Source organism: Acipenser ruthenus, chromosome 44 (assembly GCF_902713425.1).
Source record: "Acipenser ruthenus chromosome 44, fAciRut3.2 maternal haplotype, whole genome shotgun sequence".
Taxonomy (NCBI): domain Eukaryota; kingdom Metazoa; phylum Chordata; class Actinopteri; order Acipenseriformes; family Acipenseridae; genus Acipenser; species Acipenser ruthenus.
In genome coordinates this window covers 2,008,067-2,152,245 of record NC_081232.1, presented here as the reverse complement: position 1 = coordinate 2,152,245, position 144,179 = coordinate 2,008,067, and the positions used below count along the sequence as shown (strand labels likewise).

Below are 144,179 nucleotides of genomic sequence, written 5' to 3'. Positions count from 1 at the left end.
TACTGAATCAGTACTATTACATCTGTACTGTACTGAATCTGTACTATTACATCTGTACTGTACTGAATCCGTACTATTATATCTGTACTGTACTGAATCTGTACTATTATATCTGTACTGTATTGAATCTGTACTGTACTGAATCAGTACTATTACATCTGTACTGTACTGAATCTGTACTATTACATCTGTACTGTACTGAATCCATACTATTACATCTGTACTGTACTGAATCTGTACTATTACATCTGTACTGTACTGAATCAGTACTATTATATCTGTACTGTACTGAATCCGTACTATTATATCTGTACTGTATTGAATCTGTACTGTACTGAATCAGTACTATTATATCTGTACTGTACTGAATCTGTACTATTATATCTGTACTGTATTGAATCTGTACTGTACTGAATCAGTACTATTATATCTGTACTGTACTGAATCTGTACTATTATATCTGTACTGTATTGAATCTGTACTGTACTGAATCAGTACTATTTAGGGATGCACCGAATCCAAGTTTGAGATTCAGCCGAACACTGAATCCATCTCAAAAGATTCGTCCGAATACCGAACCGAATACTGAATCTACAAAAACTGTCAAGAAAAACTGAAGGAAACTGCTGAATGAAAAACACACTGGCAGCTACTAACAAGGGACGCGCACAATCTATAGTTTTGAGCCTTTTAGTTCATAGTATTTTTAATACTGAATAGAAATATATCCCTGAACAAGATTTCAGTTTGAAACTTACACAATTTACCGCTAGCCCCCTCCCCCCACTACAGAAACGTCAAAATACAGAACTGTTTACCTTTACAAGAAAGGAGAGCTGCATCTTTGCATAACCCGCTATTTTCTTTAATGACGTTTCAACCTGTGTCACCCGATCTGAGAGTAGGTTTGCCAGCAGGCTCCAGAATCTCGGGACACTTTAAGGAAAGTCAGGTTTTGTAACTCAACTCTCTAAACTGCAATGTATTTAGTAAAGTGAGTGTGAATTGTGTGAACTGTCGCTAAATTAATTGAACTGTTTTATTTAGTTGTTACCGAAAGCACACACATGCCTGCGAGGATCGTTTCCATCAATCAAACCTATACAGCAGCTGATTGGGCGGGACTGTGTGAAGCAAGAAATATTAAACAAATAGAAACTGTACCTGCTGTCACAAGGTTAAATGAAAGAGGCAGGTGAGTGCAAAGCTCTCTATAATAATGGTGTTGCGCTATTTTGATAGATATTGTTTACTGTTAAAAAGAATTCAAGCAATACGATTAATCGTTGTTACGAGGCTCTCCGGATAGAATCGCCACCACAATTAAACAATTAAATACATTTACTAAACTGCTGAAGCAATCCACACCCGCAGCTGCATGGCGTGTTTAGTGCGTGCGCCACCAGTAATAGGGAGTTGAGAGCCAAGACAGAGTTCATCAAACGTGTTCTTGTTATTAAATACAAAAGTTACATTGAATATCGGATTTGTGTCTTTTATTTAAAGAAGAACCGCACACATCTGAGGGATGTATTGAAATGGATGTGCGTCTGGGCGGATATAGGATTCGGTTCACTGAATCCTAAGTGTTGAGCCAAATCCTGCTCAAAAAGTAGGTATTCAGGCCGAATCCGAAACCGAATCCTGGATTCGGTTTTATATCTGTACTGTATTGGATCAGTGCTGTATTATATTGTTATTATACTGGATCAGTACCTTGATGCTGACTCGCTGGTTCAGGAAGCTGAAGGGTACAGGTTTGGGGTCCCCCTCGTGTCTCTCCATTCTGCTGAACTCCACGCTCTCCCTTCTGATCCTGGGGGGGGTCCCCGTCTTCAAGCGCCCCTTCCTGAACCCCAGATCTGAGAGGGAGCAGGAGAGCCCAAGAGAGGGAGGCTCCCCCAGCCTCCCCCCCGGAGTAGACACAGTGCCCCAGCCCAGGGACCCCGACAGGAAGGTGCCAGTGGTGAGAATGAGGGCCTTGCAGTGGACTGTACCACCGTCACCTAACAGGCGAGAAAGATTGAGATAGTGGTACAGTCCAGAGTGAAAACTGCCAGTACTGGACTTTACCAGTGTCACCTAACGGGGGGGAGAAGAGAGTTCATAATGGCAATGGTCTTCTCCTCCTCCCCTCTCTCACCCACTCACTCACTCCCCACTCTCACACCCCTCTCAACCACACAATCCCTCTCCCACTCACTCCCAGTCTCACTCCCCTCACCCAAACTCACTCCCTCTCTCCCAGTCTCACTCCCCTCTCACTCCGTCTCCCCTCTCTCACCTAGTCTCACTCCCCTCTCACCCCCTGTTCACCCAGTCTCACTCCCATCTCTCACCTAGTGTCACTCCCCTCTCACTCCCTGTTTACCCAGTCTCACTCCCCTCTCTCACTCACCCAGTCTCACTCCTCTCACTCTTGCAATGCCAGGCTTCGCTGGGTCAGGCTCCTGCACAATCAGATCTTCAACAGAGCCCTCTTGGACCATCAACCCTGGAGTGCTCAAGATCTCACTCTGTGGAGAGAGAGGAGGGGAGAGGACAGGAGACAGATTAATTCAAATATTATAGTCTGCATGTCTCTCCCATGGATGTCTCTCTCTCTCGTGCTGCATGCTAGGAGTGTGTCACTGATTCTGGGTCCGACGGTGATGGTGAGGGGGGGGGGGGCACTGATTCCAGGTTTGATAGTGACGGTGAGGGGTGGGGGGTCACTGGCTACAGGTGTGATAGTGATGGGGGGGGGGGGGGGTCACCGATTCCAGGTCTGATAATGCGGTGGTGAGGGGGGGTCACTGATTCTTGCATTGACGGAGAGTCAGGATTTGGGGGGAGGGAATTAAAGGTTTCTTATAGAAGATGAAAGGTAAGAGGAATGTGGTTATTTGTCAGTTCTATTTAGTAGCTGATGAAGAAAGCCTTGGGCATTGACAGTTTAGCGATCAGGAGATGTGGAGGATTAAGAACACTCAGTATGGTGTAGTTCAAAAGCTGAATGTTAAAATGGATGGATCACATTTTAATCTTTATCTGTTTTCTCGTTCACCTTTTCTGTTCTTTCTCCCTTTATTTTAATGGGTGAACTGAAGAGGCAGTTTGAATATTATCAGGTGCAGAGAAGTCATGAAAAGAGATGCTGTTTCTGAATATTTAAAACTAAAAAGCACTGATGTTCCTTTTTACAGGAAACGCACAGTGATTTGGACAATCAGACTGTGCATTAAGGGGTGGATTGGATGTTATTTGAGTGCAAGACTAGCAGTTTTATTGTTGGAAAGTTTTGAACCCCATTCTCTCATCGTAGATGAGATCATTCAGGGATGACTGCTTGTAATGCGAGCTGCAGTTTTTATTAATGTTTATGTGCCTACAGATAGAAGGGAGAGAATGGAGTTTTTATCAACTTTGTCAAAATGTAACTCTGACGAGTATCTTTTTGAAATGTGATCTGTGTGTACTGGTAGGCGTAAAACAGTGAAGTGGACTGAAGGCAAGGCTAGAGGAAATTTGAACCTGGATGAGTTTATAGTTAGGTAAAGTACCTTGCTCAAGGGTACAGCAGCAGTGTCCTCCACCTGGGATTGAACCCACGACCCTCCGGTCCAGAGTCCAGAGCCCTGAGCCCTAACCACTACTCCACACTGTTAGGAGGGGCAGCACAGAGAGCTCATGTTGTGAGCAGTAGAGAACGTTATTACAATGGAATTCAGTCTGCAATCGCGCAAGGTGGATGCGCGGCTGCAATGCAGTTCGTTTTGGAGAACGGGAGTGATTGGGATTACTCCAGTGGAGGCGAGGCTCCTCATTTAGAGGGTTTGGATCCTATTTGCAGTCGACATTCAGGATTCGGTTTTGTATCTCTTCTTGTATTTAGGTTCTTACTCATCAGAAATACATTCAGGACGCTGCGTTATCGGGTTTGCTGATTTCCTTGCATGTTGGTTTATTGAATGTGTTTATATATATATATAAATTACCTGTCTGACTGATGGCTAATCAGTAGTTATTTAGGTTGACGATTGACTTCACAAAGCGAAGTTCTAACAAGTCAGTCTTTTTTTTTTTGTCAGCCATGTTGTCTAAAGGCTACATTTTGACTGATTTTAGTAGCAATGCCTGCAAGCAGACATGTTAGGGACAAGGCTCTGTCTCGCAATTAAATTTTTTTTATCTCCGTTAATCTTGGTTTTAATCGCATATTTAAATTGATACAATTACTGCATCCATCTCACTCAAATTTGTTTTAATACTTACATTATTATTCATATCCAAAAAACAGCCCATCATAAAAACCCTGTTTTCTTAATTCTGGATTCATATTGATGGCCCATCTATGGTTTTATATTTATTTACACAGAATTATACAGAAAAACTCCAGCATTTGCTGATAAATTGTTTGTACCATCTATGGTTTTATATTTATTTACACAGAATTATACAGAAAAACTCCAGCATTTGCTGTTAAATTGTTTGTACCAACTGCTTACTGCATTTCCAACTGAAATGTATATTTTCTTATCAGTTCCCTTAAAAGGGTATCCGTTATACTCATATACTCAAACTGGTTTTCCTTGCCGTTTTAAAAAAAAGAAAAAAAAAAAAAAATCTCTTAAAATAAACGTGGTCATTGAAATAAAATGTAAAGTCGGTAGCTATCCGCTAATGCAGGGTGTCCCACTGAGAGTAACCCAGTAAGTATTACAACGTACAAATGAATAGTCAGAGCCACCTGATCGGGATACTGATAATCAGGATTGCTGCTTAAATGAGAGACAACTCTGGGAGCCGCTTCTTCACAACGCTACTGATGTCGTTTAATTGGGACGTCACTTTGTTTAATTGGGATACAGTATTTTCAAATGATGAACAGAGATCGCTTTTCAGAGCAAAGACAGTATCGAGCAGCGAGTACATGATTGCCCTGTGACTTGCGTAAACCACGTTGAACTCTTGAAGGAGCTGCTGGAGTCTCCTGTGGTTTCTCAGGCCGCTGTTGCAAAAAAAGCTGGCGTGTCAACATCGCAGGTGCCTCGCCTTGTGATGAGATGTGATTAACTTATTTTTCATTTCATGTAGAAATAAAAAACAGCGATTCATTTTGTTTAGGAAAAAAACAATTGACTTGAATGCTGAACTCAGATAAAACTGAAGTGATGATTCTGGGGCCTCAGAAGCTACAGTAATATGTGACTTACTCCTTGGTGGCTTCTCTTATGAACTTGCAGACGAAATGAGAAATCTTCTAACCAAATGTTTCTTTTGAGACACACACATCAGGAATATTACTAAAATGTATTTTTATCATCGAAGAAATGTCGCCAAATTGAGAAGTATTCTTTCCCACTCAGATACTGAGAGATTGATGCATGCTTTTGTATCTTCTAGAATTGATTATTGTAATGCCCTATTCTCTGGTTCTCACAGCCATGTTGTATCTCGACTGCAACTTATACAAAATGCTGCAGCTAGAACATGAACCGGGACTTGCATCTCTGCACTGGCCTCCAGTCCGATTCAGGATAGATTTTAAGGTGTTGCTTTTAACTTCTAAGCAGTGTTCTGCGTTTCCGGTTTATTCCAAATTTTACAGAAAAATTACAGGATTTTTTTTGTAACTGGACATTGGTTTTTACTAATTTATCCCCGAAAATGCTGTTTTATTTTGACTCCGACTTTGTAATAAGCAGCCCTACATTGTATCCTGGGATACAGCAGACGTTTAGACGTCAGAGGATCAAATAACATTCGAAACGTGGTTCTCCATCTCTTCACAAACACATTATCACCTGATTAAGTTGGCCAATCAAATTCTTATTATTGTGGCAATTGCTGGGTGTAGTAACTACTAGCTTGATCAAAAACTAAACTGAAATACTTACACGAAAATATATTTTTAGTGGATGAGGAATGGGGAGAAAACGTAATTTAAATCAAGGGAAGTAATGTTAAAAGTTTACAATGCATTAGTAAGACCTCACCTACAATATTGTGTTCAGTTCTGGTCACCTTGTTACAAAAAGGATATTGCTGCTCTAGAAAGAGTGCAAAGAAGAGCTACCAGAATTATCCCGGGTGTGATGGGGTGCAGCCTATTTTGTGGTGGTTCTGTGTTTTTTTTGTATTGTTTAGAGTGGATGTGAGTGAGTTTGGGGTGTGGTTCAGTGAGTATGTGTGTGGAATGTGCCTGGGCTAATGAGGTGCGAATTGCCCAATTAGCCCAGGCACCTGTATAAAAGGGAGTGGTTGGGTATGTTAGGGGGAGAGTGTTTGTTAGGAGGAGAGTGTTTGTAACTGTGAGACGACGTGTGTGAGAGAGAGTGTGAGTGGTTCTTTTTGGTTTGTTTAAAGCCTGTTTTTGTGTTTGTCTTTTTGGTTGGCCATCGTGCCTTTTTATTTTGTGTTTTGTTAATTAAAATATTTTGGTTTCACTGCACTTTCTGTCTCTGAGTCTTCCCTCTGCTGCTATCCTGCCACAGGTTGGTGTCAGAAGTGGGATAGCGCCCCCTGGAGACTCAGAGCGGAAGTGCAGTTTTTTTTGTTTGTTTAAAAAAAAAAAAAAAAAAGGAAGAGAGGATGAGGTGGAGGAAAATGGAGCTGGCCCAGGAGGAGGCAGATGACAGCTGGGAGCTATTTTTAAAAGGGCTCGCGGCAGAGTTGTGCCCCGGCTGTGGGGCATATGGACACACAGTGGCCATCTGCCCCACCCAGTATGAGGAGGAGGAGCTGCCGATGCAACAGCCCGAGTGGGAGGCGCCCGAACGTCCACAGCCCGAGTGGGAGGCGCCCGAACGTCCACAGCCCGAGTGGGAGGAGCCCGAACGTCCACAGCCCGAGTGGGAGGAGCCCGAACGTCCACAGCCCGAGTGGGAGGAGCCCGAACGTCCACAGCCCGAGAGGGAGGAGTCGGTGCGTCCACGGCCCGAGAGGGAGGAGTCGGTCCGTCCACGGCCCGAGAGGGAGGAGTCGGTGCGTCCACGGCCCGAGAGGGAGGAGTCGGTGCGTCCACGGCCCGAGAGGGAGGAGTCGGTGCGTCCACGGCCCGGAGGGGAGGAGCCAGTGCGTCCTAGGTCCGGAGGGGAGGAGCCAGTGCGTCCTGTGTCCGGAGGGGAGAAGCTGAAGGCCCAAACCCCTATTTTTTTTTGGGAGGGACGAGGGCGTGAAGCTCAGGCTCCACAGCAGCCGCTGTTTTTGCTGCTGAAGGGAGCCCAGCGGAGACGCCCGCTACCAGCCCTACCCCCGCTGTCAGAGGAGCCGGCAGCGCCACCAGCCCTACCCCCGCTGTCGGAGGAGCCGGCAGCGCCAACAGCTCTAACCCCGCTGTCGGAGGAGCCAGCAGCGCCACCGGAGGGAGACGAGCTGCTGTTCCCGCCTCCGCCACCAGAGGGAGACGAGCTGCTGTTCCCACCACCACCACCCGAGGGAGAGGGGCAGGAGCTGCCTCTGCCTCCACCACCACCACCCGAGGGAGAGGAGCAGGAGCTGCCTCTGCCTCCACCACCACCACCCGAGGGAGAGGAGCAGGAGCTGCCTCTGCCTCCACCACCACCACCCGAGGGAGAGGAGCAGGAGCTGCCTCTGCCTCCACCACCACCATCCGAGGGAGAGGAGCAGGAGCTGCCTCTGCCTCCACCACCACCACCACCCGAGGGAGAGGAGCAGGAGCTGCCTCTGCCTCCACCACCTGAGGGAGAGGAGCAGGAGCTGCCTCTGCCTCCACCACCACCACCCGAGGGAGAGGAGCAGGAGCTGCCTCTGCCTCCACCACCACCTCCCGAGGGTCCGCTGCTGCTGCCGTCGCCTCCCGAGGGTCCGCTGCTGCTGCCGTCGCCTCCCGAGGGTCCGCTGCTGCTGCCGTCGCCTCCCGAGGGTCCGCTGCTGCTGCCGTCACCTGGGGTCGCCAGGGATCCTGCTTCGCCTGGGGTCGCCAGGGATCCTGCTTCGCCTGGGGTCGCCAGGGATCCTGCTTCGCCTGGGGTCGCCAGGGATCCTGCTTCGCCTGGGGTCGCCAGGGATCCTGCTTCGCCTGGGGTCGCCAGGGATCCTGCTTCGCCTGGGGTCACCAGGGATCCTGCTTCGCCTGGGGTCGCCAGGGATCCTGCTTCGCCTGGGGTCGCCAGGGATCCTGCTTCGCCTGGGGTCGCCAGGGATCCTGCTTCGCCTGGGGTCGCCAGGGATCCTGCTTCGCCTGGGGTCGTTGAGGGTCCTGCTTCGCCTGGGGTCGCTACACTGTGGCCGGAGCCCCACGGAGGGGAGCTGCCGGCCATGAAGAAAGGGGTGGAGATCAGGAGACCAGTTCCCCTCGGAGCAGTTTCGCTGCCGGAGATCGTGTGGTCGGAGCCCCACGGAGGGGAAATGCCGGCCATGAAGAAGTGGGGGGAGGTCAGGAGACCAGCTCCCCCAGCCGCACGTTTGCGGCAGGATAGAGTGTGGCGGGAGCCCCGGAAGAGGGAGCTGCCACGAAGACCTCCCACCATGGCCACCCCCATGGACACTGTGCTTCCCCCTCTTCCAGGACTTTGAGACTGAGGGGGGAGGTGGCCATTTAGGCCATGTTGTGCTGCACACAAGGAGGGGAGGTGTGTGATGGGGTGCAGCCTATTTTGTGGTGGTTCTGTGTTTTTTTTGTATTGTTTAGAGTGGATGTGAGTGAGTTTGGGGTGTGGTTCAGTGAGTATGTGTGTGGAATGTGCCTGGGCTAATGAGGTGCGAATTGCCCAATTAGCCCAGGCACCTGTATAAAAGGGAGTGGTTGGGTATGTTAGGAGGAGAGTGTTTGTAACTGTGAGACGACGTGTGTGAGAGAGAGTGTGAGTGGTTCTTTTTGGTTTGTTTAAAGCCTGTTTTTGTGTTTGTCTTTTTGGTTGGCCATCGTGCCTTTTTATTTTGTGTTTTGTTAATTAAAATATTTTGGTTTCACTGCACTTTCTGTCTCTGAGTCTTCCCTCTGCTGCTATCCTGCCACACCGGGTTTAAAAGACATGTCGTATGCAGACAGGCTAAAAGAATTGATCTATTCAGGTCTTGAACAAAGAAGACTACGCGGTGATCTGATTCAAGCATTCAAAATCTTAAAAGGTATTGACAATGTCGACCCAGGGGACTTTTTTTGACCTGAAAAAAGAAAAAGGACCAGGGGTCACAAATGGAGATTAGATAAAGGGGCATTCAGAACAGAAAATAGGAGGCACTTTTTTACACAGAGAATTGTGAGGGTCTGGAACCAACTCCCCAGTAATGTTGTTGAAGCTGACACCCTGGGATCCTTCAAGAAGCTGCTTGATGAGATTCTGGGATCAATAAGCTACTAACAACCAAACGAGCAAGATGGGCTGAATGGCCTCCTCTCGTTTGTAAACTTTCTTATGTTCTTATGTTCTTATGTAAATCAGTTTATGAATATTAAACAAAAAAAAATGTATTTGAAAAGCTAAAATAGCAGAAGTGGGTCAGATGAGGAAGAGGATGCACAGCGCTGCAAATACTGCTGCATTGAGGTACATGTTCACGCTGACAAAATAACATACTGAAAAATAAGCGACACATTAAACTAAAACAAGAAAGTGAATTGAGAGACAAGCAACCCATTTATCCTGCTTTTACACACGCTTTAATAAAGACAGTGCAGAATGACTCTGTTAATGAGTTTGTCAGAGCGCTGTGCTTTGCTGGACAGCCACTGTTTATTGCAGAGAGGTATGCATCGGTGACTTTGTGTGACAGTCTGTCCATCAGCTAAAACACTGCCTAACAATGAGAATCTTAAATCGTAAATAATTGACAGAAAATTGCTTTGGCTGTCAATTTTCTTTTTTTTTTTATGATTTCAAAGGTGAATAAACCTGGCTTGTTTCGTGCGGATGTCATGTTCATACCTTCTGTAGATACTATTTCCATCAGCACATCGACTGCCCAAACGTTCGCAAAGTACCAGCTAACTTGGGAAAATGTGGCTTCGACTTGCACAGATTCTGCTACTCATCATATTCTACATATAAACGGTCCCCCCCCTACCCGATCTTTACCGATGTTTCAATTAAAAACAATTCTGTACCGATTTTAATAAGTAAAATAAACATAAAAATGTTTTTAAAGATAAAAACCGAAAATGCTGAACACTACTTATAAGGCATTGCACCATCGTATTTAAAGGATCTTTTAATACCATGTATTCCTAGACGCCACTCAGATCACAGAATGCCACGTTGCTTACTGTCCCACAAATTACAAAAAAAAAAAACACAGGTGGTACAGCATTCAGTTATAGGGCCCCAAAACTGTGGAATGATCTGCCTAGCTCTGTAAGGGAAGCACCAAGTGCCACTGCTTTTAAAACACACTGTTATAATGTAGTGTTTTATGCTAAAATGATGTTTCTTTTATTCTCTGCCTTGTTTTACTGTTCGGTGTGTTTCTTTTTTTTTATTGCTTTTCTTGCATTCTTCTATTAATATTTCTCAATGTTTTTATTCATGTGAAGAGCTTTGCAGCAATTTTCCAAAATAAGATATAAACTTCTGAAGACAAGGGTGTTTAAATTTACCAAATCTTAAATTATATGACTGGGCAGCCCAATTAAATGCATGGTGTCATGGCTACAGAATAATAATGATACAGGGTGGACACAGATCTAACAAGAGACAAGTTTCCCTACTCCCCTTGATGTTTTACCATTTACAAAAATAAACAACACTACAGAAAGCAAGATTCAAAACAGATGTCTGGTCTGAAATAAGAACAGAACTAGCACAACCTCAGAATATAACCAGAGTAACAAAAATTGCAGAAATTATCTAATTACAAAAAAACAACTATTCCAAGGGGAGGAGCTGAAATCATTACAACAGTTACAAAAATCATGTGATCATCAAAAAGAATTTGATTTTTTTTTAGGTTTCTGCAACCAAGACACACACACATTCTTTGGGACTGCCCTACACTAACAATTTTGGAGGGAAGTCTGGGAAGTAATGGGATCCATCCTACAGATTGCTATCCCCTTTGACCCAGTTTATCTGGTCTTGGGAGTCGTTCCTGGGGATTTTGGGGCACCAGCGTTAATAACCCCCCCCCCCCACACCCGAAAAGGCTGAATGTGTCTCCCACTCCAAAAGAACTAGAAAGGAAGAGAGTGGACAACCGGCAGCTGTGCTGTGTCAGGACGCCAGGGGTTACCCTTCCTCAGTGAGGAAGCGCAGATTCAGCTGGACGCACAGCTGACCCACCAGGAGCTGACCGCCACTGTCACGCAGCTCTCCAGCGGAAAGGCTCCAGGGATCGATGGACTGGCAGCAGAATGTTTTAAATCTTTCTGGGACGTAATGGGGGAGGATTTGCTCCAGGTTCTGAGACAGAGCCTCAGCCACAAGGAACTGCCCCTCAGCTGCCGTAGGGCTGTGGTTACACTGCTGCCCAAGAAGGGAGACCTTTGCCAGCTAAAACAAAATGGAGACATGTGTCACTTTTATGTTCCGATTTGAAGATTTTATCCAAAATGCTGGCTGACAGATTAAAAACAGCTATTGTAACTGTGGTGCATATGGACCAAACATGTTGTGTACCGGGTCGCTCCATTCTTCATAACTTGTTTTGAATTAGATACTTTTTATCTGTAAACGATATTTGTGATTTTAACTTAGAACTGCTCTCCCTGGACCAAGAGAAGGCATTCGATAGAGTCGACTACACCTAGCTTTTTAAAACCCTGGAGGCCTTCGGGTTGGCCCTGCTTTTATCTCCTATATTCGGCTTTTATATTCTAATATTTTTAGTATTTTAAAACAACAATGGGCTGAGTCAGCCCTTCCCAGTGTGCAGGGGTACAAGACCTTGTCTGGTATGTCATACAGCCCCTGTTGCGGGTCAGGTTGGCTGGCTGGGCAGTGTTCTCCTCGTTCTCCTCACCCTTCTCTGCCGCAGTGAAGGGGTCTGCCTACGCAGATGATGTGCCTGTGTTTGTGAGGGGGGATGCAGATGTCCGAGCACTGCAGCAGAGTCTAAATGAATTCCACAGAGCATCACCTGCCCGAGTAAACTGGGCAAAATGCGGTGGAAGGGACTGCTGGCCCAACTGTCCTTCAAGGGTCGGGTGCTGGTCATTAACAATCTGGTGGCCTCTAGGATGTGGCACAAACTGGTGTGCCTGGACCCACCCCGGGGCCTGGTGGAGGAGATCCAGAGAGTGATGCTGGAGTTCTTTTGGAGTGGGAGACACAGTTTGAGGCTGGCAGTCCTGTACCTTCCCCCACTGATGAATGAGACTGCAGGGGTTTCAGAGACTCCTGTAGGAGGCTCTGAAACCCCTGCAGGGGAGGAGGCTCATTGGAGGAAGCGGGCCTGTTTCCTCCTAAATAGAGTCGAGAACACCATTTGGGTAAAGCAGGCCTTCCCACATTTTATCAAAGTATTTTAAACACCTGGCAGCTGGCGAGGGGGGAGAGGGATGAGGGGGCCCTGACAGGGCAGGCCCTGTTTGAGGAGCCCCTATTTTTTAATCCACTCTTTCCAGTTAAGTTCCTCCAGTCAAGGACGCTGTGACAGTTTTTTAAAAGCAGGTGTGACCAGGATGGACACACCTGTTAAACCTTGAGCTCTGCTGCTGGCTAACTGCCTCCCAGCTAGCTGCCCAGCTGGGCTGGCACTCAAGAGAGGCTGGCAGAGAGACTGATGGGTGAGCTGAGGGGCTGCCTCTCCCCGCGGCTCAGGGAGGTCCTGAGGTTAGGAGCTGTCCAGCGGCAGAGCAGACAGCTTTCCTTATTCCCAGGGCTGATCGTGTCACCAGCAGCAGGTGAGGAAGGAGAGGGGGGTGGAGGAAATGGAGGAGCATTACTTAATTTGCACAGCGTGAAGGAAATTCGCTTTCACACAATGAACAGCAAAAATATATACTAATTGTGTGTTAATACATGGAGTATAGTAGGCTAAGTCTGTCTGTGGAGGACGGGCGGAGGGCAGTGTGGAGCGTGCTCTACAAGCCGACCCTCACCTAGAGAGTGTGGACCTGCAGAGCAGGATTCTTCACTGCGTTTTGTCCACGGGCAGGTTTCTCCACAGGGTGCACCCCAGCAGTAGTGCGCAGTATGCTTTCTGCTCAGCAGAGGAAACTATTTTTCAAGCCTACAGTGAGTGCGAGAGGCTGGGGCCACTTTTTAGTTTACTGCAGAGAATCCCGAACGATTTAGGGGTTGTTTTTAGTAAGGAGCTTTTTATTCTGGGGGTCCTGTATAGCTTTAAAATGAAAAGCAGGTGGGTTTCAACAACTTTAATTGGACAGGAAAAATTGTCCATTTAAAGGCTGGGAAAAATCAACTCTCTGGATCTGGACTGACCAGTGTGGTGGTTCAGTTCAGGGTGCTTGTGGTCAGCCAGATCAGAGTATTTTAAACTGGTCATTAACCTGGAGAGCTTCCAGGAGAGGTGGTGTGTGGGAGACACTGTGTGCTGTGAGTGAGGAAGGGTCAGCTCAACATGCTTCTTTAGGATTTTATACTTTTAAGGTCTAATTTTATTTTGTTTGTTTTTTTTATTGGTAAAATCAGTTTTTACAGTGGCGCACAGTATTTTAAGAATTTATATATTTTTTCTTAATTGTGTTTACTGTATTTATTAAGACTCATGGATTTTACTAATCTGTTCAATACAGGACCTTAAAAGTCAAAGTTTCTCCTCTCTCGTTACCTGCATGTATTGCCGGTACTGGTCTCGGTCCACTTGTGCTCTCAGCCCCCACACCGCCGGGCCTTTGCTCCGGTTCAGAACCTTGAAGTGGACCCCGGCCCTGTCACTCAGCCGAGCCGCCAGCCCATCCAGAGCATCCAGCTCCCGGAGGAGGTGGCCCTTCCCTACCCCCCCAAATGAGGGATTACAGGACAGGGCACCTGGAGGGAGAGAGAGGACTGGGATTGCACTGAACTGCATTATACTGTATTGAATTGTACTGTACTATACTACACTGCACTGTATATAATAACTAGTGAGCAATGTGTTCAAAGTGCTCATCCAGTTGATATTTCCCATAATACCCGGCTGAGGCAGGAAACACGCGCTCATTCACTCCAGCAACAGAGCGACCCGAGCCAGCGCGAGCCGTCAAACTGAAAGCAGTTCCAACCCTACCTCGCATAGCTGCTCTCTTCTCACTCGGGAAAACATTGCTCACCAGAGAGTGTAAAAAATACTGCATGGGGTAGTGTGTGATAAATGAGAATGTAATGCCCAGCCTCTGGGTTTATGTAGCATCCCACCCCTCGGGTGAGCATTCAGTTCTCATATAGCACATTATAGTGTACTGTTATTGTATTATACTAAACTGTACTGTATTGTATTACACTATAGTAGTACAAACACAGACACCTGCCACGAGCAGCACACCCCTCACCAATGGTGCTGATCCGCTGTGTGATCAGCAGAGTCTCCGCCCCCACTCTCGTTGCTGCAGCTGCAGCCTCTGTCCCAGCATGGCCGCCACCCACCACAATGACATCATAGCTCCTCGCACCAAGGTCACTTCCTGCCCAGCGGGAGGGGGCAGACAGGAAATTCCGCCCCCAACGCTGACAGAATCTCTGTGGCAACATCTGGGATATCCTGTCATAGGGAAGAATCAAATCGAGAGCAGGGTTAGAAACTCACACTAGCCCTGCTGCTGCACCCAGTCCTGGGGGTCAGACCTCCCCTCAATGACGGCTATTATTATTATTATTTATGAATAATATTGAAATGATCAGGAGCCAGGAGTTAGAGCAGTTAAAAACTCACACTACCGCTGCTGCACCCAGTCCTTAAGGACAATCATTTATATTATATCACTCCTTTATATCATATACAGTGCCTATAGAAAGTATACACCCCCTTGAACTTTCTTCACATTGTTGGGTCAGTGCCTCAGAGTTTCATGCATTTAAATGAGGATTTTTTTCCACTTAGCTACACACCATACTCCACACTGTTAAGGGGAAAAAAGTTTTTATTGAGAAAAAAAAAATGTATATATTAAAAATACAAAACTGAAAGATCATAATTGGATAAGTCTCCACCCCCCTGAGTTAATACCTTGTGGAAGCACCTTTGGCAGCAATTACAGCTGTGAGTCTGTTGGGATAGGTCTCTACCAACTTTGCACACCTAGATTTGGCAATATTTGACCATTCTTCTTTACAAAACTGTTCAAGCTCTGTCAAGTTCCTTGGGGAGCGTTGATGGACAGCAATCTTCAAGTCATGCCACAAATTTTCAATTGGATTTAGGTCAGGGCTCTGACTGGGCCACTCAGTGATATTTACATTTTTGTTCCTTAGCCACTCCAGTGTAGCTTTGGCTGTGTGCTTTGGGTCGTTGTCATGCTGATAGGTGAACTTCCGTCCCAGTTTCAGCTTTCTTGTAGAGGGCAGCAGGTTTTTCTCGAGGACTTCTCTGTACTTTGCCCCATTCATTTTCCCTTCTATCCTGACAAGTGCCCCAGTCCCTGCCGATGAGAAACATCCTCATAACATGATGCTGTCACCACCATGCTTCACAGTAGGGATGGTGTTCTTTGAGTGATGCGCTGTGTTGGGTTTGCACCAAACATAATGCTTTGCATTTAGGCCAAAAAGTTCCATTTTAGTTTCGTCAGACCACAAAACTTTTTGCCACATGGCTACAAAATCTCCCGAGTGTTTTTTGCTGAATTTATGCTGAATTTATCCAGAAATCAAGTGACTCACTACAATTTAACACAGGTGGAGACCACTTAACTTGGTGTGTGATTTTGAAGGTGATTGGTTACACCTGAGCTAATTTAGGATTGCTATTACAAGGGGGGTGGACACTTATTCAACCAAGCTATTTCAGTTTTTATTTTTAATTAATTGTCTGCAAATTTCTAGAATATTTTTTTCACTTGGAAGTTGTGGGGTAGGATGTGTAGATCAATGAATTTTTTTTTTTTTTTTTTTTAATGCATTTTAATTCCAGGCTATAAGGCAACAAAAGGTGAACATTTTGAAAGGGGGTGTAGACTTTCTATAGGCACTGTATACATATAAAATTATATATATATATATATATATATATATATATATATATATATATATATATATATATATATATACACATATAAAATTATATATATATATATATATATATATATATATATATATATACACACACACATTATACACAGTCTACGTTTTACATCAATAGCTCATTGGGCTCATTTTCTGTGATATCTAGGTTTAAAATATTTGATTAAATCCATTAGACCTGAGTGTTTGCATTTATTTTGTGCATCAGTGTATAATATTATATATAATTATAGTGCTGGGACAAATAAAATATCTGTTCGAATATTCGGATGACATGTATTCAGATACAAAAATCAGATGTTCGTATTCACTTGAAATGACAAAAATACCTTGCATGGGATACTGAGACCTCCGCTGCTGTTGCTTTTGTTTGTTTGGTTATTTATTTATTTTTTTAAGAGGATGCAGGGAGCAGTGGAACCATTTTTACACGTTGCAGTGCATAAAACTACTTCGTAAAATAAACAAATTTATTGGACAGGGATGAAAAGGGCATCTGTTGTCTTTTACATGTGTTTTAGAAACGCACTGCTGTTATTTTTTTGCGTTTTATTAAAATGTCCTGCGTATATAACACAGATTTCTGTGTAAAAGTGACCTCTAAAATGCGCTGTCAACTTTATATATTATATTTCTGGAATAAACAAAACAACGTTTAATTTGAACTGCTATTTGGCATCCTTTGTTTTGTAGTTAATTCACTGGGGTAAAGTAAATCCTACACAACGTATTCTTTACTCCTGTGATTCTACTTTGACGTGTTACTGTAACGTCTTGCTGTGAAACACAGGCACACACACGGGCCACGCCCCCTCCCCCTGCTGCTATGCTGTCTCTGCCTGCGTTGAAACATCTTCAAAACAAACATCCCAGCCAACTCTGTGAGGCGGACACATCCGCTTCTGGAGAACGAGCGGCACCATCATCGACTTTGGAAACGTAACTTTATTAGAATTATTTGTGTGTGTGTGTCTCAGTTTCTTAACTTGTTTTATTAGTCCTGCAGTTACACAAAATCTACGTCGCTGTTCTGTGTTGTAACTTTTTCTTTTTTCAGATTTGGCTTCAAGAAGCTGGTGGTTGAGCAGAGGCCTTGTGGGAAAGAGATCACATGCAATTACAAATGTCAATGCTCAGATGACTGCAAAGGATATGCGACCATGCTCTGTTGAAGATGGCCCTGGATGCAACAGCCTTTTGGCTTTCCTAGAACCAGATTACAAGGTGCCCAGTTCACACACAACGGTTACAATTCCTCAATGTCAGCACACTCGGGTCTCACAACGTCTACGCATAACCTTGTCCAGAGACTGCGGACGAGCTGCAAGATGGATGCCTACATCACTATTACCTGCCACTAGCATAACAGAGGCAGAAGTGTTAAAGGGACTAGGAGCTCTTAAAATAAACAAATCCCCTGGGCCGGATGAGATCCTTCCAATAGTACTCAAAGAAATGAAAGAAGTTATTTACAAACTGCTAACCAAGATAATGCAACAGTCTCTTGACACAGGGGTTGTACCGACAGACTGGAAAATAGCAAACGTAATACCGATCCACAAAAAGGGAGACAAAACCAAACCAGGTAACTACAGACCAATAAGCCTGACTTCTATTATATGTAAACTTATGGAAACTATAATAAGATCCCAAATGGAAAATTACCTATATGGTAACAATATCCTGGGAGACAGTCAACATGGTTTTAGGAAAGGGAGATTGTGTCTAACTAACCTGCTTGATTTTTTTGAGGATGCAAAATCGACAATGGATAATTGCAAAGCATACGACATGGTTTATTTAGATTTCCAGAAAGCTTTTGACAAAGTCCCGCATAAAAGATTAATTCTCAAACTGAACGCAGTAGGGATTCAAGGAAATGCATGCACATGGATTAGGGAGTGGTTAACATGTAGAAAACAGAAAGTACTGATTAGAGGAGAAACCTCAAAATGGAGTGAGGTAACCAGTGGTGTACCACAGGGATCAGTATTAGGTCCTCTGCTATTCCTAATATACATTAATGATTTAGATTCTGGTATAGTAAGCAAACTTGTTAAATTTGCAGGCGACACAAAAATAGGAGGAGTGGCAAACACTGTTGCAGCAGCAAAGGTCATTCAAAATGATCAAGACAGCATTCAGAACTGGGCAGACACATGGCAAATGACATTTAATAGAGAAAAGTGTAAAGTATTGCATGCAGGCAATAAAAATGTGCATTATAAATATCATATGGGAGATACTGAAATTGAAGAAGGAATCTATGAAAAAGACCTAAGAGTTTATGTTGAGTCAGAAATGTCTTCATCTAGACAATGTGGGGAAGCTAAAAAAAGGCCAACAAGATGCTCGGATATATTGTGAGAAGTGTTGAATTTAAATCAAGGGAAGTAATGTTAAAACTCTACAATGCATTAGTAAGACCTCACCTAGAATATTGTGTTCAGTTCTGGTCACCTTGTTACAAAACAGATATTGCTGTTGACCTGAAAAAAGAAACAAGCACCAGGGATCACAAATGGAGATTAGATAAAGGGGCATTCAGAACAGAAAATAGGAGGCACTTTTTTTACACAGAGAATTGTGGGAGTCTGGAACCAACTCCCCAGTAATGTTGTTGAAGCTGACACCCTGGGATCCTTCAAGAAGCTGCTTGATGAGATTCTGGGATCAATAAGCTACTAAGAAGGGCTGAATGCCCTCCCCCTCCCCCTCCCCCCCTTTTGGTAAACTTTCTTATGTTCTTATGTCAGCTTTGTTTTACAGCCGTCCCTGACGATGATCGGAGCTTCCGACCAGACATTGGAAGGGGTTTTAAATGTTGTTTTTAGGAGTTGTCCTACATTTGAGTTTATATACATCTATATACACGAGTAATTTGAAATGATTACACAATGCAATCTGTTGAACATTGTTACTTTAGTCGTAATCTTCAATGAGACACAATTGTGCTGGCGACCATATTTCGCACTAGTAATAATAGTGCCAAATACTGCCAGTTCAGACATTGGCATAACACCGGGTAGCGTCGGGTAATGTAAAACCCGACGAGTACCCGTGCCGACCTCTAATTGATTTTATATATATATATATATATATATATATATATATATATATATATATATATATATATATATATATATATATATATTCCGTTATTTACCTTTACTTTAAAAACATGTGCAGTAGTATTTGTATGAATATTATGATATACTCACCTAACTAAAGTAAAAACAGAAATATACTAGCGCGCTACAATTATTCGAATATATTGTCCTTGCTTCGCTTGCGCTCCTCTGATGTTTTGATATTCAAAGTGTTTTACTTGTTTCCTTTTTATTTTGTATCAAAAGTGTTTTGTTCTGTTTTTAAAATCCGTTTCATAAGATCCCCGGTGTCTCAAATTCCATGCATTGAACTAGAAGCAGCCATTTCATTTCCCTGTCTGGACACTGCCTGAGAAAAAAGAGCGCCACCCCGTCGGCCGGGAGGAGTACTGCACCCAAGAAAATGTTTGGTTACCGGTGTCCCAGGAGCTCTAGAATTTAAAGGGGAGGTTCCATTGTTTCTAATTTAAAATCAATTCTATGATTGTACATTTCTGATTGTGTAGCAAATGTTAACTAGCAAAATGTGTTTCGTATTAACGTTATTTTGCATTTCTGGAGGTGTTTTTGTTTTGGGAAGCACTACAGTATGGACAGCAGGTATGCGAGCGATTGTCCAAAAGTTAAGAATGAGTTTCAATCATGGAAAAAATTAAGCTCCATGCTGCGATTACTAACTATGCCACCGTGCACATCAATCACAGGATGTACTTGAAAAACGTTGCTTATACAGCATTATTATTTTATATTTGTTCTTTCATTTATCTTTACATACAGTACTTTGTATAATTAGGACAGAAAACGAACAGGAGACTGGTTATCATAGTGCATGTATTTCAATTACAAGTGTGGGAAGAAACAATATATTCATTAATTAAAAACTAAAGAGTTAACGTCTTTGCTAAACCGTGGTAAATACCTGTAGTTCAATACCAACCAAGATTTTGTGTTGTGAGAGAGATCATATAGTATATGTAGGCTACTCTATATCAGCATCATTTTAAAATGGTAAATCCCTGTAATGCAACAACCAATAAGACATGTAACGAGAAAGAGATACAGTATATTGAATTAAAGTGAATTATCACGATTTAAAAGCATGTAGATATACACATATATACAGTATCTCTCTTCCTCATTATATATGTCTGTTGTGTTGAATTACAATTTTTCAATACCAGCCAAGAGACTTAAATAGTGAGGAAGAGAGATCATACAGTGTACCAGCATGATTTTAATCTGTGGTTCAATACCAACCAATATACATTTATAATAAGAGAGAGATAATACAGTATAAAATCACTTTCAGGTTGCTCACTCTGAAATTGCCCTCTGTGTGAGTGTGTGTGTGTGTGTGTGGTGCCCTGCAATGGACTGGTGTCCCGTCCAGGGAGTAGTCCTGCCTCGCATTGCCCTGTGTCTGCTGGGTTAGGTTAAGGAATAAGCGGTTATGATAATGAATGGATGGAAAGAATAAGAGACTTTTAATAAAAATTTACTTTAATTTAAACAATTCAAAAACAGTCAGTGGTGAGAATGGGATGGGGAATCATTTACATATGGTCTTTGATTCCACACTGGAGGTTTAAATGGACACCATCCCTCCTAAAAAGCACAACCTGATCATATTTAATTTCGGGGTGCCGAATTGAACCCCCCTTAAACCCCTTACAAAATCCGAAATGACATTGTTCACCCAGTTACGTGCTTTGTTTATTTTTGGTGATGTCTTAATATTTTTCCAAAGACGTCTCTGGGTGATGCATGAGAAAACAACTTCTGTTTTTGTAAACATCTCATGCAATTTAGTTATATCTTTCTTCATAACTCGAGTTAACTCCACACTTTTAACTTGCCCCCAGCATGGATGACCAGGACATCAGGAGGTGAACCATTAGTAATCAAAGAAATAAAAAAAAATTAAAAACATGTGCCACTTCAGGCCCTTCCATCCGAACCAGTGGATGGAGGCGCCTTGGAGCTGCAGGTCCAGCCCGAGCCCTCTTCTGGCCTGCTGTTCAGCCCAGTGGACAAAACCGTGTCCGACAATCCACACAGATGCTGTGAAGAAAAATGATGTAGCATCAAGAAGTTTGATTGCAATCACTACAAACTCAGCAGTGGTCAATAAATTAAAGCATGCACCTTTGTAAACAGTATGCGTTTTGCTTAACAGGTATATTTACAGTATGTGTTCTCAAAATCAGGTGAATTGTCAAAACTTTAGTTGCAAAATATTACAAAGACATCAGCTATAAGGTAACAAAGTAGGTTAAAGAAAGTCTTTAAATATAATTCGACATCCTCCACTGTGGTTTAACTCTCGCATTACAATGACTGCATTCATAGTAATTTACATGTTTTCACATCATTATATTACACAGTGGCAGAGACACAGCTCTGCCACAATTCATACACAGGTAACATAATACTCTTACCTTTTGAGGCAGTTCTCCTGGCGTCCATAGTTGGGTGTTTTTTTTGAGTCTGTTAGAAACAATATGTGTGTATAAATACATTGTCATCAGAAGTTTGCTGCATACAAGGTATATCATTGAAAAACATATTCATATGCATTATGTGTGCCTAATATAAGAAATCAATGTGTCCTCCTTGTAAGTATTGCAATAATATGAACACTACACAAGTGTAAACTATGCAAAAGACAGAGATTACAAAACAAAACACATGGATGGCTTTTTTCAGTATAATAATACTGGCGATATATTAAATAGGTATTTTACCTTTTGTTGTTGAAGTTGTTGAATAAACTATAGGACAAAATGCATGAACACCATTAGATGCAGAAAACAGAAATGCAACAGCCAATACATTTGTACCTGCACCTTTAAATGTGTGGAATTTAACTACGACCTTTCAACTCTGTTAGTTTGATTTTTTTACATGCAGGCAATTGCATACGACACTATACTAATGCGAAATCGTTCTTTTTAATAAGCTTGTTATCCATACATTTAATAATTGCAATTTATTTTTTTTAATGAGTAGAATTAACTCTTATGTTTCTGTCGGCATAGGGCTACCACATAATCAACCTAAAATGTTTTTCAAAGAAATCCTTACAGATCGATTATGCTGTAACGCTGGCGGAGTAGCAAGTCATTAAAAATTGCGCCTTTTTTTAGGCGGGTATACACGAATATGAATGTGTTTTAAAATGAACTGTACAGTGTGATGTGAAGCAGATGTGGCGTCTAATGTAAATGCATTTGTATTTAAATGTAATCTTCTGAACTATTTGCATTTGACTGTTCTAAATACATATTTCCATTTGTATTTAAAGCTTCAAATTATTTCAAATGCATTTAAATACTTTTCAATAATATTAATGTTAATAGTTTTTCAGTATTGCTGGTAAAGTTTATTAACTTTTCCATGCAAATTGAAGTACTTTTGAGAACTTAATGTTTATTAAATGCAACAATCACCCTAAAAAGAAAATAAAAACTGCAGTGCACATAATTTATGTCAGTGTTTCACAAATCTGGTCCTGGGGATCAACTGTGTCTGTACCAACCGAGTTCTCAATTATTAAATGTAGCAAATTCTAAATTGTACCCAACTGAAAAACAACCATGTAACCGTGTAAGACATAACGAGCAATCAGATCTACCAATACGTTTTTCATTTCTGTATTTGTCCGATCAAGAGGATTTGACGGGGTCCTTTTTTTTTTTTTTACATAGTACAAATCTTATCTCGTAGTAATACTATATATTACTGCAAGGAATACAATTGTCACGTTTACGAAGAATATGGCATTTATGTTAATGTATTGTGTGCGAACAACATGAGAGATTTTTTTTTTAATTCCCAACCTGAATATACGACACAATTCCTTTCTAAAAAAAAAACTTTCGCCTGGCTATTTGTGGTTAATTTTCTTCACCCTATCCCAATTTAAAAACCACAATCCTAAACCTAGAACCTTTTTTAAATAAACATAAGACATGCACAAGGTCCTGCATATACTATTTTTTTTTTTATGGTTTTAAGAACAAAAGAAAACGAGAGGAGGCCATTCAGCCCATCTTAGTAGTTTATTGATCCCAGAATCTCATCAAGCAGCTTCTTGAAGGATCCCAGGGTGTCAGCTTCAACAACATTACTGGGGAGTTGGTTCCAGACCCTCACAATTCTCTGTGTAAAAAAGTGCCTCCTATTTTCTGTTCTGAATGCCCCTTTATCTAATCTCCATTTGTGATCCCTGGTGCTTGTTTCTTTTTTCAGGTCAACAGCAGTATCCTTTTTGTAACAAGGTGACCAGAACTGAACACAATATTCTAGGGGAGGTCTTACTAATGCATTGTAAAGTTTTAACATTGCTTCCCTTGATTTAAATTCAACACTTCTCACAATATATCCGAGCATCTTGTTGGCCTTTTTTGTAGCTTCCCCACGTTGTCTAGATGAAGACATTTCTGAGTCAACATAAACTCCTAGGTCTTTTTCATAGTTCCCTCCTTCAATTTCAGTATCTCCCATATGATATTTGTAATGCACATTTTTATTTCCTGCATGCAATACTTTACACTTTTCTCTATTAAATGTCATTTGCCATGTGCCCAGTTCTGAATGCTGTCTAGATCATTTTGAATGACCTTTGCTGCAGCAGCAGTGTTTGCCACTCCTCCTATTTTTGTGTCGTCTGCAAATTTAAAAAGTTTGCTTACTATACCAGAATCTAAATCATTAATGTAGATTAGGAATAGCAGAGGACCTAACACTGATCCCTGTGGTACACCACTGGTTACCTCGCTCCATTTTGAGGTTTCTCCTCTAATCAGTACGTTCTGTTTTCTACATGTTAACCACTCCCTAATCCATGTGCATGCATTTCCTTGAATCCCTACTGCGTTCAGTTTGAGAATTAATCTTTTATGCAGGACTTTGTCAAAAGCTTTCTGGAAATCTAAATAAAACCATGTCGTATGCTTTGCAATTATCCATTGTCAATGTTGCATCCTCAAAAAAAGCATATATTGCAGGAAGCTGTTCAACTTTTACAAGTATATTATATATATTTATATGTATGAGTGTTTTAAATTATTATTTTTTGTTTTATTATTAGTTTTACTTGTTCAGTTGTAGTTTACATAGTTTTTACCGAAAGCTAAACATGGCAACGTACGTGGTCTTTCTAGAATGAGCGAAGTTAGTTCAGAGGATTTCTATATCAGCGACAGTGATGCTGACTTATCTATCACTCGGCGATGATGATAAAGAGGATGTGGAGCCAAGAACAGTACAAACAAAAGAGCATGCAGCTACTTTACAGGTAAGCCAGCTGCAAACAGGAAGCTGTTTGGTTTGAAATGGCAGTGCTGTGACGAAAGACTATCAAAACACAGCACTGGGTACAGGCAGGCGTCTGCGGCAGCCAGGCCCATCACAATGCCTGCGCAAAGTAGCCCTGAACACGCATTTGTGACTATCCCTCCAACACAAGGGAAGCAGAGACTGCAACAAAGGTGCAGGGTCTACTACGAAAATGAAAACACAAAGACACAAGAAAAATGTGCAGTGGTTGCAAAGGCAACCCCAGGTCCATCCTTCTCTGAATTACACATGGCAAGTTTTATTTTTATTTTTAAAAGAGAATCATCCAATACCCACACAGTAAAATTACATCACGGTACATTTAAAACTTACTACATGGCTTCACAGTTTACATTGTACAGTGATGGAGGTGAGCATTGCGATACAGGACCAAATGCATTACTCCAGGGTACACAAACCCTAAACTACTGAACTGAACTAATTCAACCTCCTTCCAAGTCATTTAATTATTAAATGATAGCTATAACACCTGGAGGACCACATCATGGCTACTGGTACTCTGGGTCGGGGTCAATTCCCGTTTTTCAGTTCTCTTTTAAATCAATTCCAGCACATCTTTGATCAAAATTGCAACGAGCAGTATTCGGTTTAAATGAGATTCAAATTAACGCAGTTGAACTAAATTGCCACAATTACATATCTAAAATATCAATTCCGTGAAAGGAATTAGGAATGGATTTTAAAAAGTAACTGGGAAATAGAATTAAAATACAGGAATTGACCCCCAACCCTGCTTGTAATGCTTCGTTAGTAAGAACACATCCTCACCCTATGCTGTCTCACTGAAGTTTTACCTTTTAACCAAAAAGGTTTCAGTGATCCAGTAATCAAACACATTTATGCATATTATATAAAATGAGTATTGTTAATATTATAGCAAGCCAGTCACTCACCACTACGGCAGTAAGAAAGTGCAGCATTCTGGAGTTGTTATAAACTCCCTCAAAGACCTGGCAACACAAAAACAGTCACAATATTCATTTTATATATATATATATATATATATATATATATATATATATATATATATATATATATATATATATACAGTGCCTTGCAAAAGTATTCAGACCCCTGACCAATTCTCTCATATTACTGAATTACAAATGGTACATTGAAATTTCGTTCTGTTTGATATTTTATTTTAAAACACTGAAACTCAAAATCAATTACTGTAAGGTGACATTGGTTTTATGTTGGGAAATATTTTTAAGAAAAATAAAAAAACTGAAATATCTTGCTTGCATAAGTATTCAACCCCTGTGCTGTGGAAGCTCCCAGTTTACACCGATGAAAGAAATTGCCCTAACGAGGACACAATTACCTTACCATTGGCCTCCACCTGTGAACCATTAAAGTTGCTGTCACATTTTCTGGATAAAAAACCCACTGTTGAAGGATCATTGGTCAGGCTGTGAATCTGAAGAAAAATGAAGACCAAAGACCAAAGACCAAAGACCAAAGAGCATTCTACAGAAGTTAGAGATAAAGTAATACAAATGCATAGATTAGGGAAAGGGTACAAAATAATATCCAAGTGTTTGGATATTCCAGTGAGCACAGTTGGATCAATAATCAGGCAGTGGAAGCTGCATCACACCACCCAGTCACTGCCAAGAAAAGGCCATCCCTCAAAACTCAGCGCTCTAACAAGGAGACTTGTGAGAGAAGCCACAGAGAGGCCAACAATCACTTTGAAGGAGCTACAGAGTTCAGTGGCTGGGAGTGGAGAAATGGTGCACCAGTCAACCATATCAAGAGCTCTGCATAACACTGGCCTGTATGGGAGGGTGGCAAGAAAGAAGCCGTTACTCAAAAAGTACCATCTGAAAGCACATCTGGAGTTTGCCAGAAAGCATGAGAGTGACCCAGCTGCAATGTGGGAAAAGGTTTTGTGGTCAGATGAGACCAAGATAGAGCTTTTTGGCCAAAACTCAAAGCGCTATGTGTGGCGCAAACCTAACACTGCCCATGCCTCAAGACACACCATCCCTACAGTGAAGTATGGTGGTGGCAGCATCATGCTGTGGGGATGCTTCTCATCAGCAGGGACTGGGCATCTTGTTAAAATTGAAGGAAGAATGGATGGAGCAAAATACAGGGAAATACTGCAAGAGAACCTGCTTCAGTCCGCTAAAAAACTGAAGCTTGGATGGAAATTCACCTTTCAGCAGGACAATGATCCCAAGCACAAGGCCAAAGCAACATTGGAGTGGCTCCAGAACAAAAAGGTGAATGTCCTGCAGTGGCCCAGTCAAAGTCCTGATCTCAATGCCACTGAGAATCTGTGGCACTATTTGAAAATTGCGTCGTCCAACCAACCTGAACAACCTGGAGCAAATCTACCAAGAAGAATGAGCCAAAATCACTCTGACACTGTGTGCAAAGCTGGTACATACTTACCCCAAAAGCCTTAAAGCTGTTATTGCAGCGAAAGGTGGCTCTGCCAAATATTAATGTGTGGGGGTTGAATACTTAGGCAAGCAAGATATTTCAGTTTTATTTTTCTTAAAAATATTTCCCAACATAAAACCAATGTCACCTTCCAGTAATTGATTTTGAGTTTCAGTGTTTTAAAATAAAATATCAAACAGAACGAAATTTCAATGTACCATTTGTAATTCAGTAATATGAGAGAATTGGTCAGGGGTCTGAATACTTTTGCAAGGCACTGTATGTATATGTATATTATATATACACACACACACACACACACACACACATACATACATACATACATACACACACTACCGGTCAAAAGTTTTAGAACACCTCCATTTTTCCAGTTTTTATTGAAATTTACGCAGTTTAATGTCTCAATGTACTCTGAAATTAAAGCATAGAACAAATAAACAATTGGAGATAAAAAAGAAATCATGGAATCGTTTTGTTTAACAAAATTTAATCTAAATTTTTGACTCATCAAAGTAGCCACCTTTTGCAGATATAACAGCCGAACACACTCGTGGCATTCTTTCTACAATGGAAATCAAATATTGTTTGGAAAGTTCTTCCCAACACTGTTGCAGAAGTTCCCACAAATGTGTTGCACTTGTAGGTTGCTTTGCTTTCACCCTTCTGTCCAGTTCATCCCAAACCAGCTCGAAGGGGTTTAAGTCTGGAGACTGTGCTGGCCATTCCATGATTTGAAGCCTACCGTCTTGTTCTTTTCTTCTAAGGTAGTTCTGACATAGCCTGGAGGTATGTTTTGGGCCATTATCTTGCTGTAGGATGAACCCCTGACCAACTAGGCGTATACCAGAGGGTATTGCATGGCGCTGCAAAATGCTGTGGTAGCAGTTTTGGTTCAGGGTGCCACTCACTCTGTGCAAGTCGCCAACTCTGGATCCAGCAAAAGAGCCCCAGACCATCACGCTTCCTCCTCCATGTTTGACAGTTGGTGTCACACACCGAGGAACCATCCTTTCGCCTACTCGACGGCGTACAAAAACCCTGCGTGATGAACCGAAGATTTCAAATTTTGATTCATCGGTCAATAAGACCTTCTTCCAGTCTTCAGTAGTCCACTGGCGGTGCTTCATGGCCCAGGCAAGCCTCTTTTTCTTATTTTGCCATCTTAGCAATGGCTTTCTTACTGCCACTCGACCTGTCAAACCTGCAGCTCGAAGTCTTCTCTTCACAGTTGAAACTGAGACTTGCTTACTTCGACCAGTATTAAGCTGTGCTTGAAGCTGTTGTCCTGTGAGCCGCCTATCACGCAAGCTGTTGACTCTCAGAAACTTGTCTTCTGATTCTGTTGTGGCTTTGGGTCTGCCAGACCTCTTCCTGTCAGAGTTTCCTCCAGTTTCCAAGTGCCTTTTGATGGTGTCGGAAACTGTACTCACTGACACCTTGGCTTTCTTTGCAATTTCTTATTGTATGACTTATATTGTAACACTTGAATGTATTTGTATTTGCTTGCGATTGTAAGTCGCCCTGGATAAGGACGTCTGCTAAGAAATAAATAATAATAATAATAATAATAATTTCTCTAAAGGAAAGACCTACACTTTTAAGGGTTATAATGGTCTGTCTGTCTTCCTTTGTTAATTGCCTTTTTCTCACCATTATGAGAGCAATATACTACTTCCTACAGTACAATACTGTCCAAATAATGCTTAAGAGGGTGTAGTAACACAGTCTGTTCCAACACTGCTTTTATACAGACAGAGGGTTTGTAAGTAATCAACAAAAGTTGGGACACCTGTAGGAATTGTTAGCATCAACTTTCAAGGCTTAATTTACTTCCATTGCTGCAGAACAGCTGTAAGTTGTTAACCCATTACTTGTTCCCTGAAAAAGGCCTTTTTGTATAACTCTGAAATGTACATTATTTTTCAGTTTTTGGTAACCTAAACTTTTTTTTTTAACCTCTGGCAGTTTACCGCTTACCTTTGCACCATTTCAGGTTATTCACTGGACTTGAACTGCTTAAATTTCAATAAAAACTGGAAAAATGGGGGTGTTCTAAAACTTTTGACCGGTAGTGTACATATATATTTTTTTAAACTTCAAATGAAGCTAGCAGCCTGAGAGAACACAAGTAGCCGACTTAAGGTTATTTGATCCTGGGGAAGGGGCGACAGAGCTGCCGGCTTCACACGGGGCACAAGACCACTGCGGAACTAATGAAAACCACAGTGAGTACACAATACGTGTATATAGAAATTACTATAAGCACGTAAAATAATCACATTAATAGTGGAATCGATCAAGCGAATAAGCAGATATAAGTAATGATACTTATCTGTTCTTAGATCTCTCTCGCTTTCAGGTCGGTGAAAGGAAAAATTATGACAATGTTTGTGTTGGCAGTCTTTTTATGCCCTTGACTGCGTCACAGGCTCTCACATGCAGCGGTGATATATCTTATTCAGGTTATTAAGGTCTTTAGGTTACATACCCATTAGGTAATGGTTACATTTCGTACTTGATAGGGAAACTAGCCTTATCAATTGTATAGCGCTAGCTGGTGGACTGGATGTGGTATTGCAATCACATACATAACATATACAGTATGAGATTTAAAAACATTACTAGATAACACTTTTGATTAGTTATGTTTGAGTATGAAATATTTTCTTGATCTTTTCCCATAAATGCACTATGGTGTACCCCTTATTGACAGTGCTATGGCAGGTGAATCAGCCCGTGGTGTACACCCTATTGACAGTGCTATGGCAGGTAAAAATATATCGAAGCAAGAAATACAATTTTTTCAAACTTTAACGTTATTTCCTTTTATTCATTTATTTAATCTTCATAATCAGCATACATTCAGATACAATAAAAAACATTTCAAACCCGTTTCGCTTGCACACCTCCCTCCCCGTGTGTGTGTGTGAGTGTGTGTGTGTGTGTGTGTGGATGGGGGGTCTAATCTCCAGTCTCCCCCAGTTTGGGTACTGGTAAGCATTTTAGTTGTAGGCACTGGGAACAGGGTTGACTGGGTAAGCATTTTAATTAATATATATTTGTGTGTGTCTGTGTGTATGGATAAAAGATAAAATTAATGTGTGTGTGTATATATATATATATATATATATATATATATATATATATATATATACACATATATACATATATATATATATATAATTCATTAAAATAAAGTATGCAAGATATTGGAGGAACAGAAAATAGTTCAACTTTGATTTGTAGATTCATTCCCATTTTCAGATTTTATTTGTTTGCATTATTATTGTTGTTATTATTGTTATTATTATTATTATTATTATTAGATATTTAAAAAATACATTTATATATAAAGAAAACAAAATGTAATAGTTTAAAAACAATAATAAAATCTGACATTATTGAGATGCCAGTAGTGTCTTATTTTTCAGCTGCTTATTTGTTTTAACAGAATCGATTTTAAAAGGGAGGGACCAGTGATCATGTTAATGAAGCCAAGAGGTAAGGGAATGGATTTTAAAGATGGTCAGCGCTCCTTTAAAGGGAGGGACCAGTGATACTGTTAATAAAGCTAATAAGAGGTAAGGGAATGGATTTTAAAGATGGTCAGCTCTCCTTTAAAAGGGAGGGGCCAGTGATGATGTTAATAAAGCTAATAAGAGGTAAGGGAATGGATTTTAAAGATGGTCAGCGCTCCTTTAAAGGGAGGGGCCAGTGATGATGTTAATAAAGCTAATAATAGGTAAGAGAATGGATTGTAAAGATGGGTTGATTGTCTAGGGTGAGATCGTTGGTAGGGTGTATTCACTATTCAACATTATTAAGCAGACAGGGTGATACTTGGCAAGGAGGGTGCGATATTTGGCAGGTCAGACAAATTATCCACTGTATTAAATATGAAGTACTGTCTTGTATAGACTGACTGAAAGACACTATTTGGCACCAGGGTGGTGTAATAATGGCATCTGTCAGGACGGGATTGAGCAGGTGTGCTAAGGTGCAGGTATTTGAATGGGGTGCGTATTTGGCAGGCACAGGGGTGATACTCAGAGGAATAGTTGGCAGGTTTTGGGGACGTGCTATATTTCTGGGGCACGGTTGTTAGCAAGCGGATATTCATTTCAGTTCTCATAGCGTAGCGTACCATATAGAAAACAAAAACATTTAACAGAAAAAAAACAATTAAATAAAAAAAAATATTATAATAAACTAAAAAAAACAAGACAGTGTTATAGCAGCATTGTAATGTGTGTGTTGTGTATGAGTGTGTCTGTCTGTCTCCCCCCCATACACACACACAGACAGACAGACACACAAATTTACAAAAACCTTTGACTCAAAATGTGCATTTAGCTTCAAAATTCAAATTTTAAACAGCCCCCCTTTACCTTTTTACAATGTTTGCAACCATTCCAAGGTCCCTCAAATTATAGAGAAAAAATGAAAACAACAAACACAATATCTGAGTACCAGCAATAAAAAGAGGCGCTCGGAGCGATCCCAAACATCACAGATAAAACCAAACAGGAACAGGAACAGCACGTTTGAGTCCACTTGAAGAACAGTGAATTTCTCTGCCTTGTGTTTGAAATCTCCCAGGATCACTCTCTCTCCTCACACACAGACTGTCAAACTGTCAAAAGGCAGCCCAGTAATACCCTGGCAGCCCTCTCAATACAGCAGGTAGCTACTGCCCTCTCAATACAGCAGGAAGCCACTGCCCTTTCAATACAGCAGGCAGCCACTGCCCTCTCAATACAGCAGGTAGCTACTGCCCTCTCAATACAGCAGGTAGCTACTGCCCTCTCAATACAGCAGGAAGCCACTGCCCTCTCAATACAGCAGGCAGCCACTGCCCTCTCAATACAGCAGGCAGCCACTGCCCTCTCAATACAGCAGGCAGCCACTGCCCTCTCAATACAGCAGGCAGCCACTGCCCTCTCAATACAGCAGGCAGCCACGGCCCTCTTGTCTGCTGCTTTCTAGGTTTTTTTTCACCCTGTGCAGTTTTTGAACTGCCTACTTTATCACAAGATCCACTTCGTTATTACCGGATATTAAAACCAGGATATTATTGAGAACAGACTTCCAATGGGAACTGCATATTAACACAGGATTAAGAGCGACTTTGGGAGGATATTCTCCTGGTGAAAAACCCAAACGGACGCAGATTGAGCCCCACAGTCCCGCTGTCCCTGTGCCACACTGCGCAATGCAATTGGAGCTCATTGCAGTTATAACGTAACTGGAACTGTAGTTGAACCGAGACACTTGCAATTGTAAGTGACCAATCACAGTTCAATTACACGCCTTTCTGAGCGTAATCATTCTCAGTTCCATGTTGTGTTTTACACACCGAGTGGTCGCTACTCCTCTCCCCCACCCCTCCTTCCCATTTCTTTGAAAAAATGTAAGTTCTATAGTACAGTACATGATTTTGTACTTGTGATCATTGCTGGGTATTTACAATGACCAGAGTAAACATGTTCATGTGGGTAGTTGTCTATGTAACTTTGTAGTATAACTGCAATTATACAATTACTGCAGCATACTATATAATTGACCCCAGGTCTGCTGTAGTGTCAATCGGATTGTGGGGCACTGCCCCCCTGGCTGCAGCTCCCTTGCATTGCGCTCGGTTTATTTTTTTACAGATCACATTCTCATCTCTCAAGTCTTTACCGAGCCAGTGATTTAAAAGACTTTGTGATTTAAAAGTTTCGGTTTTTAGATAATTATCTACAAACTAAATAAAAGTTTGATAATTATAAAACTATTCAGAATACTGCCGCTTTTAAATGATTCTAGAAACCTGGCCAGCCGTGCAGTTACATTAGTACACAGCGCTCAGGTGCAGGTCTGAAGTACATGGTTTTCATTTTAATCCTCTGTTACGACACTAGGTTCAAGACAGCTCTCCATTTCCATCGGCCGCACTTCCTAGGTCCCCCTGGCAGTGTCAACAAAGACACTGGCTGAAAGCATGTCAGTCAAAAGGGGAAGCAGCAGATGGCTGGTTAAAGAAAGAAGCCATTGATGGGGACGGGGTCAGTTTCACTCTCCAGGTAACCAAGGAAGTGCAGCATTACCTCAAATATGTATTTAACCTGGTGTATTACCATGTTTTAAAATGAAGATCAATGTTGCTATGACGTGTTTCTTTCAAAACTGCACATTTAAGAGCTATGTAGCAAATGGAAGCTCAGGACTGGTGAGATTCAGGGAGTTCTTTTCTGATCAGCTACACAAGAAAGAGTCAAGCAGCAGTGTGTGTCAGACACAGATATTGGAAGTGTCTGGTTCTTCTCCTGTTTGTTTGTTTGCTTGCCGAGTGGATCTTGTGATCCAGAACTTCACTGTTGAACAAACAAATGCTTCCAATATCTCTCTATCTCTCTCTCACACACACACTGACGAAGGCACTAGAGCCCAAACGCTTGTCTGCTGCTCAACTCTCTCTCAGTTTAACAGTTTGGAGTTTAACAAATTGAAAGTGTCTTTTAAATTACTGGCAGCCAAACTCCAGGGAACATACACAACACACACACATATATATATATATATATATATATATATATATATATATATATATATATATATATATATATATATAAAATCAAAAATACAATAAAGCAACAATTACCTATTAACATCAATATAGTGAATCCAACAGTATATTTCACAACTTTATAACAGAACGTAAGGCTTTTTAGTGTCAAAATGACTGTGTAACTGCTCAATGCTGGAATATGCAAAACAAATTAAAGCAGGACTACATCTCCCATGGTACCCTGCTGTTTCAGTAAGCAATAAGCAAAGCATTGTGGAGGCTGTAGTTTAAGATATATATATATATTTTTTAAATCTTGTCTAAAATATCGTACCTAGAAACAGACTTTGAGGTAACATAAAACCATATCTCCCAGAGTCCCGGGTGTATTAGTAGTAAGTGTTGCCCAGTGAGCAAAGCATTGTGGGGGCTCTAGTTTTAAAGTTATTATTTTGTAGTGTCAAATTGAACAGGCTTGTGGGACAGTGTCTGTAGCTTCAATAAAACTAAACACTGAAAGAATGTAGTAAACTAACACAGACACCATGAAGGAATCATATTGTAGTGTCAAACTGAACTGGATTGTGGGGCTCTGTCTGTACATTCCACACACTAAATGGTACAGAAAGTCATTTAGTAGTGATTGAAGGAGAAGGGAGGAGAAAAAGAAGGAGACAGAGAGGACAGCAAAGAAAAGGAGAACAGAGGAAAAGAGAAGGAAAGAGAGAAAAAATAGATAGCTTTAAATTAATAGCCACCATCATTGCTATTATTATTATTATTATTATTATTATTAATATTATCATCAACGTTTGTATATTTACTTTAAATAGATACAAAAAAACAATGCAACCCCCTTCTCTCCTTCTGTGGTTCTTCAGTCTCTCCATCCAGACAGCTTCAGTCTCGTCAGAGCAAAGGGATGAAGGTCAGCAACTCTCTCTCTCCCTCCTTCATATTCTCTCACCTCTTCCCTTCCCTCACACTCCAAAGGAATAATTATTAAATTGAAACACAAAAAGAAACTTAAATCAATTCAATGACAAACGTTTCCTTTGTCATTAGATTCAATTAATTACATTGAGAAAGTCTTCTAGTCGAAATGTTAGTCATTTAATTTATGAAGTTTCTTTTAGTATTTCTAAATTCAGCACTATTGAGTGTTTAATAGTTCTGGATGACGTACATATATTAAAAAAAAAAAAAAAGTCAGCACTCTCAATTGATATAAACATCCATCCCTCCCCCCTCTCTATCATCCCCCTCTTCCTCTCAGAAGAAGGAGTATTGATTATCGACCGCTCTCGTTCTTACGCTCTCTCTCTCCTCTGATTCAGAGGGGGGGGCCTCCAACTGTCTGAGTGTCACCCCCCTCTCTCCCTCCCTCTCCTCACACTCCTCTCCTTCTCCCTCGCTCCCCCTCTCCCTCTCCCTCTCCCTCTCGTGCTCTCTCTCCCTCTCTCCCTCCCTCTCCCTCTCCCTCTCCTGCGGGGGGCTGGGTGGGGGGGGTCGTGCAGGGGGGGGAGGAGGTATGGGGGGAGGGGGCAGAGGTAGAGAGGCAGGGCTATGACATCGGCTGGTCAAGTCTGAAACGAGAAGAAAAAGAAGACAAACTGACTTCATTTGAAACCACATTGAACACTGAGCGCGTCTTCAAAGAGACTGCATCTGACAGGTCAAATCAACAGAGCTTACCTGCGGTGCTGCCATTGGCTACAAGGGTCTCAAATGTGTGGTGTTGCACTTCCTAGGTTGCTGCTTTTCAGAGAGTAACGTGACCCATAATACACTGCCGACCTAGGAAGTGCGAGGGTAGCGGTGTTCCCGAGTGCAAGGCATGGAAACTGAGAACTTTCTTAAACCTGGTGTTGTACCAGTGGTTTTAAAAATGGAAAATCCACGTTTCTTTCAAAACGGCACACCTGAGAGCTGTTTGTAGAGAATCGGAGTGCAGGAGAGCGATGGGGTTTATTAAAGCACGTCTACAGGGACAATCAAGACGTTTTGGAATGAATTACATGCATGAAGTTATTAACAACTTTTTCTATTTATGTTTCCATAGATAAAAGGGAGACTGCTAAAACAGATGAGCCAATCTATCTCTCTCACAGACACTCTATGGTGGTGTAGCCAATCTATCTCTCTCACAGACACTCTATGGTGGTGTAGCCAGTCTATCTCTCTCACAGACACTCTATGGTCGCGTGGTCTCACTTACACACAGTCAGAGATGGGGGTTGATGGAGATTCGGGGTGGCGCAGGGTGATGACATCACACACTGCTGACCGGCTGCCTGACCTGTCCCGGCCTGTGGAGATGACCCAACGACAAAACAACAAGACAGCCAATCAGAGCCCAGAACACTGGGGGGGAGGGGAGCCAGGATGGGGGGGGGGGGGGGCAAAACCCTACAGACCTGAAGCACAGTGAAGCCATACGGGGGCCATGCTGGGTGCGGGCAAATCATCAGTAAAGGGGTCACAGAGGAAGAGTGCGAAAATCAATAGATTCAAAGCACAGTGAAGCCATCTGGTGGCAATGTTGGTTGAGGCAAGTCTACTTTCTATTGGAAATGAATATATAAAGCCATATTTAGTGAGGGCAATGTCTAAAGCTGGGGTATGAATTTAAAAGCCAAATGAAGATGAGCCGACCATGTTGAGTTGGGGGAACAGGCTAAATGACGATATGGGACCATGTACAGTATGATGTTTTGGGGTGATGGGTGGGCGTGTCTCTTACCGTGCTGCCGATTGGCCGAGACCACGAAGCTGATGAGCGTGACATCACTGGCCCCGCCTGACTCCAGCGGGATCGGGTGGACTCTGAAATGCTCAAGCATGTCAAAGATCGACTGGAACCAGAGGTGCTGCACCCGACACTGCCCTTCCTCATTGAGAGAGAGACGCAGGTGCTGAGAGAGGGAGAGAGAGAGAGAGAGGGTGAGTGAGTGAGAGAGAGGAGACGTAGTGCGAGAGAGAAAAGAGAGAGAGACGTAGTGCGAGAGAAGAGAGAGAGAGAGAGAGGGCGAGAGAGAGAGACGTAGTGTGAGAAGAGAGGGTGAGTGAGAGAGAGGGCGAGAGAGAAGAGAGAGGGTGAGTGAGAGAGAGGGCGAGAGAGAAGAGAGAGGGTGAGTGAGAGAGAGGGCGAGAGAGAAGAGAGAGGGTGAGTGAGAGAGAGGGCGAGAGAGAAGAGAGAGGGTGAGTGAGAGAGAGGGCGAGAGAGAAGAGAGAGGGTGAGTGAGAGAGAGGGCGAGAGAGAAGAGAGGGTGAGTGAGAGAGAGGGCGAGAGAGAAGAGAGAGGGTGAGTGAGAGAGAGGGCGAGAGAGAAGAGAGAGGGTGAGAGAGAGAGAGAGAGAGAGGGCGAGAGAGAGACGTAGTGTGAGAAGAGAGAGGGTGAGTGAGAGAGAGGGCGAGAGAGAAGAGAGGGTGAGTGAGAGAGAGAGAGGGCGAGAGAGAGAGGGCGAGAGAGGGTGAGAGAGAGAGAGGGCGAGAGAGAAGAGAGAGGGTGAGTGAGAGAGAGGGCGAGAGAGAGAGAGAGAGAGGGCGAGAGAGAGAGAGAGAGAGAGAGAGAGAGAGAGAGAGAGAGAGAGACTTTTAAAAAGGTCCAGGTTAAAATCCATTAGAAAATGTATAATAAGACTTTAAACAATAAAAGACTACAAAAACAGGACTATGAGATACAATCAAAATACAAATATTTAAACAGTATTTTTCCTGTAAAAACAGACTAATACCAAATAAATAAAAACACTGTAAAACTATAAAATACAAATCAGACCAATTTTCTTTAAGGGGTTAAAATTAGAAGAGAAACTGGAGCTCCCCCTCCACTCACTAAGCACAGGGTGTCCCCCTCATACCACCTCTCCTGAAAGCTCCCAGGTTACTGACCATTTTAAATAAGTTAAATTCACCATTACCCGACTGACTACTAAAATACTAAATAATCTGACTACATCTTTGTTTTTACAGGATTTTAAAATAGCCAATTTTGCCTGCCCTAAAATAAAGTTTATTAAAACACTGCTAGTTCTTGATTGGAAACTACAGGGGATCTCCTTACTGAAAGTCACCCCAAGAGAGTGCAGGAAATCCTGCAGGAGAAGAAAGAGTGACCCCAGCCTGACACAGTCACTGAACATGTGGAACACAGTCCGTCCCGCCCCCATCGTTGCCAATTTTTTTTTTTATTATTTTCTCCCAATTTGGAATGGCCAATTAGTTTTTAGGCTCAGCTCACCGCTACCACCCCTGCACTCGGGAGGGCGAAGACGAACCCACGCTGTCCTCCGAAGCGTGTGCCGTCAGCGGACCGCTTTTTTTCACACTGCGGACTCACTATGCAGCCACCGCACAGCTACAGCGTCGGAGGACAACGCAGCTCTGGGCAGCTTACAGGCAAGCCCGCAGGCGCCCGCCCAGACTACAGGGGGTCGCTGGTGTGCGGTGAGCCGAGGACACCCTGGCAGACCTAACCCTCCCTCCCCCCGGGTGACGCTCGGCCAATTGAGCGCCGCCCCCTGGGAGCTCCTGTCCACGGTCGGCTGCGGAATAGCATGAGGAGGCACTTTTATACACAGAGAATTGTGAGGGTCTGGAACCAACTCCACAGTAATGTTGTTGAAGCTGACACCCTGGGATCCTTCAAGAAGCTGCTTGATGAGAGTCTGGGATCAATAAGCTACTAACAACCAAACGAGCAAGATGGGCTGAATGGCCTCCTCTCGTTTGGAAACTTTATTATGTTCTTATGTTCTTATTTGTTTGAAGAAATGCATGACTTGTTGACAATTGCTTTTTTTTTATTTTGTTTGAAACCTTACTTTTGTTTTTCAAAAGCATAACCTGTTTTGGACATAGCATTTTCAGTTGGTGCATTTGCACCATTGTTAACTAATAACATTTTATTTAGTAGAAAAGACCATTATTTTTTTCCTGTTTTCATAGATATATTATGACAGCGGGTCTACTTAAATCGCCAAGAATTTAAATGTTTTTTCCCGGGTAGGTTATGGAATAAAATTAGGATTTCGTGGACATTATTTAAACATTATTTAAACATTAAATAAACCTAAGTAGATAATATTTCAGAGCCCTATAAAAGCCTAAAAATAGTGGTACTTGATTCCTTACTAAAACAGAGTGCTTTAATTTCTTAAAGGCGAGCATATTGCTGCAGACATTCTCTGACTGGTGTGAAGACTTGCCCATACATTGTACCGAGTCAAAAGAAAGAAAACGTGACTATTCGGGTCTAAAATTCTGTCTGTGCTTAAAAAGTAAGCAGCAGGTTGTTTGAAGTGAGGTGGCTGTGCTGGATCGTACCTGTAGTAGTGATTTAACATGAATATAAATAACAGGAATACTTTTTGTCTGCGCTGACGTTCCAGTTTGTTTTCTGAAAGCTGTTGTTTTACGTTCTGTTCAGCAGCCTCTGTAGTAGCCTTTCGTTTGATGTGTGATTCTGAAGCTAAATAGCTCCAAAGTCACAATACAAGATGTGTAAAACAATTTACCTCCATCTGTATGTAAAGTTTCTTTGGGAAATGTCTTGACACGATCCTTACCCGAAATATACATTGCTTTTTTTTGCTTTGTCGTCCATTTTAGGTATTTTACTTCCAATGCTAAAAACTAGACTTTAGCAAAATAACAGTGCAACACTGACTTTGTCCCACCTCCTACTGTACAGTACAGGTCACAGGAAAGCCAGTACAGACGCACGAATTAAAACATCATTGTCATGTGAACAAGAAATTTAAAGTAGAGTATTTTTCTAAGGACGACCCTCCCTCCCCCCCAAAATGCAATGCACACAGATGGCGAAAAATAAAAAAAGCCTATCTTACAGAATTAAGAGTTTGCATCGCTTGCGGTGTGCAGCAGTTCATTTAAATTGGGTTTCTTTTCTTTTTTCTCTCTGTACTAGTCCGGTATGAATTGGCTCTTAAAAGACGTGAATTTCGCAGTGACCCCTCAATTTCCAGATTTCCGCAAAATCCCTAATTAGGTAGACCCCTAATTATGACCAGATCGGGGTACACGGTAGACTACATTATTTGTAAGGAGGTACAGGGCCTAAAAAGTTTGAAAACCACTGCACTACATGATATAAACCCTGCAATACCTTTTGTTTTACCTCGTCCACAGACATTTTTAATATCACCAAGCAGACATGATAAAAAGATGCGACGTATTATTAGGGCAGCAATGTGGAGTAGTGGTTAGGGCTCTGGACTCTTGACCGGAGGGTCGTGGGTTCAATCCCAGGTGGGGGACACTGCTGCTGTACCCTTGAGCAAGGTACTTTACCTAGATTGCTCCAGTAAAAACCCAACTGTATAAATGGGTAATTGTATGTAAAAATAATGTGATATCTTGTAACAATTGTAAGTCGCCCTGGATAAGGGCGTCTGCTAAGAAAGAAATAATAATAAAAAAAAAAAATTAAACAAGCGGCAAAACAAACCGAGAACACGGCTTCGTCAGCTGACTCCTCCCTAATCGCCTCCTGCTTATACCGGTACATCTACCTTCTAGTACAGACGAGTATGCCGAAATGACAGAAAACGTTTTTGGTGATTCAAAATCAGACCCGTTCCTGACCTTTACATTTTTTGACCCGCACCCGAACCGCAAACCGCAAAAAAGTTCACACCCTCACCCGCGGGCCCCCGACCCGATGCAGGACCCTAATGCAGCTTTCTTGACTGCAGTGGAAAACCTGCTATTTAGTGTCATTACAAGTTGTTGTACTTTATGCAGTTAAATATGGTAGCAACCAACCTGCTCCTAAAATGGTACCCAACAATTGGATTTGGCGACCCATTTTTTGGCCTAGGAGCCATTGCATTGTCTCATAAGACCAAGTTATCTTGGTTGTGCCAACAGCCAAGTTAGCCTTTAAGGTAGCCCCTATTGTGTTTTGATTATCACATGTTTAAATGGTAAGAGCTGATCTAATTTTTTTTAATCTGTCTTTCTGTACATTTAACATTTTTGATTAGATGACAATAGAAAGAATACAAACGAATTATGATCTGCAATCAATACACCTGCTGTTGAACTTTATTATATAGTTATTTTAACTGTCAATTAATGTTTTTTTTCACTCTGGAAATCTGGTAACCCTACTTTGTACTTTATTGGGACCCCCCCCAAAACTTCCTGTGGGACCTTCTCCAGGACCATCAAAGTTTTGGAGAGCTCAGAGTAGAATAAAAATCACCCCAATCACTAATACATCATTGCTACTACATTTAAAAATTGTTTGATTCAACTTGTTAGACAATACAATTATTTTGCTTCCCGCATTTGGTGCATAAATATTTAAAAAGTAAAGTTAAAAGCAGCTATTTGTGTCTGTAGTTTTAAAAGCCGCTCTTTCTCAATCTCGCCTACCTGCTGTAAACTCCCCCAGGTCTGATTTAAAAAGCACCGCTACTGCTGTGCTGGTGCTGGTGCTGGTGCTGGAGCCGTGGCTGAGCACACTCGCCCCCCCCCCCGATCCTGCTGTGCTTCAGCCCTATCCCTCTTTCTCTGACAATGTTTCCTTTGATGTCCCTGAGCTCCAGAATTAAAACACCTCATAGTATCTGAACTTGCAATTCGTCTTTTCAACATTAAAATTCCATGCCACCTCAATAACTGAATTTGGATCATTTTGTATAATATGATACATATCACGCCAATTCTCTTTTCAGTAGCTAATTTTTTAAGAAGGGAGGGACATTAGACAACTTTTGTAGCTTGTTTACCAGGACTACCTTAGTTAAGAATATGACTAGAGCTTTATTCATCCTAGAAGCGGATTTTATTTTACTAAAGCCCACAATCTCTCCCACAGCTACAGGCACTCCGCGGGCACCCCAGTATCGGCACACAGCCACAGCCATGCCAGCGAGTCAGTACCCCCGCGGCACAAAACTACACACCATATCGGCAGATCAGCAGAAGAAACAACACTAACTCACAAATACACTGACACGGTTTCATTAATACAGTACACCTCCGCTATAACAAACCTGTTGGGGTCCAAGTCTTTTGTTCGTTTATCGAAGGGTTCGTTATAGCGAAAGGACAATCAAAACAAATGATAAACTGTTGGGAGTAAGTTAATGATATTAGATTTTGAACAGCAGTAGAATTACATGTACCTGTTTGTCTCATGTATGCAGTATTCTGCCTTTGCTTTATCCTATTTGTTAAATAATTCAAATGCAGTACATAAAGCAAAAATCCCAAATCTGAACTTTTATTCAAAATCAATCTGACATGAATCATTTCAAAGTGCACCAAATCTTAATCCAGCATGCAAGAATCCCACACTGATCTTTTATTCCAAATCAACCTGACATGAAAAGTTTCAGTGAAAAGTTCATCAGATGCTCTTTTTTTTCCTTTAATCAATTTTGCTTGGTTATCGTCGTACCGCGGTACAATGTCATTTTGTAATCCGTTTTTAAGTGGCTATTTAAAGAAATACACTCAAGTCAAGTCATTTTTTAACAAGAAAAATAACTTGAATTTAAAGTTTTAAGACAAATACAACACACTGGTACTACAGTTCTGTCAGGCACTGCCTAACTGGAAGTAGTGTTCACTCCAGCTCACACAGGCTCAGCAAAATAATGCTGCTTTTTTATTTCAAATTACTGTGGAGAAACACCAAAATATTAACATGTTCTGGGCTCAGTCTGGAACGATAGGGAGTAAGGATGTGACCACTGCAACTCAATACCCTCTTCCTCTTTATCAGTTTGGATGGCATCCTATTAGTTAAGACAGCGGTTTTCAACTAGGTGTACGCGTACCTGGGGGTACTTCAAAAGGTCATAGGGGGTACTCAGGATGACTCAGAAATGCACAAATACAAACGAAAGTAAGAGAAAATAATGATCTTGATTTTTTTTTTAACGGTATTGATGTTTAATTATTTAATCTTTGTTTAGCAGCTCAAAGTGAACGGCTAATGAAAAGAAAAAAATAAATAAATAAACACAGAATCTACCACGTCCACATTTTCCACGTGTACGCATGCGTGATTTCGATCGTGTGGATTTCCACTCTGATATACAGTTTTCACCTTGTCGTATCAGTGAAGCACAGTGTTTCTGCGTTGCATTTTATTAACAGCAGTAGTGGCCGGTTGAATATGTGTTCGGTGTTTGACACAATAGAAAAACGAAGGAAAACACAGAAGTCAGAAAGTGCAAAGCGACAAAGTTATACAGAGTCCTTTTGGATCATTTTTAGTTAGTAATTAATAGTTTTATCTTGAGGTTAATGTTTTTGATACTGTGAACATTTTAAACTGCACACAATTATGATGAGGTGGGAAGTAAATAGTAACGTGATAAACATTTACAGTGCAGACTATTTTGTATTATTTATAATGACTTTTCCCAATAGAAAGCGCAAGATTCCTAAATACTAACTTTTAATTCTCTGCATCCAAGTTTTAAGAATGAAGCCTTCTGTTTTGTTTCTTTTTGTGTCTCAGCAATTTGTCAGTCCCAGACTGTTGGGCAAAACTGTATTTTAACCAATTCGACCAAGACGGCGCCTGCCACTTTTTTTTTTTTTTTGGTCCGCATGTTAACAGCAACGAACACAAAGGAAAGAAGAAATGTTAAGGTGGGTCTGACACCGTTGCAAAGTTAAGCGGCATCTAGGGGACTTTTTTTTTTTTTCTTTTTTAAATGGGAATAAAATTGTATTCATTTTGAACACATAAAAGCAAAATACTGCGTTTCTCTTGACCGATACGATAGGTAACAGCTAATTACTTCTTTGGTTTGGTAAATTAATAGGAAGGAAGTGATGAAAAGTTACAGTGTCTTGTTCTTGCTGATATTTTTTCGAGTATTTGTGTTTCACTTCATTGTTTAGGAGGACGGTTTGTATTAAATAGCCTACTCAGATAATCTCATGCATGGCAGTTTTCAGAATTTGAGATGTCTGTGTTCATTAGTTAGTTCTAATGAACACAGCGGCTCACCGATAGACAAACGGTGAATAAAAAAACGCGCTCATATCACCTTAAACCGTGTGAACTTGGTGATGATGGTATAGAAAAATAGTTGCGGTTTCAAAACCGTGCCAGTTTATACCGCGGTTTACCATGACATCCCTAGTGTAAAGACAGTATGGAGTGACTCCGGACCACAGAACAGTGTATGTAGACAGTGTGGAGTTACTCTGTACTCTGGATCACAGTACAGTGTATACGGACTGACCTTTGCCTTGCCCTGGAAGTTGAAGGTGAGCACGTACTCCCCCCTGCGAGTCTCGCTCTGCCGTACCAGGAACACGCCATGGCTGCCCGTCCCCCCTGCCAGCACCAGCTGGGCAGCCTTCAACCGCGACAGCGTGCCGTGGAACCAGGGGCAGTCCGACAGGGGGTGATCCAGCAGCTCCGGGGGCTCTGAGAACAGGAACGAGCCTGGGGGAGGCATACCGAGAGGTTTCAGAGGTTTGAGAGACAGAAAGACAAAGAGAGAGTGAGAGAGGGCGAGGGTTGAGAAGGATGGAGAGAGAGAGAGAGTAGAGAGAAAGGGGTGTGTGGAGGTGGGAGAGAGAGAGCGAGAGCGAGAGAGAGAGAGAGTGTCAGTCTGAGTGATTGACAGCTTACCTGTCCCGTCGGGTGTCTCGCTGAAGGGTGTCACCGCGTTGGCCCCACCCCCTCCTTGCAGCCGGCCCTCTGATTCATCGAGGGGAGCGCGGGGGGGCAGCTCGGGGGGGTGCATCTCAGAGTTGGGGCCACCAAGACCCCCATACCCCCCTAGAGAGAGAGCGAGAGAGAGAGAGAGACTGTACAACTTACTGTATAAGTTAATATGTGGTGTGCAGTGCTGGGGTTGGGGTTGGAGTTTGGATGTACTCACCCTGTGTTAGTGGGTCGTTGGTCTCCCCGGGGGTGATGGGGAGCTCTCGGCTGGGCAGACTCTCAGAGAGGCACGGCGTGTCCAGACTGTCATCATGCTCACTGCAACGACAGGTCATTACAGGGTCATCTATAACTCTGAAACACTGAATCAGCATTCGAAAATCAAACTATGAGAACCTGAGTCAAGTAGACAAATGCTTCAATAACAATGAAGGCACTAGAGCCCAAACGCTTGTCTGCTTGACTCAGTTTAAGAACACTGATGAATTGGCCCTATTGCTTGGAGATCGTCGGTTCGAATCCAAGCTATGCCACTGCCGACCCAGGGGGCGGCGCCAGGGTTGGCTGATTTAAATCAAGTCAAATTTTTAAATTTTTAAAAATCATTGATTTAAATCATTTTTTTTCATTTACTACCTATTTTATATAGTTTGTGAAGGAAAAGACATGAAAAGTATGTTTTAAAAACCTTTTATAAACACAAACATCTTAAACTCTTACTGTCTATAAACTAAAACTCTTAGGGCTGTATTCTGATCACAGCGCAAATGTGAGTGCAAGTGTGAATGGTGCTTGGCCCCGATTCTGTGGAGCATAAATGGAGCGAAAACTGAAGAAATGGTATTCTGAAGACATGTCTTGCCCCATCATTAACATATTCGCCAAAGCGATTCTGATGACAGTGCAATGGGGTCCCAAATCTGTGTCAGACCCACTGAAACCTGCAGGTTTATTTAGTGGTGCAATCAGGAACTTTAACAATTGAACACACTGTAAAAAGCAAAGCAGTCCTAAGCAACAACTGCGTGTGTTTGGACTGACACAGAAAAAGGAAATCAAAGAAAAGTAAAGTAAAAGAATGACTGGGATGAGTGAGGGGGATTTTTCTCTGGCGTACTCCATCGCTAAATTCTTGTAGTTCACATTTAGAGGATGCCACCATGATACATAATTTGCTTTATTTATGTAATCATTTAAGATTGAGTAATTTAGTTTGGTATGTAACTATTCACAAGCCACCATTCCCAACATCCTTAAATTTACAGTTTGGAGGTACTGTAGAGCTACACCTACGGTACTACGAAAAAACATAATAAAAAAAAAAAAATGATAATCTAAAAAAATCTGATTTAAATAAAAAAAATCTGATTTTTTTTTTATTTAAAAAAAAAAAACCCTCGCCAACCCTGGCCAGCGCACAACTGGCCAAGCGCTGCCCGGGCAGGATAGGGTTAGGTCGGCTGGGGAGTCCTTGGCTCACCCGACACCAGCGACCCGTGTTGGCTTGCCAGGCATCAGCAGGCTGGCCTGTACGCAATTCAGAAGTGCGTGTTCTTCCGACGCTGTAAGTTATGAGATATTTATATATATATATATATATATATATATATATATATATATATATATATATATATATATTTATTTATTTATTGCATTTATATAGCGCTTTTTATACAAAAGTATCGCAAAGCACTGTTCAGTACACAGCCCATCTTGTTCGTTTGGTTGTTAGTGTTATTGATCCCAGAATCTCATCAAGCAGCTTCTTGAAGGATCCCAGGGTGTCAGCTTCAACAACATTACTGGGGAGTTGGTTCCAGACCCTCACAATAGGATCAAGAGAGCATGTAGTAGTTTTCATATGTTGAACTAGCTCTGTCTGTTCCTGCAAGGTAAATAAAAAAAAAGCCCCCATAGTAGCCTTAATAGGTGTAGTTGGTAAAATTGTGCTGGAGTAATAGAAGGGTTGCAGCGGTGAACTGACAACAGAACTGGCAGAAGGCACAGGTGTCGTCGTCCACCCAAGCACCTTTGACCATTGTTCCACAGTTCAATTTCTGTGTTCTTGTGCATATTTTAGCATTTTAGTCTTGTTCCCCTTTCAAGAGTGACCTTCATACTGTTGATGGATGTACTGTGCCTTCTGCCGGTTCTGTTGTCAATTCAACGCTTGTCTTCTTTCTATTCCTGAAGGATATTATGTTCAAGTATTGCTCCTCCTTGTTAGACAGCTTTTTGGGTCTTCCAGTCCTGGGTTTGTCATACAGATGATGTTTCTCTGTACTTGTTGATTATGCTTCGGATACCACACCTTGAAAATCGAGTGATGCAAGCTATTTCACTCAATGTGTTTCCTTCTTTATGCAAGTCAAGGCTGTTATAATAGTAGAACACACTAGCGGAGGCTTTGAGTAAATTGTAGAAAAATGCAACATACCCCCACATAACTTACCCGTTTAATCCCAACCGTTCTTTTCAATGAAAATGAGCCCTATCTGAACGATCACTTACCAGGATCAACACGGATGCAACGATCTCAGTACTGACTGACACTGAGCTTTCTCCAGTGTCCAGTGTGAATTCATCACTGTTCATTTACTTACTGTTTTTTTTTTTAAACATACCGTTTAAATGTTTATCAATGTGAAGTAATCTTCATAAAAGTACTATATATTGATGTTCAATTCAATTTAGGCTTTGCTTCATTATTCTGATGCAGCAAATTGCCAAACCCTATTACAGTGAACATCCTGATATAGCGAACATGTCTGGTCCCATGGGGCTTCGTTACAGTGAAGTTAGCCTGTATTTATATTTTAAATATAAAATGAGGAGCTGACGTTGTGCTGGAGCCTCTCTGACCTGTGACTGATGCACTCCTGAATATCAGCCAGCCACGACCTCATCTGCAGGGAATCAGCTGTCTCCAAGATATACTCCACCGAGCCCTGCATCTATAGAGAGAGATACAGAGAGATCACAGAGAGACAGATACCAGAGAGAGAGACAGAGAGCAGGGGGGGGAGGGTGCAATTTTTGGAAAAAAACTTCATGTCCAAGGGACAAAATGCTAGAAAAATCTACTTGTCCTTCTTAAAAATCTACTTGCTCCCTCCTGGTCGCACAAAACACACACAAAAAAATAAAGAGCATAACTTGTAGGATTTTAGATTAATTTAACAGTGAACACAATCAATCAATTAACAGGGGTGGATCTAGCCTTGTGTCTTGACTGGTTCACTAAATTCTTCCAAGATACACAAAAGGTTCCCTGTGAGCCCACCTCACCTCAACAAATGCATAACTTAATTTCAGGAAATGTTCCTTTCAGTGCAGTTTGGAACACATTTGCTAGTAAATTTAAGTAACACACACTGCTACCCCGTTATAACGCGGTTGTCGGGGGCCATAACTGTGACTCAGCTGTCAGCTCTGTCCGTGTTGATGTGGGCTTGCATGTCCCCGATTACCGGGACATCGGGACATCCCTCCCTCCCTCCCTCCCTGCCTGCCTCACTCACTCACTCGGTCCGTAGACCAGTCCTAAATCCCGGGTTGTTACAATATATACAGTATAAAAGAAACTGATATTCCACCAGTTTAAAGTTTACACCAATCTTATTCAAATTGTATATTAGAAAAAAATTCAATGCAAGCACAGGAGCTTTAGAAGTACTGTATGTCCCAGTTTCAACTTAAATGGGTTTAAATACGGTAATGTAAACAACAATAACACCCAACGTTTGTGAGTCAAATTGCATTATGGGGGAAATGGGAGCCACAACCTTACCGTGTTATAGAACATAAGAACATAAGAAAGTTTACAAACGAGAGGAGGCCATTCGGCCCATCTTGCTCGTTTGGTTGTTAGTAGCTTATTGATCCCAGAATCTCATCAAGCAGCTTCTTGAAGGATCCCAGGGTGTCAGCTTCAACAACCGATAACCGATTCCTAAGAGTACAACTATAATAAGCAATACTTGGGAGTTTAATTCAAATATAAAAAAACCTCTGGAAATCCATGGCGGATTCGATTGCCCTTCCTCCAGGCAGGCTACTAACGCTTAAGAAAATACGTTGATGGTGATAGGTAGGCAAGCAGGGGGAGAAAAAGATTCTGATCCTTGAAGCCCTTTCAGGATTAGTGACATTTGTGAGTTGCTGAGTGTAGAGCTGGGACACCGAAAATGAGTTTGTAAAAAAACTGGATGCCAGAAATTGAAATTTTGATAGAGGAAACTCTTATAGCTCTCTTCTTAAGGGACATAATATAGGATGACACTACGGGCATTGAAAATGAAGGGAAGGGAATGTTGAATGCAATGTGAATTTTTAAATCCCCAAAAGGGATGCGGCTACAGCAACTGGATACATTTTGGACAATGACGAGGAGTGATCGGGTATAGGAATGGTGCTGAATTCTTCGGGCCATGGAGCAGAAAACCAAAATATGTATTGCTCCAGTGTACCCCAGTAGATCCTCTGGTTCCATTATTGGAGACGGGCAGCGGCTTTGGCAGAGAAGGCTTTGCGGTATTCAAAGAAATGGGAACCTCCGAATCTAACTGAGAAGTCTAAAATGATCGGCATACAATTATCCAACTCGCGCCGGCAGTCGGGATAGAACTCGCATATGATGTCCCTGAAATGGCCGAGAGCTAGAATGAACTCAGAAATGGTAAGTGTTTTGAATAAACTGCCGATGAGCTGAAAGAAGAAGAGCATCTCACAGAGAAGGGGCCACTATGGGGGCCTGCTGGACGCTCATAGTGGACGGGGAGGTCACTGCAGGGGCCTGCTGGACGCTTGCAGTGAGGGGAGGGTAACCTAAAAGGTTACTTTTGGAGGACCGCTGGGAAGGACGGAAGAGTGAATGGAAAAGCGGGGTCCTGCTGGGCAACCGTTTGAGGTTAGGAATAGAAGGGGGCTGCGGGGCCCTGTTGAAGCCAGCAGCTGGAAGAAAACCATTTGACAGAGAAGGGAGCGCTATGGGGGCCTACTGGACACTCAGTGGCCAGAGAGGTGACTGCAGAGGCCTGCTGGACACCTGCAGTGAGGGGAGGTAACCTGAAAGGTTATAGTAAGAGAAGGGAGCACTATGGGGGCCTGCTGGACACGAGGTCACTGCAGGGGCCTGCTGGACACCTGCAGTGAGGGGAGGTAACCTGAAAGGTTATAGTAAGAGAAGGGAGCACTATGGGGGCCTGCTGGACACGAGGTCACTGCAGGGGCCTGCTGGACACCTGCAGTGAGGGGATGTAACCTGAAAGGTTATAGTAAGAGAAGGGAGCACTATGGGGGCCTGCTGGACACGAGGTGACTGCAGGGGCCTGCTGGACACCTGCAGTGAGTGGAGGTAACCTGAAAGGTTATAGTAAGAGAAGGGAGCACTATGGGGGCCTGCTGGACATGAGGTCACTGCAGGGGCCTGCTGGACACCTGCATTGAGTGGAGGTAACCTGAAAGGTTATAGTTGGAGGAGAAGGGAGCACTATGGGGGCCTGCTGGACAGGAGAAGCACACATCTGGGCAGAGAAGTTTGGAGTGGTAAATACCACCGACCGAAGTTGTGGAGTTGGCCCGGGAAGGGCTGGTTGAACTGGTTGAGTGGATCTCGGCTCCGGGGAAACGGCAAACAGATCATCATCCGACAAAACTGAATAATCCAGAATACTGACCATGATGCGTGCATTTACGATGAAATTGAAACGCAACTGAGAGATAAGTGAAGAGGGTATTTATAGTGCTAACAATTTAAATTAGCTAATGTGTAAATTGAATGATTCAACTTGGTGACGCGGAGATTGGCGTCTGACCCTCCTCCCGAACTTTAATTATAAATTTCATTTATAAGCATATCATTTCTATCATTATAATCACATTTGTCAATCTTCGTGTTTTAATAGTTTCACAATATCCAATAAATAACTAATATAAACATAAACTTTTTTTTTTTTTTTTTTTTAAATATTGAGTTTAAAATCTCAAAAAATATGTAAATATGGTAAATGGCAAACTAGGTTAGCAACACTAAAACCGAAAGAAAAAAATTAATTACATTTTTTGCCAGGGAAAGTTTGTTTTGAAATACCTTTTTTATTATAAAAACGTCCTAACAAGTACATGCTTGATCACGAAGTAGAAATAATTGTATAAATTACACAACACGATTTTTTCTAATCCGCTAATACCTTAGCGACTATGGTGGGTATATATATATTTTGTTTAACTTTGCTAGATTGCTGCATCTAAATGTCAGGTTCTTGTATAAAGAAAGCAGTACCACTTCAATCTAAAAGACTAGTCTGTGCATTGCCAGACATTTTTGGGGTTTCTTTGTAACCAACAGAAGAGCAGCTTGTTCCACAGCTAGCCAATCAGAAGTGATAGGGGTGGGCTGTAAACACATTTTAAAATGTTTGTGTGTACAGTAGGTGCTGGACTTGCGCAATTCAGTTTTAAAAACTCTCTAGAAAATACCTGGAGTGTATTTCTAGCAACAGAGCGAACACAGGAAAAATAAATAAATAAAAACTATTTGTCCAACGGGCAAAGTATAATGGCAAAACTTGTTGTCCCTCACACAAATCTTGTTGTCCTGGGCGTTGGGCGATATGAATTGCACATCCCTAAGAGAGAGAGAGCGAGAGAGACAGAGACAGAGAGAATCAACCATCGCCAAGATATACTCCAATGAGCCCTGTGTCTGTACAGAGACAGAAAGAAAAAGACATCAGAGTCAGAGAGATATACTCCACTGACTCTCCATCTGCACATCGAGAGAGACGGAGAGAAAGACACTCACACACACACACACACACACACACACACACACACACACACACGCACACACACGCACACACACACACAGGGATCAGATAAACTGGCCTCCCTGCGTCCGCCACCCGTCCGCTCCAGCTCATCCAGAACTCTGCTGCTCGCCTGGTGTTCTCTCTACCTCGCTTCGCCCACGCTACTCCACTACTCCGCTCGCTCCACTGGCTCCCGATCACCGCTCGCATCCAGTTCAAGACTCTTGTACTAGCCTACAGATGCCTTGATCAGACTGCACCCAGCTACCTCCAGACCCTCATCTCTCCCTACACCCCCACTCGACCTCTCCGCTCCGCCTGCACTAGAAGACTGGCTCTACCTCCGCTACGCTCCCCTGCCTCCCGAGCCCGCTCCTTCTCCACCCTTGCTCCGCAGTGGTGGAACGACCTTCCTACAGATGTCAGGACTGCCCAGTCCCTGACCACATTCCGGCGCCTCCTTAAGACTCACCTCTTCAAACAGCACCTGTAGAACTCCTCTGTTGTATCCTGGGACACTATCACCCTTCATTTAAATATGCTTTATTTTGCTCTTATCTGCCCCCTATTTTACTGCATTTAATCCTGTACCTCAGAATATTGTAATCTGCCAAGTGTGTAATCTGTAGTATTTTGTACTTAATCATATCCTGATGTAACTATCACTATTTAATCATATCCTGATGTAACTTTCACTATTATCTGCTGTATTATTGAATTGTGGTTTGTCACACTTGAGAATTATTGTATTTCTTGTTCTTATTGTATGACTTATATTGTAACACTTGAATGTATTTGTATTTGCTTACGATTGTAAGTCGCCCTGGATAAGGGCGTCTGCTAAGAAATAAATAATAATAATAATAATAATAATAAACAGACAGACACACAGACATCCTCTTCATCCCCGCTGTACTGCAGCACTCGGGGCGCTGGCTACCTAAGTGTTAATGCCCTTCAGTACAAAGGTGTTCCCCTGGTCTGGGGAGTTGCTGTTTTATTATTATTATTATTATTATTATTATTATTATTATTATTATTATTATTATTATTATTATTATTATTATTCTGCAGTGTCGTTGCTACCCTCCTCCTGAGAACTAGGTGATGCTGGCTCCCTCAGTGTCACCCACCTTCAGTACGAAGGTGTTCTCCTTGTCTGGCATCTCCAGGGGAGTCGTTGTTCTCACGTCCACAATAGAGGAACAGGAAATAGTGACGCGCGGCTTCGAGGCCTGAGTGAAAACAATGAGGAAGAAAATCAGTGAAACACAGACGTAGAGACACCGACCGACCGACCGACACACACACACACACACACACCGACATACACACACACACCGACACACACACACACACACGTAGACACCGACACACAGACACGCACACACGTAGAGACACCGACACACACGCACGCACGCATGGACGGATACACCAACACGTACGCACACACACGTAGAGACACCGACACACACGCGTAGAGACCCCGACACACACATACGCACACGTAGAAACACCGACGCGCACACACACACTCATGCACGTATGCATGTAGAAACCAACACACACACAAGCACACGTAGAGACACCGACACATTCACAGCATGCACACACACAGTACTGTATTAACTCGGCAACCCTTGATAACCCATTCCACCCCCTCCCCTACAGGACCTGCTTCCTTACCTTGGGAGGGACGAAGAACTCCAGCAGGCAGCTCTGGGGGCCGGGGGTGGTGGGAGATGCAGCCCCTGCCCTGCCGTCCCTCCTTAGAATCAGCCGGCACTTCTGCCAGCGAGCCTTGGACCCGCTGGCACCCCCCCCCATTGAGGCAGTGAGCCCGGGCCCGGAGCCCCCAGTGTGCCCCGACAGCAGCTCCTCGGCCACCATGAAGCTGAGCAGCCCCTCCCTGCGCACGTCGGAGGGGGGGGGCTTGGGGAGGGGGGGCGAGCGGGAGAGCCGCAGTCTCTCAAACCTGTGCGTCCACTTCTCCTTTTCCCTGTCGGAATTCCCGCCCCCCCCACTGTTCCCTGCGCTTTTCCGGCGTTCTCGCTGCTCCGAGGAGAAGGAGGAGGAGCTGCTGGAGGAGGAGGGCGGGAGGGAGGGGGCGGAGAGGGGGAGGGAGAGGGAGGGGGGCAGCCCGCCGGCAGCACCCTGGCCGTGGAGCCCTCTGCCCTTCCCCCGTGCCTCCTCCACACTCCCGCTGTAGCTGTAGCTGCTGCTCAGCCCTCCTCCCAGCCCCTCCCTCTCCTCCACGCTGACGGGAGAGCTGGCTTCGCTGCCAGTGCTCTTCCAGTGCAGGATCCCCCTCACGCTGCCCCGCACGCTGCGGCTCACGCTCCGAAGGGAGAAGCGCTTGCGCAGCTTGGGTTTCCCAGGATTGGGGCTGGCTGTTGAGCGGGCGGAGCCGCTGTTGCCCGTGTTCATGTTCAAATTGACGTTGAGTGATGCCGCAGTGCCGGCTTGCTGGCTACCGGAGGGGCCTAAAGAGGCAGCCCCGAGTTGGTAGGGCGCAGTAGCAGAGCCGGGGCCACTACGTGGAGCCAGAGATACAGCAGCATTGTTAAAGGAGGAGATGGAGGAGAAGGAAATATCCTCGGAGCTCCGCGACTGGCTGCTGATGGAGATCGGCTGGACAGGGAGGTGGAGGGGGTGGGGGAGGGGGAGGGGGAGGGGGGTCTGGGCCAGAGGGATGATGTCTAGTTCAGGTTCACCCTGGGATAGCAGTGGTCTTCCTCCTCCAGTGGGCTGCTGGGGGGATGTGAGGGAGGAGGAGTCTTCCTCGTTGGAGCAGTAGGTCTCCACAGAAACAGAATCCAGGCAGTTGGCCACTCCCCCTGCTCCTCCCCCGACCTGGCTCTCGAAGTGCCGCACGAACCTCTCCGCAAAGCGCCTGGAGAAGGTGGCGCCTGCCCCCCCAGGCAGGGAGAGGTACTGCGGGTGGTCCTCGAGATATAGCCTGAAGCGGCATGCAAACTCCATAGCTGCTGCGTGAGCATGAATCTCACAGAACTCCTTCCAGCTTGGAGGGGGAGGGGGGGGAGGGGAGTCGGGGAGGGGGGAGGGGCCAGGGGGCAGGGGGGGGCAGCAGCCACTTGGATGGAGGTCACCATCTCCACTGGGAGCACTGGGAAGGACTGTTCCGTTCATGGTGTTTCACACGGAGAGGGGGAGGTTTAGTCCTCACGCTCAGTTCTCTCTCGATTCTTTAGGGATGTGCTGCTTCGGAACTACAGCAGCAATGTCTCGGCGTCTGAGAGAGAGAGAGAAGAGACGGAGGAAACGCTTTACATCGATTGTCAGGGTTGGGGTCAATTCCTCCACCCCCCCAAATTCCTATTCATTTTTAAATATCAATTCCCATTCCCTTTTCTTGAATTCCAATTTCAATTCCTTTCACGACACAGGCTTTATTGAGCAAACATAAATACAAACACATCTAAAACAGATCTGTCTGGCTGCAGCTTAAATTAAACTAAACTCTGGAAGAATGTAGTACTCTATTTAAATGTGGTTTTCTCAGTCTATATCGTCCGGTCACAGACATATTACATATCACTGACTGCAGTACTATAGGCAGGGGTTCAAATAAAAAAAAAAACACAGTTCTCATATGCGGACCGTATTTTGGTCCACATTGAACACTAAAAAACACGCAGACATGTCATGACAGTTTTTTTTTTCTTCACATAGTTACTTTTGACCCAAAGCAAAAAAACGTTACATCAAGAAACTCAGTAAACAAATAATAATCAGACAAGTTGCATACATAGCCCAACTCAAGAGTAACATGTATAATTTTTACACAGAGAATTGTGAGGGTCTGGAACCAACTCCCCAGTAATGTTGTTGAAGCTGACACCCTGGGATCCTTCAAGAAGCTGCTTGATGAGATTCTGGGATCAATAAGCTACTAACAACCAAAACGAGCAAGATGGGCTGAATGGGGCCTCCTCTCGTTTGTAAACTTTCTTATGTTCTTATGTGTAAAAATACACAGCCCTTTAATGTACATTCTGCAAGCACCATTTCAGACTCTTTTTTTTTTTAAATCACTATACAACAATGTGACATCGCAATATTATTCAAGCCACCGAATAGTCTCTCCTGAAAAGTGCTTCCTCATTAGAAGAAAGACGTCTTATTGAGAGACTTGGATGAGAATGAGAGGCATCTAATAAAATCGAGACATGCACTTTGGTTTTTAAAAAGAGCCTGGTGTCTGCACCACTATTATCAGCTCACAACATGCAGACAGGTGAATTCAGCAGGGGTAAGCATCTGCATGTTACAATTTTAAACATAAGACCCCCAAAATCTTTGTATCTAGCAGCCCAATATTTTCAGTTTGCTAATTATTGACATCCAGCCAGCCAACAAATATCCTTCAGCTACACTAAATGTGCTGCTCTCCTTTGGAGCGGGAGGCGCTTCTCCTGCTTGATCACCTGCATTGTCTGTCACAGTACCTGACAAACCAATATATTTTGACAGCTCAGTTTGAGTTGTACTAGTAATACGCTTGCTGTTATTCGCAGTATTAGTTAACCATCCTTTCTGATAGGCAGTTGCTTTCAGTACTATTTTTTACAAAACAAAAGGGAGGTACCCAAAAGCGCTGAAACAAATGATTAAGTTATTTGAAGCCCTGACAAGAATGATTAAATACACGTCACCAAGGATACAGTCTGCGATCACAGAATATCCCCGTTTACACGACTGACCCCGCGTCGTGCTGTATTCTCAGCACGTTGCTCGTCTTGTTGTCGTGACGTGAGTTAAGGTCAGCATTATTCGTAGATTTGTGTAGTAAACAAATACATAATTACGTCTATTAACATTAGTTTATCCTCAACTGAAACCCCTAAATAATGCTTACAACAGTATCTTATACTGTGTAATAACAGCGAAGCATGCTGGCGTGTCAACCTTTAGTTTTAGGGATATGTAATATATCGCAAATGCTCCGACATTATCATCATCAACACACGACCATCACCATCATGGGCGTTATTGTTATTATTATTATTATTATTATTATTATTATTATTATTATTATTTAAACTGTGTGTTACATCATCACCCACTTACATCTGTCTACCTACCTTCTTCATAGCGAGGGCTTGTTGGGCCATCCTCTTCAACGTAATTAAAATGCAACGATACGATAGTCCAGCTGTACTGAAACACAGTGTTTGGGTGAAATTCGCCTGCAGAAAGACACTTGACTCAGTGAGTCGACAGCACTGTCTGTGTAAAGGCCGTTACCCGTAAATTACACGGGCGGGGCTGCGCTGCTTCTGGTGCGCCTGAGCTCGGCCCGGCTCGGTTCCCCTCGGCTCGGCCCCGCTTATGGGTTCTGGTTCGGGGGGGGGGGTCACTTTATTCGGCGAGAAGGTTTGGAAATGTCTCTTATCTTTTAATGTTGCTGTGATGATGATGGTCCATCATCCATCGCTCTCGCGAGAAGGGGGCGCTGAGGTGTTGGGTAATCTGGGATTGAATGGGAAAACTTTATTGAACGGGGGGGAAAAAAAAAAATGAAGATATTATTTCTATTGTATTGTAAAAAAAAAAATTCTACTGGTGTTTCTATTGTAATTTGTATGTTAATTGTAATGTATTGTAATATTGTAATGTATTGTGTTTGTAATGTATTGTAATATTGTAATGTATTGTGTTTGTAATGTATTGCAATATTGTAATAAATTTGGATCGCACCTCCATTCCAAATTGTGTCATGAATGCTGAGTCTGTCGGGATTTTAAAAGGCTGCATCACTGGGTCTGTTTCAAACAGGCTCAGTCTGGTTCGTTTTGTTTGAAATGTGCAGCAATGTGCTTGCTGTTATCTGTGAGCAAAGGGACCGATTTCATTTGGATGTGAACCAAAGTTCGTTTTTTTTCCATTTCTTTCAGAACCGAGTCCCTTTGTGTTCACAATGCAGTTTTCAAGTGAACTCGGTTCGTTTATATGGTCTGTGAACCGATGTTTACAATATCCTGCAAGGCATATTGAAAGATGGCACCTATTGATGTATTGCACCGGTTTTTATATACCATGTTTTAATTAGCATTGTGACAAAAAAAAATAGCAAATATATTAAATGATTACTTTTCACAAGTTTTTACAAAGGAGGACACAGACAACATGCCCCACATGTCGACCTGTTCCTATCCAGTTTTAAATAACTTTAGCATAACAGAGGCAGAAGTGTTAAAGGGACTAGGAGCTCTTAAAATAAACAAATCCCCTGGGCCGGATGAGATCCTCCCAATAGTACTCAAAGAAATGAAAGAAGTTATTTACAAACTAGACAATGTGGGGAAGCTATAAAAAAGGCCAACAAGATGCTCGGATACATTGTGAAAAGTGTTGAATTTAAATCAAGGGAAGTAATGTTAAAACTACAATGCATTAGTAAGACCTCATCTAGAATATTGTGTTCAGTTCTGGTCACCTTGTTACAAAAAGGATATTGCTGCCCTAGAAAGAGTGCAAAGAAGAGCGAACAGAATTTTCCCGGGTTTAAAAGGCATGTCGTATGCAGACAGGCTAAAAGAATTCAATCTGTTCAGTCTTGAACACGCAGTCTTGGACCCAGGGGACTTTTTCGACCTGAAAAAAGAAGCAAGTACCAGGGGTCACAAATGGAGATTAGATAAAGGGGCATTCAGAACAGAAAATAGGAGGCACTTTTTTGTGAGGGTCTGGAACCAACTCCCCAGTAATGTTGTTGAAGCTGACACCCTGGGATCCTTCAAGAAGCTGCTTGATGAGATTCTGGGATCAATAAGCTACTAACAACCAAACGAGCAAGATGGGCTGAATGGCCTTCTCTCGTTTATAAACTTATGTTCTAAGGTGGTGAGTGGTGTGATGGCAAATAACACTGTATTACTCCCATAAAACGACTGTGCTTTAATAATAATTATTTATACTGTAGCGATCTTGGTTAACGCAGGCAGGCGCATCACACAAGACAAGGCAATCCACACACAGGCGGAGGGTGGGCATGAACCCGGGACCTCTCGCACTAAAGCATAGCGCCGATACCGCTGTACAAAAGAGCCGGCTCCTTTGCAAGGAGCGTATATCGGGCTTATGTCTTCGTGTGTGATTACGTCACCTACCAGCCCTGCTGCTGCCTTCCTCCGTGCACGCTACAATACAAACAAACAAAAAAAGTCTCCCCTATACCAGCGATGGTGTAGGGGGAATCAAAGACACGCAGGTTGCAGTCCCTAACAAAAAAGCAAAAACTCACAATCCTCTGTGCACGAAACTGTGCTCTGTGATCGTGGTGAAAGTGGTGCTAGTGCCCGTGATACACTGTGTTGTGCTGTGCAATGAAGCGATGAATCATTGCTGTGATCTGGTTCCGTATTCATATCAAAGCGCCCTGACACTGCCCATTTAACTACTTTTGGAGCTCTTTTTGGTGAGATCACCAGGGGTTGACTATGGTGGCATATTCAGGGATAAAACAGCGATAATAGCCGGCTAACCCCAATAGTGATCTCACCTGAGACTTGGTTCTCGGGATCGCTGTCTCCACCAGTGCCTGGACTTTTGAGGCGATCGGCTTTACCCATCCATTACCCATGATAAAGCCAAGATATTGGGTCTCTTGTTTGCCAAATGTGCATTTCCCCAGAAAGCAGTTTTCTTTCTCGAACTCTGAGTGAAATTTGCCAGTATCCCTTCGTCAGAGATTAACTGCGCCTTACCCAGTCGGTCGAGGAGATCATCCACTCGGGGCATTGGATATGCATGGAACTTGAAGTCCACACAGAACCGAGGGGATCCGTCCTTCTTGGGCACCATCACAATCAGACTGCACCACTCACTCTGGGAAGGTGCAGTGACTCCAAGTTCAAACATATCTCCCATCTCCTTGCTGACAGAGCCCCTGTGGCTTTCCAGGATCCAGTACGGTCGCTCTCACCCTTTAACACCTGTTGGAGTGATAACAGCATGGTTAATGACATCAGTTCGACTGGGCAAGTTAGAAAAAAACATCATTCAATTGTTCCACTAACTTAGAGAGCTCCTGTTTCTGATCTGGCAGTAACTATTTCCCCATCGGAATGTTAGTTGTAACTAGTGGATTGACAGTGAGTCCCAAGTCCTCTTCTATACTGTCATTGGCTATAAACATGGCCTCCCTTTCTATCCAGGGTTTTAGTAAATTAATATGATAAATATGAAGTTCGGTTGCGGCGAGCTGGTTGTCTAATTTCATAATTTACAAAATGTATGGAAAAGGCATAAATTGAATAACTATGTAGGCCTACTGTTTGATTATTGTACTGTATGTAGATTTTTGGTGAAGGGTGTAATTAGATAATCAATAGATGGTGTGACCATAATTCCCATAATTGATTAATAATTAACCCATAGTATTGCTAGGTTTATAATTCCATGCAGATGGTGTGACTGTAGTATTGCTAGGTTTATAATTCCATGCAGATGGTGTGACTGTAGTTGTGCTTAAGAATTTGTTAATTGTTGTAATTGTTAATTGTTGTTATTAATTGCTAAGTGTTGTAAACACAATCAGTCATGAATGAAGTAACTGAATACGTGAAAAACAGAAATAGCAAAATACAAGAAAAAATGGTTTCAGGTGGCTGGGACCCGAAGTTTGTGAACAACAGTGTTCCCCCATCCCCAGGACACCACCCTTGATAACTCTGATAAACACCGGCTCTGTTTTGATCTTATCTTGTGCTACTGGCCATCCCATTGTTCTACTGAACTTTCTGGTAACGCAGACACCAGTCACACCCTACTTTCCAGCTTGTACAAACTGTATAAATATCAACTGTAAACCCACTTGTGTTAACAGTCTCTTGTAGACTCTTCCCTTGTATACATTGATTAAAATATCTGGATAATCAACCTGAATCCTGCGTCTCTTTGGATAGAGGAGAGTAAATCTACTACAGTTTGCTCCTCCCACCCCTCTTTCACAAGATCGAGGACACCTCGGGGCTGCTTCCCGTACAGCAGCTCGAAGGGAGAGAACCCGGTCGAGCTCTGAGGCACCTCTCTCACGTGAGCCAAGCGCATGATCTCACCTTGAAAAGACTGAGGAACGAGTAACTGTGTTACAATCTGGCTTGTGCTCGTGGCTCGGTTACTCTATACAGTAAGTGCCCGACAATAATGTGGTGAGGATATGTGAACCACCCGGTTGCCGTCTGCCTCCTTCCCCTCGATAGACCGAACCTGCCCCCAGATATGGGCCAGCGTGGGGTCATTTTTTTGATCCCATGCCAGGTCCACATCTCGGTCCCAGAATTTCGGTATATTGAGAGGAGCTAATGTAGCTTCAGCACTAGGGGCCTCAGTGACCTGCCCCCGCAGGTCACACTGGGTCCCAACCCCCTTTCCCTTGTATTGGACAGACCTTGAAGATTCCCTGACCAACCCCCGACCTTGTTTCATTGACATTCCTTCCCATTTATCCACCTGTCGCTCGCTTTTTGTTTTCTTTGCTTTTGAATTATTATGTGTATACTGTTATTTAAATCTGTTATGTAAGTGGTCTGATTGTGGCAGTTGTATGTGTGACATGCTATACAAATGTATTGTGGTTTGTTATTTTTCTGCTATGTACTGTACAGTGCTTTGCGATACTTTTGTATAAAAAGCTCTATATAAATGCAATAAATAAATAAAATATTAAATACATATTGCAGTGGAAGACAGAATATATTTTACTATTAGTTTTGTCCAATTCGGCTTGGATTTTGGTGTGTGACCACATTTTCTTTTAGAGCTTCAGTTTCTTTCACTGTCCACATAGTTTAGGATTACCAGATTTCCACAGTGAAAAAGGTGAACCTTTTTTTGTTCTTCAATTCACTGATGCCATAGCAACTCTGAAGCAGTTAACAAAAATAACAGTGTATAAAATAATAATTGTTTAAAAATTAAACATGGGGTGAATTTATTGCAGATCATAACAACTCATTAATTTCCTTATATTGTCATCTAGTCAACACATGTTACTGTACAAAAAAATAGATCAGCTATAACCATTTAAACATCTGGTATACACATAATCAGGGCATAATATGGGCAGCAGTGTGGAGTAGTGGTTAGGGCTCTGGACTCTTGACCGGAGGGTTGTGGGTTCAATCCCCAGTGGGGGACACTGCTGCTGTTCCCTTGAGTAAGGTACTTTACCTAGATTGCTCCAGTAAAAACCCAACTGTATAAATGGGTAATTGTATGTAAAATTATGTGAAATAATGTATAATGTGATATCTTGTAAGTCGCCCTGGATAAGGGCATCTGCTAAGAAATAAATAATAATAATAATTGTCATCTAGTCAACACATGTTACTGTACAAAAAATAGATCAGCTATAACCATTTAAACATCTGGTATACACATAATCAGGGCATAATATGGGCAGCAGTGTGGAGTAGTGGTTAGGGCTCTGGACTCTTGACCGGAGGGTTGTGGGTTCAATCCCCAGTGGGGGACACTGCTGCTGTTCCCTTGAGTAAGGTACTTTACCTAGATTGCTCCAGTAAAAACCCAACTGTATAAATGGGTAATTGTATGTAAAATTATGTGAAATAATGTATAATGTGATATCTTGTAAGTCGCCCTGGATAAGGGCATCTGCTAAGAAATAAATAATAATAATAATTGTCATCTAGTCAACACATGTTACTGTACAAAAAATAGATCAGCTATAACCATTTAAACATCTGGTATACACATAATCAGAATGGTTAAACACATAAGAGTTTATTATTTTATTTTTGAATGGAGTGATATATGGAGCCTTCAAACAAGCCTCTATCACTCCCCTCCTCAAAAAACCTACCCTCGACCCCACCTCCCTCCAGAGCTACCGTCCTGTCTCCCTCCTACCCTTCCTCTCCAAAACCCTCGAGCGGGCTGTACACCACCAGCTCTCTGCTCTTCTGTCCAACCACTCTCTGCTTGACCCTCTCCAATCTGGCTTCCGCTCTGCTCACTCTACTGAAACTGCCCTCCTGACTGTCACTAACTCACTAAACTCTGCCTGAGCTGCCTCTCTCTCCTCTGTCCTAATTCTCCTCACTCTATTCTACTATCCTCTCTCTCTGACCTGGGAATCTCTGGCACTGCTCTGGCCTGGTTCTCCTCCTACCTCTCCAACCGCACTTACCAGGTAACCTGGCGTGGAGCAACATCCACACCTCACCCTCTCTCAACAGGAGTCCCCCAAGGGTCAGTCTTGGGTCCTCTCCTGTTCTCTCTCTACACCCGCTCCCTGGGCCCCCTCATCGCATCCTATGGTTTCTCATACCATTTCTATGCTGATGATGCTCAGATTTTCCTCTCCTTCTCCCCCTCTGACTCCACCATCCCCTCCCGTATCTCTACCTGTCTGTCTGCTATTTCCTCCTGGATGCACTCGCATCATCTCAAACTCAACCTCTCTAAATCTGACCTCCTTTTCTTTCCCTCCTCCTCCCCCTCCTCTGATCTCTCTATCTCTGTTCCTCTGGAATCTACCACACTCTCTCCCTCCTCCTCAGCTAAGAACCTCAGAGTCACCCTGGACCCCTGCCTCTCGTATTCCCAGCACATCTCCACTCTGGCACACACTTGGCGATTCTTCCTGAGCAACATCCGAAGAATCCGACCCTTCCTCACCAACTATGCCACCCAGCTCCTGGTCCAGGCCCTGGTACTCTCCCACCTAGACTACTGCAACTCCCTCCTGGCTGGCCTCCCTGCATCCGCCACCCGTCTGCTCCAGCTCATCCAGAACTCTGCTGCTCGCCTGGTGTTCTCTCTGCCTCACTTCTCCCACGCTACTCCACTACTCCGCTCGCTCCACTGGCTCCCAATCACCGCTCGCATCCAGTTCAAGACTCTTGTACTCGCCTACAGATGCCTTGACCAGACTGCACCCAGCTACCTCCAGACCCTCATCTCTCCCTACACCCCCACTCGACCTCTCCGCTCCGCCTGCACTAGAAGACTAGCTCTACCTCCGCTACGCTACCCTGCCTCCAGAGCCCGCTCCTTCTCCACCCTCGCCCTGCAGTGGTGGAATGACCTTCCTACAGATATCAGGACTGCCCAGTCCCTGACCACCTTCTGGCGCCTCCTCAAGACTCACCTCTTCAGACAGCACGTGAAGAACTCCTCTTTTCCCTCTGGACACTTTATCACTCTTCCTTAATGCGCTTTACTTGCTCTTATCTGCTCCCTATTTTACTGCATTTAATCCTGTACTTTACAGAGTACTGTACTGTAATCTGCCACAAGTGTTATTAAATCTGTAGTATTTTGCATTTAGCCGTATCCTGAGGTAACTATCACTGACACTGTTATCTGCTTCGTTACTGAATCGTATTTTGTCATATACTTGTACTTACTCGAACTGAAGTCATTGTATTTTATCTTGCTCTTAATTGTATTATTACTTGTACTGTGATTCTTGAAATGTATTTTTGTTTACGACTGTAAGTCGCCCTGGGTAAGGGTGTCTGCTAAGAAATAAATAATAATAATAATAATAATAATAATAATAATAATAATAATAATAATAATACATTCTGCTATTACACTGCAGAGCACACTGATACAGTACAATATTAAAACCCAGACAATTAACAATTTTACTGTTTCTGACCAGGACAAAAAATTACGGCTGAACAATCTCAATTTTCCCGGGATGTCTGGTAACACTAAAGTAGTTCCCAGAGACATTTTTAGTTTTTTGCTCTACTTGTCTCCTCAGAATATTGTAACATGGAAGTAAAGAAAGCAATCCAGGCAGGTATTCTGGTCTCAAAGGCACAGTTTATTATAAATGACAAAATAAACAATAACGAACACAGGATAAATAAAAGGTTTAACAAACAGACAGGTAACACACACACAGCGAACAGTCTCTGCGTGTCTGACTTGGTAATCACAAAAACAGACTCTCCCACAGCTCCAAAACTCACACTCTCCAACCAGCCCCTCCCTCTGTCAGACTTAAAATCCCCCCCCCCCCCAATTTTGCACCATCATTCTCCCCCATCACAGGCATGCAGTCCCGTTGTCTGTAGGCTGTGTCCTGGAGCTATCTGGTGTACTCAGGGCCAGGCAGTTTGTTGTCATCATCTGGTGGAAGGCCGAACACTAGCTCAGCAGGAGTGTGGAGCTCTCGTCCCAGCATCAGGCGTGCTGGGGTGCAGTTGGTGGACTCCTGAGTGTTCCAGTCATGCTGATGGGCAACGGTGATGATCGCCAGCTGCACTGCGAGCGTCCGGTTGAACCGTCACACAAGGCCATCGCTCTGAGGGTGGAGCGGCGTGGTCCGGGTCTTGTGGATCCCCAACCGGCGACACATCTCAGCCAGCAACTTGAACTCAAAATTGCGCCCTGGGTCCAAGTGGAGTTCCTGAGGGAGCCTGAACCAGGATGAACGGGAGACTGACATCAGCTGCCCAGGACCTTCTCCATGAGCCACTCAAAGGTGGCCGGAGCGTTGCACAGTCCAAAGGGAATCACCTTGAACTGTCAGAGGCCCCTGCCCGTGGAGAAGGCGGTCTTGGGTTGGACTGCAGGAGTGAGGGCCACCCGCTAATATCCTCTCTTGAGGTTGAGGGAGGAGAACCAGGAGGAGCCAGCCACTCGGTCCAGTGACTCGTCATTCAGGCGCCTGTAGTCCACACGGAACCGCCATTCCCCGTCCTTCTTTCGGACCATCACTACTGGCTTTGTGCGCGCTCCCCCAATCACAGGCATGCAGTCCCGTCGTCTGCCTCGCCGTTACAATATGAACCAAACCTTGTATAGTTTGTTTCCCATGTGCAAAAGGTTCGAGTCCAGCTGTTATTCACATTGAGGTTTGTGCGTTTGCCAAACGGATCGAGACCACCTGTTTAAGTGGACTCGGTACGGTTCATTTCCAAGGCGGACTTTGTTGTTCACACTTCACACCAAACGTACCGAACCCTAAATGGACCCAGTGTGAACACAGCTGCCTAAGCTCAAAACATATCTCTTTGGGCTCCCGAGTGGCGCATACAGTAAAGGCGCTCCACGTGGAGTGCAGGATGCACTCTATAGTCTGGACGTCGCGAGTTCGAGTCCAGGCTATTCCTTTGCCGACCGAGGACGGGAGCTTCCAAGGGGCGGCGCTCAATTGGCCGAGCGTCGCCCGGGGGGAGGGAGGGTTAGGTCGGCCAGGGTGTCCTCGGTTCACCGCGCACCAGCAACCCCTGTAGTCTGGCCGGGCGCCTGCGGGCTTGCCTGTAAGCTGCCCGAGAGCTACGTTGTCCTCCGACGCTGTAGCTCTTGGGTGGCTGCATGGTGAGTCCGCAGTGTGTAAAAAAGCGGTCGGCTGACGGCACACGCATGTGTTCGTCTTTGCCCTCCCGAGTCAGCGCAGGGGTGGTAGCGGTGAGCTGAGCCTAAAAATAATTGGCCATTTCCAAATTGGGGAGAAAATAATAAAAAATAATTGGCAACGACTAAATTAAAAAAACAAAAAAACAAAAAAAAAACACATATCTCTTTGATCTGGCTTTCACTGGTGACTGTGACAGATGGGAGCTCTTTTGGCTACCTTGCTTTTTATTATTTATTTCTGTAAAGCTCCCTGGGCTGCTTACACACGAAGGACGCTATATAAATGAAACCAGCCTGATGTGGTCACCTCCTGTACTGCATAGTCCAGTCTGTTCTATGGGCTCACACTGTGACACACATGTGGGGGGGGGGGGGGGGGGGAGCTTGTGTCCCTACAGCTGAGCATGTAAACAAACTGGCCTGTCATTGGCGCTTCCTTTCTTTCTTATAAATGCAGACTTTAGTAGAATGTGACCAAAAAAAAATAATTGACATTCTCATTGACAATAGATTGACCAGTGGGACACTACAGCCTTGACAAGAAATTTGTATATATATATATTTTTTTTAATTACATTTTTTTTTGTTATTTAACCCCAAACCCTGCGCGCGCGTCCCCTCCCCCCCGTGGCGTGCGCGCCGCCGCTACAGGTCTCAATTGCAAGGTCTCGCGAGACGTTGGGGTCCCCACAGTCGCGCGTTGAGCGGAGAATCTCGAGACGCTGCGGTGGTTCAGTCAGGAGAAAAAATAAAATTAGGAAAAAATAACACAAACAATTAATAATTCCTTAATAGCTTTGTGTACGTGAGTGGTGTCTGTTTCTTTTTAGTTATTGTAGAAAAAGACGCCTAGGGTTTTAGTATTAATATTTTCTTAGCGGACGGAGGAGACGTAAGCCGATTTGTTTTTTATTTTTTATTCTGAGGTTAAATTTAACATAAAAAGGAATCGCCCTCCGATGTTGAAGCAACAGCTGAGTGTTGGTGGCCGAAAAGCCGCTAACGGGACCATCACCACGGCGGGGTTGACCTCCTCCGCCAGCACCGGGAGCAGCAGCAGGCCGGCTGCTGGAAGGTAAGTCAAAGCCGGCAAAAATGTTAGGGAAAGTCTGTGGCTTCCCGCGGCCTGGGAAGGCGAGGGGCGTGAACTGTAGTGCGTATCTAACCAATTAAAGAGCGCATTTGTGTGACGAGTGTTCGTCTGAGCCAATCGTGGGTCGGGGTGGGCTTATTTGTGCGATTGCAGCCAATGGTCTTCCCCAAAAGCTTAGCTGGCTTCAGTTGGATTGAAAAGAGAGTTACCCAATGACAGTTCACGTTCAATTAAAATTAGAAGTGTTTCCTCCAAAGGAGGCGTGATTTTTTACCTGTTCAGGGCTGTGTTGATCTCGTTCTGTCGGAGTTGTTTAATAAGCCGGCATTTTCTTTCTTTGTTTCATTTTCGCTTTTTACAACTTTTAATTAGTGGCAACGATGAGGGTTGTCGAAACCATTTCAGAAATATATTTTTGAAATATGCAATAGTTTTTGGTAGTGGTTGTCTCTAGTGTAGTGTTAGTACATTTATTTGCACGACACTGCAACCAAAAAAATACAATTTGCAGTTACTTAAATCAATTTATTAACACATTAAATCCATATCTAATGTTGACACTGTAATCGAACTGTCCGTTGTTACAATGTTATGTTTGCATGGATCTAGGGTATTTAAGAGTTATTTTTAATTACATTTCACACGCCCACGAATGCATTGTGTTTTATTTTTTATATCATTGCTTACTCGTCTACACACACACACACACACAAACACATGTCACAATAAATAGTTTCTTGGTACTAATCGGGGTTGGGGTCAATTCCCATGACCTTTTTAATCTAATCTAATTTAATTATTGTATTTCTGTCTCTTACTGTATTACTTGTATTGTAACACTTGAATGTATTTGTATTTGCTTGCGATTGTAAGTCGCCCTGGATAAGGGCGTCTGCTAAGAAATAAATAATAATAATAATAATCAGTTTCAATTCCTTCAAAGGAATTCATTTCATTCTAAAGGATTTGGAATTGGAGTTGATTTAAAAATAATTGGGAAGTGATTTTAAAAAGGAAATGCAATTGGAATTAAAAAAATTGAATTGACGCAAGGCTTGATTGGGGAATGCTGAATCACAGAGGTACACTTTCAGCACAATCATTTTACCAGTGTAACCAGTTACACTGGTTACACTGTTTGGAAAATCACTTTGCCCTGCTTCACCTAGGCCTGTTTCTGTACAACTCTGACTGAGAACTAGGAGTTATCCAAGCATTAGTTTTAACTTAAAGCCATGACACTTCTAAAGAGAAACTATCAATGATCAGTGTAGAGTGTGAGATGTATACATACTTGAGGATGTCACAATTCTCTTTTATATTAATTTGATGTTTTGCAGTGGGAATGCAGGTGTCTGACGTGTATATATTACTTTTTTTTCCTAGGGGCAGAAACTCTGGCAAGGGGCCTCCACAGTCCTCTCCAGTGAGTATTCCAGTTTTCAAACAGCTTCTGATGGCTGAATAACTACCATTAATGAGTGCTTAACACTCATGAACGAGCTTCTGATTGCTGCAGTGTTTCACTTACAGCGAAGCCCAGCTCAAAATTCTTTAGTGACATATTTCACAAATTGTTTTTATTGCAGATACATTAAAACAACTCAAATAGATGTAGATCAGTAACAATATAGTATACATATTTTAACTACATACATATTTATTAAAAATCTGCCTTTTTTTAAAATCATTTTGACAAACAGACCTCGTGCAGAAATAATTTACTTACCATTATTTATCGTTGGCGGCAGTAACGGCAACGTACAGTCCCCCACTCTGACTCATGTCCTCTAAAAATACAATGATAAAATAAATATTTACACTGCCCGACTATTGTGGGGCTGGCATAATTGCACATGTAGCAATCTGCTCATTTAAAAAAAAAAAAAAAAAAAAAAAACACCACTTTAAATCCCATTGCACTGAAGTAGTATACAGGCTTGGTATTTACGCTGACACAGCAGATGCATTCATTCAAAGCCATTCAGAACCACAGCATTTGCTCCAGTGCAAAGTTTGCACTACTTGAAATAGAACAAAGATTTGGCATACTAAAACAAGCCATATTTTCCCCAAAAGGAACAAACAGCTAATGCTTAACAACGGTATCTTTTGACTCCCATTCCAGCCAACCGTTGCAAAATCTGCACATCATTATTTTGTCAACGTCTGCTGCATAGATCCCCTCATGCTCAGTCTTTGCAGCGTTGTTTAATTGTTATGCGAGGTTTAGGCATTTTAGAAACAAATGCCTCTTCTCTCCATCACAATAAATTTCCAAACGACTCGCTCCAAATTATACATCTGCGCAGGTGCTAGTCAGAGCTTACGTTTCCTTTCAGACAGTGTCTATGGTAACGGCTGAGCCTTGACAACTACGATTGCAAGTATTTATTTAAAGTGTTTTTATATAAACCACCCGATTTTTATAAATGTCATTCTATGTTTGCTTTCTAATTTCTTTTTATTTTGTTTTATTTGCATTTCATTTGTTTTGTTACATTTAAATTTATCTTGTGCTGTTCGTATTTGCGAAAAACCGGGGGCTCTAGCTGCAACCCAAACTCCAACCTGGACAAACAAGGGCTTTAACCCATTCTGTACCAAATGCATGTCTTTGAAAAAAAATCAGAACACAAGCTGTATTGATGTAATAAAACTTTATTTAGACATTAACTTTCGCAGTTAACAATATTAGAATAAGTTAGCATAACAATAGAAAGAGAATTAAAATGACAGATAGATGTTAGATAAAAATGCTCCAAAATATTTATAAAGTAGCCCCACCTCAAATGCGGAGGTTGGCACTTAATAATAATTAAAATTAAACTCGCATCAGTCCTGCAATGCTCTTTCCCCTCCAGCTTTCATAGAGATTAGGAGATGTGATAAGAGTTTCACCCACAGCTATAAAACACTCGAGCAAGATAGAGCTGGAATAAAATAACCAGTGCAGTTTTTGACAAACGCTCTGTTTGAAGACGTTGTTATTGTTTAATTTTGTACTAGTTCTTGATATTTCTGTACTAGGTTTTGTGTCTCCATTGAAAAACCCTTTCTGGGGTTTGCTGGCTGTAAGAGAAAGCGATGGTTAATATTGATTTACAGTGCATTCCTTTTAATTGCATGGAGTCGGGACCAGACAGACGCCATGCAATAATACGGAGTATGCAATTACCCAAAGTTATACTGATGTTAGTTCATAACTATCTTTAACAAACGAACAGTATATATCTATTACTTTAGAAATACATAAAGCATAACACACAGTTTATACCAGAGGTGGCCAAACCGTGGCTCGAATGAACTGAAGAAAGAATAAGAAACATGTTTATTATTCTTTCTTCTCTCCCTTCAGTTTCTTTGAGCCTGCAAGGAGGCTGTGTGGTCCAGTGGTTAAAGAAAATGGATTGTAACCAGGAGGTCCCCGGTTCAAATCCTGGCTCACTCACTGTGTGACCCTGAGGAAGTCACTTAACCTCCTTGTGCTCTGTCTTTCGGGTGAGACATTGTAAGTGACTCTGCAGCTGATGCATAGTTCACACGCCCTAGTCTCTGTAAGTCGCCTTGGATAAAGGCGTCTGCTAAATAAGCAAATAATAATGTTCACTGCAAGAACGTTTTGTCGCTTGATGACCTTTGGCACTTTCGGCGTTCAGTAAAGAAGCTGATGGAACGACTCAAGCAAGTTTTGTATGGCATGGAATATCGCTCGTGCCAAACGTCCTTATTCGGATGAATGAATCTCATGATAAAATTGGCTTGTTGGCGCTAGACTAGAGCATGCATGTTTAAATGTTATATTGCAGGTCTAAAATTTAATGTTATATTTCATGGTTCTCCCCAGGCCTTTTCATCCGGAAGGGCCGCCCGGTGAAGTGGCTGTCGCCGCCCGGCTGAAAACCCAATCCACAGGATTGATTTCGCTTCTAGCAGAACGTTGCTGCGTGAAAAAAAAAAAAAAAATCTTGGAACCTCGTGACAGCTGTGTTAACATTTAACCAATCACAGTTGAAGGGGTGGGTTTTCTATGTTAAGCACTTTGAGAGGCTAAAACGTTAAATGACTGCTAAAAAAAATAACCAATTATTTTCAAAGCAAATATACTGACAATGAATGCAGGGGGTCAAAATAAACCAGCGATCCGCGCAATCCACCGCCTAATACTATATTTGCGGCGGCTGCTTTATTAAAAAAATATTAAAATAATTCGGGCATCATTCAATCCATTTTGTCGTATTTTTGTACTGTAAGGTGATATATATAGTACATAAGTTATACATGTTCACAAAAAAAGAAGCATATTCCTTTTGTTGTGATCTCGTAAGAATATGTACCCAGGTGCTTGTGAGAGATATTGTGGGCTCATATATAGAGGCTGTATGCCTTTAAGAAGAAAGTCGTGATGAGATATCAGCTGAACATTTGTCAGCTGACATACAAGTGCAGAGGTGCTGGATTGTTACACTCAGGTTTCATGCAACAGTTGTCATGGTGACCAAACATGTGTGAGTACTGTTTTGTTAAAAAAAAAAAAAAAAAAAAAAATGAACAGTTGCATTGTAGAACAGCGAAAAATAAAAAGACGTGCCCTGAAATCTTAACATAAAGAAAACAATTTAAATTAAGCAATAGGCTCAATAATTAAGCTAAAAAGGAAGTGCAAAGGTTACCTCTTTTTTTTTTTTTTTTTTTTTTGTTTTGTTTGTGAACGCCAATAAACCTACGATATCTTTCCCCAGTCAAATCGTGGAGTGTCTTAAGCACGGTAATTTACCATAATAAAAAACAGAAATGAAAACGAAAATGTAGAACATAAAAAAGCACAACCAGATAGTCAATGAAAGACAACACATTATTCAAACTCTTTGTCGTATTATATATTTAAGGTTAGGCAAGTTTATTTTTCGGATACAAGTGCTCCCGGCTATAATGTTCTGCCGCCCGGCTGTACAGAATTCCTGGGGAGAATCCTGATATTTACATATCTTCTCGTCATGAGCAGGTACCGTAATCCCTATCAAAATAAATACAGTGCAGTTGTCATCCACAACGCTGTCAAAAGTATTTAATACATGCTGCAGTTTTTTTTTTTTTTTTTAGCGGAGCATTCAGATCTTCAAGGGAAGAGCTTGTCAAAAAGAATCTTTACAAAGATGTCTCTGGTGTTTTTGGTGGAATTGCTTCATAACAACTGAATATATTTTATTTAAAGTGCCTGTTACATACAGTATAAACAGAAAAATAATGGAAAAAACCATTAAGTGTTACATTTAAAGTTGAATACACTAGATCTACAGTATAATGCAAATTACACAAACTGCAGGGTTCTCCCTTGTGTATTTTGCTGACAAGCAAGAGAACTCCTGTACTGCACAGAGTAAGTGCAAGACTCCTTTTTAATGTTTGAAAGGATTAAAAAAAAAAAAAAAAAAAGTTTAAAACAATGCTAGTATTTAAAATGTCTTGATCGCACACATCTCATATGTTACAGTGTGTGTCTCTCGGCCATGTGAAAATGTTGGCATGTGACTCGTAGGGTCAGGAAGTTTGGCCACACCTGGTCCATACAGTATATATTACTACTTCAGGACTTCATAACTAATGGTATCAATAGTGTGCCTCGACGTCTTCTCTTTCCCAAATCTGTGTCGTTTTCTGCCTGGATTGCTCTTCTGTCATTTGTCAGTGTTCTTCCTGTACATTTGAATTCGGGAAATTGGTCAACATTGGATCAACATTAAACTTGGCTGCAATCGACTTCTGGCTGTTTGTTTGTTTTATTTTCTGATTTATTTATTTATTTATTTTTTTAAACTCCCAACTTATTGAGGTAAAGTAAGTGTGGTATACCTCCTCTTACAGAGTTGAAAAATATCTGCTGATTGGCAGTTTTCCTCGTTTACTCAGTCCCCCGGGGCTATTGATGTGATCAATGCAGATCTGGGGGAAAAAATGTTTTTTTTTTTTTTAATAAATCTTTAATTGTTTTAAGCTATTAACACATTTGTGACAGTTGGTGAGGTTTGTATTTATTTTATTTTTCTTTTAACATAAAGGCACAGTTTCATGAAGGTTGTTTTTACTTTACATAAGTAAAAATACACATTTCAGAAAATAGTGAAGATAACTGAATGAAAGGAAAGGTGCTGGTGAAAAATTAAGATACATATATATTTCTTATGTTTCACTTGTTAAGCGAGCGAGCGGGGGGGGGGGGGGACTGATCGCAGACTTTGTTGACAAAGCGTGCCAGTTATGTGAACCCCTGATTATGGATCAAGAGGGTACAAGGTGTTGGAAAGCCATATTCTTTGCAGAAAACATGTAGACTTAATAAATACTCGGCGCAGTAACTACAGCCTGTCGTCTGCATTTTCTTCGTGACCTGATGTTGGAGACAAACATGATCTAGTGAATTATAAAATGTACCCCATGTTTAAACAAGCATCTTTTGAAAAACAAGAAGTTGCCAGACAAGACAGAGTGAAAAGTCAAGAGGTCATTTAAACTTTTTTTTTTATTACCAGAACATTAAGAGTTTTTTTTTTTTATTTATTTATTTAAGTTGTGTGTTTTTTTTGTTCCCCATGGTAAGATAAAATGAAGCAGAAAATGTCAACTTTGTGCTTAAAATAAACATTTACAATATTAAATCTTAGTATTGCAAATAAGCCCAAACTAGTGGGTGATTAGCTGATGTTCAAGAGCTCTTGCCTTGTGTGTGCCGCACTGAAAGTTTTGTGTGGCTCTGTTCTTAGAAGTCGCCATAACTGCCACTCAATTTGTTTGTGGTCACATGATTAACTCCTCGACAGTGCAATTATCAGATCTGCATTTGAAAGGAGTGCAATATGATTTAAACAAATAGCACATTTTTGGTACCCAGAAATTGCTATGCAATTATAATGGAGTATGCAGTTATCTGATATGCAGTTAAATGGAGTGCCCTTTTTAATATATAATATTTAAAAAAAAATAATTATATTGTGACTGTTTTTGTGTTGCCAGGTCTTTGAGGGAGTTTATAACAACTCCAGAATGCTGCACTTTCTTACTGCCGTAGTGGTGAGTGACTGGCTTGCTATAATATTAACAATACTCATTTTATATAATATGCATAAATGTGTTTGATTACTGGATCACTGAAACCTTTTTGGTTAAAAGGTAAAACTTCAGTGAGACAGCATAGGGTGAGGATGTGTTCTTACTAACGAAGCATTACAAGCAGGGTTGGGGGTCAATTCCTGTATTTTAATTCTATTTCCCAGTTACTTTTTAAAATCCATTCCTAATTCCTTTCACGGAATTGATATTTTAGATATGTAATTGTGGCAATTTAGTTCAACTGCTTTAATTTGAAGCTTATTTAAACAGAATACTGCTTGTTGCAATTTTGATCAAAGATGTGTTGGAATTGATTTAAAAGGGAATTGAAAATTCCTTTAATCAGAAAACACTGCAGCTAAAGTCTAACAACTGCGTGTCTTTTTCTGATAAGCTGAAACTCAGAACAGCTGATTCAAATTCGCCGCGGTTCTGAGACACGGGGGAGGGGAGACAAAACTGAACCAGGTAACTACAAACCTATAAGCCTGACTTGTATTATATGTAAACTTATGGAAACTATAATAAGATCTAAAATGGAAAATTACCTATATGGTAACAATATCCTGGGAGACAGTCAGCATGGTTTTGGGAAAGGGAGATTGTGTCTAACTAACCTGCTTGATTTTTTTGAGGATGCAACATCGACAATGGATAATTGCAAAGCATACAACATGGTTTATTTAGATTTCCAGAAAGCTTTTGACAAAGTTCTGCATAAAAGATTAATTCTCAAACTGAACGCAGTAGGGATTCAAGGAAATGCATGCACATGGATTAGGGAGTGGTTAACATGTAGAAAACAGAAAGTACTGATTAGAGGAGAAACCTCACAAAGGAGCGAGGTAACCAGTGGTGTACCACAGGGATCAGTATTAGGTCCTCTGCTATTCCTAATCTACATTAATGATTTAGATTCTGGTATAGTAAGCAAACTTGTGAAATTTGCAGACGACACAAAAATAGGAGGAGTGGCAAACACTGTTGCAGCAGCAAAGGTCGTTCAAAATGATATAGACAGCATTCAGAACTGGGCAGACACATGGCAAATGACGTTTAATAGGGAAAAGTGTAAAATATTGCATGCAGGCAATAAAAATGTGCATTATAAACATCATATGGGAGATACTGAAATTGAAGAAGGAATCTATGAAAAAGACCTAGGAGTTTATGTTGACTCAGAAATGTCTTCATCTAGACAATCTGGGGAAGCTATAAAAAAGGCCAACAAGGTGCTTGGATATATTGTGAGAAGTGTTGAATTAATGTTAAAACTTTACAATGCATTAGTAAGACCTCACCTAGACTATTGTGTTCAGTTCTGGTCACCTTGTTATAATAAAGGTTATTGCTGTTCTAGAAAGAGTGCAAAGAAGAATGACCAGAATTATCCCGGTGTTTAAAAGGCATGTCGTATGCAGACAGGCTAAAAGAATTGAATCTATTCAGTCTTGAACAAAGAAGACTACGCGGAGATCTGATTCAAACATTCAAAATCCTAAAAGGTATAGACAGTGTCGACCCAGGGGACTTTTTTGGCCTGAAACAAGGACCAGGGGTCACAAACGGAGATTAGATAAAGGGGCATTCAGAACAGAAAATAGGAGGCACTTTTTTACACAGAGAATTGTGAGGGTCTGGAACCAACTCCCCAGTAATGTTGTTGAAGCTGACACCCTGGGATCCTTCAAGAAGCTGCTTGATGAGATTCTGGGATCAATAAGCTACTAACAACCAAACGAGCAAGATGGGCTCAATGGCCTCAATGGCCTCCTCTCGTTTGTAAACTTTCTTATGTTCTTAAAAACAGGAATTGACCCCGACCCAGAGTACCAGTAGCCATGATGTGGTCCTCCAGGTGTTATAGCTATCATTTAATAATTAAATGACTTGGAAGGAGGTTGAATTAGTTCAGTTCAGTAGTTTAGGGTTTGTGTACCCTGGAGTAATGCATTTGGTCCTGTATCGCAATGCTCACCTCCATCACTGTACAATGTAAACTGTGAAGCCATGTAGTAAGTTTTAAATGTACCGTGATGTAATTTTACTGTGTGGGTATTGGATGATTCTCTTTTAAAAATAAAAATAAAACTTGCCATGTGTAATTCAGAGAAGGATGTAGGGAATCATTGTGTTTGATGGTTGATGCTCATTTTCATTGTATGAAAACGCATGTCTAGTGTGCTTCTTCCTCAAGTCTCCTGTGTGCTTTCCTCCCTCTCCTCCAGGGCTCCACGTGTGATATCAGAGTGAAGAACGGAAACATTTACGAGGGGATATTTAAAACCCTCAGCTCGAAGGTAAGGGACCGCACTGATAGACAAACTGACTCTGGGATTGTGTGATTTCATTAATTGTATCCAATACTAGGGCTTGACGACAAACAAACAAAAAAATCACATCTGTTAGCTGTCATGCTTGCATACTAGAAAGTGAACAGTAAAGGCTAATTTATTTATATTTAAACATTGAAGTCTCTTCCATGTAAATGATGTATACACTGTCTTGTACACACATGTTGCAGTCATTTAGTTGGATATTGCATTTTGATTATGAAATGGTTAGTTAACAGGGTTCTCCCCAGGCATTTTCAGCCCGGCTGAAAAAACCCCATCCGCCCGTCTTGCAGATGCTACTGTGCCTTTAACAATAAGGATTGATTTAGCTTCTAGCATGCGCGTTGCTGGGTTAAAAAAAAGTCTTGTAACCACATGACAGCTGTGTGATGTCTTGACACAACATTTAACCAATCAGAGTGTTGAAGGGGCAGGTTTTCTGTGTTAAGCACTTAGAGAGGCTAAAACTTTAAATGACTGTTAAATGACGCAATATAATCAAAAATAATTATTTTCAAAGCAAAAATAGTGACAATGAATGCAGAAGGTCAATGTAATCCGGCGATTGGCGCAATCCACCACCTTATACTATATTTGCGCCGGCTGCTTTATTAAAAATATTAAGATTATTTTTCGGGGACTATCATTCAGTCCATTTTTTTGTATTGTACTGTAAGGTGATGTATAGTACATAATAGCTATACATATGCACAAAAAAGTTGCATTCCTTTTGTTGTGGTATCGTAACAATATGTACCCAGGTGCTTGTGAGATTTTGGGGGTTCATATATAGATGCTGTATGCCTTTAAGAAGAAAGGCGTGATGGGATATCAGCTGAACACTTGTCAGCTGACATACAAGTGCATAAGTGCAGAGGTGCTGGATTGTTACACTCCGGTTTCATGCAATAGTTCTGATGGTGACCAAACGTGTGTGAGTACTGTTGTGTTAAAAAATGGTTAAAATGAACAGTTGCATTCAGAAAATGTAGAACAGCAAAACAGAAATAGGCGTGCATTAACAAAATGCCCTGAAAACATAAAGAAAACAATTTAAATGAAGCAATAATAATTAAGCTAAAAAAGGAAGTGAAAAGGTTACCTTTTTTGTGAACTCCAATAACCCTTCCATTATCTTTCCCCAGTCAAATCGTAGAGTGCCTAAATAAGCATGGTAATTTACCATAATAAAAAACAGTAATGAAATAGAAAATGTAGAACATAAAGAGCAACCAGATGTAGTCAACGAAAAACAACACATTATTCAAATTCTTTGTCATTTTATATATTTAAGGTAAGGCAAGTTTATTTATCTGTTAACCACTTCAACTCCAGATGTAAAAATGAAACCCCTCCCCAGGTACCAGATTTTGAAAATAATGTTTTCAAACCTGTAATTGCTATAAAATGTTAATATGATGATAAAACACAAACAAATGACCTAAACTGTGTTTTTCATTAACCCTTTATGCTTCTGTGTGCTACATACCCATATTCAATATAGAGAAAAACCCCTTTTCATTTTTCAAAAAAAAAAAAAAAAAAAAAAACGCGGCTAATAAGTAAACCATATTTATCAAATAATCAAACATCAAAACTTGTGCCATTATCGACTTGCTCTGTGCCATTTATTGAAATGTTCAATACAACAGAACCCGGGGTTGCCTTCGCAACCACTGCACATTTTTCTTGTGTCTTTGTGTTTTCATTTTCGTAGTAGACCCTGCACCTTTGTTGCAGTCTCTGCTTCCCTTGTGTTGGAGGGATAGTCACAAATGCGTGTTCAGGGCTACTTTGCGCAGGCATTGTGATGGGCCTGGCTGCCGCAGACGCCTGCCTGTACCCAGTGCTGTGTTTTGATAGTATTTCGTCACAGCACTGCCATTTCAAACCAAACAGCTTCCTGTTTGCAGCTGGCTTACCTGTAAAGTAGCTGCATGCTCTTTTGTTTGTACTGTTCTTGGCTCCACATCCTCTTTATCTTCATCGCCAGTGATAGATAAGTCAGCATCAGTGTCGCTGATATAGAAATCCTCTGAACTAACTTCGCTCCCGTTGCTCATTCTAGAAAGACCACGTACGTTGCCATGTTTAGCTTTCGGTAAAAACTATGTAAACTACAACTGAACAAGTAAAACTAATAATAAAACAAAAAATAATAATTTAAAACACTCATACATATAAATATATATAATATACTTGTAAAAGTTGAACAGCTTCCTGCAATATATCTGTCTTCTAAACGCCCACAGCTAGATTGGAATCGCTACATGACACGCAATTGGATACAAATGTCACCTGACCCTCCCCCAACGTTCATTGCACAATCCACAGTACTAACACTGCTTTAAAGAATGAAATCTGAAACGCTAGACTGAGAAACCGATCATAGAATGGGAAACTTGACATACGCACGTACGGCATGGTACTGTAAGTGGGTTTCCATTTGACGTACGTCATGGTGTGGAAGTGGTTAAAAGTGCTCCTGGCTATAATGCTCTGCTGTCGGCTGTACAGAATTCCTGGGGAGAACCCTGGTTAAGTTATCTTCTCATTGCTGCCATAGATTCCAAATCTGTTGAAGTTAAAACTGGTTTAACCCTTTGCGGTCTTGTGTCGGACCAGGTCCGACATTACAATTTTCCCTTTCCGGTCAAAAAGATGTATTCATAGTCTCTCCTTGTCTCCCCACTCTTTCCATTCAGTGTGAGCTGGCAGTGGATGCTGTTCACAAGAAGCCCCCGGAGCAGGTCTCTCCGGGAGGGGTGGGGACGGTGGCGCCCCCCAAGAGGGAGGACATAGTGGACACCATGATCTTCAAACCCACGGACCTTGTCACCATGCAGTTCAAAAACGTGGACCTGAACTACGCAGCAAAAGGTACAGATAGAGAGAATGAGTATTTAAACAGGCATGTTTTTATTGGACTAGATGCAGGGCACAATTGATTTTGGGTAATTAAGAGGCCCTGATCGCACTTCATGAATAAGTAGGGAATATTCACGGTACTTTCTCAAGAAATTCACAAATGACAATAAAACAAAAAAATACATTTCACGGATTGTCACAGAAGTGCCGTTTTATTTAAAATAAATAAATAAATAAATGAATAAGTTTCTATTGTAAGTTGCCTAAAATAGCGCATCAAAGAAAATCACTGAGGTTGAAACATTTTATCATTTAATGTTAGCAACTGAGTCAACATTTATATCGTACACTTTTAAAACAATTTTTAAAAATGTAATAAACAAGCGTCATTTAAATGTATTGGCTGAAATAAGTAAGAAGCAGACAAAACTGATTAAAACAAAACAAGTTTGAATGATTTTGTAAACGTTTAAAACTTCGGCTATGTTCTTACAGTAATTATATATGGCAGGGCAGCAGTGTGGAGTAGTGGTTAGGGCTCAGGACTCTTGACTGGACGGTTGTGGGTTCAATCCCAGGTGGGGGACACTGCGATACCCTTGAGCAAGGTACTTTACCTAGATTGCTCCAGTAAAAACCCAACTGAATAAATGGGTAATTGTATGTAAAAATAATGTGATATCTTGTAACAATTGTAAGTCGCTCTGGATAAGGGTGTCTGCTAAGAAATAAATAATAATAATTAAATGGACTATGTTGTATAGTGTTATGCTGACTTGCTGAAAAACACAATGTTAACAGGGTTAAGTGCAAGTGACAAAACCGAAACTTAGTGTTTTTCTTTACACCCACTAAATTATATATGATGTTTTAAACCCACATAATATCGTGCTACTTGAGCGAATCAACCTGTACAAAATAATCTGAAGAACAAGACCAGGAAAAACAAGAAGAAATTGTATGCGACTTTTTATCCATCTAGCGTGTTGTACACACACACACACACACACACAATAATTATCTGGCCCGTGAGCAGAAAACTGGTTATTTGTTGAAGGCCAGTGTCGTGCATCTTGTTGCAGTTACAACACTAATGGTTTGTCTTTGTGGTGTAAAAACCTGTCCATCTGCGGAAACTGCATCCACGGAGTTTGGTGGAATTGACAAAAAACAGCGTGCAGTTTTTGCCATGTTTGGGAATCTGATTTCAGACTTCACCCAGAAATCAACAATATTGACATTTTTGTCACTTTCAGCGGCATGGTGCTTGTAAGATTCAGTTTCAACTCTACAGCTTGTGAAATCAGGGATTGCATCTAGTGGCAAAGATGTGACATCCAAGACTGACACCATGATAAATATAAGATCTATTAGTCATAGTTTTATTATTGTTGCAGACATTTCTATGTAGTTGTCTATGGTTTCTACATGATAAAAGCTGGCGAAGAAAAAAAAAATTCACGGTAGCCAGTCAAATACACTATTTCTGTGAAATCATGAATTTTCTGTGGCCCTGTGAATGTTACCCCTGTGATTCTGTGGGTTTACTAATAGGAGTTGCTCAAGTAGCTATAAGGGCTGGAACATAGATTTAACATCAGAGCCCTGGCTCCTGATCATTTCAATAGTATATTTAATCAAAGGTAGTTTTAAAAAATGTGTTTCTACCCCTGCTCAAACTCCTGGCTCCTGATCATTTTATTATTATTATTATTTATTATTATTAATAATAATACTAATAGACTTCATTGAGGGGAGTTCTGAAACCCAGGACTGAGTGCAGCAGCAGGGCTAGTGTGAGTTTCTAACACTGCTCAAACTCCTGGCTCCTGATAATTTCAATGTTAATAATAATTGGGTGCACCGAATCGGTACCCTTTTTTCATGGCACTGATTTATAAGGGGGAAAAAAATACTATCGGCTATTGGCAGTTTTTGTTATTTTAGCCGATAATGTACACAAATTATTCATGCTTGAATTTCTTCCAGCACAGAATTTGTTTGGTCAGGCGCGCTTACTACTGACACGAACACTGAGACACACTCATTTTCCCAGTGCTGTGTAACATGCGACCAAAATGCAGTAAATAAGTCTCAAAATAGCAGTGTTTGGATTCTTTTTAAATATCTGAAGACAACAATAGGATAGCAAATTGTGTGCAGAACAGACTTGATGCTACATTAGATGCAACGATGAAACTACGAGTAGAATATTATTCTGATGCTTAAATAAATAAATAAATAAATAAAAAGGTAGAATCCTAAATAACGTTGATAGTTTAAGTTTATTCTTATTCGTAGTTTAGAGTACATGTAGCCTATACAGTTGCCAGACTAACATTCACTCTAAGTAATGCTTTGTAGTTGATTTCAGGCTGACAAAACTGTTATAAATATAGAAGTATTTATTATTCGTAAGAAAATAGTATTAACCAGGCAAATTATTGTTCAAATACAGCATCGATGCGCGGTTATTTACAGCACTGCCTCTGCGATGTCTCTCTCTCTTTGGCGGCTTGGCATCACCTCAGCTCCTCCTCCGTAGCTCGCTTGATCAAATCCTTGAACGTAAACAGTTCAGCTGAAAAGCACTTTTTTAAAACCAAGACTACAATCTCCCTAACTTCCAAGGAGATCAAAGGTTAAGTGGGAATTACGTTTTGTAGTTCTTGTTTATCTTGCTCGTTTGGTTGTTAGTAGCTTATTGATCCCAGAATCTCATCACGCAGCTTCTTGAAGGATCCCAGGGTGTCAGCTTCAACAACATTAGTTCCAGACCCTCACAATTCTCTGTGTATAAAAGTGCCTCCTATTTTCTGTTCTGAATGCCCCTTTATCTAATCTCCATTTGTGACCCCTGGTCCTTGTTTCTTTTTTCAGGTCAAAGAAGTGCCCTGGGTCGACATTGTCTATACCTTTTAGGATTTTGAATGTTTGAATCAGATCACCACGTAGTCTTCTTTGTTCAAGACTGAATAGATTCAATTCTTTTAGCCTGTCTGCATACGACATGCCTTTTAAACCCGGGATAATTCTGGTCATTCTTCTTTGCACTCTTTCTAGAACAGCAATATCCTTTTTTATAACAAGGTGACCAGAACTGAACACAATAGGTTGTAAAACAAATGTGTAAATTGCTGACAAGCACACAATATAATACTACGTTATTCTTTGTATTCATTTTTTGAAGTAAATATAACCAATAACAATACCTGTTATTTTGTCAAATACAAGAAGTAAACAATATCTGTTAGTTGTTTAACATTTGTAATTATAAAACAGTTTTAATATAGGCCCTACGTCTTGTTCTAGTAGTTTACCTGCACTGTATTTATTATTGGTATCGGACGATATGGATAGATAACCATTGGCTATTAGTATCGGTCAAGAAAGTCTTATCGTTGCACCTTTAATAATTAATAGACTTCATTGAGGGGACTGAGTGCAGCAGCAGGGCTAGTGTGAGTTTCAAGCCCTGATTGTCCATTGAAAGATGTCATTCTGATTTTGTGTGTTTTCCGTCTCTTCAGACAAGTTCACAGACTCGGCGATCAGTGGCTCCAAAGTGAACGGGGAGCACAAGGAAAAGGTGCTGCAGCGCTGGGAGGGAGGAGACAGCAACGGGGAGAGCTACGACCTGGAGAGTGACGCGGTAATGAGGCTCCACCAGCAATGGAGACCAGACTCCTATTGCACAGCACTATCACCCATAACCAGGTTTTATTACCAGCTTGATTAGCCACAGTGTGAAACCGGGCATGGATCAAACTGCTGTGCAATGGGGGTCTTACTTCCAGCCCAGGTTCACTACACCTTTACAGCTCGGTATTCCCACCCTCTCCCCTGGTTTTTATTTATAACTTCCTCTCCCTTTTATTCATCTCTTCCCTTGTTTCCCTGTCAGGCGAATGGATGGGATCCCAACGAGATGTTTCGTTACAACGAGGAGAACTACGGCATCAAGTCCACCTACGACTCTAGCCTGTCTCTCTACACGTGAGTAAAAGGCACGGTCTTCTCAGACATTGCAGAGGCCAATAAAGGTCAAACAAACATTGTGAGCACACTTGAGAACACTGTGCTCAAGCGCAGGTGCAACTCAACCAATCCCTGGACAGACAGGAGCAAGGAATTAAGTGGGGTACATTTGACCTTGTATAGAAGAGATGCAAGTTCTGTGTCTGGACAGCATTGTAAACACACACCATGTTTAGATATTGTTAAGAGTACAGTGCAAGCAGAGTTGACAAAGTTCAGCTTCAGACACAATTAAGAAAGATCTACAAGACAGGCACTCATTAGTGCGAGTGTGACAAGCTACCTTAATCCTCTCCTGACGACAGACCATCACCGTCCATGAGCTTTCTCCCAGAACATTTAAGTAACTGATTTATTATCTGGTTTATTTTTGTGATAAAGTGTAACTTTTTGGGGAATATTGGAATCAATAAATGTAAACTTACTAACATAGCAATTGGTGTTGTGCGCACTCGTTTGCAGACATCAAATTAATTCTTACATAACATAAAAAGGAAAAGTTTGGGAACGAGAAAAGACCATACTGGGGATGGGGGTGGGGAAGGGGACTAATTTTAAGCAAAGAATCTAATCTTTTTTTTTATAAATATACAGTATGTGAGCAAACTACGTTGAAAATGGATATGTATTTAAAAGTCCTCATAGTAGTTCTGCTAGTTGTGCTGAAGCCACGGGCAATGCCAAGTCCAGTAGCAAGAAGCAAATGAAGAACAGAGTTTGACGGAAGTTATATTGATTTTGGTTTTATAGAATTTAGGGATGGCCGACCACAATGAAATGAAACCTGCTAAGTTGAAACACCTCACAACAGTATAAAGATAAATCCAGAGACTTCTTTAAACAAAAAAAAAGGAAACAATCAACAGAAAACTCAAATGATAAACATAACGTTGGTTCCAGAAAAAGGCTCTGAAAGCATCCTTTTACAGCTCTTCGGATTGCAAAAATTACATTTTTTCTTTTTTTTTTAATCGCTTTGGTACTATTTTCACAAGTATGTGGTACATTTTCACAACTCTTGGTACAAAACTCCAAACTGGTCACACTTGTAATGCAGCCAGTCTTTCATTCAATTCATTAGGATTGTAAACATCTCTCACCACACAACCATTGATTCAAAATAAAAGTTTATTGTGAAATGTAATGAGAACATTGGTTTAATCACCAAAACAGAACATAAAACGACTAAATTGAAAAGATATCATTAACTACCAGTTAATCCAATAGCAAACAATGCAAGATACATGTCAACAAAAAAATGAGAACCCCTGCTTTAGTGTGATAGTGTAAGGATTATTGTCCAGATTGTCAGAGTGGACATTTTGAAGGAGCTTTGAAATGGACTTTAAATTTGTAAGTATAATTGCTATTTCCTCTTCAACATAAGAAAGTTTACAAACGAGAGGAGGCCATTTGGCCCATCTTGCTCGTTTTTGGTTGTTAGTCGCTTATTGATCCCAGAATCTCATCAAGCAGCTTCTTGAAGGATCCCAGGGTGTCGGCTTCAACAACATTACTGGGGAGTTGGTTCCAGATCCTCACAATTCTCTGTGTAAAAAAGTGCCTCCTATTTTCTGTTCTGAATGCCCCTTTATCTAATCTCCATTTGTGACCCCTGGTCCTTGTTTCTTTTTTCAGGTCAAAAAAGTCCTCTGGGTCGACATTGTCAATACCTTTTTTAGGATTTTGGATGCTTGAATCAGACTGAATAGATTCAATTCTTTTAGCCTGTCTGCATACGACATGCCTTTTAAACCTGGAATAATTCTGGTCGCTCTTCTTTGCACTCTTCCTACAGCAGCAATATACTTTTTGTAGCGAGGTGACCAGAACTGAACACAATATTCTAGAGTGTCTGTGGAGTCAGAGATTGAGCCCTCGGTTCAGACACTGCCCCTCTGCCTCTCTGTATCTGTGTCTCTGTGGAGAAGGGTACCTCTGAGCAGTACAGCAGAATTTTCATGTTCGGATATTCGCGCATAATTTAAATATTCGTTCGTTTTCAAAAAGTAATTATATTGCTCAGAAAGCTGCAGGGTGCGTGGCCCGTGTGTGTGTGTGTGTGTGTGTGTGTGTGTGTGTGTGTGTGTGTGTGTGTTCCTTTATTTTACAGCAAGACGTTATAATATGTAACACATTAAAGTAGAAAAATATCCCAGCATTAGAATATGTTGTGTAGGCCTCACTTTTACCCCAGTGAATTAACTATAAAACCAAGGATGCCAAACAGCAGTTCAAGTTGAACGTTCTTTTGTTTATTCCCGAAATAAATAGTATATTAAGTTGACGCCGCATTTTATTTATTTTTAACTTTTCATTCCTTGCCATTGGCCACTGTTTACTGCGAAGAAATGGCATAGACGCGTTTTCATGAAGTAATAACATGAGGTTTACTTCTGCCTTTTTGTAGCTGAACAAGTAAACGAAAACTGAAATTAAAACAAATGTGGAAATGTTGTTGCAAAACGAAGGGGGGAAAAAATCTGTTTGGTTCTCGTTTATTATATTCCACAGTCTCAACAAAAAATATATAATAAGTAAAATCATATATAACAATCCCTACACGTTTCCAGCAAGTTGGGCACTGTAAGCGAGACAACAATAGTCTTTCTGAGGGACATTTAATTTTCTATGAGCTGAGTCTGCAGTACATACTTGTTTTGACATTCATATATTAAATGAGGCAAGGTTGGATAGTAAATATGACTTTGTTTAAATATATTTTGTTTAAATATAGCTACTACAGCATAAGTAAGTAAACAACAATGTTTTTGAAGTTCATACCACAGAGTTATATTTTTGGCATCAGTAGTCCACTGGCGGTGCTTCATGGCCCAGGCAAGCCTCTTTTTCTTATTTTGCCATCTTAGCAATGGCTTTCTTACTGCCACTCGACCTGTCAAACCTGTAGCTCGAAGTCTTCTCTTCACAGTTGAAACTGAGACTTGCTTACTTCGACCAGTGTTAAGCTGTGCTTGAAGCTGTTGTCCTGTGAGCCGCCTATCACGCAAGCTGTTGACTCTCAGAAAATTGTCTTCTGATTCTGTTGTGGCTTTGGGTCTGCCAGACCTCTTCCTGTCAGAGTTTCCTCCAGTTTCCAAGTGCCTTTTGATGGTGTCGGAAACTACTCGCTGACACCTTGGCTTTCTTTGCAATTTCTCTAAAGGAAAGACCTGCACTTTTAAGGGTTATAAGTCTGTCTGTCTTCCTTTGTTAATTGCCTTTTTCTCGCCATTATGAGAGCGATATACTACTTCCTGCAGTACAATACTGTCCAAATAATGCTTAAGAGGGTGTAGTAACAGTCTGTTCCAACACTGCTTTTATACAGACAGAGGGTTTGTAAGTAATCAACAAAAGTTGGGACACCTGTAGGAATTGTTAGCATCAACTTTCAAGGCTTAATTTACTTCCATTGCTGCAGAACAGCTGTAAGTTGTTAACCCATTACTTGTTCCCTGAAAGGCCTTTTTGTATAACTCTGAAATGTACATTATTTTTCAGTTTTTGGTAACCTAAACTTTTTTTTTTTAACCTCTGGCAGTTTACTGCTTACCTTTCTACCATTTCAGGTTATTCACTGGACTAGAACTGCTTAAATTTCAATAAAAACTGGAAAAATGGGGGTGTTCTAAAACTTTTGACCGGTACTGTGTGTGTGTTATATATATGTGTGTGTGTGTATGTATGTGTGTGTGTATATATATATATATATATATATATATATATATATATATATATATATATATATATATATATATATATATATATATATATATATAGTGTATAATAAATTATAATTAGTTTGTGTATGTATTTTGTGTGTGTGTGTGTGTCTGATTGTCTGTCTGTTTCCCCGCAGTGTTCCTCTGGAGAAGGGCACCTCCGAGCAGTTCAGACAGAGGGAAGCCCGTGCTACGAAGCTGGCCAGTGAGATCGAGTCCAGTCCTCAGTACAGACAGAGGGTTTCAGTGGAGAACGACGAGGGCCGCTCTGAGGAGGACAAGTACAGCTCAGTGGTGCGGGAGAGAGACCGGGACAGGGACAGCCCCAGGGACAGGGATAGAGACAGCCCCAGGGACAGGAATAGAGACAGAGACAGCCCCAGCTTCAGCAGCAGCAGGTAGGTGCAGGTGGCAGTCGGGGTCAGAGTATAATTGCAGTTAGCAATATTCCTGTAAAAGAAAGCTTCTCACGGTGGCAACAAATTACTGAACTGTTTAGTCAGTTAAATTGGTTTCAAATGAAGGCAGCTGAACAATCACAACAATTATGTCAAATAAAAATTCAGTCCTGCAAAGTAATGGCTGATTTATCATTCCAAGTGAAATGAGAAGAAACAGCTACTTGGGTTTGGCTGCTTTTCAACAGCAACCCACACAAACCCAAGCAGCTGTTTCTTCACTTTTATATTTACACACTTGCAGAATATATTTAAAAACATATTTAAAAAGTGTAATATAGATAGGTAGATAGATCTAAAATAAGTAACATATTAATATTTTCTGCAGCTTAAGTTCTTTTCTTTTTCTTTTCTTCTCAGGGAAGGCAAGTACATCCCCCTGCCTCAGCGGGCCCGTGAGAGTGGGGTTGTGAGGGGGTGTCTAAGGGGCTCCTCCGGGGGGGGCTCCCAGTCCCTGAGGGGGGCTCTGGGCAGCAGGACTGTGGGCAGCATGTCTGCCCTACCCCCTAGGTCAGGCTCGGCTCACCCCTCCACTGACGGCAGTGGCCAGTCCCAGCCACGTGGGGGCTCCTCCCTGACTGAGACCAGCCTGGCCACACGTGGATCCTACTCTGGCCACCATCTTCACCACGCCTCTGGCTTCCAATCCCACCACACTGAGCCACGTGGGTCCCTGCACCCCCCTTCCACGGACATCGCCACAAGCCCCAGCCTTCATGGCTCTGCTGTGGAAAGTGGTGTTGCTTCCCCTCTCTCGGTGGCTGGAAGTACTTCAGGCCTGCCCCCTCTATCTGGTGCCACACAAGCTTTGCCACGAACCATCAGTGCAGAGACCATGGCCCCCCAGTCCACGGGACAGCCGCAGAGTAACCTGCCCTCTACAGGGAGCAGTGCAGGCAGCCCGGCAGGACAGGAGCAGCAGAGAGTGCTGAATGGAGGTGAGGAGAGAGAGACTCGGTCCAGTACGACTGCACAGACCTGGCCTTGCTTCTGAAGTGGGGATCTTTTATTCTGAACTCGGGGCACAGGCGATCGTCGTGGTCATTTGGCATAACGAAAATACAGTGTTTTTAAAGTTATTTTAAATCAAGTAGTTTAATGTCTGTGACTTGCTGTACTGTCGGTTTCTCATTAGTTAGTTGAAGAAGGAATCTATGAAAGACCTACGAGTTTATGTTGACTCAGAAATGTCTTCATCTAGACAATGTGGGGAAGCTATAAAAAAGGCCAACAAGATGCTCGGATATATTGTGAAGTGTTGAATTTAAATCAAGGGAAGTAATGTTAAAACTTTACAATGCATTAGTAAGACCTCAGCTAGAATATTGTGTTCAGTTCTGGTCACCTTGTTACAAAAAGGATATTGCTGCTCTAGAAAGAGTGCAAAGAAGAGTGACCAGAATTATCCCAGGTTTAAAAGGCATGTCGTAGGCAGACAGGCTAAAAGAACTGAATCTCTTCAGTCTTGAACAAAGAAGACTATGCAGTGATCTGATTCAAGCATACAAAATTCTAAAAGGTATTGACAATGTTGATCCAGGGAACTTTTTCGACCTCAAAAAAGAAGCAAGGACCAGGGGTCACAAATGGAGATTAGATAAAGGGGCATGCAGAACAGAAAATAGGAGGCACTTTTTTGTGAGGGTCTGGAACCAACTCCCCAGTAATGTTGTTGAAGCTGATACCCTGGGATCCTTCAAGAAGCTGCTTGATGAGATTCTGGGATCAATAAACTACTAACCAAACGAGCAGGATGGGCCGAATGGCCGCCTCCTCATTTGTAAACTTTCTTATGTTCTAATGGTCTGCATACAATAATCGTACGACACGCTGCACGCACTATAAACAAGGGCACACTTGCACGTAAATAAATGTTGTTGAAGCTGACACCCTGGGATCCTTCAAGAAGCTGCTTGATGAGATTCTGGGATCAGTAAGCTAATAATAACCAAACGAGCAAGATGGGCTGAATGGGGCCTCCTCTCGTTTGTAAACTTTATGTTCTTAATTGTCAATTTTTTATTGACAATATGGTTAGTGCCTTCACTGTAATGCTTGTGAAGACAGAACATTGATTGGCTTCGCTTGGGTGGAGTTCGGTTTGTAATATTCTTCACCAGGTTCTGGTTTCCTTCACAGGTGCCTCTCGCATGTCTCCCAAAAGCCAGAGAATTGCCAGTAGAACCATCAAACCCAGCCCCACTGGAACAGTCACCAGCGCAGGTACAGAGATTGGGGGTTCACTGGGTTTGGCCGTAGTTCATTTCTGTTAGTTCCATTAAAGGTGAAACAGTTTCCATAGGAAATATTTCATTTTGGTGGTCTCTTGTAAGCAGAAATTCCATCTTTATAGACCCTAGTACTCCAGGGTTGCGGTCAATTCATGTTTTTAAATTCCAATTCCTTTCAAAAGTCCATTCAGAGTTCCAATTCCCATTCCTTCAAAGGAATTGGGATTTATACTTTAGAGACATAATTGTTGTGATTTGTTCAACTGCTTTTAATTTGAAGCCAGTTTAATTGACTAACAGTGATTTCAATTGAAGTAATTTGTTGCTACTGTGAGAAGCTCTTTTTAACAGAATACTGCTAATTGCAATTTTGATCAGTGATGTCCTGGAATTGATTAAAAGGGACTGGGAATTGGAATTGACCCTGACCTTGACTGTACTTTTAGCTTGAATTAGTGAGACTTCATTTTGTGAGGACAGTCTTTCAAATCTCTCTCTAGGTGTGGCTCGTGCTTCCTTTTCCCCCCGCTCCCTCAAGTCTGGCTCCTCCCAGGATTCACCTTTGACCCCTCCCTACCTTGACAACACTCCCGTCTCCACAGTGACCAGCAAGCCCTTTGGCCCCACCCCCACCTTCAATGTTGACGGTAAAACACATAATACACTAAGTCTGACTTTTAAAGCAAAATAAAGACATCTAACTTTGAGTGCGTTGCAAATGATATTCAGTCAAAATGAAAGTCTTAACTAAAGTGCAACAGCAGTCCGATAAGGGAACTTTGTGCTAATGAGGTACGTTTTTTTTTCCTTTTTTTTTTTTTATTGGCAAGTGTTTCTGTGTCTCTGCAGTTAATGAAATTATCAGTTCTGGAGGTAAAGACAGAACTCTGGACAGCCCTGGAAATGCCATTGACACCCCGAAGCCCTGCGTGAAAGGTGAGTGGTACCATTGGAAGCACTGGGGCTACAAACAGGACTGCAGTACCTACTGTTGAGCTCATAGCAATACAAGAGTCCTTCATCTCCAGGGTTCTCCCCAAGAATTCTGTATAGCTGGGTGGCAGAGCATCATAAAATTTGAATAAGAAGTTGAATGAGTAATAACCCACCATAATTCGTACACAGGCTACACTACTCCATTTACCCCCTGATCCTCTGTGATCTTCTTTGTTTCTGGCTGAGCTTGCACATCATACCACCCAATTCCTTGCTGTAAAGTAATTTCTGTTTCGTTTCCCACAACATACCCACTATCCCGATATCTCTTTTTGAACACACTAGCCCGTCTTGCTTTTCTTCCAATTCACTATTCTTACAAGTTGCTGTTCGTTGACTAAAATCAGGTTGTTTTTCATTTTTTACATTTTCTTTTTCATCCATTTGTTTGCTAATTTCCACCTTCGTCGTCACTATTTTTGCTATGAATGTAATCTGTTATTTTTATAGCAGTCAATGTTTCAGCCTCTCAAGTGCTTAAAATGGGGGAAACCCGCCCCTTCAACTCTCTGATTGGTTAAATAGTGTCAAGACTTAACACAGCTGTCATTTGGTTCCAAGACTTTTTTTTTTTCCATCCAGTGCGCGCAAGTGATCTAGTCTTCTAGCAGCAGAATCAATTTTTATCGTTTTAAAGGCACAGTATCATCTGCTAGACGGAGGCTCAGGATTTTTCAGCTGGGTGGCGACAGCCACAGCTGAGAGGCCCGTCTGGCTAAAAAGGCCTGGGGAGAACCCTGATCGCATTGCAATCAAACATTTCAATCATTGTAGCTGTGATCTGTTCTAGTAGGAAAAATGTCATGTTGCTGTCTGGAATAGATCCATTCAAATCTTGCAATACCTGGGATTGGGAGTCACAGTAACCATGGATGTAAATACTGTAAAACTACTTTTGCACAGCAGTTTTACCCATAACCAGGTTTTACCAAGAGCTTGCTTAGCCACAGTATGTATAGATAATAAGAAGTACAGGTGCCTTATTAAACTCATAGTAAAACCAGGAGTGGATCAAACTGATGTGCAGTGGGAGTCATTTCCATCCCTGTACCTTAACACAGTGTATAAACATAGCTTCAGGGGTTTAGTAATTTTGTATTCTTTCTTTTCAGCCCCCACGGAACACCATCGGAACCAGCTGGAGGAGCTGAGGAAATTCGGCAAAGAGTTCCGGGTAAGATTTCAATAACTGCCCCTGAGGGGGCAGGCACGTCTCGGGTGCTTTAGAGTTTACATTGTGTCAGGTATCCAACTTCCAATGTAAATGTTACATTTTTGGCTGTCACTTTATAGGCAAAATGTACATATACCTAGAGCAGTAGTACTTATGAGAATTGTGGCAGCTAATATATTGGGTGGGCAACTTATGCCACTACAGTCTAATGCTATTTAATAAATCTATGTTGATGGCATTTTTGTTTAAGATTTCTGAATTTTGTAGTTTAGTTAAGTGTTGAAATTATTAACCCTTTGCGGACTGAATTCTAACGTTTTGAGGCCTACCTGAAATGACTTAACTTTAGAGCATGTATCAGACCAAATATCTACTTAAAGTATACAGTATGATACATTTCTAAAGCCGCTGCTGTGCAGATTACTAAATAATGATTTCATTATATGATCAAGTATACCCACACTGACCTAGTTTGAATGTGACAAGTTTAAAAATCCGCTTAAATTAATTTCTTTAAAAATGTCCTCAAGTGTAATTTACTGATCTCCTACTTAACCACTTCAACTCCAGATGTAAATGAAACCCCTTCCCAGGTACCAGATTTTGAAAATAATTATAATGTTTTCAAACCTGTAATTGCTATAAAATGTTAACATATGATGAATAAAACACAAATAAATTAAACTGTGTTTCTCATTAACCCTTTATGCTGCTGTGTACTACATACCCATATTCAATCATTTTTTTTTTAACAATGAAAACAAAAACGCTGTTAATAATGATAATAACAATAATAATCAGTAAACAGTAATTATCGAATAAAAATCAAACCACATCAAAACGTGTGCCAGTATCGACTTGCTCTGTGCCATTTATTGAAATGTTCAATACAACAGGACCCGGGGTTGCCTTCGCAACCACTGCACATTTTTCTTTTGTTTTTTGTTTCCATTTTCGTAGCAGACCTTGCACATTTTTTACGGTGTCTGCTTCGCTTGTGTTGGAGGGATAGTCACAAATGCGTGTACACAGCTACTTTGCACAGGCATTGTGATGGATCTGGCTGCTGCATTGCCTGTACCCAGTGCTGTGTTTTGATAGTCTTTCGTCACAGCACTGCCATTTCAAACCAAACAGCTTCCCGTTTGCAGCTGGCTTACCTGTAAAGTAGCTGCATGCTCTTCTGTTCGTACAGTTTGTATTGTTCTTGGCTCCACATCCTCTTCATTATAATCACTGAGTGATAAGTCGGCATCACTGTCGCTGGTATCAATCCTCCGAACCAACTTCACTCCCGTTGCTCATTATAGAAAGACCACGTACTTTGCCATGTTTAGCTTTATATAAAAACTATATAAACTATAAACAAGTAAAACTAATAAATAAAAAAATAATAATTTAAAACACTATATATATATACACATATATATATATATATATATATATATATGTGTATATATATATATGTGTGTATATATATATATATGTGTATATATATATATATATATATATATATATATGTGTATATATGTATACTTGTAAAAGCTGAATGGCTTCCTGCAATATATCCCAGTTAGATTGGAATCGCTACATGACCCTCCCCCAACTTTCATTGCACATTCCACAGTACTAGCACTGCTTTAGAGAATGAAACCTGAAACGCCAGACTGAGAAACCGATCATAGAATAGAAATGGGAAACTTGACATACGCAGGTACGGCATGGTACTGTAAGTGTGTTTTCAATTGACGTACGTCGAGTTTTAGCTTATTCAAGTTTAATGTGTGTGTGTGTATATATACTTTTAAAGCATAGTGTGATGCCTTTTTGAAAAGCAGAGTGTCTGTAGAACCTGGATATACCAAGGGTTACTCTCTGACATTAAGTAAAATCTTATTTTAACCAACTAGAAAGCAAAACAAAAGTAAAAAAAATACACTTTTTTTTTAATTGCTTTAAAAATAATTCATAACAAATATCATTTGTATATTTATATACATACTTTTGTTAGAATGTGAATGTCTGAGCAACATTTCATCCTTTTGCGGTCCATTTATTCAGCACCTGTCAGGTGCGTCGGGTCCAATTTATTTTCACACGTACTGTTTAAAAGTAATTTTATTCATAGTAAAATGAGTTTAAAAGGCACTGCATATCAACAGGACACTCGGTACTGCATCTCCAACCCTGCCCCACTCCTTGTTTGCTGTATTTATCACATACCTCTTCGTAGTAGTCATCTCCTGATCACTCGTTTTATCACCAAACTCCTCAATAATGCGATCCAAGTCATTATTTTATTACTGTAACATCTCAATAAGCTTGGCAAATGTCTGTGATATTCTTTGAGCGTTGGATGCAGAAGCAGCTATCTTGTTTGTTTATGTCTGTGTTATGTCTATGGTGAAGGGACTGTGTATTGCTCAGATCCACCTCCTCCTTTTTTTTTCGGCTTCTCTCGGCCACACTCGGCCATTTGAATGGGTTTTCTCAGCTTTTTCCGGAGAAAAAACGACTAGAGACCTGTGCTTGATGTCTTTTTGATGATGTTGGACAGGGTCTGACATCGGACCGCAAAGGAATAATTGTAATGTCGGACCTGGTCTGACAGAGGACCGCAAAGGGTTATAAATTATAATAAACGGACTCAAACCTGTATGAAGCACCCTAAGACAGGGCTATTGTTATAAGAAAAATGATTATTATTTGAACACAAGAGCAAGCAATGACAATCACTTCCCCTAGATGTTACTTAAGCTTGCATTTCGTTCTCACACTTTCCTGGGAACCAGGTAGCTTCCAATGTGTCCGTTTCATGTTGTGGTGTTCTTTCCCACTAATTTAACAGAATGTGTTCATAATTAGGACGTAGCAGCTCAAGACTTAAAGGCAAACCGTTGAAAGGAAAATGAACACAGAAAAATTCAAGCCGTACTTCAGAGTATGAAAACATTGTGTGCGGTAATCAAAAAAGATCTTATGCTTATGCTGGTGTCTGTTTCAGGATGCAGTGAATCAACACATACCTGAAAGGCAGACACAGGCATTGAAATTTGATTTAAAACATTTTGTGTGACCTGACAAGCAAGCATTCATTACTTTTACAAAATAATTTGTTTTGTAAATGCATTATCTAAATGAGTGTTATTAAATTATATATTACCTTTCGTTCATATTACAGCTTCTGGCTTTTACAGTGTATGTAAGACACACAGAATTATAGGAACTCATGTCAGAGACCAATACAAATTCATAAGTTACGGGCCCACTTAAGAGCCCGCCATTGTTAAGAGGCCACTATTAGACCGTCCCTTGAGTGGTCTCTCAATACAGGTTTGACTATAATAGCTATATAAGTAATATACTACGACCAAATTTTATAAATGGCAATGAAAAAGGAACCAATGTAAAAAATAAATAGTGTAACACTAACGGCAAAGTCTGATGCAATATTGTAAGCGTAACACATTAGCTTACACTAAACAATTGGACAATGTACTATCCTTAGACACATTAGTCTGTTTCTAACCAGGGCTTAACTAACATCTATTGAAAACTAAACAAGCAAAACCGGAACGTTCACAGGCTCATCTACTTCAGAGTCTTCACATCAGTGTAGTTCAGGGGATCTTCTCCTGTCATTCATTCCATCAACATCTTCTATAAAAATGTCTTCTACCGTATTTCTTTTGGATCAGTAAGCGTTCGTGATCTTGCAAAACGATTTAGAAACCCCTCTGGTAAAGAATTGCACTTTGATGCCGTGGTCTACGGTAATCTCGAGTAAACACTGCAACCATAGATACTGAAATGCTGCACTGCATCCAAAAACTCAACTCTATTGGTTAGGGGCTTTGGTGAAATACATTTTGATTGGTTTGTCATGCCTGACGTTTGTCACAGAGATATTTCACTACAGTAAATGTTTTGTTTGTAAACATTCTGGGCGAATTTGGTTTGCTGTCAGGTAATTCTTTACTAGTAGAAAGCATTGTGGTCGCTGAATCGCTCGGCAGAAAAATAAAAACAAACATTGCTAAAAAATAAAATAGAAAAATATCGATCTTGAACTACAGACCGGACTAACTGTTTGTCTGAAGTCTATTGAAGGTTTTTATGCTAATTGGGGAAAAAATAAATAAATAAAACACACTTGTCACCCACATTGCGTAATTAAGCAATTACGTCATCTATTGAATTTGATCGAAATTATAATGGGCCATCTGCAAAGGGTTAAAGCCCTTGAAAAATATGCAAATGTACCATCTTTTGAATTGTTTAATTAATGAGAAAACAGTATAATTCATACTACATTACAGTAAATATACCCAGTACCCCATCAAATTCCCTATTTAAAGAGAGAAACTCTGTTCTTTACAGTGTTTATTTCAGACTTCATTTATGCATTGGTTTCCTTTTGCATGGTATCTTTTGATACAGTAATTTATAAATTCTGTTCTGTGAACCAGTGCAAACATGGTCATTTTTGCCACCAAATGCATTTCAAACAGTGTTTCTTTGAATATTTAGAAAACTTCTGACTTGTTATTACCTTGTAGCATCTGAACTGCTGTTGTAATTCCAGTTGCAGTCCAGCAGTGGTGCTGTGGATCCTGAGCCTGGTTCGAAGGACATTGACAGCGGTTCTGCTGACGCAAAGCAGCAGAGGGAGAGCTGTGGTGGTTCTGTGGAGTCATTACCGGTCCAGGCAGTTGATAAACAGCAGCAATCTGGCCTATCTGAACCCCAGACAGAGTCCTCCGCAGACAGACAATCTCCAGGAACACCTGCAGCAGCCAGGACTCTGAGTGAGAGTGAAGAGAGACCAGAAGGCCTACCAGAGTAAGTGACGGGGGTGTACAGTATAGTGGAGCTTGTAACTCGCACTCTGCCTGCTGCACCCAGTCCTGGGGTTCAGAACTCCCCAATAAAATTAATAAATATTAATAATAAATAATTATAATAGTATTGAAATGATCAGGAGCCAGGAGTTTGAGTAGTGTTAGAAACTCGCACTAGCCCTGCTGCTGCACCCAGTCCTGCGGTTTAGAACTCTCCTAAATGAAGTCTATTATTAATATTGAAATGATCAGGAGTTTGAGCACCCAGTCCTGGGGTTCAGAAATCTTCTCAATATAGTCTATTGAAATGATCAGGAGTTTGTTGATAGATTAATTGTTCCTCCCTTATAGCTGCAAATAAAGAATATTGTATGAGGGAAGTCTCCTCTCTGTCTGGGCGAGAGAACTGTGATCTAACTGCCTGCTTGTAATGTCTAAACCTGTGTGTGTGTGGCCTGACTTGGTAGTGTTGTGTACAGTGTAGTTATAAAGTCACGACTGTGCTTTGGAGCTCCAGTGGGCAAGCCATTCTCGTGCTAATTCACACACCCATCTCTCTTCTGTTTTCAGCCAAGTGAAGAAATCCACACTGAACCCAAATGCCAAGGAGTTCAACCCCAACAAATCTGTCCTCCCTGTGGTCAGTCCTTTACTCCTCCTGGCTGTCGGGTCTTGGCTACGACAGTAAATTCAATGACTAACAGTTTTTAAATAAGTCTTTATTTAATGTTCGAAAGAGAAACATCTCTCCTGAGGTCCCATTTGTGAGGAATGTGTGGATGCTGACATTTGCATGTATTTGACATTAATGTTTACACAGTTGTATTGGTGCTTGTTGCAGTAGGTCATGTTCGCAAGGAATAAAAAATCTTGGAAATGGTATAAGAACATTTTAGAAATTCTAATTTCATTTAAGACTTTGGCTGCAGCCAATTCTGTACTATTACTGTAATATTAAATTTGTATCCGTCTGCAACAAGTTATTTCTTACTGGTGCACAAAAGCAGAGTTCGGTTAGCAGGAATGCCTACTTAGAAGTTTAGGCTTTTTTTATGTTAATTTTAATGTACACGTTACATTTTCATGTGTCTGTAGGTTTTAATTAAATTATTATTTTTATTCTGATTTCAGTCAAAGCAGACAAGCACCCCAACTCCCCCTCGACCCCAGACTCTGCCCAGCCCCTCGATCACCGTCCTGCCCCCGCAAAATCAGGGAGGCCTCTACAACGGCCCCTATATCTCCAACGTCTATCAGATTCACATGGGACCTGCTGTCCAGGTGAGAGAGAGTATGCGTGCGTGCGAGCGAGCGAGCAGGGTTAGAAACTCGCTAGTCCTGTTGCACCCAGTCCTGGGGTTCACAACTCCTCTCAATGAAGTCTATTATTGAAATGATCAGGAGCCAGGAGTTGACCAGGGTTAGAAACTCACTAGTCCTGCTGCGCCCAGTTGTAGTCCAAGCAAGGTACCTCCCTTATAGCTGCAAATAAAGAATATTGCATTAAAAATAATGTTTTAACATCGCAAAGACAAGTAAAGCCTGTACATAATTAATTTACACTTATGCATTCTCTAAATTAATATTAAAATAAAAAAAAGTCCTTTTAAAATCGTGTTCACAGTTGCCATCTAGAGCGTTCTGTTTATTATGGATGTTTGCTTTTTACTGCATTTAATGCCATTCAGAATTATTGTTGATGTTTTAAATGAAGCATTGAACTTGTTTGGTACAGAAGTTTTGTTTGGCACAATTTTACATACCACGGTTCTCGTCTGGTTCCTCAAAATAATTAAAAACGTGGCTTTGCCTCGTTCCATTGTTTAGAGATGCAATTTTAAATATATAATGTCTGAAAAAATGCTTTCTTACCCTATGTGGACTGAATATCATATCATACCACGCCCACTACAGCATGACCACACAGTGCACCATTGAAGGGCCAGATCAACTGAGAATAAAACCCGCCCCAGTGTCAATATTTCTGTTGCACCAATTAGAAAAGCTACTTGGAGGCAATTGCCAAACACCTACCTGTTTATAATAACCGCCCTTACTGTGGCACCACAGCAGTCGGATACTCGGTGGACTGACTGTATATGATGATAAATTACTAAAAGTTAGTACATATGCGTTTGGTGAAATTTGTCACAGGACTGGTTATACGTCTAGCATATTATTCAACGTTTAACCACTTTAGAGTTTATACGTTTTTAAATGTTTAAAATTCCTATCCCTACCCTCTGTGTCCTTCTCCTAACCCCTCCGCTTATCTGTGTCACAGGGTCCCCAGATGTACCAGTACACAGTGTCTGCGGTGAGCCAGGGGAAATACCCACGAGCCAAAGGTAAAGTATCGCTGCAATGAGCCAAGGTCACCATCTCTGCTGTGCGGTCCTAGTTCAGTATTAGTGCCATAGACACCAATACTAACGTCTCTGCTGTCCCCTACAGGCTCTTTTAATGCTAGCTCCCTATTTGTGTAATGGGTTTAATTCTTGTGTTTTTGATCGTGCTAGTTCAGTACCAGTGTAATAGACTGCAATGTTCACTCTGCTCTGTATTATTGTAATGGACTAATTTCTGTGTTCAGTGGTGCTAATTCAGTACCACTACAATGTTAATGCCTCTGAGGTAGCATAATATGTAATAGTCTCCTGTACCAGTGTAATGCATTGTAAAAGGTATTGACAATGTCGACCCAGGGGACTTTTTCGACCTGAAAAAAGAAACAAGGACCAGGGGTCACAAATGGAGATTTAGATAAAGGGGCATTCAGAACGGAAAATAGGAGGCACTTTTTTACACAGAGAATTGTGAGGGTCTGGAACCACCTCCCCAGTAATGTTGTTGAAGCCAACACCCTGGGATCCTTCAAGAAGCTGCTTGATGAGATTCTGGGATCAATAAGCTACTAACAACCAAGATGGGCCGTTTGTAAACTTTCTTATGTTAATGCCTCTCTCCTGCCCCCTGCAGGCTCTGTGGGTCCTCAGCGCTCGGATCAGCACCACACAGCCTCTGCCCCGCCCATGATGCAGGCAGCCACAGCAGCAGGGCCCCCCCTGGTGGCGGCTTCTCCCTACCCCTCCTCCTACATTCAGTACCCCCAGCAATACCCCGGGCAGCAGGCAGTGATGCAGGCCATCCAGCACTACCAGTCTCAGGTGAAATGCAGAGTGAGCTGTACTGTATACTGACACAATGCACCCTGCGACCACAACAGTGCGATATACCGTATACTGAACACAATGCACACTAACACAGCACCCTCCCGACAACCACTACAGTAGACCTGGCAATGATGAGAGCTGTCCAGTACTACCAGTGATCTGTCTCGCACTTCCACACATTTACATGTACCTGGAGTTTGAAGCCTGGGTTAGCACTCCTTTAAAGAGAGGGGCCAGTGATCATGTTAATAAAGCTAATAAGAGGTAAGATAATAGATTTTAAAGAAGCCTTGTAGCTCTCATTTAAAGGTGAGGCCATCGTTGATAAAGATTCTTCTGTATTTTAACCCTTTGCGGTCCTATGTCGGACCTGGTCCGACATTGCAATTATTCCTATCCGGTCCAATGTCAGACCCTGTCCGACATCATCAAAAAGATGCAAAAAACGGGTTTCTAGTCGTTTTTTCTCCGGAAAAAGCCAAGAAAACCATTCAATGGCCGAGTGGGAGCGACAGGAGCCGAGACAAGCCGAAAAAAAAAGGGCGTATCTCATGAATAGTCATACTTGCCCCTGGCATCTGATAATGGAGGCCATAAGGAAACAAGCTGGCTGTGACTGCATCAGTGCTCAGAGAATATCACAGACATTTGCAGAGCTTTTTTCAGATGTTATAGTAATAAAATAATGACTTGGATCGCATTATTGAGGTGTTTGGTGATAAAACGAGTGATCAGGAGATAATTGATTGATCGGTATCTACGACTATTATTATTATTATTATTATTATTATTATTATTATTTATTTCTTAGCATATGTGAAAGCTATAGCGAACGAAAGGGTGGGGCGGGGCTGGAGATGCCTAGTGAGTGCTTTGTTGATATGCAGGGCCTTTTAAACCCGTTTGACTGTGGGGGAAAAAAAATACTTTTAAACAGCGCGTCTAAAATTAACTGCGCGTGTGAAAATAAATTGGACCTGACACGCACTTAACCCTTTGCGGTCCATTTATTAATCGCACGTCAGGCACACCAGGTCTAATTAATTTTCACACGCGCAGTTAATTTTATACGAGCTGTTTAAAAGTATTTTTTTTCACATTCAAACGGGTTTAAATGGCCCTGCATATCAACAAAGCACACACTAGCTATCTCCAGCCCCGCCCCACCCTTTCGTTTGCTATAGCGTTCAGCTATGTAAGAAATAAATAATAATAATAATAATAGTCGTACATACCGATCGATCATCTCCGGATCACTCGTTTTATCACCAAATTCCTCAATAATGCGATCCAAGTCATTATTTTATTACTATAACATCTGAAAAAAGCTCTGCAAATGTCCATGATAGTCTCAGTGCGCTGACGCACTCAGCCAGCTTGTTTACTATGAACGCCCCATTATCTGATACCTGATACCATGTATGACTATTCATGAAATACGCCTTTTTTTTTTTTTTTTTTTCCACTTGTCTCGGCTCCTGTCGCTCCCACTCGGCAATTGAATGGTTTTCTCGGCTTTTTCCGGAGAAAAAACGACTAAACACCCGTTTATTGCGTTGCTATAATGATGTCGGACCCAGTCAGACAAAGGACCTGTGAGGAATAATTGCAATGTCGGACCCAGTCCGACAATGGACCGCAAAGGGTTAATAAATGGACTGAAAAGGGTTAAAGCCTGGCTCGACAGTCTTTTGACTTCTCGGTCTTCCTCCCGGTTTTTAGCCGATGTACTCCATGCTCCAGGGAGGCAATCCCCGCATGATGACGTCAGGAGGGCACCCCCAAACTCTTGTGTCCTCCAGCACCCCGCAGTACCCCTCTGCAGACCAGGGACCCCCGCAGGCCATGTACGGTAAGGGAACAGCACGGGGAGCACTTGGCTTTCCCTGGCACAGTTAAAACTACAGCCTTATGTTCATGTTCTAACGTTGTTGTAGTTTGTTTTTATTGACTTGTAAAGCTCTTTAGAGATACTGTTGCATGAAAGGCGCTATATAAACAAATGAACTTGCATGTTAACAAACCTCTCTGTGAGCTGAAACTCATTCATTTGCATTGTCTACTCTTCCACAGCCACCGTGCCCCAGCCCTACCCTCACCACGGCACTCCCCTGCACCCCCACCAGCCCCAGCCAGCCAGCACCCCCACTGGGAACCAGCAAGGAGGCCAGCACCCAGCTCCCAGCCCAGTGCAGGTGAGGCGGGGCCATGAGAGGCACTGACCCAGTCCTTATTACTGCAGCCTGTGAATTGCCTCTAAGCTGTGCGTATAGATATAGAAATAGATATGATGTCTGTGCATCATATCTGTCTTTGTGTTAATATATGTGTGGGTGTGGTATCTGTCTAGTGCTGCGCTGTGTAATATTTTGTCTGTCTACTTTTATGTGCATCATGTGTGATGTATATAAAATTAATACCTGTGTATTTGTGTCTCACTCACATAAATAGTTCTCTGTGTCTTTGCAGCACCAGCCTGGTCTGGGTTCAGGGCAGCCCCCTCAGCAGGGCCTGTATCACACGGGGGCCCTGACTCCCACACCCCCCTCCATCACCCCTGGACCAAACTCCCAGTCCCCCCAGAGCGGCTACAGCCAGCAGCAAGTCTACGCCATCCACACGCAGCTGCAGCACGGCTACCCCGGCTTGGGGCAGCTAGCGCAGGTAACCACCCCCCCCTGGGGCAGCTAGCACAGGTGACCACACCCTCTACTCCCAACCTGGGGCAGCTAGCCCGGGTTCATTGTTTGGGCTTGACTCGGTTTCTTCTAGTTTTGACTAACACTGTTGAAGGCACTAGACTCTGTTTCTTCCAGATTGATCCTTTCCCCCCCTTGCTACCTGTGTTGCTCTCTCTGTCTGACGGTTCACCGTTTTGTTCCAGGCTCATGTTCAGGGTGCTCTCTCTCAGGGTCATCCTCACTCTCACCCCACTGGCTCCCACGGGCCCCCCCAGGTCATGCTGCTCCATGCACCCCCCCAGCAAGGGCACGGGGGCCCCCCCAATCACCCCGGGCAAGGGGGGCAACAGAGTGGCACGCACTACACCTACATGCACCAGGGTAAGAGAACCACCTCCTCCAGGACTGAACAGAGTGTTTGGGTTAATTCCTGTCCAATTCCAATTCCCTTTTAATCAATTGCAACACATCAATGATCAAAATTACAATTGGCAGTACTGTTAATTAGCTTCTCAGTGGCAACACATTACTTTGTCAGTTAATTAAATTTGCTTCAAGTGAAAGCAGTTGAACAATCACAACAATTATCTCCTAAAATATAAATGTGTTCAAAGGAACTGATTTGAACCCTTTGCGGTCCTATGTCGGACCAGGTCCGACATTACAATTATTCCTTTGCGGTCCGATGTCGGACCCTGTCCAACATCATCAAAAAGACGTCAAGTACAGGTCTGTAGTTGTTTTTTCTCTGGAAAAAGCAGAGAAAGCCTTTCAATGGCCGATTGAGACCGGTAGAAACCGGGGAAAAAAGAGGCGGATCTGAACAATACGCAGTCCCTTCACCACAGACATAACGGACATAAACAGACAAGATAGCTGCTTCCGCATTCAATGATCAAAGAATATCACAGACATTTGCAGAGCTTTGAGATGTTCTAGTAATGAAATAATGACTTGGATAGCATTATTGAGGAATTTGGTGATTAAAACGAGTGATCAGGAGATGATTTATCAGTATGCACTACTATGAAGAGATATGTGAAAAATACAGCGAACAAGGAGTGGGACAGGGCTGGAGATGCAGTACTGAGTGTCCTGTTGATATGCAGTGCCTTTTAAACCTGTTTTACTATGAATAAAATTACTTTTAAACAGTATGTCTAAAATAAACAGCGCCTGTGAAAATAAATTGGACCTGACAGGCGCTGAGTAAATGGACCACAAAAGGTTAAAAATGAATTGGAAATAAAAAACAGGAATGAACTCAACCCCAAATACAATTAATAGAATGAACCCAGTACTGAGTTGAACCTCACTACACATGCATTGGACACTAAGATTAGTGCTGAGCTGTGTCTTACTGCAGCGTTACAGGACACCAGGCTAAGCGGGATTGTCTTGACTATCGGGAGCCTGTGAACTCAATTCCTGAGTTTTTTTTTTGTTTTTTTTTATTTCCATATTAATTCCGTTATCGGAATAGCTGTTTATCATTTGAGAAATGTGGCCAAATTAAAATCTGTATTGGATGTGAGGGATTCAGAGATGCTGATGCATGCATTTGTAACTTCTCGTCTTGATTATTGCAATTCTTTGTTTGGTACGCCTGCCACTAAACTGCTTTCTCATACTGGTCGGTCTCAACACATTACTCCAGTGCTTTGGTTCTTACATTGGTTACCAGTGAGCTACCGAATTGACTTTAAAGTTACTGTAATAACTTAAGGCAGTTCACGGATTAGGGCCATCCTATCTCCAAGAACTACTAACTCTATATTCCTAGTCCTTGTTTGAGATCAGAAAATGCAGAACTTTTAATTGTTCCAAATAGTCGTCTTAAAACAGCTGGAGTCGGAGTTTTTTGCTGTTGTGCTCCTCGGTTGTGGAACTCTATTCAGATTTACCATCAGGCAGGCTGAAACACTGGATTATTTAAATCTTTTTTTTTTTTTTTTTTAATGTGCTTTTAAATAATTGGTTATAACTGGAGTGTATTTTATACATGAGCTGTTTTGTTTTAAACTTTGTACAGTGCTCTGGGATACCTTGCTGTGAAGGGCGCTGTATAAAAAAAAAAAAAAATTATTGATCTGTGTTGCTTTTCTTGTTTCTCTCCAGTTCCAGTGCAGCCCCACCCCACACAGCAGCTGTCCTTCCATCCTCCTGGGAACTAAGGGTTGAAGAGAGGGGGGGGGGTGATAGATGTGAACTGACAAGAATGCGCTAGAGTAACCCCCCCATAGCCAGCCTACCCAGAGACCTGCACCCAGACTGCTTCAGGAACAGGGAGCTTCCCTGCTGAGGAAGGGAAAGACAGACTGCGCTGCCCTTTTGCAAAACTTGAAAGCAGTTTGAGATGACTTATTTTTCTTATTTATAAACAAACTCTTCCCCCCCCCCTCCTATCCTTCTTGAACTGCCCTGTTTCGATCACCCCTTCCCTTCCCTTCCCTTCCTCTACTCATCCTCCTGAGTGAACTCCTGTTCTGCAGACACCCAGACGAATGGGGAAAAAGACAAACTGAAAAAAGGACTCGACAGAAATACAAAACTGACTTCTTTTACTTTGTTAAATAATAAACAAAAAAAAATACAAAAAGGACAAAAAAATAAAGTTTTAAACTTACTAAACTAAAACCAAACCGAACTCCAGAACTGCCTTTTCATTCAGTGTGTGTGTGTGTTCGAGTGCGTAGGGTGGGAGGAGGTGTTGGAGATGTGGTTTCACACAGAGGGGATGGAATGGGCTATCAAGGACTACCTAGCTACGTTGTTGATGCTGAGATCTTTTAAGACTCGACAAAGATCAATCAGCTGCTAGGAACCAGATGAGCACTGATGAGCTAAACGGCCTCCTCTCAAGCAGAGAATTTTCTTTTCTAACCCTAGAATTATTCTAAAGCCCCTTTCACACCGGCACTCCTCTAACTACTGTGGCTACCTGGGTCACAATCCCATGTAGTGTGAAACCACATACCTGGGTCGTACCCGGGTCCCAGCGACCCACCTCAGGACGTGGGTCGACACACTTTGACATGGGTTGAGCGAGACAAAATGCGTGATATCCTTTTGAACCGATGCAATAACAAACAGCCACGCCTGTGTGAAGGTTTCACTTGCGCAACTTTTCTGTTTAGCTGTATTTTTGTTGATTGAGACACAGCATGAGCCAGACTGCAGCAGGGATATAGAAACATTTGCTCTAATCAACATTTGTGCCGATGGTTCAATCCAGAGGAGTGGTTGGAAGCGTCAGTCACAAGCTGCTTTTGAGGCATTGTGCACTTGCGTGTGTCGCCCATGTCAACCCTTCTTTATGAAAAGCCTTGTGAAATCGCGTACCCGACCCGCATGACACTGGGTCCTGACCTGGGTAGAGAATGCCAGTGTGAAAGGGTCTGCCTAGTGTGAAATTATCTATCAGATGGGCAGTCCCCTGTCATTGCGATAGCCCGAAACACATCCTCCAGCTAATCATCCCATATAGCGATTTAAGCTTTGACATTTTGCATTAGCTTTTAAAATTTATGTATCAAATTATGATTAAAATCAGACCTCGATAAATCTTTTCAGAAATGTGGGGGTTTTTTTGTTTTGTTTTTTTTTTATTTGTTTTTTTAGAAGAAAAACTTGGTTTTGGACAAATTATTTGGACAATATTTTCCATTTTCAGGATTGTGTAATTCTGGGTATTTAACCACTTCAACATTCAATGTCTCCATAATTTCTCTGCTCTGCTTCCTGTCAGAGGATGGGGGAGATGCACTGACACTGCTTGCTTCTGTGTTCTCATTGATACAATGCAGCAACTGAAATAAAATCGCCTGCGCTGTGACAGAGTGATGAACGACACTTTAGGGTTCTTAATATAGCAATTGTGTTAAGAGATTCGTATATATAAATATACATCTCGATTATTATGGAAGCCCAGTTCCGCCACTAAAAAAACAACAAAAAAAAGCCTGTCGACTTACTGGGCGCGTTAAGTGAGCAGCTCAGTGCAAGAACCCAGTTAACGGCGAGTTCAGTTCTGCTCCCTTGGAGCCGCTGAGCAGATTTCATCGGTGAGCCTCTCAGTCACTTAACGCACCCACTTTCTCATACTTAGGAGACTCTCCGTAATTATGATTTACTATCTCGTAATTATAACGTTTGTCTCTACCGGCTTTCCATAGTATACAAATAAGTTGTATGTGTGCAGTCTATTACACCGAGCACTTTTAAGAAGCCAGGCAACTGATAATATTTGTGTTTGGTTCTATTTTGTTCCACATTCCCAATTGGAAATATTATATACTCCCTTGCCCTATGGAAAAGTGCATCTGACATCAGTCAGTATCTTTTATAGAAGACTGGCAGATGCAGGGTCTGTCCCCAGCTGTTGTCTGGATGGCACCCGTTGCATGAAAATTAAGGACTGCTGTAACCTGTAAGGTACAGGTATGGCATGACTGAAATGAAAGAAGTTATTTACAAACTGCTAACTTAAGATCAGGCAACAGTCTCTTGACACAGGGCTTGTACCGACAGACTGGAGAATTGCAAACGTAATACCGATCCACAAAAAGGGAGACAAAACCGAACCAGGTAACTACAGGACAATAAACCTGACTTCTATTATATGTAAACTTATGGAAACTATAATAAGATCCAAAATGGAAAATTAGCTAGATGACACAAAAATAGGGGTTGTGGCAAACACCGTTGCAGCAGCAAAGATCATTCAACATGATCTAGACAGCATTCAGAACTGGGCAGACACATGGCAAATTACATTTAATAGAGAAAAGTGTAAGGTACTGCACGCAGGCAATAAAAATGTGCATTATAAATATCATATGGGAGATACTGAAATTGAAGAAGGAATCTATGAAAAAGACCTAGGAGTTTATGTTGACTCAGAAATGTCTTAATCTGTGGGGAAGCTATAAAAAAAAAAAGCAACAAGATACTTGGATATATAGAAAAAAGTGTTGAATTTAAATAAAGGGAAGTAATGTTAAAACTTTACAATGCATTAGTAAGACCTCATCTAGAATATTGTGTTCAGTTCTGGTCACCTCATTACAAAAAGGATATTGCTGCTCTAGAAAGAGTGCGAAGAGCACTGTCTAAAAATGTGTAATAAAAAATGCCACCATTATTCCAGAACCCTGTAACATAGCATTCTGAATGTATATTATTGATATTAATATTAGTATTATTATTTTAAAAAGTTAGCTTGATCTACTGGAATAGTGGATTTTAACATGGGTAATTTAAGTCATCCAGTCTTCAAATATTGATTTTACAATTCAACTCTAAACGGAGCCAATCAGTTTGAAAAGGTGTGTTTTTTTTAAAATAAATCTTAACAGTTTGCTTACAAATGTATTAGCGTGACTAATCAACTCACAGTGATGACTAGGTGAACAGAACTCTGATAAATTCAACACTTTGAGCAGATTATGAGCAACATAAAAGGCTATATTAAATGATGTTGTTTTTACTTTTATCTTCTGTTTCTGTTTGTGAAATCTTCATGATTTTGTGTGCGGTGGGGGTGTGTAGGGGGTTGTGTGTTTGGGTGTCTGTATGGGGGTGTGTAGCAAGGCTAATCTGGCCTGCTCTATGAACCTGTTGTTAGGCTGATGATACTCAGCTATATCTGTCTTGAAAGCCAGTGAATACTTCTGCTGGGGTGCTAGTAGCTGCTTGCCTTGCAGACATCAAGTGTTGTATGTCTGTGGCAAAGTGGTTTGCAGTGATGATGCAGTGCAGTAGAATAATGACCCGACACAGTTCCACTGTGAAAGGAAGCTTTTATTAGTACTTTAAATGCAATGCACACCAGTGTGTAATGCCCAGTCAAAACCCCACGGGGTTCAGTCCCAAACTAATAATAATAATAATAATAATAATAATAATAATAACACACAATTCATACATCCACACGATCACAAGTTCAATAGCGACTGAGGAAAGGGAGATCGTGTCTCACTAACCTGCTTGATTTTTTTGAGGATGCAACATCGACCATGGATAATTGCAAAGCATACGACATGGTTTATTTAGGTTTTCAGAAAGCTTTTGACAAAGTCCCGCATAAAAGATTAATTCTCAAACTGAACGCAGTAGGGATTCAAGGAAATGCATGCACATGGATTAGGGAGTGGTTAACATGTAGAAAACAGAAAGTACTGATTAGAGGAGAAACCTCAAAATGGAGTGAGGTAACCAGTGGTGTACCACAGGGATCAGTATTAGGTCCTCTGCTATTCCTAATCTACATTAATGAGTTAGATTCTGGTATAGTAAGCAAGCTTGTTAAATTTGTAGACGACACAAAAATAGGAGCAGTGGCAAACACTGTTGCAGCAGCAAATGTCATTCAAAATGATCTAGACAGCATTCAGAACTGGGCAGACACATGGCAAATTACATTTAATAGAGAAAAGTGTAAAGTACTGCACGCAGGCAATAAAAATGTGCATTATAAATATCATATGGGAGATACTGAAATTGAAGAAGGAATCTATGAAAAAGACCTAGGCATTTATGTTGACTCTGTAATGTCTTCATCTAGACAATGTGGGGAAGCTATAAAAAAGGCCAACAAGATGCTCGGATATATTGTGAAAAGTGTTGAATTTCAATCAAGGGAAGTAATGTTAAAACTTTACAATGCATTAGTAAGACCTCACCTAAAATATTGTGTTCAGTTCTGGTCACCTTGTTACAAAAAGGATATTGCTGCTCTAGAGAGTGCAAAGAAGAGCGACTAGAATGGCATGTCGTATGCAGACAGGCTCAAAGAATTGAATCTGTTCAGTCTTGAACAAAGAAGACTACGCGGTGATCTGATTCAAGCATTCAAAATCCTAAAAGGTATAGAAAATGTTGACCCAGGGGACTTTTTTGACCTGAAAAAAGAAACAAGGACCAGGGGTCACAAATGGAGATTAGATAAAGGGGCATTCAGAACAGAAAATAGGAGGCACTTTTTTACACAGAAAATTGTGAGGGTCTGGAACCAACTCCCCAGTAATGCTGTTGAAGCTGACACCCTGGGATCCTTCAAGAAGCTGCTTGATGAGATTCTGGGATCAATAAGCTACTAACAACCAAACGAGCAAGATGGGCCAACCCAACAGAATAGAATAGAATGGAATAGCATAGAATAGGATAGGATAGTACCCAGTCAGCACTCATATATGTTACCCACATACACGCCAGTCGCGTTTTACTGTCTGTATTAAGAATAAAATTAATTCCCATTAAAATATCTTGCAATTATCTATTCAGTATTTCTTCTTAAAAATATATATTTTTATTTTATTTTCTCTTGTTCAGCGCTTTGAGGCAAATTTTTGTGAAAGGCGCTATATAAAAATAAAGATTGACTGCTTGATTAAGTAGTGTTGTTCCGAAAAATCTAGTGTTCCACGTCCCCACGTGCTACAACTGTTTAAATAACGTACCGGTCATTTCTCTTTTCATTGTTAACATCCTGACAACTTTTTACACTTATAACTTTAAAGTCTGTTTCAAAGCTCTTTCGTGAGCAAGTAGTCTGACTGAAGTTATCCGGCAACAAACTCCCCATCCCCAGCTGTACTGCTTTCCTAGAAGAGGGAGAACATTTCGTTATGACGTTTTAAATCATTGCGAATTGAAATTTCTGTTAAGATACTGTACTGTACCAACGAAACAACTAGAGCACATCTAAGTGGTGCCCTTTCAGCTATGTATTTGACACTATCTTTTTTTGTGTTCCCTGAAAAACAGACAAGGGTTCGAGCAACAGAATGAAATAGACCGATATCTGCCACACCCTTTAACCATCACTGCAGTCAACATTTTAAAGGGTTGTAGGTGTGAGTGCTGACTGTAGAATAGAAGAGACTGCAGCAGTACAGAGGAGGTAGAAACAGGAGCTTCACAGAAGATGTAAGCTACCGCCCCCTGGAGGACAAAGACTAGCCTGCAGGTGTTTGAGCTCACCAGGCCAGTCCGCGGGCACTGTGGTGCGACGGAGTAACTCAGTCCTCAGCCTCCCTAACCCTAACCCTAACCTTCTCTGACAACCAGGGCCTGTCAGCTGTCCAGTTGAGCTAGAACACAATTAAGAGGCAGTTTTTCTTTTTAAAACAAGGCACTTTTTATTTATGTGCACAAAAAGAACCAACACATTTTTATGGTGCAATGGTTAATCTTGTTCATAAAATCATCTTTTTTTTTTTTTTTAAAGCAAACAAGCAAATATGTTTTTTTTTTAATGTACCAAAGTAATTTTGTTCTGTAAAAACCTGAAACTAAAAAAAAAAACATATCTGTTTCTATATCCTAGCTATACATTTTTAAAGTTTTGAGGTTAATGGTTAAAAATATTAAGGCTAAACTCAGATGAAACCTCCCAATACATTTTTTTAATCATATATATCACATTTGCACCACCTTCTGGCTAAATACTGTTACTGTGCTGTTGTTGCATTTAAAAGGAATGTTTTTTCTTAAGGGGGATGTTGATACTGTGCTTGTAACCCCTGATCCCTGACAAGTCCTCTCTACTCTCTGTTCTGTATCAGTTCAATCTGATCTTTGGTTAGAATGCATTCTAGTGCATTACCCAAGACAATACTTTAAGGAAAATAAAATAAAATAAAATAATTATTTAATACTGCATTATTTATAATACTAGCTGCCCTACACAACACTTCTACTCATTCAACTGAGTTACTCCCACTTTACTACACAGTTACTCTAGTATTGCTGCCACAGTCAACATCTTGTACTGTGAAAACTTTCCACTCTATCGAAGAAATTTAGTTTGAATGTAATTTGAATTTAATACATTCAATGGCAAATGTTTTGCCTAGAAGTCTTTCTAATGTTTTCTGTTTATTTGAGCATTTCTGAATTCACCACTTTTCAGTGTTTAATGGTTCTGGATGAATTTAATTCAAATCAGGGCTGCTCTAAAGAGCCATATTGATCACCAGAGAGACCAAGAACTATCAGTAAAGACAAAGCCACTCAATAGTAGTGAGTACGCTGCAGTATTTCATTGTGAATTGGGCTGTGTTTAGACTGGAGTCGTGCAGTCTTTTCAATCTTGGTGGACACTTCAATAAGAGAGCTGATTGGGGAGCTCCGTGGGGTCATGGGGTCATGGGGTCATGGGGCTCGAGAGCCATTCGCTGGACAGTTTTAGACAGTAACTCAGTAGAAGTGTAGTAGCACAATTGTGAAGTGCTTTGCTTTTCTCCCCCTCTCTCTATTTCCCCACTTTCCCCTCCAGTTCACAGATTCTCTTGTTCTGTTCCTCCACGACTGTCTTCAGCTTCTTCAATTCATCAATCAGACTCTGCAAGTCCTGGAACAGAGGCAGAGGTCAGAGGTCAGGCAGAGGTCCGGGTCGGGTCTTGTTGACCGGTGTGTTACTGGTTATACTGGAGTGGTACTGGTTATACTGGTGTGTTACTGTTTATACAGGACTGTTACTGGTTTTACTGGACTGTTACTTGTTTTACTGGAGTGTTACTGGTTATTCTGGAGTGGTACTGGTTTTACTGGAGTGGTACTGGTTATACTGGAGTGGTACTGGTTATACTGGAGTGTTACTGGTTATACTCACGCTGGCTTCGACGCTTGGCCGGGCGGTAGCCGTGGTTTTGGCGAGCAGCGTCTTGTTCACTTTGAACTCTCGTGTTTTCGTCGCCGCAAAGCCGTCCCTCAGCGAGATGAGAATCAGCTCCCCGTCCCGCCCAGCGAACCAATCATCTGCCTCGACCGAGGGCTCCGGCCCGGCCGTGTCGGGATAGAGGTCCTCCTGGAACAGGTCTGACTGGAACGGGACCATCAATACACCATCAATACAGGATCAATATAGGATCAATACACCATCAATACAGGATCAATACAGAGTCACTGTCGGGATAGAGGTCCTCCTGGAACAGGACACAGTCACTAGAGAGTCAATACGGAATCAATGCAGAATCAGTACACATTCACTACAGAGTCACTACAGAGTCAATACACAATCAATACAGAGTCAATACACAATCACTACACAGTCACTATAGAGTCAATACACAGTCACTACACAGTCATTACATAGTCACTACACAGTCACTACAGAGTCAATACACATTCACTACACAGTCACTACATAGTCACTACACAGTCACTACAGAGTCGCTACACATTTACCTTGCGCGGGACGGTCATCACAATTGGCTCACACTTTCTCTCATGGAGTTTGTAAAATCTGCAGAGAGAATAGATTGAACTGGGAATTATACGAGATTCATCTGAGAATCACAAATCCACAAACACACACATTCAAAGCTCCCATTCTCTCTCTCTCTCTCTCTCTCTCTCTCTCTCTCTCTCTCTCTCTCTCTCTCTCTCTCTCTCTCTCTCTCTCTCTCTCTCTCTCTCTCTCTCTCTCTCTCTCTCCATGTCCCTTGCTCTTTCTCACCTAGCGATCTCACACTTGTTGACTTCCAGGCCTCTCTTGGGCATGTATCCCAGGCCCCTCTGGGACTCCTTGCTGGTGTACATGGAGAGGTAGTGAACGTAGGGCTGCTCATCGGTGATCTCGAAGTACCGGATACTGCTGTCCCCCTGCAGGGAGAGAGAGAAACGGAGAGATTTTAAATAACAATACAGAAAACAAAACATCCCAATTCAACCACATTTAACCTTCAAATTGTCATGTGTGTCTGTGTGTGTGTGTGTGTGCGTGTGTGCTTCAGTGTCAGTGTATCTCAGTGTGTGTGTGTGTGTGTGCCAGTGTCTGTGTCTATGTCTGTATCAGTTTATCTCATGTGTGTCTTACTGCATCTCAGTGTGTGTCTCACTCTAACTGCGTGCACGTCAGTGTATTTCAGTCTCAGTGTATATCTCAGTGTGTGTGTTTAACCCCTACCTTGCCACACAGATACACGATGCCGGTGTCGGGGTCAAAGAAGGGCAGCAGCACTCCACTGCTGGTGTCCAACTCCTGGAGAGTCAGGGGCTCCTCCAAGTGTTTCTGAGCAAGAACAAAACATTGAGAAGACAAGGGCAATATTGCAGTACAGAGACTGCGCAGCGCAAAGTGCAATACACACAGGACGGTGAAAAATAAAAAAAAGCCTATCTTAGAGAATTAAGAGTTTGCATCGCTTGCGGTGTGCAGTAGTTCATTTAAATTGGGTTTCTTTTCTTTTTTCTCTCTGTACTAGTCCGGTATGAACTGGCCCTTAAAAGATGTGAATTTCGCAGTGACCCCTCAATTTCCATATTTCCGCAAAATCCCTAATTAGGTAGACCCCTAATTATGACCCTAAAATCAGATGGGGGTACGCGGTAGACTACATTATTTGGAAGGGGGTACGGGGCCTAAAATGTTTGAAAACCAATGGTATAGACAAATGCAGTGCAGTAAACACAGTGCAGTGTAGTAGAGACAATGCAGTGCAGTGCAGTACAGAGACAGTGTGTGTAGCTCAGCACTCACCGGGTCCCACAGCGCCACCTGTCTTTCACTCATGCGATTGAAGCCAGTTGTCAGGATCTTCCCCTCCGACACGAAGATGGCGCGCACCGGACGACTGCCCTCGTGGGGCTTGTCTTTCTCCTGGAGAGGAAAGGGGAAGACGTGAGGAGACAAACATTATTCCTGCACCCACTGTATTACAATGTGCAGTAAATGAACACACATTGTTATACAACAAGGAGGCTGTGTGGTTCAGTGGTTAAAGAAAAGGGCTTGTACCCAGGAGGTCCCCGGTTCAAATCCCACCTCAGCCACTGACTCATTGTGTGACCCTGAGCAAGTCACTTCACCTCCTTGTGCTCCGTCTTTCGGGTGAGACGTAGTTGTAAGTGACTCTGCAGCTGATGCATAGTTCACACACCCTAGTCTCTGTAAGTCGCCTTGGATAAAGGCGTCTGCTAAATAAACAAATAATAATAATAATAATAATAATAGTCATTGAATATGTTTCTCGTATTCGATGCTGCTAAGCAGATGTTTAATCATTCCGCGTTGCATAAAGCAGATGTAGACGGGTAATTGCACCAAATTCACCAAATGTTTAATAAACATCTTCTCCTGTATCTCAGTGGGCTGTGTCTCCACTCACAAGCACCACACTGTGAGTGTGGGCTGTGTCTCCATTCACAAGCACCACACTGTGAGTGTGGGCTGTGTCTCCACTCACAAGCACCACACTGTGAGTGTGGGCTGTGTCTCCACTCACAAGCACCACACTGTGAGTGTGGGCTGTGTCTCCACTCACAAGCACCACACTGTGAGTGTGGGCTGTGTCTCCACTGACAAGCACCACACTGTGAGTGTGGGCTGTGTCTCCACTCACAAGCACCACACTGTGAGTGTGGGCTGTGTCTCCACTCACTGTGAGTGTGGGCTGTGTCTCCACTCACTCACCACCACCACACTCCCTTTGCGTGGATCGATGACTCTGATTTTCTTGTCCTTGCAGGATGTGACGATCTGGCTGCCCGTGGCGTTCCAGCAGGCGCTGTAGATCATGTCCGTGTGCATGGAGTCCAGGGTGATAACCGGCTCACCACGAGCCACGTTCCAGATGATCACCACGTTATCACAGCCTGAAACACACACAAGGCCAGAGTCAATGACACAATACACACACACACTCACGCACACACACTGCCAGTCACAGCCCTGTAACAGAATGGCTGGGACATTTATCCCCCCTTTTATCCCACTCAGACCCCTCACTTCTTAAATATCTCAGCATGTATCTCAGTGTGTGTCTCTGTGTGTCTCAGTGTGTCTCAGTGTGTATCTCGGGGTGTTTGTGTATCTCAGTGTATATCTCGGGGTGTATCTCAGTGTCTCAGTGTGTATCTCGGGGTGTCTCAGTGTGTCTCAGTGTGTATCTCGGGGTGTTTGTGTATCTCAGTGTATATCTCTGGGTGTCTCAGTGTGTATCTCGGGGTATATCTCGGGGTGTATCAGTGTATCTCAGTGTCTCAGTGTGTATCTCGGGGTGTCTGTGTATCTCAGTGTATATCTCGGGGTGTATCAGTGTATCTCAGTGTCTCAGTGTGTATCTCGGGGTGTCTGTGTATCTCAGTGTGTATCTCGGGGTGTATCAGTGTATCTCAGTGTCTCAGTGTGTATCTCGGGGTGTCTGTGTATCTCAGTGTGTATCTCGGGGTGTATCAGTGTATCTCAGTGTCTCAGTGTGTATCTCGGGGTGTTTGTGTATCTCAGTGTGTATCTCGGGATGTCTCAGTGTGTCTCAGTGTATATCTCGGGGTGCCTCTGTATCTCGGGGTACCTGCACTCAGAAGCACGTTGTGAGCGGTGGGGTGCCAGCTCAGGATTCCCACTCGTTTGGAGTGCCCCTCCAGGGTGACCACGGGCTCTGTGATTGGCCGAGTCAGACCCCCATCTGGGATCTCCCAGATCTGAAGAGACAGACAGACAGGCAGGCTCTGTTATTCAGTATTCATCATCATTGTTATTGTAGATACACTGTACTGGTCCACAGGGGGCGTGTGGTTCGGTGGGTTTATAGGGAGTGTCAAAAGGGTCTACAGGCTGTCTCTACGGGTTGTTTATGGTGCCTATAGGGGTGGGCTTCATATGGTCTATAGGGTGTGTATAGGGGTTCATAGGGTCTATAGGGGTTCTATAGGGGTTCATAGGGTTCATAGGGTCTATAGGGGTTCATAGGGTCTATAGGGTGTGTCTATAGGGGTTCATTGGGTCTATAGGGTGTGTCTATAGGGGTTCTATAGGGTCTATAGGGTGTGTCTATAGGGTTCATAGGGTCTATAGGGGTTCATAGGGTCTATAGGGTGTGTCTATAGGGGTTCATTGGGTCTATAGGGTGTGTCTATAGGGGTTCTATAGGGTCTATAGGGTGTGTCTATAGGGTTCATAGGGTCTATAGGGGTTCATAGGGTCTATATGGTGTCTATAGGGCTTCATGGGGTCTAAAGGGTGTGTCTATAGGGGTTCATAAGGTCTATTGGGTGTGTCTATAGGGTTCATGGGATCTATAAGGTGTGTCTATAGGGGTTAATAGGGTCTATAGGGTGTGTCTATAGGGTTCATATGGTCTATAGGGGTTCATAGGGTCTACAGGGTGTGTCTATAGGGGTTCATAGGGTCTATAGGGTGTCTATAGGGGTTCATAGGGTCTATAGGGTGTCTATAGGGCTTCATGGGGTCTATAGGGTGTGTCATTTGGGTCTCACCATGACGGTGCAGTCCTCTGAGCCGCTGGCGATGATGTTGTCGTTGTGCGGACACCACTCGATATCAAGAACAGGACCGGTGTGACCGCAGACCAGTGGCTGAGACATATCAACACGCCCCGTCTGAGAGAGGAGAGAGGAGACAGGGTTAAACACAGAGAGACACAGAGGAAGAACGAGAGAGAGGAGAGAAACACACTGACACTGAGACAGAGAGAGAGACAGAAACAGAGAGACTGAGATACACAGATACAGACATGGGTAAAAGCGGTCTAATGCACAGATTAACTGGAACCATGGCCTGTTTGGAGTAATTAATTATTAAACTTAGTCTGACACTCACACAGAGACACACATAGAGACACACACACAGAGACACACCACAGAGACACACAGAGACGTGCACACACACACACACACACACAGACACACAGACAAACACACACAGAGACACATACACACACACACACACACACACAGACACACAGACAAACACACACAGAGACACATACACACAGACATACACACACAGAGACAGAGGCACACGCACACACACACACACACACACACACACACACAGAGTCAGATGAATTTAATTTAATTTCAAGAAAGCATTTCAAACATGCTGGCCGCTTCCCCCTCCCCCTCCCTCTGTCCCTCTCTTCTCAGCATCACACAGCTCACTAAAACCACTTCATGTTTTCAATATTACCACTTCCTGTACCAGGCCCACGACAAGCACATCTCCTTTTAAGGTAAAATATATATTTAATGTTTTCAAATATAAGATTCCTTCATATTTTTCAGCACAGAGAGGTCTGGTAAAGCATATTAAAAAACAAACCATGGTAAACTAACCCTTACAAAAGTTTCCCACAGTAAAAACACAGCAAAGTGTAATAAAGCACCGTGGAAGCACGGTAAAGCTTAGATAAGCATTGTAAAGCACAAAAACAAACCATGTATAATTAAGGGTACAGGGCTTAATGTAAGAGGAGGGAGAGGGGAAGGAGGGATAGCTGGAAAGGAGGGAGGGAGGGAGGAGAGGAGGGATAGTTGGAAAGAAGGGAGGGAGGAGGGGGTGGAGTGTACTCTGGTCTCTCTCTCTCACCTTGCTCAGCGGCAGCACCATGAACGCCCCGCCCCCACTGGCCTCCACGATCATGGCCACGAATTTGGGGTTGACGGTGCAGAAGTTGCTGTCCCACGTCATCTGAGAGATGCGGACGTCATCATAGCACTGATCAGCCTTCACGCCCTGACCAAACACATGCCTGAACTTACTGGAGCGCACCACCTTCGGAGCCATTGTACTGGGAGCACTGGGAGAGAAACACAGAGGAACGCATTAGGGACTGGGAGCACTGGGAGAGAAACACACAGAAGAATGCATCAGAGACAACAGCTGCCAAACGTTTTGCATCATCTAGAATTTTAGGATTGAGACATACTTTAAAAAATATATACATGAACATAATTTAACAAAAAGAAACAAAATGATATCGCAAACGTCTGCCGGAGGTCATAATAGTAGTATTTCATGTAAGATTTCGAAATGTCACATTTTTCAATTTTTGTCAGTTTTTTGTTAAGTATATGGAAAACTACAAAGTGTTATTCAATATGTTAAGGCAACATTATTCATCAGGTTTCACATGACTTTATGAAGCAAAATGAGTTCATTCTATAGGGGGGTGCAAAACTTTTGGCCAGAGCTCTAGACTGGGAGAGCTGGACATTAGAGGAACAAATGAAGTTTTTTTTTTCTGAATCATTGAACTAAATCACTAAAACACAGTACTAATTCACCAGCCTCTCAGTCCTGCCTTTCCCCTTTCTCTGGAGCATGGGTTCCGAACTGGAGGGGGTAGGTGATGCAGAGAGAGACAGGCGGCTGTCCACCCCCTCACTCTATACCAGGAGCGTTTTCATTTTGAAACTTTAGTCTGCTTCTTGAGAAATTCAGCGTGAAACTTTTACAACAAAACAGGAAGTTTGCAGCTGAGTGTCTCTGCAAGTTGCGCGGAGGACTAAAGTTAGATCTGAAACCGATAAACCAGAAGAGAGTCAACCTCAAGCCTTCCTGTAAGCTGCACAGCAAAACCGAAAATGTTTCTCAGACACCAGGAGATAATGCAAACACAACAGAAAAAAAAGAGAGAGAGAGAGAAAGAAAGAAAACGACTTATAAGGACATGATCTGGCAGACACATCACACCTCCTATTTCCGTAGTGAAAGGGATAACTGTCGCTGCTAAATCCGGTCCAGGGTGGGGTCATTTTTTAATTCAAACAGGTTAATTAGACTCTAAATAACACCTCAGTTTAAGGCCACATCACTATTAAGACCTATTTTTTTACAGTCCTGATTTGCTCCTATTGACAGCAATGTAAGCCTACTTCAATATTAAGGCCTCCCTGTGCTTTATTACACTTTGCTGTGCTTTTACTATGGGAAACTTTTTATAAGGGTTAGTTTACCCTGTTTTTTTAATACACTTTACCATACCTCTGTGCTTTACAATGCTTCCCTATGCTTTACCAGACCTCTCTGTGCTTTACAATGCTTCCCTATGCTTTACCAGACCTCTCTGTGCTTTACAATGCTTCCCTATGCTTTACCACACCTCTCTGTGCTTTACAATGCTTCCCTATGCTTTACCAGACCTCTCTGTGCTTTACAATGCTTCCCTATACTTTACCACACCTGTCTGTGCTTTACAATGCTTCTCTATGCTTTACCAGACCTCTCTGTGCTTTACAATGCTTCCCTATGCTTTACCATACCTCTCTGTGCTTTACAATGCTTCCCTATGCTTTACCAGACCTCTCTGTGCTTTACAATGCTTCCCTATGCTTTACCATACCTCTCTGTGCTTTACAATGCTTCCCGATGCTTTACCACACCTCTCTGTGCTTTACAATGCTTCCCTATGCTTTATCAGACCTCTCTGTGCTTTACAATGCTTCCCTATGCTTTACCAGACCTCTCTGTGCTTTACAATGTTTCCCTATGCTTTACCAGACCTCTCTGTGCTTTACAATGCTTCCCTATGCTTTACCAGACCTCTCTGTGCTTTACAATGCTTCCCTATGCTTTACCAGACCTCTCTGTGCTTCACAATGCTTCCCTATGCTTTACCAGACCTCTCTGTGCTTTACAATGCTTCCCTATGCTTTACCAGACCTCTCTGTGCTTTACAATGCTTCCCTATGCTTTGCCATGCTTTACTGCACTTTACTATGTTTTTACTATGAGAAACTTTAATAAGGACATGATTCTAGACAGTCTACAGGGTGTGGTAGGTAGTTTCCTGTTTTCTGAACCTATGGTTTGCAGGTACTTTCAATTCTGCTCTGTTTCTTACTGAAAGACCGCAAGCAACACAATGAACTCCACACCCTGACAAAGGCAGTTACAAAGTTTCAACTCATTTCAATATAACGTAGCTTTAAGGCCACCTCATAAAAAGGCAACCCCTGTGTTCAGTATTAAGGCCAAAATCAGGAGTCCCAAACTACCAAACCCCCTGACAACTATCATGCAACAAGACAGAATAATCAAGCTTCCTCCACCATGACCCCTGAGCCACATGACCTGTGTGCCACTCTGTGAGCCCAACAGAACAAAACAGAGCGGAGCAGAACAGAACAGAACAGAGCAGAGCAGAGCAGAGCAGAGCAGAACATAGCAGAGCAGAACATAGCAGAGCAGAGCAGAGCAGAACAGAAAAGAGCAGAGCAGAACAGAGCAGAACAGAGCAGAACAGAAAAGAGCAGAGCAGAACAGAGCAGAACAGAGCAGAGCAGAGCAGAACATAGCAGAGCAGAACATAGCAGAGCAGAGCAGAGCAGAACAGAAAAGAGCAGAACAGAAAAGAGCAGAGCAGAACAGAGCAGAACAGAGCAGAACAGAGCAGAACAGAAAAGAGCAGAGCAGAACAGAGCAGAACAGAAAAGAGCAGAACAGAAAAGAGCAGAGCAGAACAGAGCAGAACAGAGCAGAACAGAAAAGAGCAGAGCAGAGCAGAACAGAGCAGAACAGAAAAGAGCAGAGCAGAACAGAGCAGAACAGAGCAGAGCAGAGCAGAGCAGAACATAGCAGAGCAGAACATAGCAGAGCAGAGCAGAGCAGAACAGAAAAGAGCAGAGCAGAACAGAGCAGAACAGAGCAGAACAGAAAAGAGTAGAGCAGAACAGAGCAGAACAGAGCAGAGCAGAGCAAAGCAGAGCAGAACAGAGCAGAACAGAAAAGAGCAGAGCAGAACAGAGCAGAACAGAGCAGAGCAGAGCAGAACAGAACAGAGCAGAACATAGCAGAACAGAGCAGAGCAGAGCAAAGCAGAGCAAAGCAGAGCAGAACATAGCAGAGCAGAGCAGAGCAGAGCAGAGCAGAACAGAGCAGAGCAGAGCAGAACATAGCAGAGCAGAATAGAGCAGAACAGAAAAGAGCAGAACAGAGCAGAGCAGAGCAGAGCAGAGCAGAGCAGAACATAGCAGAGCAGAGCAGAGCAGAGCAGAACAGAAAAGAGCAGAACAGAAAAGAGCAGAAAAGAGCAGAACAGAAAAGAGCAAAGCAGAAGAGAACAGAGCAGAGCAGAGCACAGCAGAACAGAAAAGAGCAGAGCAGAGCAGAGCAAAGCAAAGCAGAAGAGAACAGAACAGAACAGAAAAGAGCAGAGCAGAGCAAAGCAGAAGAGAACAGAGCAGAGCAGAACAGAACAGAAAAGAGCAGAACAGAGCAGAGCAGAGCAGAACAGAAAAGAGCAGAGCAGAACAGAGCAGAACAGAGCAGAGCAGAGCAGAACAGAGCAGAACAGAGCAGAACAGAAAAGAGCAGAGCAGAGCAGAGCAGAGCAGAGCAAAGCAGAAGAGAACAGAGCAGAGCAGAACAGAACAGAAAAGAGCAGAACAGAGCAGAGCAGAGCAGAACAGAAAAGAGCAGAGCAGAACAGAGCAGAACAGAGCAGAGCAGAGCAAAGCAGAAGAGAACAGAGCAGAGCAGAACAGAACAGAAAAGAGCAGAACAGAGCAGAGCAGAGCAGAGCAGAGCAGAACAGAAAAGAGCAGAGCAGAACAGAGCAGAACAGAGCAGAACAGAAAAGAGCAGAGCAGAACAGAGCAGAACAGAGCAGAGCAGAGCAAAGCAGAAGAGAACAGAGCAGAGCAGAACAGAACAGAAAAGAGCAGAACAGAACAGAAAAGAGCAGAACAGAACAGAAAAGAGCAGAACAGAGCAGAGCAGAGCAGAACAGAAAAGAGCAGAGCAGAGCAGAGCAGAGCAGAGCAGAGCAGAACAGAAAAGAGCAGAGCAGGCTTCTGCTACTACATGCAGCAGTATCTGTTACAATTCAGGATGAAAAATTAAAACTGAAAAAACAATGCAATTATTATACTGGTAGTATTTTACAGGAAATCCTTGCCTTGTATGTGAAATAGCTTCTAACAGCTCCCCCCCCCACCCCCACCCCCCCCACCCCCACCCCCACCCACTCCCCTGGTTCCTCTTCTATAATATTTGTTTTGCAACTCCCTGTATATCTATACATGCAAATAAATACACTTGCAGAAATGATTTTGTTGCAGTGTAAAGTTTGCACCCAGATTATTTTCTGAAATTAAATTTAAAAACAATGTCTAGGTCTTTTCGTTCATTTTTTTAAAATAATCTTTTTAGATTTACGCATATAATCTGTAAGGAAAAAGCACAGACCGGCTCTGCAGCGCTAAATGCGCGCCTGTCTTCAACAGGAAACAAGCGAGTTCTTTGCATTGATTATTGAGTACGTTTAACTGAGCGCTTCAAGAAAATAATAATGAAATATACCTTTTTTTAAAAACATATTTTACAGATACACAGTTTGCATAAAATGAATAACTGTACAGAAAATAACCGCATCTGTTACATGTGTTGTATACAGGAAACGCCCGCGCAGAGCACACCAATATAGCAGTACTGAATAATAATAATAATAATAATAATAATAATAATAATAATAATAATAATAATAATAATAATAATAATAATATGTACTGTTATTTTTTTAAGTATTTTAGTAACGCAACCTCATTCACTGCTCACTATCAGTATCACAGACTAGCCCGTCCTGTGATACACATTCGATCTATAATGAAGCTCACGGGCTTCTGCTTAGTCTATAATTAAAATCATTGATCACACACACACACACACACACACACACAAACACACACACACACACACACACACACACACACACACACACACACACACACACACACACTATAAAAGAAAGCGGTTCCTACCTGTATGTAGTTTATAAAAAGCGAGCTGTGCCGGGGCCGGGTGCACGGAAGTATAATGACAGATGCCTTATCAGTAACGGTGACTTTTTATTTCAGAGAGAGAGAGAGAGAGAGAGAGAGAGAGAGAGAGAGAGAGAGAGAGAGAGAGAGAGAGAGAGAGAGAGAGAGAGAGAGAGAGAGAGAGAGAGAGAGCGCTACTTCCCCTTTTAGTATAGGCAGCGCCCTCTCTTTTTCTACTCCTCCCTCCCCAATGTATACCCCGATTGACAATCAGTCAATCAATCAATATTTATTTTATACGGCGCCTTTCACAGCGGACCACCATCACAAAGCGCTACAAACAGTAAAACACTGTGGATGCGTGTGACATACAAAACCATATGAATAAGATGGAGTGAAAAACCTGAAATAGCAATTTACACAACAGATCATAACAGATACCAGTCTTAAAGAACACTGAAAGCAAGAGAGAACAAGGGTACACAATAACAATAACAATAATAATAATAATAATAATAATAATAATAATAATAATAATAATAATAATAATAATAATAATAATAATAATGACAGCATGTCCTTCGTACTTCCCAATATTACTAATAATGGGACATGTCTGATTATTGATTAAGAAGTTGTTTTTTTAAAAAAAAATCTTGCATGCATTGTCGCCAGGACCTATTTGTTTATTTAAACATTATAAATGTGCATGTTTATTTAAACATTATAAATGTGCATGTTTATTTAAACGTTATAAGTGTGCATGTTTATTTAAACATTATAAGTGTGCATGTTTATTTAAACATTATAAATGTGCATGTTTATTTAAACATTATAAATGTGCATGTTTATTTAAACATTATAAGTGTGCATGTTTATTTAAACATTATAAATGTGCATGTTTATTTAAACATTATAAATGTGCATGTTTATTTAAACATTATAAATGTGCATGTTTATTTAGGTAAGACGATGAATTAAACAGGTGCTGAACAAGGAGCAAAAATACATATTTTACTGACCTTTATGAAAACTATAAACAGTCGTATAAATATTGTTTTTTAAATGTAAAACTACAGTTTGTCCTCATCCTAGTGATTGTGCGGTCCTCAATCTCAGCACTTCCGAATCAATGGCCCCTATTCGTCCGGGTCCAAAAATCGTTATTATGAATGGATTTAGAACAGTTTAACTGTTTCTGATTCATCAAACACGTGTTTTCTGTTTCTGACAACTGCGTGACGTCATTTTATACAAAAAAGCGACTTTCCCCATTCCGAAACAATCGGGCTCAACAAACGAAGCGAGACTGTGGTAGATCCGTCCTGGGATTTTTAAGAAAAGATTTTCATTCCTAAGCATGCCCGATGACGTGTTAAAAAGATGATTCAGACTTGATACAGCTGCAGTTATTGACCTGTGCGAGGAGTTAAGAGAGGGTTTAAAAACCACACTGCTAGAAGTCACGTCTTACCAGTAGACCTACACATTAAGATCCAACTGGCGCTGCGCTTCTATGCGTCCTGATCGATCCAGCAAATAAAAAAATAATATTTTTCATGTTTGATTTTTTTTTTTAGTTGTCTCTTCAAAACTCAACATCCAGCTCCTCTTCACCAAAAAATAATAAGTACAAGTAGATTTAAAAAACGTGTTATATATATTTCTAATTTGTCCTTTTTGTGTGAGTTGAGTTGATAATCTGATTTTTTAAATTGAGAAAGAACGCCTAAGCATCCCTGTGAGAGGAGCGTGTGTGAGGCAGCAAACCAAGCCCTGCCTCCTCCAGCCCTACAGATATCGCACAGCACACCAATGTCCGAATGTTTTAAAAATGAAACCAGTCACTGCCTAATTGTTTTAGTATCAGGACATATTAATGCTACATATTTCTATTTTAGTTTGTATTTTTTACTGTATTTTTATTTATTTATCTTCCTCTGAATAGATCCATAGATCAGCTATTTACATACACAACAAGAGCAGAAATAACATTTACCGTGAAACATTCATGTATCGCTCATGATTTAAGTTAAAGGTGTAAACACGTAATGTTCGGAAAAGATATCTTAATATATCTTAGGAGGCTGTGTGGTCCAGTGGTTAAAGAAAAGGGCTTGTAACCAGGAGGTCTCTGGTTCAAATCCCACCTCATCCACTGACTCATTGTATGACCCTGAGCAAGTCACTTAACCTCCTTGTGCTCCGTCTTTCAGGTGAGACGTAATTGTAAATGACTCTGCAGCTGATGCATAGTTCACACACCCTAGTCTCTGTAAGTCACCTTGGATAAAGGCGTCTGCTAAATAAATAAATAATAATAATAAAAAATTCTAAACACTAATACTTTGATGAATAGAGCCCAATGTGACCTAAATTAAAACATAAGAAAGTTTCCAAACGAGAGGAGGCCATTCAGCCCATCTTGCTTGTTTGGTTCTTAGTAGCTTATTGGTCCCAGAATCTTAAGGTGACCAGACGTCCCATTTTGGAACACTGGTCCCAGTCCCCAGGACCTTTCTTGGGACTCTCATTTCGTCCCGTTTTTTTCCCAGAGCATCGTTGCGCTGGTAACAGAAATGACAGAATATTGTATTTTCATGCAGGCTGCTGTTTTTCTACCATATCTAAGTACATCAGTGACTGAAGGGAAGGTTGAACGACCAGAAGCATTAAAAAGCGGCTGTACAGCGCTGTGCAAATCTGGAGAATTACTGAACAGTCAACGTTCCCATATTTGCAATCAATCACAGAGAATTGTGGGAAGACGACCATCAATGACATTACGTATGGGATATGCCTGCCCATTGGTTAGGTATTGCTGAGCTCTCTATACCAGAGCTGCTGATAGGACCGTTCCTGGGATGATGCACTCGGTCCCGCCCACTGAGGGATTAAAACCATCATCCTGAGGAAGCCATTTCTCTTTTTCCTTCTAAAGACGGTACGGTAAGACTTCTGTGTTGAGCTGAGCGTGTTGATAGAAAAGAGCTTCTCGAGTCAAATCGAGTCGATTGTATTTTCCTTGCATTCGTGCTGAAAGCTGGCTCGCCGCTTTCCCAGAATCAACGACTTTGAAAAGACTGAGCCTTGCGTTTCTGTCTTTCAGCGGCCTCCTCGCTTGCGTGGTAGGCCGCGCTTTGTTATCTGTCTGTTGTTTGTGTGCAATTTCCTGTGTCAGTCACCCGTGAGTGGTTGTCTATTTCTTTCTTGAGAGTACACAGTTCCTGCTTGATTTTTTTGAGGATGCAACATCAACAATGGATAATTGCAAAGCATACGACATGGTTTATTTAGATTTCCAGAAAGCTTTTGACAAAGCCCTGCATAAAAGATTAATTTTCAAACTGAACGCAGTAGGGATTCAAGGAAATGCATGCACATGGATTAGGGAGTGGTTAACATGTAGAAAACAGAAAGTACTGATTAGAGGAGAAACCTCAAAATGGAGTGAGGTAACCAGTGGTGTACCACAGGGATCAGTATTAGGTCCTCTGCTATTCCTAATCTACATTAATGATTTAGATTCTGGTATAGTAAGCAAACTTGTTAAATTTGCAGACAACACAAAAATAGGAGGAGTGGCAAACACTGTTGCAGCAGCAAAGGTCATTCAAAATGATCTAGACAGCATTCAGAACTGGGCAGACACCTGGCAAATGACATTTAATAGAGAAAAGTGTAGGGTGCTGCATGCAGGCAATAAAAATGTGCATTATAAATATCATATGGGAGATAGTGAAATTGAAGAAGGAATCTATGAAAAATACCTAGGAGTTTATGTTGACTCAGAAATGTCTTCATCTAGACAATGTGGGGAAGTTATAAAAAAGGCCAAGATGCTCGGATATATTGTGAGAAGTGTTGAATTTAAATCAAGGGAAGTAATGTTAAAACTTTACAATGCATTAGTAAGACCTCACCTAGAATATTGTGTTCAGTTCTGGTCACCTTGTTACAAAAAGGATATTGCTGAGCTCGGATTTGGCCCAGTTTATTATTAATAGAGATCTAACCCCCTCCCCTCCCCCCCACACACACAGACGATGTGTGACAAGCAGTGTGGGTGACAACACTAACACATAGTATTAAAAATACATTTTTGAAAGATCCTTTTTCTGTGGATGTTTTATTTATTTTGCTCCAGTCTACTTCTGTTAAGGGCTTTTCACAGCAAGCGCTTTCACATTGCCAGTTTCAACCCAAAACTGTTTTACTCACCCGTAACAGAAACACGGGTTGAAAATGTTCAACCCAGGACCAAACCCAGGGTTGAAAAATTAAATGTGAAACAGGGTTACGCTCGCCTCGGGTTGAAAACATGCATGACAGTAGCCAAAAACAAACGTCAAGGGTTGCACAAAGATCCCTCTACAATATGTAGCCTACACACACAATTAAGTAAAAATAATAAAAAAAATAGATAGTTTGTCATTTCGGGATTGTTGTAGTTTGTGGATTGTTGTAGTTTGTGGATTGTTGTAGTTTGTGGATTGTTGTAGTTTGTGGATTGTTGTAGTTTGTGGATTGTTGTCGTTTGTGGATTGTTGTAGTTTGTGGATTGTTGTAGTTTGTGGATTGTTGTAGTTTGTGGATTGTTGTCGTTTGTGGATTGTTGTAGTTTGTGGATTGTTGTCGTTTGTGGATTGTTGTAGTTTGTGGATTGTTGTAGTTTGTGGATTGTTGTCGTTTGTGGATTGTTGTCGTTTGTGGATTGTTGTAGTTTGTGGATTGTTGTCGTTTGTGGATTGTTGTCGTTTGTGGATTGTTGTCGTTTCTGGATTGTTCTCGTTTCAGGATTGTTGTCGGTTCAGGATTGTTGTCGTTTCAGGATTGTTGTTGTTTGTGGATTGTTGTAGTTTGTGGATTGTTGTCGTTTGTGGATTGTTGTAGTTTGTGGATTGTTGTTGTTTGTGGATTGTTGTAGTTTGTGGATTGTTGTCGTTTGTGGATTGTTGTAGTTTGTGGATTGTTGTTGTTTGTGGATTGTTGTAGTTTGTGGATTGTTGTCGTTTCTGGATTGTTCTCGTTTCAGGATTGTTGTCGTTTCAGGATTGTTGTTGGTTCAGGATTGTTGTCGGTTCAGGATTGTTGTTGCACAGAGCACACGCTGCCGGCGTCTCCTCCGAGCTTGTTGTACACGAGCCCTCCTTCGCAAAATAATAAACAAACAAGCTTGCAATAAAGCACACAGAGAAATGAACGCCATGTCAAGAGCCATGTTGGATATTTCCTTCCACCACTGTGTTTGACACGGGTTGAAAATATGCAGTGTGAAACGGTCACTTCCATCCCCGGAGCAAATCTTAACCTGAGAATTCTAGAGCAAATGTGAATGCATGCAGGCTGAACTCAGGGGGGAGTCACCCCTGGGACACCCCATGTCGACTCAATCTTTACTAAACTTTCTTATGTTCTCATGTTCTTAATCCGGGTTTTGGTGGTGTAGTGTGAAAAGCCCTTTAGTCTGTGCTTCATTCCCTCATAGTTGGCCTTTTTAAAATTGTAAGCCTTAGCTTTAGTCGTCACTTTTGTGGTTTTAAAAAGCACTTCAAATGTTGTGACCATGTTGTGGTCTGAGTTTGCCAATGGTTCTCTGACCTCTGTTTTAGTTATTCTGTCTTCGTTATTTGAATAGACTAAATCAAGGCATGCCTCCCCTCTAGTCGGTGCCTTGACAAATTGCGTTAAGAAGCAGACATTTGTCATTTCTACTATTTCAGTTTTGTCTGTCGTGCTCCCCACCGGGTTTTCCCATTTTATATGAGGGATTATTATGACCCATATTGATTCTGCATTGTTTTTTTCTTCCAGATTTAGTACCTGGGTTTCAAGACTATTTTTGATGTATAGCGCTACCCCTCCACCTCTTTTGTCCTGCCTATCTTTCCTATACAGTATATTGTCAGATTTGCATGTACTCTTTTTATTTATATATATATATATATATATATATATATATATATATATATATATATATATATATATATATATATACTCTAAGCACACTCTTAAACTCAGGGGGGACGTTCAGGAGGACATAAAGATGTTTTGGACTCCTGTAAGTGGATCGTTCATGCACTGGGCTTGCAACGTATCCAGATGACTTTTAATAATCAAGAAACTCACACAGACTCATTTGATTTGAAGTTTTAATGTATCAGAGTAGTATCAGTACTTCTTCAGTTTATTAAATGCTTAAAAATGGATTGAGTAGTTACAGACTGCATCGAATCCCAGCTGACAGGCAATCTGGGAAGTCCAGTGCTTAACAGGTATAATAGCATTAATACTTCAATATGTTTATGGTTATAACATGTTTTGCCCTTAAGCTATGCGTGCATAAAGCTAAAAACGCCCACCGCTAAATCCTAGATCATCCAGTATATATCACTCTCCACAAATAAAACATAAGTCATATACCTTATAGCAATGCATCAATATAAAAGAGATATAGATTCAAAATATATGCTTACCGTCCAGTATATGGAAGTGTAGAATATCATGTAAGGACAGAAACTGTCTTCAAAAGGCAAAGACTTCTAAATACGACACCAACAGCAATCAGTTTGACCAGAGATCTTCAGAGCATGGATCACATCAGCTTGTAGTTAGCAAGTTGAGTGATACTTGACTGGGGATTTACCTTGGTTTTTATAGAGTTTTTGTTTCGCTTCTTACGTCAGAAGTCTCAATGAAATCTCAAACATTAATCCTCCTTAACAGCTCCTGTCCTTCAAGTGAATAACATTTTCAAAACACCCGGTAACTCCTTCTATAAGATTAATTAGCCATCATCCCCTAGTCCACCTCTCCTACATCTCCAAAATATGTAAGGTGAACTCTTGAACTAATGTTATTCTCTTTTGGCACCAGGGAGTTCCTGAACACAGCATGCATGTGAATAGAGTATATGAAGAATACACATAAAAAGATGTGTTTAATATATAACACCTACTTTGGTTTAATTATTCCAATCCTGAGTTAAAATATATATTTCCCTTTTAACATAAAAATACATCCTTCTTAGTAGGTTGGCTTTATTACATGTATAGATGTGGTTTAACAATTAACTAAAACATATTGGATAGGGGCTGGTAGAAGATCCGTAGCAAACCTCTAAGCCTTCAATTATAGATCCAATTATTCCAACTTTAATCCAGTCTATCAAGAACATAGTCAAAATGTATAAGTCCCATTTTAGCTATTAAATGCTGTGGAAGAATAAACACTTCAGTCTAAATTTAGATCCAAAGTTCTTCAGTGCACTTTATTAACATTCCAGCAATTGCAGGGAGAGACAATCAGAAGGCAACCGAACATAAGTTCTTCTAGTTAACCCATGAGTTCTCTGCTCGTAGGCAGAAACAAAGAGTTTATATAGCTAAACAGGCATGATTCTACATGAGGCAGTAACCAATCAAGTCTTTACAAGTATTCTACTTGTACCAATCACATTTTAATAAGCTTTGTATAGTAACCTTGTATTTCTATCAACAGTGGCTAGTACTTTGCATTGTGTAAGAAAAGTGAAGATGCAAGCAAAATGTTTATCTAGTTTCTTAGCAACTTGCAGTTACAGATAGTGACAGCTAGAACATTCTGAAGAAATAAAAGACCTATTGTACTCATTCTCCAACTTTATATCATGTATACAATTTTTCCAGACACAAGTCTATGTCTAACATTGTTCACTTCCACAATGCTTTAAAATAAACTTGACCTCTCTCTGTTTTTTTACAAAAATCCTGTTCAGGCAAGTTCCGAACCACCTGCTTCTCTGTCGAGGTCATCTGTAAACCCCCCAAACATTAGTTGCCAAAAAGTTATTTCCTTCAGTTACCCCCCGTCTGGTACGGCAAGCAAGCAAAGGTTACCAAGATCAATTACCTTCTCTTTGGCAAGCCTACTACAGTGCTGTGAAAAAGTATTTGCCCCCTGTCTGATTTTCTGCATTTTTGCATATTTTTGACACTGAATGTTATCAGATCTTCAATCAAAACCTAATATTAGATAAAATGGACCCTGAGTGAACAAATAACACAAAAATTGATACATATTTCAATTATTCATTAAAGAAAGTTATGCAACACCCAATGCCCCCGTGTGAAAAAGTAATCGCCCCCTTAGACTCAATAACTGGTTACGCCACCTTTAGCAGCAATAAATGCAACCAAACGCTTCCTGTAGTTATTGATTAGTCTCTCAAAGCGGCGTGGAGGAATTTTGGCCCACTCCTCCATGCAGAACTGCTTCAACTCAGTGACATTTGTGTGTTTTCGAGCATGAATTGCTCGTTTCAGGTCTTGCCACAAAATCTCAGTTGGGTTTAGGTCTGGACTTTGACTGGGCCATTCCAAAACTTTAAATTTCTTGTTCTTCAACCATTCTGACATAGCCTTGCTTGTGTGTTTCGGATCATTGTCTTGCTGCATGACCCAGCTGCGCTTCAGCTTCAGCTCACGGACGGATGGCCTGACATTCTCCTGTAGAATTCTCTGATGCAGAGCAGAATTGATGGTTCCTTCAATCATGGCAAGGCGTCCAGGTCCTGATGTAGCAAAGCATCCCCAAACCATGACACTACCACCACCATGCTTGACCGTTGGTATGAGGTTCTTACTGTGGAATGCAGTGTTTGGTTTTCGCCAGACATGACGGGGACCATGTCTGCCAAAAAATTCCCTTTATTGACTCATCTGTCCATAGAACATTGTTCCAGAACTCTTGAGGATCATCCAGGTGCTTTTTGGCAAACTTGAGACAAGCATTCATGTTCTTCTTAGTGAGCAATGGTTTCCGTCTTGCTACTCTGCCATGAATCCCATTTTTGCCCAGTGTCTTTCTGATGGTGGAGTCATGAACACTGACCTTAGCCGAGGTGAGAGAGGCCTGCAGATCCCCGACTGTTGTTCTAGGATTCTTTGTGACTTCCTGGACGATTTTACGCCTTTATCTTGGAGAGATTTTGGCAGGACGGCCACTCCTGGAAAGATTCACTACTGTCCCAAACTTTCTCCATTTGGACAATATGGCTCTGACTGTGGTTCGGTGGAGCCCCAGAGCCTTAGAAATGGCTTTGTAACCCTTTCCAGACGGATAGGCATCAACAACTTTTTTCTGGAGGTCTTCAGGAATTTCTTTTGTTCGTGGCATGATGTGCCTCTAGAACCTGTGTGCTGACAACGTCACTCTGATGGTAAGGGCCAAAGTTAGTCAGATTTATATTGGGCAGGGCTGCCCCAAATCAGGCCTGGTTGTTAACCAAAGTACTCAAACAGCTGACCTAATTATCCCTTTAATTGGGTTGAGTTAACTAGGGGGGGCAATAACTTTTTCACACCTGAAGATTTCATGTTTGATTACATTGCACACCAAACCATTCCCTTGATATACTACTACAACCCACAAAAAAATCTGACCAAATACAATGTGAAAAATGCAGAAAATCAGACAGGGGGCAAATACTTTTTCACGGCACTGTATATGCTTGACACATACTGGTACTATTATGCTTTGACTGAAGTTTTTACTTTAAGTACATTTCTGCACTATATTCTCTTATTTTCAAACTTAACAGTTCTTCTGTTAAAATAAAACATTTACACTTATATTCTGTTTGAATTATTCTAGAATACCTGTGTTTAGCTTAAACACTACTTTCAGATCTAACTTACTTCTTTAAATAAGAGACTAGACTGTGAACATTTGAGTTAATTAAATGAGATTCTCGTTTCTGCTTTTCTCCTCAAAGTCATAAACCTTGTCCTAGTATCACAGACAAGTACAAGCTTAGCTCATTTCACATGTGTTTTTTGTGGTCAGCGTGACCCCAGCCTAGCTCCCTTTCTACTCAGACTCACAAAGATACAATAATATTTTTACTGTTATAACAGAATACCTATATGGTAACAGTATCCTGAGAGACAGTCAGCATGGTTTTAGGAAAGGGAGATCGTGTCTAACTAAGCTGCTTGATTTTTTTGAGGATGCAACATCGACAATGGATAATTGCAAAGCATATTATTATTATTTATTTCTTAGCAGACGCCCTTATCCAGGGCAACATACAGTCATAAGCAAAATACATTTCAAGAATCACCGTATAAGTAATAATACAATTAAGAGCAAGATAAAAAATACAATGACTTTGGTTCTAGTAAGTACAAGTATATGACAAAATACGATTCAATAACGGAGCAGATAACAGTGTCAGTGATAGTTACATCAGGATATAATTAAATACAAAATACTACAGATTAAATAACACTTGTGACAGATTACAGCACTCTGTAAAGTACAGGATTAAATGCAGTAAAATAGGGGGCAGATAAGAGCAAGTAAAGCTCATTTAAAGAAGAGTGATAAGTGTCCAGGGGGAAAAGAGGAGTTCTACAGGTGCTGTCTGAAGAGGTGAGTCTTGAGGAGGCGCCGGAATGTGGTCAGGGACTGGGCAGTCCTGACATCTGTAGGAAGGTTATTCGAGAGTGGAGGCGAGGGTGGAGAAGGAGCGGGCTCAGGAGGCAGGGGAGCGTAGAGGAGGTAGAGCCAGTCTTCTAGTGCAGGAGGAGCGGAGAGGTCGAGTGGGGGTGTAGGGAGAGATGAGGGTCTGGAGGTAGCTGGGTGCAGTCTGGTCAAGGCATCTGTAGGCTAGTACAAGAGTCTTGAACTGGATGCGAGCGGTGATCGGGAGCCAGTGGAGTGAACGGAGCAGTGGAGTTGCGTGGGAGAAGCGAGGCAGAGAGAACACCAGGCGAGCAGCAGAGTTCTGGATGAGCTGGAGCGGATGGGTGGCAGACACAGGGAGGCCAGCCAAGAGGGAGTTGCAGTAGTCTAGGCGGGAGAGTACCAGGGCCTGGACAAGGAGCTGGGTGGCATAGTTGGTGAGGAAGGGTCAGATTCTTAGTATGTTGCTCAGGAAGAATCGCCAAGTGTGTGCCAGAGTGGAGATGTGCTGGGAATACGAGAGACAAGGGTCCAGGGTGACTCTGAGGTTCTTAGCTGAGGAGGAGGGAGAGAGTGTGGTAGATTCCAGAGGAATGGAGATAGAGAGATCAGAAGAGGGGGAGGAGGAGGAGGGAAAGAAAAGGAGGTCAGATTTAGAGAGGTTGAGTTTGAGGTGATGCGAGTGCATCCAGGAGGATATAGCAGACAGACAGGTAGAGAGACGGGAGGGGATGGTGGAGTCAGAGGGGGAGAAGGAGAGGAAAATCTGAGCATCATCAGCATAGAAATGGTATGAGAAACCATAGGATGCGATGAGGGGGGCCAGGGAGCGGGTGTAGAGAGAGAACAGGAGAGGACCCAAGACTGACCCTTGGGGGACTCCTGTTGAGAGAGGGCGAGGTGTGGAGGTTGCTCCACGCCAGGTTACCTGGTAAGTGCGGTTGGAGAGGTAGGAGGAGAACCAGGCCAGAGCAGTGCCAGAGATCCCCAGGTCAGCAAGAGATGATAGTAGAATAGAGTGAGGAGAATTAGGACAGAGGAGAGAGAGGCAGCTCTGGCACACTTAAGTGAGTTGGTGACAGACAGGATGGGCAGTTTCAGTGGAGTGAGCAGAGCGGAAGCCAGATTGGAGAGGGTCAAGCAGAGAGTGGTTTGACAGGAAAGCAGAGAGCTGGCGGTGTACAGTCCGCTCGAGGGTTTTGGAGAGGAAGGGTAGGAGGGAGACAGGACGGTAGCTCTGGAGGGAGGTGGGGTCGAGGGTAGGTTTTTTGAGGAGGGGAGTGATAGAGGCTTGTTTGAAGGCAGAGGGAAAGAGACCAGAAAGGAGAGAGGTGTTGAGAAGGGAGATGAAGGGAAGTAGAGCAGGAGCAGCAGCTTGAAAGAGGTGAGTGGGGAGGGGGTCCAGGGCACACGTGGTGGGTTTGTGACCCTGGAGCAGGGAGGAGAGGTCAGAGTCTGAGAGGGGAGAGAAGGTGGAGAAGGAGGGTGAGTTAGTAGGGGATGTAGTGGGTGTAGGGGTTGGAGCAGGAGGGGGTGGGGGGGAGGTTGAGGTGTTAAAAAGTTTGCGGATATCTGAGATTTTAGAAGAGAAGAAAGAGGCAAAGTCACCAGAGGAGATAGAGGAGGGAGGTAGAGGGGGGGATGGTTTAGGAAGGAGGAGAAGGTAGAGACATGGTTTATTTAGATATGACATGGTTTATTTAGATTTCCAGAAAGCTTTTGACAAAGTCCCGCATAAAAGATTAATTCTCAAACTGAACGCAGTAGGGATTCAAGGAAATGCATGCACATGGATTAGGGAGTGGTTAACATGTAGAAAACAGAAAGTACTGATTAGAGGAGAAACCTCACAATGGAGCGAGGTAACCAGTGGTGTACCACAGGGATCAGTATTAGGTCCTCTGCTATTCCTAATCGACATTCATGATTTAGATTCTGGTATAGTAAGCAAACTTGTTAAATTTGCAGACGACACAAAAATAGGAGGCGTGGCAAACACTGTTGCAGCAGCAAAGGTCATTCAAAATGATCTAGACAGCATTCAGAACTGGGCAGACACCTGGCAAAATGGCAAATGACATTTAATAGAGAAAAGTGTGAAGTACAGCACGTAAGCAATAAAAATGTGCATTATAAATATCATATGGGAGTATGACAGAGATCGAATGGTGCTTGGTGTTAGATCTCCCTCTCGACCTGTGAGGGCACTGCGTAACGGGAACAGAGTACCCTTAACTAAATGGCACGACAATTTATTCAATGACCAAGACGGTAAACGGTGTGGCATCTGAGGATTGGAGGAGCGGATGAGCTTGTTAATCTAGGGGTCATAGCTAACCTGATCTGTTCCTTGGTAAATGGTTAGTGTTGAAAACCTACAAGGAGTCAGTGCTGTTTCGTGAACTGTGAGTTTTGTCTTGTGTTTGTTAGTGTTTTGTTAACTGTCGTCTGTTTTTAATAGACTACCAGTTGCACGATCCGGAGCTGTAGCGAAAGCCAGCATAAACCCGGACATCACTTTCACCCCTGCATTTCACAGAGAACTGTATTACAACACTTGCACGTATTTACTGTCACTAAGAACTGTGTTTGTGTTTAGTGTTTAGTGTTGGTGTGTAAATCTGGACTTTTTGGTTATGGGTCAAACCCGGGGAATTACAAATACCAAGTGACACACGCCGTTGTATCACTCCAACATTATTATTTACAGGTGTTTGCCATAAGGCTCTGGACATTGTTAATTAAATCAATAAACACCCTTGCACCTGGAAATCATTGTCTGTCTGTTTTATATTCGCTCTGCACTGCACTCACCTGTATTCACTCACCACTTTGCCACAGGGAGATACTGAAATTGAAGAAGTTTACGTTGACTCAGCAATGTCTTCATCTAGACAATGTGGGGAAGCTATAAAAAGGCCAACAAGATGCTCGGATATATTGTGAGAAGTGTTGAATTTAAATCAAGGGAAGTAATGTTAAAACTTTACAATGCATTAGTAAGACCTCACCTAGAATATTGTGTTCAATTCTGGTCACCTCGTTACAAAAAGGATATTGCTGCTCTAGAAAGAGTGCAAAGAAGAGCAACCAGAATTATCCCGGGTTTAAAAGGCATGTCGTATGCAGACAGGCTAAAAGAATTGAATCTATTCAGTCTTGAACAAAGAAGACTACGCGGCGATCTGATTCAAACATTCAAAATCCTAAAAGGTATAGACAATGTTGACCCAGGGGACTTTTTTGACCTGAAAAAAGAAATAAGGACCAGGGGTCACAAATGGAGATTAGATAAAGGGGCATTCAGAACAGAAAATAGGTCTGGAACCAACTCCCCAGTAATGTTGTTGAAGCTGAAACCCTGGGATCCTTCAAGAAGCTGCTTGATGAGATTCTGGGATCAATAAGCTACTAACAACCAAACGAGCAAGATGGGCCGAATGGCCTCCTCCAGTTTGTAAACTTTCATATGTTCTTATGTTCTTATGTTCTTATGAAATAATCTCATGCGGCGGGTGTCAGGAAATATAACCACTAGAAGGGCCGGATTAACCAAAAGCGTCGGGCCCCCAGCAGAATTGGGGCCCCTGCGAGGTCGCTGTTTGTTTGGGACATTTTACAAAAGCTTCATGTGGGCGGACGGGCCCACACACACAGGAAGAGAGGCGCACTGAAGCTTGCTTTTGGTTGATTTTGTTCTTTTATGACGGCTATGCATTCCTTCTCGATTACAGCATACCTGGTCTCTGAGTCTCTCATGCAAGCAGCTTCCTGCTCATGTACCAAATGCCCCACGCCCTCTACCTCCTGGGAGAGATCTGTCCTCATTATTATTGATTGCTACTGAAAGAAGTTATCGTAGGGCCCCCACATCGTTTAATCTGCCCACTAGACTTCCCTGATGAAAAATGAATGGCACATCGTCACACTAAATGACACTCTTACACCATTAGAGCCAGGGTCAGCTGTAGATATTAACATAGCTTACATCTACATGGTAACATTCCTATAGAGATTGAATAGATATACTACAAACACTAGTTTATCTCCAAACTTAATTACCTAGCTATAGCCAACATAGCATTTCCAATGTTAAGTTCTTGGTATACAGCACACACAGGCAGCATTTAATACAATTCTATTCATCGTTTAAATGAGGGAACACAGTCACATGTAAAAATTTGAAAATAATGTGGATTCCACAAGCTTAAACCTGCATTTGATTTTAATGCAATGTTAAGTTCTGTAGTAACTTATGATCACAACTAATGGTTCTGAAATGTACATATTTAAAGCAAACATACACCAGTAGCCTATTAAATACTGTCTTGCTTCACATTGTACTGTATAGTGTATATATTAAAAAAACGAAAAAAGAACTGGTATATAAACTGGGTACATGCATTAAAAGACTTGAAATACTAACGTACCACTTTTTGACAGCGCACCATTTTCTGACCTGCAACACGAGTCATGTTTTGGTATGCGTATCACATTCTGATGATGTATCAGTTTGTGGTCCTACACCGGTCCTTGTTTCACAGATACACATGCGCTCCTTCAGAGTTTATAACAATGATAAAACGAAATCTCAACGCTTCTCTCAATTCAAGGATGGGAAATAAGACTTCCATTGCACAACAGTTTGATCCATCCCTGGTTTTACTATGAGTTTATTATTATTATTATTATTATCATTATCATCATCATCATGATCATCATCATCATCATCATCATCATCATCATCATCATCATCATCATCATCATCATCATCATAATAATAATAATGGGCACTTCTCACAATATATCAGAGCTTCTTGTTGGCCTTTTTTATAGCTTCCCCACATTGTCTAGATGAAGACATTTCTGAGCCAACATAAACTCCTAGGTTCTGTAATCTTATTACATTACATTACATAGGTTTTCAGTTACAGGCTCTAGATGAAAATGTATGAGGAGCTGCTGTCTGCTCATGATGCTTGGGAGGTGACTGAAAGAAGGGAATAGAATGATTATATTATTTTAAATAGCCTGACAATGTTATACTTTTCATTTTACATTAGTAATGAAGGGATAGGGGGTGAGATTTGGCGACCAAGAACTGAGTTATATGGCTGCCACATGTAAACATGGTTTGACCCACAGAATACGCTGCATTTCCCTAATGTTATCATATGTAAAATGTACTGAATACAGACAACCCACTTTCGATCAGTTGATGGCGTGGTGTCTCCCATTGTGCTGGAATTCCTTTTTTCTGTACAATTCCTGGTCTAGGTTTTGATAATGGTTACGTTATCAACCATCTCCTGGAATTTGAGAGGTTTAAACAGCCCAAGTAAACGCACTAAATGTCTAGATTTTTTGCACAGGAAAAATGTGGATTTGGCATTTTTACAAGAATCGCATTTGTGTACAGCAGATGTTCTCAGATTACAAAATACATTTTACACAGTCGTTGCTCCATCTAGTGACGGTTCGAAAGCAAAGGGAGTTATTATTCTCATCAGACGCAGTCTCCATTTGAATATAGAAAAGGTCAGTAATATGCCCCGCTGTTTTTATCAGTGTATATGCCCCGCTGTTTTTATCAGTGTATATGCCCCTGTTGTTTTTATCAGTGTATATGCCCTGCTGTTTTTATCAGTGTATATGCCCCGCTGTTTTTATCAGTGTATATGCCCTGCTGTTTTTATCAGTGTATATGCCCCTGCTGTTTTTATCAGTGTATATGCCCTGCTGTTTTTATCAGTGTATATGCCCCGCTGTTTTTATCAGTGTATATGCCCCTGCTGTTTTTATCAGTGTATATGCCCTGCTGTTTTTATCAGTGTATATGCCCCGCTGTTTTTATCAGTGTATATGCCCCGCTGTTTTTATCAGTGTATATGCCCCGCTGTTTTTATCAGTGTATATGCCCCTGCTGTTTTTATCAGTGTATATGCCCCTGCTGTTTTTATCAGTGTATATGCCCTGCTGTTTTTATCAGTGTATATGCCCCTGCTGTTTTTATCAGTGTATATGCCCTGCTGTTTTTATCAGTGTATATGCCCCTGCTGTTTTTATCAGTGTATAGGCCCCCGCTGTTTTTATCAGTGTATATGCCCCTGCTGTTTTTATCAGTGTATATGCCCCCGCTGTTTTTATCAGTGTATATGCCCCCTGCTGTTTTTATCAGTGTATATGCCCCTGCTGTTTTTATCAGTGTATATGCCCTGCTGTTTTTATCAGTGTATATGCCCCACTGTTTTTATCAGTGTATATGCCCTGCTGTTTTTATCAGTGTATATGCCCCACTGTTTTTATCAGTGTATATGCCCTGCTGTTTTTATCAGTGTATATGCCCTGCTGTTTTTATCAGTGTATATGCCCCACTGTTTTTATCAGTGTATATGCCCTGCTGTTTTTATCAGTGTATATGCCCTGCTGTTTTTATCAGTGTATATGCCCTGCTGTTTTTATCAGTGTATATGCCCTGCTGTTTTTATCAGTGTATACACCCCCGCTGTTTTTATCAGTGTATATGCCCTGCTGTTTTTATCAGTGTATATGCCCTGCTGTTTTTATCAGTGTATATGCCCTGCTGTTTTTATCAGTGTATATGCCCTGCTGTTTTTATCAGTGTATATGCCCCCGCTGTTTTTATCAGTGTATATGCCCTGCTGTTTTTATCAGTGTATATGCCCTGCTGTTTTTATCAGTGTATATGCCCTGCTGTTTTTATCAGTGTATATGCCCTGCTGTTTTTATCAGTGTATATGCCCCCTGCTGTTTTTATCAGTGTATATACCCCCGCTGTTTTTATCAGTGTATATACCCTGCTGTTTTTATCAGTGTATATGCCCCTGCTGTTTTTATGTGTATATGCCCTGCTGTTTTTATCAGTGTATATGCCCCCACTGTTTTTATCAGTGTATATGCCCTGCTGTTTTTATCAGAGTATATGCCCTGCTGTTTTTATCAGTGTATATGCCCTGCTGTTTTTATCAGTGTATATGCCCTGCTGTTTTTATCAGTGTATATGCCCCCACTGTTTTTATCAGTGTATATGCCCTGCTGTTTTTATCAGAGTATATGCCCCGCTGTTTTTATCAGTGTATATGCCCCGCTGTTTTTATCAGTGTATATGCCCCCGCTGTTTTTATCAGTGTATATGCCCCGCTGTTTTTATCAGTGTATATGCCCCCGCTGTTTTTATCAGTGTATATGCCCTGCTGTTTTTATCAGTGTATATGCCCTGCTGTTTTTATCAGTGTATATGCCCTGCTGTTTTTATCAGTGTATATGCCCCGCTGTTTTTATCAGTGTATATGCCCTGCTGTTTTTATCAGTGTATATGCCCTGCTGTTTTTATCAGTGTATACGCCCCCGCTGTTTTTATCAGTGTATATGCCCTGCTGTTTTTATCAGTGTATATGCCCCACTGTTTTTATCAGTGTATATGCCCCGCTGTTTTTATCAGTGTATATGCCCCCTGCTGTTTTTATCAGTGTATATGCCCTGCTGTTTTTATCAGTGTATATGCCCCCACTGTTTTTATCAGTGTATATGCCCTGCTGTTTTTATCAGAGTATATGCCCTGCTGTTTTTATCAGTGTATATGCCCTGCTGTTTTTATCAGTGTATATGCCCCGCTGTTTTTATCAGTGTATATGCCCCACTGTTTTTATCAGTGTATATGCCCCGCTGTTTTTATCAGTGTATATGCCCCTGCTGTTTTTATGTGTATATGCCCCACTGTTTTTATCAGTGTATATGCCCCGCTGTTTTTATCAGTGTATATGCCCTGCTGTTTTTATCAGTGTATATGCCCCTGCTGTTTTTATCAGTGTATATGCCCCGCTGTTTTTATCAGTGTATATGCCCCTGCTGTTTTTATCAGTGTATATGCCCCCGCTGTTTTTATCAGTGTATATGCCCTGCTGTTTTTATCAGTGTATACGCCCCCGCTGTTTTTATCAGTGTATATGCCCCCGCTGTTTTTATCAGTGTATATGCCCCGCTGTTTTTATCAGTGTATATGCCCCCTGCTGTTTTTATCAGTGTATATGCCCCTGCTGTTTTTATCAGTGTATATGCCCCGCTGTTTTTATCAGTGTATATGCCCCTGCTGTTTTTATCAGTGTATATGCCCTGCTGTTTTTATCAGTGTATATGCCCCCGCTGTTTTTATCAGTGTATATGCCCTGCTGTTTTTATCAGTGTATACGCCCCCGCTGTTTTTATCAGTGTATATGCCCCGCTGTTTTTATCAGTGTATATGCCCCTGCTGTTTTTATCAGTGTATATGCCCCTGCTGTTTTTATCAGTGTATATGCCCCTGCTGTTTTTATCAGTGTATATGCCCTGCTGTTTTTATCAGTGTATATGCCCCGCTGTTTTTATCAGTGTATATGCCCCTGCTGTTTTTATCAGTGTATATGCCCCCGCTGTTTTTATCAGTGTATATGCCCCTGCTGTTTTTATCAGTGTATATGCCCTGCTGTTTTTATCAGTGTATATGCCCCCGCTGTTTTTATCAGTGTATATGCCCTGCTGTTTTTATCAGTGTATACGCCCCCGCTGTTTTTATCAGTGTATATGCCCCGCTGTTTTTATCAGTGTATATGCCCCTGCTGTTTTTATCAGTGTATATGCCCCTGCTGTTTTTATCAGTGTATATGCCCTGCTGTTTTTATCAGTGTATATGCCCCCGCTGTTTTTATCAGTGTATATGCCCTGCTGTTTTTATCAGTGTATACGCCCCCGCTGTTTTTATCAGTGTATACGCCCCCGCTGTTTTTATCAGTGTATATGCCCCCGCTGTTTTTATCAGTGTATATGCCCTGCTGTTTTTATCAGTGTATATGCCCTGCTGTTTTTATCAGTGTATATGCCCCCGCTGTTTTTATCAGTGTATATGCCCCGCTGTTTTTATCAGTGTATATGCCCCTGCTGTTTTTATCAGTGTATATGCCCCTGCTGTTTTTATCAGTGTATATGCCCTGCTGTTTTTATCAGTGTATATGCCCCCGCTGTTTTTATCAGTGTATATGCCCTGCTGTTTTTATCAGTGTATACGCCCCCGCTGTTTTTATCAGTGTATATGCCCCTGCTGTTTTTATCAGTGTATATGCCCTGCTGTTTTTATCAGTGTATATGCCCCCGCTGTTTTTATCAGTGTATATGCCCTGCTGTTTTTATCAGTGTATACGCCCCCGCTGTTTTTATCAGTGTATACGCCCCCGCTGTTTTTATCAGTGTATATGCCCCCGCTGTTTTTATCAGTGTATATGCCCTGCTGTTTTTATCAGTGTATATGCCCTGCTGTTTTTATCAGTGTATATGCCCCCGCTGTTTTTATCAGTGTATATGCCCCGCTGTTTTTATCAGTGTATATGCCCCTGCTGTTTTTATCAGTGTATATGCCCCCGCTGTTTTTATCAGTGTATATGCCCCCGCTGTTTTCATCAGTGTATATGCCCTGCTGTTTTTATCAGTGTATATGCCCTGCTGTTTTTATCAGTGTATATGCCCTGCTGTTTTTATCAGTGTATATGCCCCCGCTGTTTTTATCAGTGTATATGCCCTGCTGTTTTTTATCAGTGTATATGCCCTGCTGTTTTTATCAGTATATGCCCTGCTGTTTTTATCAGTGTATATGCCCCCGCTGTTTTTATCAGTGTATATGCCCTGCTGTTTTTTATCAGTGTATATGCCCCCGCTGTTTTTATCAGTGTATATGCCCTGCTGTTTTTTATCAGTGTATATGCCCCCGCTGTTTTTATCAGTGTATATGCCCTGCTGTTTTTTATCAGTGTATATGCCCCCGCTGTTTTTATCAGTGTATATGCCCTGCTGTTTTTTATCAGTGTATATGCCCCCGCTGTTTTTATCAGTGTATATGCCCCGCTGTTTTTATCAGTGTATATGCCCTGCTGTTTTTATCAGTGTATATGCCCCCGCTGTTTTTATCAGTGTATATGCCCTGCTGTTTTTTATCAGTGTATATGCCCCCGCTGTTTTTATCAGTGTATATGCCCTGCTGTTTTTTATCAGTGTATATGCCCCCGCTGTTTTTATCAGTGTATATGCCCTGCTGTTTTTTATCAGTGTATATGCCCCTGCTGTTTTTATCAGTGTATATGCCCCTGCTGTTTTTATCAGTGTATATGCCCTGCTGTTTTTATCAGTGTATATGCCCCCGCTGTTTTTATCAGTGTATATGCCCCTGCTGTTTTTTATCAGTGTATATGCCCTGCTGTTTTTATCAGTGTATATGCCCTGCTGTTTTTATCAGTGTATATGCCCCTGCTGTTTTTTATCAGTGTATATGCCCCCGCTGTTTTTATCAGTGTATATGCCCCTGCTGTTTTTATCAGTGTATATGCCCCTGCTGTTTTTATCAGTGTATATGCCCTGCTGTTTTTATCAGTGTATATGCCCCCGCTGTTTTTATCAGTGTATATGCCCCTGCTGTTTTTTATCAGTGTATATGCCCTGCTGTTTTTATCAGTGTATATGCCCTGCTGTTTTTATCAGTGTATATGCCCCTGCTGTTTTTTATCAGTGTATATGCCCCCGCTGTTTTTATCAGTGTATATGCCCCTGCTGTTTTTTATCAGTGTATATGCCCCTGCTGTTTTTATCAGTGTATATGCCCTGCTGTTTTTATCAGTGTATATGCCCTGCTGTTTTTTATCAGTGTATATGCCCCTGCTGTTTTTTATCAGTGTATATGCCCTGCTGTTTTTATCAGTGTATATGCCCTGCTGTTTTTATCAGTGTATATGCCCCTGCTGTTTTTTATCAGTGTATATGCCCCCGCTGTTTTTATCAGTGTATATGCCCCCGCTGTTTTTATCAGTGTATATGCCCCTGCTGTTTTTTATCAGTGTATACGCCCTGCTGTTTTTATCAGTGTATATGCCCCCGCTGTTTTTATCAGTGTATATGCCCTGCTGTTTTTATCAGTGTATATGCCCTGCTGTTTTTATCAGTGTATATGCCCCACTGTTTTTATCAGTGTATATGCCCCACTGTTTTTATCAGTGTATATGCCCCGCTGTTTTTATCAGTGTATATGCCCTGCTGTTTTTATCAGTGTATATGCCCCTGCTGTTTTTATCAGTGTATATGCCCTGCTGTTTTTATCAGTGTATATGCCCCACTGTTTT

At 41.9% G+C, this 144,179-nt stretch overlaps 4 protein-coding genes across 6 annotated transcripts in view; 1 reads left to right on the top strand and 3 right to left on the bottom strand.

The window, feature by feature from the left end:
* Positions 1-19,565, bottom strand: part of mto1 (mitochondrial tRNA translation optimization 1) — a 54,193-nt gene extending 34,628 nt beyond the window's left edge. Inside the window, exons 1-7 of one of the 2 annotated variants that reach the window (XM_059012471.1) lie at positions 19,283-19,565; positions 18,494-18,550; positions 15,049-15,460; positions 14,375-14,583; positions 13,675-13,874; positions 2,399-2,516; positions 1,717-2,006 (exon numbers count right to left, since the gene is read on the bottom strand). In XM_059012471.1, coding sequence (XP_058868454.1) covers positions 1,717-2,006; positions 2,399-2,516; positions 13,675-13,874; positions 14,375-14,583; positions 15,049-15,428 — 1,197 coding nt within the window. In that variant the 5' untranslated portion in view covers positions 15,429-15,460; positions 18,494-18,550; positions 19,283-19,565. The remainder of the gene's footprint in view (positions 1-1,716; positions 2,007-2,398; positions 2,517-13,674; positions 13,875-14,374; positions 14,584-15,048; positions 15,461-18,493; positions 18,551-19,282) is intronic. The other variant, XM_059012472.1, reaches the window with a different exon arrangement.
* Positions 19,566-34,918: 15,353 nt separating this feature from the next.
* Positions 34,919-56,456, bottom strand: sh2b1 (SH2B adaptor protein 1). Its single transcript, XM_033998240.3, has 10 exons — positions 56,087-56,456; positions 52,668-54,234; positions 52,115-52,216; positions 47,032-47,123; positions 44,387-44,487; positions 44,134-44,283; positions 43,739-43,944; positions 36,241-36,412; positions 35,716-35,806; positions 34,919-35,083 (listed from the first exon to the last, which is right to left on the bottom strand). The coding sequence occupies exons 2-10, from the start codon at positions 54,129-54,131 to the stop codon at positions 35,062-35,064; spliced, it is 2,400 nt and encodes a 799-aa protein (XP_033854131.1). The 5' UTR covers positions 54,132-54,234; positions 56,087-56,456; the 3' UTR covers positions 34,919-35,061.
* A 9,539-nt stretch (positions 56,457-65,995) lies between these two features.
* atxn2l (ataxin 2-like) lies at positions 65,996-105,557 on the top strand. 2 transcript variants are annotated; one of them, XM_033997798.3, is made up of 23 exons: positions 65,996-66,423; positions 67,828-67,867; positions 73,453-73,509; positions 75,777-75,848; positions 78,590-78,764; positions 82,283-82,404; positions 82,657-82,748; positions 86,653-86,913; positions 87,334-87,911; positions 89,113-89,196; positions 89,705-89,851; positions 90,054-90,140; positions 91,313-91,374; positions 95,960-96,216; positions 96,786-96,855; positions 97,347-97,496; positions 98,500-98,563; positions 99,195-99,382; positions 101,111-101,240; positions 101,462-101,583; positions 101,858-102,052; positions 102,273-102,450; positions 104,188-105,556. In XM_033997798.3, the coding sequence occupies exons 1-23, from the start codon at positions 66,308-66,310 to the stop codon at positions 104,241-104,243; spliced, it is 3,303 nt and encodes a 1,100-aa protein (XP_033853689.2). In that variant the 5' UTR covers positions 65,996-66,307; the 3' UTR covers positions 104,244-105,556. The 2 variants fall into 2 exon arrangements, with proteins under 2 accessions (XP_033853689.2, XP_058868453.1); XM_059012470.1 differs by lacking the exons at positions 65,996-66,423; positions 67,828-67,867 and adding an exon at positions 70,305-70,460 and having other exon boundaries at positions 104,188-105,557.
* A 4,627-nt stretch (positions 105,558-110,184) lies between these two features.
* LOC117398960 (coronin-1A-like) lies at positions 110,185-122,686 on the bottom strand. The gene is made up of 11 exons (XM_033998054.3): positions 122,578-122,686; positions 117,404-117,614; positions 116,293-116,415; positions 115,368-115,497; positions 114,488-114,669; positions 113,555-113,674; positions 112,982-113,086; positions 112,532-112,677; positions 112,261-112,318; positions 111,686-111,895; positions 110,185-111,424 (listed from the first exon to the last, which is right to left on the bottom strand). The coding sequence occupies exons 2-11, from the start codon at positions 117,599-117,601 to the stop codon at positions 111,326-111,328; spliced, it is 1,371 nt and encodes a 456-aa protein (XP_033853945.1). The 5' UTR covers positions 117,602-117,614; positions 122,578-122,686; the 3' UTR covers positions 110,185-111,325.
* Positions 122,687-144,179: the final 21,493 nt, after the last annotated feature.

What these genes read in the sequence shown, in the direction of transcription:
- atxn2l (XM_033997798.3), top strand. Translation starts at nt 66,308, where the DNA reads ATGTTGAAGCAACAGCTGAGTGTTGGTGGCCGAAAAGCCGCTAACGGG. An exon ending in GCAGAGAGTGCTGAATGGAG is followed by an intron (nt 87,912 to 89,112) that starts GTGAGGAGAGAG and finishes TTTCCTTCACAG; the next exon opens with GTGCCTCTCGCATGTCTCCC. An exon ending in AATTCGGCAAAGAGTTCCGG is followed by an intron (nt 91,375 to 95,959) that starts GTAAGATTTCAA and finishes TTGTAATTCCAG; the next exon opens with TTGCAGTCCAGCAGTGGTGC.
- LOC117398960 (XM_033998054.3), bottom strand. Translation starts at nt 117,601, where the DNA reads ATGGCTCCGAAGGTGGTGCGCTCCAGTAAGTTCAGGCATGTGTTTGGT. An exon ending in AGGTGGCGCTGTGGGACCCG is followed by an intron (nt 113,087 to 113,554) that starts GTGAGTGCTGAG and finishes GTTCTTGCTCAG; the next exon opens with AAACACTTGGAGGAGCCCCT. An exon ending in AACAAGTGTGAGATCGCTAG is followed by an intron (nt 112,319 to 112,531) that starts GTGAGAAAGAGC and finishes TTCTCTCTGCAG; the next exon opens with ATTTTACAAACTCCATGAGA.
- sh2b1 (XM_033998240.3), bottom strand. Translation starts at nt 54,131, where the DNA reads ATGAACGGAACAGTCCTTCCCAGTGCTCCCAGTGGAGATGGTGACCTC. An exon ending in CAGGAGTGCATCAGTCACAG is followed by an intron (nt 44,488 to 47,031) that starts GTCAGAGAGGCT and finishes CTGTCGTTGCAG; the next exon opens with TGAGCATGATGACAGTCTGG. An exon ending in ACCCCCATCTCTGACTGTGT is followed by an intron (nt 35,084 to 35,715) that starts GTAAGTGAGACC and finishes TTCTCGTTTCAG; the next exon opens with ACTTGACCAGCCGATGTCAT.